General features: G+C 38.2%; 1 non-coding gene across 1 annotated transcript; it reads right to left on the reverse strand.

Moving 5' to 3' along the window:
- Positions 1–18,947: 18,947 nt before the first annotated feature.
- On the reverse strand, positions 18,948–19,054 carry LOC149995905 (U6 spliceosomal RNA). The gene has a single exon (XR_016507564.1). It is a non-coding gene; the product is annotated as a U6 spliceosomal RNA (small nuclear RNA).
- Between the last annotated feature and the right edge of the window lie 125,125 nt (positions 19,055–144,179).

Here is a 144,179-nt window from a genome sequence, read left to right on the forward strand (position 1 = left end):
GCTAGGATGGAGGGACTTAGACCAAATGAGCTCTAAACACAAGGGAAGGTATTTAACAAGTTACTGTTATCATTACTATGTTGTTCTAGGCCACTTCTAGAGTCTCCTTTTTAAATCCAAATACATAAAACTGCTTCTTTCACCTCTCATGTCTATGTGGCTCAAGGAAAAATGCCTATTTACTGTTATTACCTTCATTCTCAGTGAAGAAGTAGGCCCACTGGAAAGGAAGCAAACTGGAGGAAGACTCGAAAGCTTTCCTTTGACTCTGTTAATGTGGCCAGTCTAGATAGAGGAAAAGTGGCTTTATTTTTACACTAACTTACTTAGCAATTATTTGAGGTTAAGCTGCCCATTTGTAGTTGGTGGTGTTTTAATATGCAAAATCAGCTCAGTCATTAAGAACCACAGAAGTTGCTGAATGTTACATTTTCACATCTATCGGTATAGATGGATTTAATGGCTGAGTGGTCAAACTCAGTTTAGTTTACAGAAAATAAACTAAACTCTTCATAGTTTATAGAAAATATAGGTCTAGTGCAGTGACAGGTATTTTGGGGGTGAGGGTGCATCCAGCTTGTAGATGCAGTCACATTACTTTGGAACCCTACCCTTGTGCACAAGTACATGAAAACAGGTGTGTTATATTAATACCATGCTAATAATATTATTGACAAAAACCAGAAGCACCAAAGCAAAAGTAAGTTCCTCCAAGTAAAGAATATTAAAAGTTAAAAATTAATATTTTTATCTAAGCATTTTTAACCAAAACTGATATTATTTTTACAGTTTTGTTGAGGTATACCTGACATACAATAAACTACATTTTAAAAAATGTACATTGTCATATGTATGCACACAGGAAACCATTAGCCACAGTTAAGATAACTGAATATGACTACAGTCCTAAGAGTTTCTTTGTGCTTCTTTGTAATCTTTCCCTTACCTCCTTCCCCAACCTCCCTCCTCATCCCCAGGAAACTACTGATCTGCTTTGTATCACTGTAGTTTAGTTTGTATTTTATGTAAATGTAATAATACAATCTGTACTTCTTTTTTTTTTTTTTTTTTGTTCTGGCTTCTTTCACTGAGCATAATTCTTTTAAGTGGATCTGTATTGTTGCATGTACCAACACCTTACTCTCTTTAATTTCTGAGTAAATTCTTTTTATTGTTTAGTAGTAATCCACTGTATGGATATTAGCATTCATATTATTCATTCACTTATATATTCATTGGTTGATGCATATTTGGTTTTTTTCTAGTTTTGGCTAATATAGATTAAACTGCTACAGACATTTTTGTTTAAGTCTTTCTCTTAGGTAAATAAATGGAGGAAATTACTGAGTTGTATGGTAGGTGTATGTTTAACTTTTAAAACTGTCAAACTGTTTTCCAAATTGATTGTACAATTTTATATCCCCTCCACCAATATATTGAAGTTCCAGTAGCTACACAACCTGATCAGCACTTGGCATGGAGAGTTTTTAATTTTAACCATTCTACTGGCAACATAAAATCTAATCCTGCTTTTAATTTGTTGGCTACATCTTCCTGATGACTAGTAATATTGGGCATCTTTTGAAGTGCTTGTTATCTATGTATCTTCTTTGATCATTTATTTGTTCAAATCTTCAACCCATTTAACTGAAGTAAGAATTCTTCATATAGTCTAGGTACAAGTATCTTTTTCATATATATGCTTTATTATCTCCCAGTTTGAGGTTTGCCCTTCATTTTTGTAATATTGTCTTTTGAAGAACAAATTTTTAATTTTGATGATATTCAGTTTATTATTTTATCTCATTGTTTGTAAACTTTTGTGTCATATTTAAGAAATCTTTGCCAAGCTTTGGGTCACTAAGATTTTTCCTTTGTTTTCTTCTAGAATTTTATTAGATTTAACCATTACATTTAATTCTGTAATCTATTTTGAATTAAATTTTACACTATAAATCATTGCTTTGGAAAATTTAAAAAAGACATAAATAAATGGAAGCAATATCATGTTCATGGATTAGAAGGTTCAATATTATTAAGGTTAATTTTCCCCAAATTGATCTATGAATTCAACACAATCCCAGTTAGAATCCCAGCAATTTTTTGCTAAAAACTGACAAGCTGATTTAAAAATTTGTATGGAAAGGATCTCAAGTAGTCAAAACAACTTAAAAAATGAACAAATTTGGATGACATACATTCCCTGATATCAAGAATTGCTATAATGATATATCAAGAGAATACAGATTAATATGTAGATAAACAATTAGACTAATAAAACAGAATATAGAATCCAGAAATAAACCCACACATATATAGTCAATTGATTTTCAGCAAATATGCCAAGGGAATTTAATGGGGGAAAGGAAAATCTTTTCAACAAATGGTGCTGAAACAGTTAAATATTTGTATGCAATAAAGTGAACCTTGACATTGTGGACATTTAAGTGAATCATCATAAAAAGCCTAATATTATCGTTTGAATAGGATTTTCAAATAACAAATAAATGATTAGAAATATAAATGGTTCCATTGAAAAAGTTTAAAAATTTGAATTAACATCAGCCAGCTGAGGAAAATTCATCCAAATGATCATAAAAATGGCAATCAATATTGACATGTACAATTCATCAGTCCTTGGTTTGCCTCCTATAAAAATATGCAAAATAAAAAAAAGAATCCAATACAACTGCAATATCTAGAAAATGGAGATGGCTGAAGAGAGTCATGTGCTCCATCGTTTTGTCTACACAGGCAAAGCAATTTATAAACACATTTTAAAAAAGATTGAATAAAGAGCAAGATGAGGTTGTTCTGAAGACAGTTTGCTACATCACTAAAAACAAATAAAAGCTTTTTGTGTCACTCTGTCTACCTCTTTTGTGTCCGGATGGAGCCTAGAGTAGCGAATAAAGAATTGAGACATGAAGGTGAAAGATTTACTAGTTAAGGAATTTATTTATTTACAATCAATTCCTTTAATACCACTTATATTTAACGCTTCATTCTCAGGGTGTTATCATTGTTTCAGAAGAAAGTCATCAAACGCTGTTTTCCTTCTGTATTTTTTCCCACTGAAACTAACCGCAGGTTTGTCCGAGCCCTTGCTGCTTTCCATGCCAGTAGATGGCATTCTTATTCTTGTTTTTATTTTAATAGTCTCAGGCTCATGACAAATGTAATGCTGTGGGCTGGACTCCCATTCAGTGCCCGTTCCTACAGTGCAAGGTCAGGATGAGCAATTTCTGAGGCCCATGCAAAGGAGAGGAACATACTCACAAGAAGGAGAAACCTGCAGTACTAGGAAAACTGAGATGTGTCCGAAAACTTGTCGCCTCTTTATGTTTTACTTCACTGAGTAGTGTCAGGTCTAGTGATGGTAGGAGTTTTGGGCATGAGGAAAAGGCTGAAACTTGGTCATTCAAACTATTGCCCTCTGGGCAGGGCGGCACAGGTTCTTCGAGGTTAAGTCCACCGCTTCTGGGTGATGGCTTATGCTTTGGGGCTGTCTGCTCCTTGTTCCCGCCGGCAGGACAGCTTCTGCATGTAGGAGCACACCGACCTTTGTTTTGGAGATAGTCCCTGTTCACCTGGTCACTTGCTCCTGATGACTGTTGCTGTGAGCCCTTGGCACAGTCAGGGTTCCCTCCTCTGTACAGGTGCTTGGTCTGCTGACCTCAGCGGTGGCCTCCCTCTGGGCCCTGGCTTTGACCATCCACTCTAGAGCCTCCACTTAGGGCTCACCTTACCCTCAGAAGGGCAACTGGTTGCTAAGCTTTGAGTTTGCTCCTCTGGGCTGCAGTCTCACTCCCACACTAAAAGCACCCATGAATGTGGATTCTTCCACATCCTACACATGGAGCCACGGGAATCTCCGCCATTTCTAACCTGTTACCTCCACGTGCCCCGCTGCTATTGCTCTTCTGCCAGTGATTCCCATGTTCCATGTGGGGGCGTAATACCTCTTAGCTTATGATAAGGAAAATCAAGAACTAAAGCCAAATGATTCAACAAATATTAGAGGTAGAAACTGAGTAAATCAGGACTAGAACCTCAATCATCTGTCCAGAACTTTCCTACTGTCACATTGCTGTTGCCTCATAAATTAATCCATTGTCTTTTTATTTGGAAATCAGTGTCTGAATAATTTTTTAGATTATTGTTGATGCAAATCAATTCAATAGGGTTTGGCTGTGCCTTCGTGTAGTGGCATATTGAATTTCTAAACTGTAGACCTATAAGGTGGGAATCCCACCTTATAAGGACCAGCCTAAGGAAGTCTTCAAACTATAGCCAGAGTTCCTCTTCAGACCCAAGTTGCCATGGCTCTCCTTGGCTTCTTACTCCATATTTATTAATTCTTGTAGTCAGGCTTTGTATACTATATTGTCTGGAATTTCCCTTTTTGAAATGTGAAGTTTCCATTGCCTAGATTTCCAGATGCTGTCTTGGAACAATCCATCTTGCCTGGAACCAGATAATAAAGCGACTCAAAATATAAAACAAAAATGGAAGCAGTTCTGTTTTCCTCTTTATGTTGCAAGTTCTGATTAAAGGGGACACAATTAGCATTTTCTATACAAAATTAGAAAAAAATTTCTGTATCAAGAGCAAATGTGATGATCCAGTCCCCTCAATCTGAGTCCTTCTGGCCTACCTGTTATCCTTTCTAAATCAAGAAAAGAACATTAGGTGTAATGGTTGAGCTGTGAATGATAAACTCTGTGCGTGTATTAGGTAGAGAATGCCTATGTAGCAATCGACTTAACTAGGTGTGCAGCTCTCTGCGCGTTTATGTCTGAGATCCAAATCAAGCCCTTAACAGGCAAGATTCTTTAATATAAATGAGAAATAGGCTTTATCCTGCCATAATGACCTGCAGCCTCTCAGACATGGCTCTCCACAGACCGATCACGCCACAGAAAGGTTGGCCAGCTCCCTGAAGCCATTATCTTTTATTTATGCAGATCAGATTGTGACAATCCTTGGAATTCTTTGTTTTATCTTTTTTTTTAATCCTCTTGATGTGGTATTTTCTTTGTTTCTGTATAGGCAACTCCCCAAACAAGCATTTTCATGACTTTCCAAGTCATTGAATGGAAATATTAGAGTATAATTTGGTTTGCTTGTATTATTCCACAAAGAAAAGAAAACTGTTTTAATTTTGCAGTCTACTAGATAAAGGAAGAGGGAAAAATTCCTTAATTTTTTAAACCACACAGGGAGCTATGTACTGTGCCAACATACTAACCAGCACCAAATCCCAATAGTTTATACTTTCATTATTTAATATGCCCTTTAGAGTTTTGGATGTGGCTCAGAAAAAACTTTTTAAACAATTTTTTTTTTTAACACATGACCCTAATTTCAATGGATGTGCTTTAAAAAAATCTTAGATTCTTACTTTTAAATTTCCCATTAGTCAACATTAGCTACATATTCATGGTGAGACTTTAAATAAATTCCCTTATAAAAAAAACAAAACAAGGGTGACTTTCTTATGGGTATGCTTCCAGTGATCTTTCCTGCTTGGGGAGTTGGGGGGCGGTTAACAGTAAGAGCTGAAAGAAAAAGAGAATATTACTTTCGAGTGTGGCAGTTTAGTCTCCACTGTATAATAGTTGTTTTTTTTCCCCCTCTAGTGCTCTTCTTTCTAGCTTTTATCTGAGCCAAGCAGCCAGGCAAGAGGCCCACGGAGAGATCAGGCAACAACCATTGTAGGAAGGGTTTTCCCAGCTGATTTGGGATATTTCTGAATTCAGCTCACATCCTCAGGGTTTTTATTCCTTCACTTAATCCATAAGCATTTTATTGAATGCTAATAATTATATATAAGTTATTCTGTTAGATGTTACGGCAGATATAAGGAAGGATCATACATGATTCCTGCCTTTGTTCATTCCGTTGATAAACATGTGCTGTCCATTGGAAAAACAATGACCCAGCTTCAGTGGTCTTTTCTGTCTGTTGTGGGAGACAACCTGAATGAATGATGGTAGGTGTTACAGAAGCGGGGTACGTTGTGCTGGCTGCCATGAAAGTAGGGGTGTAACAGGAGGATACTACACAGGGTGCTAACCTAGCATGTATGTGCAAGGGTTAGCAAAGTTCTCCCTGAAGTCATAAAGTTTACATTGAGACCAAAAGCATAAGACCAAGTTAGACTTGGGGGTGGTAGGGAATGGACAGTGTCCCAGGAAGATGGAACACAGCTGTAGGAAGGTTGAAGTGACAGGCACACAGGAACTAAACGAAAGCTTAAAGCCAGGTGAGCTCAATTCCTTTTGCTCAGTCAGATAGCGCATTTCTTTTTGGTGTTGTTGTTTTCTTAGCTTTTAATGAGCACATCCGAATTTATTTTAATGCCATGTCATTTTCAATGTCTAAAAACGTCACAAGTTGGTGGGAGACCTAGTTTCCTAGGACAGCATCAAATAGTGCATTTTAGAGGGCCGCTCTGAAGTGGCCTTGAGTGCCTGCAAGAGATAAGCCACGTTAGGAGCAGCTAGCCATCTGTAATTCACATCTCACTGGGGGCGTGGGGATGTTCCCTCCCTTCTGCCCAGCTCCAAACAGAGGATGGGGGATAGAAAAGAGAGTTCAAAGGGTAAAATTTTTGAGATATAGGTAATATAAAGAACCAGCAACTCATAAAATATGAATTGGTGATAAGAAGAAAAAGTCTTTCCTAACCAAGGAATAATTGAACTCCTGAGTATGGACATGGATTGTATTCCAGGCTTCTTCTCAGTCATTATTAACAGCTTGCTAAGAATGAATTTTTAGCTGCTGGTTGAAGGCAGAGGATTGATAGCATGGGATTTGGGGAAGGAAATTTTCTTTAGAGGATTGAGAAGAGATGGGACTAAATTGTTGAGTCAGAGATGAAGAATGTGTCAGAAGACCTGGGGAGTCCGTGGTTCCAAGAGAACATGGACTGTGTTCTTCTTCTGACTGTCCAAGGTCATTCAGGATGACAACAGGTACCTGCCTTTGACACTGAAGGTGGAGGTCTTGTGGTTTTCCAAGTATGAAGTTTGCCATAGTCTCCTCTTCCATGGCCATCAGAAAGCCATTTCTGGGCATCAGAAAGGTTGGGATCAGGAGCAATGCATGACAGAATAGTCCTGGAAGGAGACTGAGTGTCCTCGGAAAGAAGGACACTTTTTCTTAATTGCGTTAAGTTGATGAGATTCTTGTCATTTTAGTTAAGGCATTTCTTTTTCTATTCTTTAAAAAAAATGTACATTAAAAATCAAGAGTCCCTCTAGGAAAATGGTTTGTTCTTTAAAAAGCCTTTTGTGGATTTCATTCATGATGGGATGGGAAATTTATTTAATTTTTGAGATTAAGAAACAATTGGAAAGACCATATGTGACTACATTCATCTGAGAAAGCCAATGGCAAAATCTGTGATGCAAGGTGGAGATCCTAGGAACTCAGAAATAAAACTAAACTGGTAATAGCGGAAACAGTGGGAAAAAATATCTTAAAATAATAATAATAATAAAATTTTCAAACTCATCTAAGCCATAGTGCTTGGATCCCCTTAGACCGAGCTTGCCATCTTGGATTGACATTGTCCTTGCATGCTGGCTTTGATGGTTCAGTGCTAAATTTAGAATGGATGATTTCTGTATTTATACTAATAACTGATAATGGCCATCAAATCTGGAATTTCTGTGCCAGCGTGAGTGCTCCCTTCACAGGGCACAGCTATGAGAATGCAGTCCTTATTTATTGCATTCTGAGCAAGGCAAGCTAACTTGTTCATGTGTGAGAAAGTATAATGCATCTCTCACATTTGAAGTGCCCTCTGAAGCTTTCTGCTTCACAACCTCTCCTTTCCCTGTTACCTCTAAATTTTTCATACTGTCTTGAGCATCTCTCAAAGAATTGCAAATTCTATCTGGAACATGATTAATTTAGCATGTGGCCTCCTGTGATGGCGTGCTCAGCCGTCCATCCTCTTTATACAAGGCTACCTCTCCTCTTGGCCCTGAGCAGGAAAAGTGAATTAAGGCAAAGGCCCAGGCTGTTCAGATGAGCTGCTGGCAACTGAATTTTTACTCTTGGTGCCACAAAGTCAAAAATGTGATGTTGCAAAAGAGAATTTACAATATGTAGTTGATGATATTTTAGGTAAGGAGCTCAGCCACCCCACTTCCTTCTCTCAGTTTTCCAAGTCTATATCTATATTACTCTTGATTTGGAGGTGAAAGGCAAGACACTGATATTTGTCCTCCTTAAAGACTCCCTACCTTTATTTTGTTCATGTTTCTAACACTTTTACTTCATCAGCAAATATATATATATCGTCGGCAGCCGTCCGTCTCGAGAGACGATGGTGTAGCTTCTTAAGAGTCTGTCTGCACCGCCGAGAATGGTTGTGCAGTCCGACTCGGGAGTGACACGGTATCTGTCTCCTCCCGTGTTGAATCGACATCTTGCGATGACGCTGGAGTGTCCTCTCCAGTGAAGCTGAAGCTACAGAGCCTGGGCAGGGTGATATGGAGGGTCTGCTGTTGCCCATGCAGCAGACCCCCCCTCTCTTCGCAGCTGAAGGGTCCAAGGGAAAGACGGAGTCAATACAGCTTGGCTTCAGGTGCGCCGCAGGAGTTGCCGGTGTTGACTACAACGTCAAACCGCCTTAGGGACTCCGGCTCCGGATTTTCTGTCGGGGTTTACTCCCTTAGCCTTTCCCCTGAAGAGGTATGCCGCAAGGCAGCGGAGGTTTTTTGGAGTCAGAGTTTTCCTTCTCTGATGTACCCTGACTGGAAGATCGAACCAGCGACACTTAGCTCGCAGGCCGACGCTCAATCCACTGAGCCAAACCAGCCAGGGCATAAATATATATATATATATATATATTTTTTTTTTTTTGAGAAGGTCACTTCTATTTTCTACTCAAAGAAGAGGCACATTTATTTTACTTACTGGAATTCTTTTAATGGAACTCAAGTGAGCTGCGCCATGAAGTCCAATGACACTGAAGTCACAGATGGCTTTCATTGGTGCTAACCAAGGAGATCTGCTCCTGGATATTATTTATGGACCTGCTTGGCTCCCATAATTTTTATCAAGAAGGACAGTGGAAAGTGTAAGCTTCCACTTTGGATGGCATTTTGAAATCTTGTTTGAATATACCACCTATAATTTAATTACTTGTTTAAAAATACTCTATTTATATAATATATGTGATTATCAGGTGTCTAAAGTATTTATTGAATAGCAAGTACTTGGCACCAGGTTGGGGCTCAATTCATGTTAGCAATGGTGATGGCAATGAGGAAAAAGAGGATGAAGAGTGTAGAATGTTGGATCATCTGAAAATATCACCAAAACGACCTATTGATAAGACAAAGCTGAGTTTATTTCTATTGCAGTAAGGGAGGCAATAACCTCTTCAGAGTCCTAATGATGAAGGAAAGTCTGGTTTAAAGCAGGTCTTTCAAATTTGGTGGGTAGTGGAAGATGCAGGAGTCAGGAGGTAGAAGAATATGAGAAACAGGTGTTCATTGGGATTGGGCCAACATCATGATGTAATAGTTTAAGATTGGTGGAGTTAAGAGTTTTGAAGGGTCTCAGAGAGTAAAGAGTCATTGGATAGAAGAGCTGAACATTTTTATGCTCACTTAAATGGGATTTTCAGAAAGTTCCTGGAACTAACAGTTATTTGTATCTTTCTCCTTCTTGGGCAAGTTTCTTCAAATAGTAATGTCAATGAAGATGATGAAATAAAAAAAGTTATGTTACTCAAAATAGCCAATAGTAAAGTCACATTAATATCATGGTAAGTTGTGTGAATGTAGATGGTAAGAAGCTGGAGCTTCTTACCATCGAAGAATTAGTTATTTGAGGTGTGTGTGTTTAGTTAGGTAAATATCCTTTGCTGAATTGAAAAGAGAAAAGTTGTGCAGGGAAAACTTTTTTTCCAGGCCCATTAAAAATCTTGACTCTTTATAGATAAAGCCTGCTAGTGTTTGAAAACTACAGATCCTTCAAAATCTAACTCCTCTGAGACAATCCCAGATATCTCTGTGAGATATTAGGTTTTGCTGCTTTCTTGTTTCCCTCGCCCCAATGTGAGATTTTCTTTTCTTTTTTACTATTTGATTGATTATGCTATTACAGTTGTCCTGATTTTTCTCTCTTTGCCCCCTCTCCACCCAGCACCACCCACTCCCTCAGGCAATCCACCCACCACAGTTCATGTCCATGAGTCATGGGTATTGGGCTCCATTTCCTGCACTGTACTTTACATCCCCATTGCTATTCTGTAACTACCTATTTGTACATCTTAATCACTTCACCTCTTCACCCATCCCCCCACACCCCCCTCCCATCTGGCAACCATCAAAATGCTCTCTGTATCCACAATTCTGTCTCTGTTCTTCTTGTTTGCATAGTTTGTTTTTTTAGATTCAATTGTTGATAGATTTGTATTTTTTGCCATTTTATTGTTCATAGTTTTGATCTCCTAGTTCTTAAATAAGTCCCTTTAACATTTCATATAATAACAGTTTGATGATGAGGAACTCCTTTAGTCTTTTCTTGTCTGAGAAACTCTTTATCTGCCCTTTGATTCTAAATGATAGCTTTGCTAGGTAGAGCAATCTTGGCTGTAGGTCCCCACTTTTCATGACTTTGAATATTTCTTGCCAGTCCCTTCTAGCCTGCAAAGTTTCTCTAGAGAAATCAGCTGACAGTCTTATGGGAACTCCCCTGTAGGTAACCCTCTGCTTTTCTCTTGCTACTTTTAAGATTCTCTCTTTATCTTTAAACTTTGGACTTTCAATTATGATGTGTCTTGGTGTGGACATTGATACATCCTTTGTTTGTGTTTCTGTGCTTCCTGGACTTGCGTGTCCATTTCCTTCACCAAATTAGGGAAATTTTCTTTCATTATTTTTTCAGTTAGATTTCCAATTTATTGCTCTTTCTCTTCTCCTTCTTGACAGCCCTATGCTGCAAATGTTGGACCTCTTGAAGTTGTCCCAGAGGCTACTTATACTATCTTCATTTTTTGGATTCTTTTGTCTTCTTGTTGTTCTAATTGGTTGTTTTATGCTTCCTATGTTCCAAATCATTGATTTGATTCTCAGTTGCATCCCCTCTACTGTTGTTTCCCTGTAAATTGTTCTTTATTTCATTTAGTAAATTCTTTATTTCTGACTAGATTTTTTTTTTATGCTGCTGAGGTCCTCACTAAGTTCCTTGAGCATCCTTATAACCAGTGTTTTGAACTCTGCATCTGATAGATTGCTTATCTCCCTTTCATTTAGCTCCTTTTCTGGAGTTTTGATCTGTTTTTTCATTTGGGCCATGTTTCTTTGTCTCCTCATTTTCGTAGCCTCCCTGTGTTTGTGTCTATGTATTAGGTAGGGCTTCTTTGACTCTGTCTTGGTATTGTGGCCTAATGTAGTAGGTGTCCTATAGGATCCAGTGACATAGTCTCCCCTGTCACCTAAGCTGGGTACTCAAGGTGTGCCCTTCTTGTGGGCTGAGTACACCCTCCTCTTGTAGTTGAGCCTTGGTTGCTATTGGTAGATCAAGAGGATGGAGTTACCCAGGCCAGTCAGCTTGGATGTGACCACTGACCACCAACCACCACCCTCCATGGAGGATCAGCTGTGCAGGGGCAGGGTGGTGGTACTCCATTGTGGCTGGTAGCTATCCACTGGGTACACTGGCCCTGGGGTTTCCTGGGTGGTGCAGGCTAAGGTCAGCCCCCACTGTGTTTTTTTCCAGGGCTACACTTCCTGAGTTATAAAGCAATGTGAGGTGGCTGCTACTTGAGCTGGACTTGGAGATTCCCAGGAAAAGCCAAGCTGTGAACCAGGCCTGGGGCTCACTAAGGGCAGATGCTGCTTGTTTGATAGGATTTAGAAAGTTGTGAAGCACAAGTCAAGAACAGCCATTCATATGGAAAAACAGCTTGGGTGGGCCTATAACTTGGGTGGGATGGAGTCTCTCAGGATCTCCATGGCTGATCAAACTGTGTTAGCCAGGTTGATAGAGTCTCAGACACGCAGACAAGGCACCAACTTGCTGGCTCTATGGTTCTTTTGAGGGGATGGTTTAGAAAAGGCACAATGTCCTCTGCTCTCCTTAATGCCGGACACTTCAGTTCCTCCCTGTATACCACTGGTGCCTTTCAAGCTGCTACCCTGTTGCTGGAGCTCAGAGGGAGTGAGTCTGAGTAGGTGAGTCTAAGTGTGGGCTCTTTAAGAGGAACTGCTCTTCAACTTGATTTTTGACAGTTCTGAGTGATGATTGTCCTATATTTTAGTTGTAATTTTGATGTGGTTGTGTGAAGAGGCGAGCCCTGTCTGCCTACACTGCCACCTTGACCAGAAGCCCCCACTGTGAGATTTTCAAAGTTGGAGTTGCATCAGTTTTCTGTTATCATATTTTTTTTACTTAATGCCAGGGACTCTATTATGTGTCAAAACACAGTCATAAGAAGAAACAGTATCTGCCCTCTTTGAGTTCCCATTCTAGGAGAAAAAGTCAATGAAATTGTAATCGTCATTTATTCTCCTTTTAAATGGTTTTACATGCCTAAATTAAGACTGTACTTTGTAGTGTTCCAATAAATCTGTGATGAATCCATGAGGTGGATGTGAAATGGTATTTCATTATGGTTTTATTTTCTTGAGATATATGTATATACAAATACCTTTTATACATTCAACATATAATAAATATATATGAACTTTATAGACTATAGCCTATCTGTTGTTCCTTTTCTAAATTAATTACCTTGTAAAATATCATTTACCCATTTTTTTGTGACTAGATTGCTGTCCTTTTAGAAATGAATATGTAGGATTTTTTGTATATTCTGATCAAAAATTTCTTGTTGACTTTATGGACTGTAAATATCTTCTATGTATATCTGGCTTGTGTTAGTATCACTTTTTACATATTGTCTTTTGTGGTCCAGAAGGTTTAATCTCAGTGTATGCACATTTATTTTTTTCTTTATGGCCAGTGGTTTGTGTGTGTGTGTGTGTGTCCTGTTTAAGAAAAATTCCCTATTTTGATGAAATAATGATGTTCTCTATTTTATTCTAGAAGTTTTATTTTTAAAGTTTTGCTTATTGAGTTTATTTTATTTAATGTACCTGGAATTGTGATTTGTATGTGGTAGAAGGTAGACATCTGACTTCATTTTAGTTCCCTCTTATGCATATGATGATCAGTACACGCTGGATATATAAGGGGGACTCTATGCAAATCTCTGAAGGTTCTTTCTGGTGCTGCTCACTCCTCTCTTTTATGTTGTCATTCTATCTCTAGCTTCCTTGGTCTCCCTGAATTCTCAGCTCCAATTTCTTCATCTCAAGTTTTGCACTGGGCTATGCCTGAGTTCCTTTTCCCTGTGCTGCGACTTGGAAATACTCTCAGGGCAGTAAGCTGGGGCAACCACAGGGATAATCTCATTTGTTTCCCATTTTCCAGGGTTATAGTCCTTCACTACCTGATGTTTGGTGTCTTGAAATCCTTTCATATATTTTTCCTTTTTTGGCTGTTTCAGACAGGAAGGTAAATCTGGCCTCTGTTACTCCATCTTGACTGGAAGCAGAAGTCTGAAGAGGGGGATGAAAAATGAAATAGTCAAGATCTGAACCTGGAGGTCAATCTGGAAAAGCCAATTTTATGGATCAGCGATCTGAAAGAGAGCCCACAAGAATTTAGTGCAAAGAGATGAGGAAATGGAGGCTTTGAGAAGTAAAAGTGACTTTCTAGGTGTGATCTGTGTACCAAACAATTACTACTAGCCAGGAAGTTGGATGGCGACTTGGGCTGCACTTTCCTTGCGTTTTGGCAATACATTTGGAAAGGCAGGATGAAAGGGTGCTTTTTTCCCTTTCCATGGGACCTAGACAAGAAGGCTGTGGTTTGGGGTAGGATAGAATCAGCGTGGACCTAGAGAAATAGCAGACTTTCTGAGAATGCAGGGCTGCTTATGAGCTGGCCACCAGCGTCCTGCAGCCTGACTTCTGCTGTAGGCCACTGGTAAAAGCAAGTCCCAGAGCCCGTCCAGAGGCAAATGAAGAGACAAAGACAAGGGTGTGAGCTTCAATGTGGTTATTGGGGCAAATGTCTTTGGAGCAATGACTACAGTAAACAACTGAATATTTTGAGTGCTGAAAGAGGGAATAAAATGAGAAACACAAGATATGGCCAGGTTATGAGAATCTTGAATAGTAGGATGTAGTCAAAGGGGAATTCAAGGCTCCTGTGCATAAGATAAAGTAAAACCAGTGTTTTAGAAAGAATAACCTAGTAGTGATATGTAGTCCTGATTAGAACACAGAGTGACTGGATACGAACTGAGATATTAGGAGGCTGTTGCAATAATAACTCAAGGTGTGAGTAGGTAGAATCAGAACAAAGGTGGATATAGGGGAATAGAAAAGAAAGGAAGACCTCTAGGGCATTTTGATTATTTGTTATATCAGAATCCTGCCAAAAGAAATGTGTTTCCATTGGCACGTGATAGGTATGAAAACCAAATACAGAATTACTTTAAGCCAAAAAAATTTCAAGAATCCATAAGGACAAAGAAGACAAGAAACACATTAAATTAAATAGGGAGCCCTGGCTGGTGTGGCTCAGTGGATTGAGTGCTTGCCTGTGAACCAGAAGGTTGCTGGTTCAATTTCCAGTCAGGGCACATGCCCGGGTTGCTGGCCAGGTCCCCAATAGGGCACAAGCAAGAGGCACCATGTACCTCTCACATACTGATGTTTTTCTTCTTGTCTTCCCCCCCCCTTCCCCTCTCTCTTAAAAAAAAGTCAATAAATAAAATCTTTTAAATAAAATAGGGAGCAGGAAGGAAGTAGCAGAGAATAGAAACAGTGGACATTGAAAATGGGAATAGGGACAATGATTATACCCAGAGAGAGTGAACCTAAATTACATGGGAAAAAGATACTCACAGGAAAGGGGGAAAAAAACCCCACTGAATAGAAATGCATATCATTCTATGTAAACTCAGCAGAAAAGCAAGTAGGACATGAGTTTCAATGACATCACTTAAATGTAATAGTTCAATAATTGATTTTCATTACCAATCACACATTTATTGAATAAATATTTCTAAATATTTACTGTGTTTACACAATATACTAAGTAGCGCTAGGGTAAAATTACTTGAAACAAAGAGGAGGGAGTGAATCACTTTTCCTGAGGGTACCAGACATGATGCCACAGAGGACCAGAGGTGGCCAGGAGGAATGAGAGTTCAGCAGCTAAAGAAGGTGGAGCATTTCATTCTAGACAAAGGGAACACCTGGCACATGCAAAGGTGAGGATGCTTTGGAAGAAAGCGTGACAGATTGGAAGGCTAGCAAGAAGCCATATTGTACTTTGTTCACCAAGATAGGGTTTTGGGAAACCATTTAAAATAAGTATTTGAAATCTTTTGCACTCAAAAGATAAACTGTCAGTGTCTGACAACAGCTCTATAGTACCCAAACTTCCCAAATCAAATTGTTTCTTAGTGGTATCCACTATTATTGCCTACTCTTAATTTATTTTCTTCAATGTGGTGGTGTGATTACTGTAAGATTTATAGAATTCCTAAGTGAGTTAAGAAGCTTACGTGTCTTTGTAGAATTAAGTCACATGTGAGGTATTCTTGGGATAGCCTTTGTCATTTTGGAAAGGCTGGGAGAAACAGATCAACCCATCCATCAATCAATTTATATCTGCCAATTGTGATATAAAACACCCTTGGCCTGCATAGGCTACATTTTATAACAGTTACCAGCTAGTGTGGAATAACAATTCAGAGTGCAAGCCATCTAGATAGGACTGCCATCCTTGCAGTTGTCTTGCTAGAACACCACAGCTTCTTCCTCAATTTCCTGTAATAAAAGATATCAACATTCGGTGATTCTGATTTAATCTTTAAATCTAACTTCAAATCTTTAGCATCAATGCAAAAATACACAATTTTAAGTTAGGACATTTTAACTCATTTTTAATTACAGATAATATACCAACAATTTCAATAAATATATGGCACCTTTTAAAGAAACATAGCTGTTACCCTGCTGATAAAGAGCAGTTTGTTTTACTTATTTACTTGATAATGAGGGTAAAATTGGTCTTGATCAGCAGATGGCCTAATAAACCGCACCCCCCCGCCCCCAACATTGCTGGGAAATGGGGGCTGCTTTCAAGCAGCTTGCAATCTAATGGGAAGGACAAGTGAGCCCAGTAATCTGCAATACAGGGTAGGGAGTGCTAAGTGTTGACCAGAAGGTGCACCAAATATGGAGCATGGCAAAAAGAGGCATTGGTTTCATCAGGAAAATCAAGACAGGATTGGGAAGGTTTCTTGAAGCTGAGTTTTGCCATATGGATAAGATGCCAGGAAGTATCTGTTTGGGGCTGGAGAGAGGTAAGGCGAAGAACATTTTAGAAAGAAAAATACAGTGCAAACAAGAAGAGGGAAGGTGTTTGAATAACTGCTGGTAATCTGATGTCATTGTGGCAGAAGATGTTCAGAAAGGCTTAGGGCAAGAAACAAATAGCACGAGGAATTAGGGACAGGTCCTGGAGGCCACAAAATGCCACCACCATGTGTATGTTGTGCAGGGGCAGAACGATGTCAAGTCTCGGAGCCGAGGAGAAACCCGGCAGAGCTGTGTGTGAGGAAGATAGCTCCAGGGCACGTTACAGGAAGGATGAAAGAGGGAAGGCTGTCCTGCGGGGAGGCTAAGGAATGAAGAGGATACGACTCAAGAGAGCCAGACACCCCGCAAGTCTTGGATGTGGAGCGACCTCCCACAGTCGTCTTCCGTGCAAATAAACAGCTCCGTGGCCAAGAGACCACGATTGCGCAAGGGTTGCCGGGGAGGTTCCCCCAGCCCATAAGCAAGAGCATGGCCGCCGTCCTCTGCAGTCTGCTGGCGCCAGCTGGGTTCCACTTCCAGCGACACCGCGGGTGGAAATGCTGAGTACTCCACAGTCTCTTCAAGGCTGACCCGGGCCACAGGTGGGAGAGCTTCTTTTTCGGGAAGTCCACTACCCTGTTCAAGGCCACAGTGCTGGAGTCCCCAGAGCACTCAGAATCTCTGCAGGCCTGCAGCAGTGTGATCGACCACCTGTGGCCTGACTCGGGAAGCCACAGGAAGCAGCAGGGTGGCCAGCCTCACAAAGCCAACCCCAGGCCCCCATCCTGAGTGGCCGCTGCCACCAGCCACCAGACTTTCAAAGGCACCGGGCTCTTTTGACACCCCACCCTGTAGACTATGCAGGCTGTCCCAAGCAGAAGCAGTTGGGTTCTTTTATATCAAAACATCAAAGCACCAAAAAGGCATTTGAGGTTCTTTACTGTCCAAGCCACTCATGAGTCTTCTCCACACCCTGTAACCCCGTGCTTTGCATAAAGTGGAAAATCAAGGACAAGCAGCCAGAAAAAAAAAAAAAAAAAAAGTAGCCAGCTGGGTGAAATCTGAATGATATCCCCACTCAGAAGTGGCCATAGGAACAGAAGAAAAGCCTGTGAGGGAGAACAGTCAAGGAATGGGGGCCGGAGAGGTAGGAACCAAAGATAACGTGGAGATCCCTAGATTAGATGGTGGAGAGGATGGAGATGAATTCAGCGAGATGTGGAAGAAGGACAAATTGGCGAAAGTTACTCGTTTTGTTTTGAATTCTCACAGTATTTTAGTTTTGGGGATGACGCGCAACAACACTTTCTCTTTTGAAAAAAAGATCAGCAGGCAGGAACTATATGGGTTTTGTAGAACCCAGTACTTGGCTAAATTTTACTCCTTTTGGCCCAAGGGCCGAAAAGAGCTCTTGCTGGGACATGCATTCTGAGTCTGTTTCTGTGTTTTATAAAGGAATTGAAACCCACCACTTCACAGTGAATTAGGAGTGAGTTTGTTCATGTTCTGCTTAGTGGAACTCAAATGGCTTCCCAGGGAAAACATTTTCTGTTATTCCAACACCTTTCCCGTATTCCCCAAACAGACTGCCATGCGGCTCTCCTGTTCCCCACAGTGTCACCAGAGCACCAGTGCCAGGGAGAGATCAGGTGTAGGGCAGGATAATTTTACACCTGAGACAGTGATATGTAAGATCTAAAGTTTCTAAATTCCCAAGGACTCTTGGGTGCAAGGATTCTTTTGTATTTCTTCTTTTTTTTTTTTAATGTTTTTTATTGATTATATTGTTACAACAGTTCCAATTTTCTCCCCCTTGTTCCCCTCCACCCAGCACCCCCCTCCCCCAGCAATCCCCCCCAAGTCCATACCCCTGGTTCGTAAAAATTAACTATCCCCCCCCTCTCAAATATTAGGACCCTTTGTAATCTTGTAAAGGACAATGGGCGAAGGTCTCAAGCTCCTCTAGCTGCTTCAAGCTGGACATGGTCGTCGTCCTACCTACCCTTGGGTCCAGAAAACCCTAATAAGAGTGGGGGTGTGGAGGGGAGGGTGGCCTTCCCACATGGGGAAGGATCGTGCAGACTCCAGGTCAGTTGGTTGTCTCTGGACAATGGCGTGCTTGGTTTAACAGGCTGGCATCCTTGTTGTATTCTGGGGGCAACAGATTTGGCGAAAAGGGTTAAAAGACATCATTCAATCCATAACTACTAGATGACAAAAGGCAGGGATTAATTTTTCAATGTTCCATATTAGGGGAAAAAAAAAAAAAAAAAGCTTCTTTGTAAGAAGGTGTGCTAGGCACATCTCGCCTGTCCAAAACCCTTTTGCCTATTATACTTAGTTTGGGCTGAGGTAAATAGTTTAGGTTTTTCCCCCTCTCAGACCTCTGGGCCTTTTCTGTCCAAGCCATTAGGATAGAAAAGAGAAACCCGTTTTAAAGTGAAGCCCACAGACCACCCCATTCTTCCCCAACCCAGCCATTTAGTTCAGCCAAACCGTTGAGTCTCAGGAGGCAGCGCTGCAGAGAGGATTAAAAATATGGAACACTTCACGAATTTGTGTGTCATCCTTGCACAGGGGCCATGCTAATCTTCTCTGTATCGTTCCAATTTTAGTATATGTGCTGCCGAAGCGAGCACTTCTTTTGTATTTCAATGCAAAACCAACACAGCACATGGAGTAATCCCGGAAGGTGTCTGGGCCACAGACTCTGCTCTGGAAAACTTCTCTCGTTCAGCGTTTGGAAGCATCTCATATTGTTTTCTCAGTGACCAGTTTCACATTTGTAACATATTATAGTTAAAAAGAAAGCCTTTGTTAATATTCAACAGCATGAACATGAAGGAAATGTAAATACAGTTTCTCTTACCTCTCCTTTTAATGCTTTTCTCCCATATTTAAGTCTCGTGGGAGTCCCTCCCCTCTCTTCTCCATTTTCTATCTTTTTACCCAAAGACCCTGAGAACTCTAACTTCCCTGAGCGATGACTGAGAGAAATTCTCTGGTCCAAACCCACACTACCCAGAAGAGCTAGCTGATTAATCTTTAGAAGAAGATGCTTCAGGAGTTTTATATAGATATATATTAAAAATAATTTTTTTTTGAAAGACACCACTTGCAGAGTAGGGCTGTAAACTTACATGCATTTCACCCAGATGCACCCAGAAAAATAAATAATCTGGTCTAGAAGGTAGAGGAGGAAAAGTAACCAAGATCTAATCCCATTTAAACTCCATCGTACATCAGCAAGTAGGGCAACCACATAATTTAATGTCCAAACTGGGACATGTTTGAGACTGAAAGGGAGTGCTGAAATACTTAAAATTATTCAATATTTTGAAATATATTTTCTCAAATAATACGTTGGTTTTATTATTTTAATGGCATTATCAAATAGATAATTAAAATTATTTCAAAATAGAATTCTTTTGAGTTAAAATCAAAATGACATATATCCACGAACAGGTGAAAATGAGTACAAATAGCCCCCTATTGGTGAGCTGAGCCTGAAATAATATTCACATTCCCAAGAAGGTCTCAGCGCAGGATCAGGGGCACCGTGGAGTGAGGTCTGCAGATCTGAGGGACCTCTCTGTGCTGGGGCTGAGCTATTTGCAAAGGGTTTCTATGTCCTGGTCACATGGAGGGATACAAGGTCATAGAGCAGCCTCATCTGCCAGTGGAGCAGCAGCCACCTCAAGGACAAGGGACTTAACTGTAGCTGCAAAGGGGCCAGTGAATCCAGCATTGTTGTATGGCTGGCCTTGAATGCTGTATTTTATTGAGCAAAGTCTGGAGAGGCTTGGACTCTGGGTCTTTTGATATCTTTGTAGGGAATTATCAGAGCCAGAAGCCAGAGTCTGGAGAGGAAATCCCCAAAACAAGGGGAGAAGGAGGCAGTAAGGATGTGGGACCCCACAGTTCTTTTTCTGCTGAGGGTCTGATGACTTCAGAAGGTTGTAAGTACTACGTAGGGCTCTTTGGCAGTGACATTTCAGAGTCAGTGTGATAATCATGACCTAAGAAATGCCACGATATAGAAAACAGTGAGAGATTAGCTATGTTGGTATTCAGCAAACAAACACAGTATTAACGTTTGTCAGATGAAGGAAGTGAAAGTAACTTGAATGATTTTTAAATGAGTTCGAGTGGTTTTCTGAGCATCACCCTTGGAGACCTGGCTCCAACTCTAACTCTGTTAGAAACAGCATGTGATTCCTAGCTTTCTAAATAAAACTGAAAACGAGAACTTCAACTTTTCATTGGAAGTAATGCAGAAGTTCTGGGAGAGGAAATTCAGACCACAAAACCCAGTCTAGTTCCGTGTGGAAATGGACCTATCAACAGTTAGCGGCGACTCAGAGAGAACTCTTTCCACGGGACTGGCTCCTGAGTTGCTCACAAAAAATGGAAGCTGGGCCATGCCCGAATTCGGAAGATCCTTTCAGCCCTTTTTAGGACATTGAAAGCTTTTACTGGGAGATGATAAAGAAGAGCCACAGAGACTTAAGCAGTGCAGACTGATGAAATTTGGGCTTCAGAGGATCACTCTGGCGCCATTCTGAGGAGGAATAGGGCAATGGCACCGAGCTGATCAATACTTCTGGGATGATGGCCAGGAATGCAGTAAAAGTCTCCAGAAAACAGCATTTATTTGAAACCAAAGGGTAGTTGATAACAGAAAAGGCTCCCTGAGGTGAAGTCATAGCAAGATGGGTCTGACTCTTGAGGACATCAGAGAACAGGAGACTGAAGGAGATGCCGGGGACTTTGCTCATGCAGAATTTCTTTCGCTAAAGGGATTTTCTTTTTTCCCACCCTGTTCAGATATATCCCATGCTACTCTGAACTTCTGGTTCATTCTAAAAGTTTCTTTTTCAAAATGAGAGTCAGTTTTTGTTTTTTTTTTAATTTAGATGCAAAATTGGTATTCTGAACCTCTCAATCAAACATTAAGATAAATACCTTGAGCTGAGTTATTTTTTAAAAAGGAAGCAGGCTATTGTTTTATAGACCTAAAAGTAAAAATTTGCCAGAAGCAATAATAGGTAAGAATATAATTTTTAAACAATCAGGTAAACATTTGCAGGCATGTTTCAGCAAATTATGTTTTATCTCCTGGCAAAATCATTTTAGGTGGGATAGGGATGAGGCCTGGTTTTCTGATGTATATTCTGAGAAGTGCTGGAATCTCCCATTGTCTTCTAATTGCATGCATTTTCCCCAGTCAACCAAAATCTTAAGTAGCTGGGCTTACTCCTAGTATTTAGTACTATTTTCATTCCTACCTTTTGTTGTGTTTAAAAAAAAAAAAAAAAGGCATGGATTTATTTTAAAAGTTGTGCAGGCCACTCCATTGAACTCTGCCAGTGGAGACTCTGCAGTAAGGATGGTTTATTTGGGCAGCTGTATTCTGTTCGAGAGTATCTTGTGACTTGCTTCAGGATGACGTCTGTATCCCCCAGACTGCTGGACCGCGGCCCTGTGTTTGGCTCTTTGGGGCTGGCTGTCTCTTTATACTATCTGATGTCAGCTGCAGTGAGCAGTGGGGAGGTATCTGCAGGCTGCTGATGTCAGGGTCTTCGTGAGCTCAGATTCCAGGTCTTATCTGCCCTGTCAGGAGCACTTTATTTGCATTGTTCGTGTCTCCCACATTTCCCACATCAGAATCGAGGGAGTCCGGATAATGGCTACAATTCAATCATTTCTTTCAAACTATGTCCTGTACCTTCTGAGGGACCTGAAGCTCATGGCAAATTTCTTTGTATCAGCCCCAGGAGTCCTCAGGGAGTGTCTCTGTTCTGGAGTTTTCCCTCACAAATGTGTCTAATATTTTCCTACTATTCTGATTTGACTAGTTTCAATAATGTTCCTATTTCTGGGGAAATTGTAGGTGGCCATCCTGTCCTGAGCTATTTCTGAGTGTCCACTAATGGAGGCCTGAGTATAGATGCTTCCAATGTCCCCAAATGCTGGTGTCCACTGAGGAGAGGTTCTCAACAGAGGACTCTTCTTCTGTTACCATAAGTGTTGATGCCTGTACTGCATATGCTCTGCTCTGAGTGAGATACTGCCCTTGGACAGGAGATTAACATTTTCATGGCTGTCCCCTTACTCGGGACCTAGGTGTCAGTCACTGAGGACCCAATGACAATCCCTGCTGCCTCCCTCTGGGTAGTGCAGTACTCTGGGCCTCTGGCCCATTGTCTAAGACAGATGTGATATGTGGTGTGTGCGTGTATTTGTGTGTGTGTTTGTGTGAGGGTGTGGGTGTCCTTGTGTGTGAGAGAGAAGCTCAGAGAGACAGGAGGATGAGAAACAACATAGTCTGTATTTTTATTACTGTCCTTTTGAATGGTTTCATTTTCACAACAAGCACATGTTACTTTTACAGTAAGAAAAAGACTATGGGTGGAGGGGGGACTATTTTTCCATATGAATGGTCTGTCTTGGCTCATGCCTCATACTTTTCTAAAATCCTTCAAATAAGCAGCAGCGGGCCTCAGCATGACCCGTACATCTAGCTAAGTGTCCCTAGGCCTGGCACTAGCAACAGCCAGCTTTGGTTCATAGCTTGGCCTCTCCCGGGTACCTCTAAGCCCAGTACAAGTAGCAGCTGTCTGCAGATTGCTTTGTATTTCACACCAGGTGGCCCTGGGCACACACAGGTGGTGGCTGACCTTGACCTATACCTTCTGGAGCCTCTGGAGCCAGCACACCCAGAGAACAGCTTTAGATCATGTGGAAGTATCACCACCTAACCACTTCCACAAGCAGCACATGCAAGGTGTGGACTCAGAGGGCAACAGACCCCCAGTAAAGGAAGTCCTGCACAACTGATCCTCCACTGTGCTCAGAGATTGGTGACCAATAGTTGCAGCTAGTCCTTGCAGCTGATCAGCCTTGGGGTAAATCCCTCTCACTGATGTGCTAACAGAAAGCTCAACTTCAAGAGGAAGGTGTACACAACCCCCCAGGGGTCACACCTGGAGAGCACAGCTTGGTGATCGGGGCAGCTGTGCCACTGGACACTATAAGACACCTACTACATAAAACTACTGTATCAAGCCTGGGAGATATAGCAATTCTACCTAATACATAGGAACAAACACAGGGGAACAGCCAAATAAAAGGACAGAACAAAACGTCAGGAAAAGAACTAAACAAAATGGAGATAAGTGATCTACTAGATGCAGAGTTCAAAACACTGGTTATAGGAATGCTCAATGAACTTAGGGCAAGAATAGATGAACTTAGTGAGAACTTCAATAAAGAAATAAGAAACATAAAAATGGAGCTAGAAAACATTTTAAAAAACTGGTATGAAATTAAGACTACACTAATTAAATGAAGAATACATATAGGAAATCAACAGTGGAGTAGATGAAGCAGAGGATCAAATCAGAGATTTGGAAGATAAGAAAGGAAAAACACCTAATCATAACAGCAAAAAGAAAAAAGGGTATAAAAGATGAGGATAGTATAAAGATCCTCTGGGACAACTTCAAGTGTACTAACATTTGCGTCGTGGGGGTTCCAGAAGGAGGAGACAGAGAGCAAGGAATTGAAAACCTACGTGAAAAAATAATGAAAGAAAACTTCCCTAACCTAATGAAGGAAATAGACATGTAAGTCCAGGAAGTGCAGAGAGTTCCAAACAAGGTCAACCCAAGGAGGCTCATACCAAGACACATCATAATTAAAATACAAAAGGTTAAAGGCAAAGAGAGAATCTTAAAAGTAGCAAGAGAAAAGCAATTAGTTATCTACAGGGGAGCTACCATAAGACTGTCAGCTGATTTCTCAACAGAAACTGTAGGCCAGAAGGAATAGGCAAAGAATATTTAAAGTGATGAAAAGCAAGGACCTACAACCAAGATTACTCTACCTAGAAAAGCTATCCTTTAGAATCAAAGAACAGATAAAGAGTTCCCCAGACAAGAAAAAGCTAAAGGATTTCATTACCATCAAATCAGTGTTTCAAGAAATGTTAAAGGGTCTTCTTTAAGAAGAAAAAAAAAAAGAAAATATAAAAATAAAATGGTGATACATATCTCTATCAATAATTATTTTAAAATACAAATGAATTAAATGCTTCAATCAAATGACATGGTGTGAATGGACAACAAAACGAGACCCTTACATACGCTGTCTACAGGAGACATTTCAGATCAAAAGACACACACAGACTGAAAGTAAAGGGATGGAAAAAGATATTTCATGAAAATGAAAACAAAGAGCTGGGGTAGCAGTACTTATACGAGACAAAATAGATTTTAAAACAAGGGCTATATAACAAGGGACAAAGAAGCACCCAGCAATTCCACTAAATTGAATTGCAGCATTGTTTACAATAGCCAAGATATGGAAGCAACCTAATTGTCTATCAATAGATGAACGAACAAAGAAGTGTTGTATATATACAATGAAACATGACTCAGCCATACAAGAAAAAAATGAAATCTTACCATCTGCAACAACATGGATGGATCTAGATGGTATTGTGCTGAGTGAAATAAGTCAGAGAGAAAGACAGAGGCAATATGGCTTCCCGTATATGTGAAATTTAAAAAAACAAACAAATAAGCACAACAGAAACAGACTCATAGATACAGAGAACATTTTCACGGTTGCCAGATTATAGAGAGGTTGGGGATGGGGTGATAAAGGTGAAGGGATTAAAAAGTACAAATTGGTAGTTACAGAACAGCCACGGGGATGTAAAGTGCAGCATAGAAAATATAGTCAATAATATTGTAATAACTATGTATAATGTCAGATAGATGTTTTATTGGGGAGATCACTTAGTAAGTTATATAATGTCTAATCATTGGGCTGTACACCTGAAACTAATATAATATTGTTATATCACATGTAATTGAAAAAAATACTTAAAGTAATAAAAAAAATGAATGCTTGTGTCCTTCCAAAGTTCGTATGTTGAAGCTTAGCCTCTAATGTGATGGTATTTGGAGGTAGGGCCTTTGGAAAGTGATTGGGTGAGGACTGCAGCCCTCATGAATGGGATCACTGTCATCAGAAAGGAGACCTCAGAGTCCTCTCTCATCCCTCCCACCCTGTGAGGACACAGCGAGAGGAGAGGCTGGTCTGTGAACCAGGAAGTGGGTTTCACCAGACACTGAATATGCTGGCACCTTGACCTTGGACTTCCCAGATACCAGGGCTGTCAGAAACAAATTTCTGTTGCTTATAAGCCCCCCAGTCTATGGTATTGTGTTATAGCAGCCTGAACAGACCAAGAAAAGTGGTAAAGTGGAGGGTTCCTCTGGCTCCACATGGAAGAACCTGTTCCTACTTGTGGGTAGTGTGGGAGAGGGAAGCTCAGTAGAGGTGGTTTAAGTGGGTGGGGGCTGAGGGCAGTGGAGGAAAGTGGGGGAGGGCACTGAGGACCACTCAGGAGATTTGTGGAGGAAGGATGCTCTTCCATTAGTCATCTTGCTGGGAGAGATTCTCACCCACCCTATACTCTCATCCAAGACTCTGAGTGCTGTTCTATTCACCACTATCCCTGCTACCAGGAAAGGAATGAAGAGCATTCAAGTACCTGGTCCACACAGCAGCTGTGTTCCCACGTGAACTCTTTGTTCTTTGTCCTCCAACCACTGGCTCTGCCAGCTTAATTCACTGCCTTATGTTATGTCTGTACATGTCGGTTTGCTCTAGTAGATTATAAATTCCTTTGAGGGTAAGAACGGTATTTTATTCATTTTTACTCACTGCTCCAGAATTTAGCACTGTCATTTACACATAGTAGTTTCTCAATAAATGTTAAGTTAAAACAAGTGTATAAACACGAGGAAACATTTATTTCACTTGTGTGTCAAGGGCTACCCCTGTCTAGAAATTCTTGGTTTAGTTCCCACTACATTTGTCACCTCTAGAATGGGGATAATCTCTCATCATGTCAGTAGAGTTCTGAGGCGTAAAAAAATAATCCATGTTAAGGCCATGCCACATTGTTAGTGCCTAGTCGATGTCAGCTACTGTGACTTGTACAAATATAAAAATTGTTGCTGTTTGGCAGAGCTAACCAAGTCTGTGAATGATTTGAGATTAAAATGCCTGTGAAAGTTTAGAATTCTGCTCATTTTGTCAACTTGAATGGTATCAAACTGACAAAGGGAATTGACAAAAACATGGGTTTTTCAGTCTACTCTGTTTGATTAAAATCTTACTCAGTTTAGAGCTAGTTGAACTTACTTAGTGTTGGCCAACCATGATGAACCTGAAGATCAAGCAAGTCAGGTTAGTGGAGAGGAATGTTTCTTGGGCAGAAGAGACTGAGCATTCTACTAGACTTCAGTCCTGGGAGAGCTGGGCCAGTTCAGCGTTTAGTCATCTCTAAATCCTCAGCCCACAGGGAAGTGCCTACCCTTAAAAGGGGCAGAAAATACTTGTTAAAGAATTAAGAAATGGCTTAGTGTCGAAGTTTGTGGATAGTTCTAAATTATACAAAAAATATGTGAAATATGTCATTTATTTTAGAAAAAAATGTGTTTCTGATATTCGGATATTTATATCTAGGTGTTTGTTTCAGATTAAAAAGTGTAAAATCAAAGTAGTTCAGCTAGTTGTTACTGAATATTGATTGAAGATTGAGCCGAGTAGAAACAACCTTAGAGAAGCTCCATTAAGTGGCAATATAGTAATTGGAATGTTTGGGTCAAAATGCTGCTTGTGAATCCCCTACAGTAGGAGAGCTAAGGAGCTTTATGAGTAAATCGGTAAGTTGTGGCAGATCACTTACACAGACCCTGCGTTCAATGACCCGGGTAGAAAGGCTGGCGCGGAGTTTCTTTCCAGGCTGTGAGAAGAGCAGCTGGAGGTCCTTCAGATAAACCTGTTGCTCCTGCTGCCCGGCGTAGACGAGTGGCCCGCTTGTTCTCTTTGCTCTGCCAGCCTGCACACCAACCCCTGGCTGGAGACAGTCCAAGAGGGTTTTTTCCGCTGTAGATGTAAACGCGCGAAGAGCTGTTCCCCTCCACCACAAAGTACCAAGATTTACCAGCTCCTGGCGAGGCAATCTTCATGAAAATGCTTTTGCCAGTTCTAAAGTATCAATACTAACTTAAAGAGCTACAAAGTGGTTTTACATGCTTGGTCTCATTTGAGCTTCATGACAATTCTGAATGGTGGGGACTACTATCAATCCCATTTCATGCATAAGATAAGGGTGCAGGCAAAAATGATGCAGCCGAAGCTGCCCTGCTTCGAGCACATCATGAGAAGGCAGGGTTCGTTTGGAAAACACAATCATGCTGGGGAAACAGAAGGCAGCAGGAGGAGAGGAAGACCAAACATGAGACGGACTGACTCTATGAAGATAGCCATAGGCATGAGTCTACGGGTCTGAGCGGTGTGGCTGTGGACAGGCCGTTGTGGGCATCACTCATTCATTAATAGGGTCACCAGGAATCAGAGCCAATGCAATGACAACAAAGGCTTAGCGTTGAAATATTTGTATAATACAGGTCCTGTGCTACCTTCCTACCGATAGTGACATTTGGGGCTTTGAGTATCTTAATCACTGTTGAATAAAGGCCGAGACAGGAGCAGAGCAGCGAGAGGGAGGAGTATGGCCGATTAAGAGCTGAAGTTGGGGACTGTGAGCAACAGGAAGGCTGGGAGCTGGGCTTCCCACTTTGATGAACTCCTGCATGCAGTCACACTGACACAGAGTTGAGGACTCTATAAATACTATCTTGAAAGTGGAAGTGGCTCAGGCTCTGGGACACTACCAAAAAAAAATTTAGAAAGGATTAAACTGCTGTTTAATTGTTGGGGACACGTCCACAATGCGACAAATGCCCTTAGAAAAGCAATTTGGAAAAGAGTGAGTTGTAAACCTTGGGGGAAAGTCAGAATCTTTAGTCATAAAACACCTGAACAAGACATAATTATTAGCCCGGAGCTTTATTTTAATGATGTATTATGCCTTAGATATAATACCGACAGTTCGCTGGAAGATGCCAGCTGCTCAGAAGGAGCAAAACAAAAGGAAAAGGAAGGCCATTTGTAATGAGTCTGGATCTTTGTACAACCTGTCATTTTGGTCGTCTGATGCTCTGGTACCCTCAAGGGGCTGACAGAAGGTGCGGGCATATGCCCCGGGACATCTGCCGACAGTCCTCTGGGCGGGCACTGGTCGCCACTTTGATCCTTCCCCCGCTGTGTGCCTGGATGCATTTTCAGCAGGTTGTGAGAGAGGGTGGGTGGTTTATCCCTGGAGTGGGTGGTCAATCAGCCTTTTCCTTGGACTTTGGAGACCTGGGTTCAAATTCTGACTCTAAAGTTGACAAATAACTTAGCTTTTTGACCACTTGGTTCCTCATCTGCAAAATGGGATTGAATCTAGATACCTGAAGGGATTGTGGTGAGGATTAAGTAAGATTGTCTGTGTGAAAGTGATTGGAAACAGAGCGCAGAAGCCTTTCTGAATGAAAGGTGGTTACCCCAATACTTCCTGGGGAACATCAAATTCCGTATTATCAACTCAGTGTTTATGTGGGCAGCCTTTTCTTCTTATTAATTACCTTATTCTTTATGTTACAAAAATCTATTCTTTAACCTGCATCACATGAGTCAGTGTACCTTTGTGACTTTTGTGATTGGACAGATAATTTCATTTAGAGAAGAAAATAGCCTAGTTATCTGTGGTACTTTTTGTTTAAAATTTGAATTTTTTTCAGTCTTTGGGGAAAAAAAATGGATGAGATGAGCAATACTCCCCAAGGCATAACATATGATTAATTCAATACTATTACCTCCAAGAAGCCGTTCACAGACACCTAAGTTGGGTTCCCATATTCATTCATTTGCTCCATAGCCAGGTACTCCCCCACGCTTCTCTGCTCCCACATGCCCCCACACACCTCCTCAGTGTTCTTACTATTATTTTATCAGACAATTACATGGTGATAGGTTTGATCTCCCCCACTGGATTAAGTGTAACTTAAAGTTACAACTTTGACCTATTTGTCTCCATGCCTGTAGGGCTAATAATTATACTTCCCTCAGTGAGAGTTCTGTGGGCAGTGAATAACAGGCCACCTAACTCAAAATGGCTTGAACACCAAGGGTTTTTAGTATTCATGTTGTAAGAAGCTAAGAGGTAGGGGTGAGTCCAGTTGATTGATTCATTAGCTTTCTGATATCATCCAAGATGCAGGTTCTTTAGGTTTTTCTGCTCTTCGATTCAGGATGCCTTATGACTGTGATGTTTTGAGCACATGAGACATATAGAAACCTGCAGAAAAAGAGGGTTCTATCATTATAAAGTTGTCTTTAAATATTTAAAAGTCCTGAGGACTGAGTCCAAAGTTATCATCTTTTTTGAATAAACTTCTTTTACAGGTATTAAAATTTAAAATTCTTAAATTCTTTAGAAAAGTAAACTTTATATTAGGGCAAAACAGAGGAAGAAAGCTCTAAAAAATAATATGCTCATCTATCTGCCAATGATACCTTAGATGGAGCCACTGGAGCTTTATTTCTTTGGATTTATATGCTAGATAACTTATTGGTAGAAACACATTAATCTACAATCAATCATGTACTATTTAGTATCAAATGTTTTGTGTACTTTTTCCATAAATAAGTCAAGTGTAAACGTTTGATATGCAATAAAGGGGAGAGAAAGATCCCGGGTACAATAAGCACTATTAGAGTATTAGGAAGATTTTTCTAGTTTTCTATTATTTTTATAATTAATAAGAACTGATATTAAATTTGTATTTTAAGATACAAGGATAAGTTTGCGTTGCTGTAATTTAAAATACAGGTAGATTGCCTTTCTCTAAAAGTCACAGCTATACTATCTTTCACTAAATCTGAAAATATTTCTGTGAAGAATTGACTCCTCAGGATTCTACCTCTAATGAAGTATTTGATATTATTCTTAGATCATTGAGGTTGATGATTACTATAAAAGTTTATTGAATAATAGTTTTCCGGAGTCTTTTCACTAATCAAAGATATTCCCCGCTTGTTACAAATAAGCCTGAAACAACATTTCTGCAAATCCTGGTATAATATGTTTACTGCCACAAGGTATGAAACATTAATATTTTTAATAATAACTAGAATGCATATGGCACATTACAGTTTATAAAGTGCAGTGTCACATTATGTCTTTTGAAGTTCACAGGAACACTCTAAAGAAGATGAATGAGTATTATTATTGTTATTGTTAGTATTATCCTCACTTAGAGGAAGATCGGGTTGAAAGACAAACTTGTTAGGGGCAAGGTATTTGCAATGGACTTAAAGGTGACAGGTATTACCTACGCAGTTACCTGTACTTCCCCTTACAAGATCCACGGGGACAAAGCTAGGGAATGGCTGAAAGTAAGCAACAGTCTCACGTCTTTTGAAAATGGAAAACTGGTTCCTGAGAGGTACATGACTTAGGAGAGTAGAGAAGACTGAAATCTCAGTGCCCCGAGGGGTGACTGCCAGAAACCAAACCAAAACAAAGCAAAACAGAAAACCAGTTTGGTTTCTTTCCCTGAACCCCAGTAGGGGAGGCACTTGGGACTGAGTGCCGAAAACATGAGACTTGGTTTGGAGTCTGTAGGAGAAAAACGTACACCCTGGTTCCCAGTCTCATCCCACATTTCCTGACGACCATTCCCAGACCCTGGCAGGAGATATGAAGTTCATTTGTAGAGAAATTGGTCCAGACTGGATTCAGTTTCTGGTACAACAGAGAGTCATGTTAAGGTTCCTTATTGAAAGCAGGGGGTTTAAGTTAAATTCTACTAGTTAAGAGACACCCCATCCCAACTCCCTGATTGGTATTCAGATTTTTAGAAACCAGGCTTTCATGCTTCTGGACAAACTAAATAGTAATAAAGAAAATACTTACAAAGGTAACCCCCGTATAACATTGTCATTAGGTTCCTAACAAATGCCATGTTATGTGAATCCGTGTTATACGAAACAAAGAACTAGTACAAAAAGGGGGGTTAGATTGCAAAAATTAAAAAAACATACTGTTATATTTTTATAATTAGAAATATCTTTATTAAAGCAATTCCATCAAAAGTATTACATATTAATATGAATTAAGTAAAGTTTTCTTCATCATCATTACTAAGCTCCATTAACTGAATGCGTTTTCTTTTTGACAAGATATCCTCATCCTCTGAATTTTCTTCAGCATTATCTTGATTTCTATCCTCTATTTTTTGCAAAAAATTGTTATTATTTTAGGTTGCTTGCTTTTAACTGAGACATCTTTATAAACTTCATTGCATGGTGCTAAACACTTTTGAAGTTCTCTCTTAAACTTTGCTCCATTCAGTGCAAGGTTCTTCATTTAAGAAATATGACTTTAACTGTACAGCTAAGTCTAGGCCTCTCTTTATGCTTTTTAGAGTAAACTGATACAACCTACATGCTCAAATGAAAAATTTTAAATGAGTTTAGTTTTGCTCTTAAAAGCTTTTATCATGTTCAGTATTGTATGGGGATTTCCCTAATTTTGTGTTATATGGGAGGTTCCCCAATTCCCCACCATGCTAAAGTGAAACTGTGTTATAGAACTACCATGTTATATGGGGGTTTCCCCAATTATCTGGGTTAGAGTGAAACAGTGTTATAGAAGTACCGTGTTATATGGGGGTTTCCCCAATTATCTGGGTTAGAGTGAAACAGTGTTATAGAAGTACCGTGTTACAGGGGATACCTGTACAGACATTGATGTTTGTGGTTTTCCTAGATGAAATTACAATGTAAGCTTATAGTCCATGAAACTCGTCCCCTTGCCTAGCTTGCAATCAGTTTTTAGTAATTTATTCACTTGTGAATATACAGTCAAGCCTCATTATACAGTTGATGAAAACCTCTAACATTAAAGAGAGAGACAAAACAACCAGGATGATGCAATTATTTGGAGAGGGGAGATGAATGCAGGATGCGGGAGAAAGCCTTCTATCTTCAGTAAGATGAGAGGGCCCTGCACTCACGAAATAAGAACCGAATGTTATAAACAGAAGAAAGAGCTTTAGGAAATTGATCTATGTGTGTGTGTGTGTGTGTGTGTGTGTATGTTAAAGGAAAAATATATTTAAATCTTGGAAAATAACATTTACAAAATGTCCCAGGAAATAAAAAAATCTAGACAAAAATAGAAATAAAAAGAATGAGAAAATTAGAAAATTATTCCAAGAGTTCAATATAAAATGAACAGATATTCCAGAGTGAGTGAGTGAGTTCTCAGAAAATGGAGAGAAGGAAATTAGTAAGCATATAATGCAAAATGATTTTCCAGAATTAAATAATTCAAATTTTCTCATTTAAAGAGGCCCATCCTCCTGATTAATCAGTATCATGAACAAACAAAAGATCAAAGAAAGCCATGAATGTAACTATAACATTTCAGAACACTGGGAATAAAGAAAATAAGCTAAAAGCTCCTAGAGAGGAAAAAAACACAGGTCAAATATGGAGCACTGTCAATGAGAATTACATTAAACTCTTCAGCAATGACATTGGAAGTTAGGTGACAATGAAGAAAAATTGTCAAAATTATAAAGGAAAATAATTTTCATCTTGGAATTGTATACCAGGTTAGGCTTGGTATATAGTATATATTATTTTTGGTAATAAAATAAAAAAATTTTTGACTTTTTATAACTTGATACTTTTATTGTAATATTAATAATACAAGTACCATTTGTAAAAAGAAGTGTTTCCAGAAGCTACTGGAGGGTGTGCTCTGCTAGAATAATGAAATAAACCAAGGAAAAAGAAGATGAAATCTAGGAAACAGGGGATCTCACACAGAAGAGACACAAAGGCAATTCCCAGGATAATGATACAAGTTCACAGACCCATAGCTATGCATCCATTTCAAACCATAACCAGTCCAGACTGGAGCAGGTGGATAAAGAGATTCAGAAAGACAAGAATGATAACATGACATATTTATGTGGAAAATAGCAGTGAGAGAGACTGGAAAGTCTAGGGAGAATTAGTGCAAGAAAAGCATATGAAGAGATAAAGCAATTACTAACTCAAAGAAAAACAAAAGTTATGCAAAATAAGAAACAGAATAACAATAGTAATGATCTCAGAGTGACCAATACTTATATAATCATAACATTCTAAGTTATAATATTTTAATAAATACTGACTTATAATTTTATTGGAAGGGTGAGGTAATGGTGTAAGAATGCTAAACCCCTACCCTTGATACAAAAAACTAATACAAAAAATATCTAGAATTGAAAACTCAAAAAATATATATTTTATATTATTTGGAAATATGGAGATAAATATTACATGAACTGCTAAAAGTAGATGAAATGATTGGTGCTCAGGAGAAAAATTCAGAAGTCAGATAGGTGGGCAAAGGAATTCTAATTTTCATTTCATTAAGCTTTGTAATACTCAACTTTTTAGTAATACACACACATACAAATCAATAGAGAAAAACAATTTATGAAAAAGGCAAAAAAATTCATCAAAGGGGAAATCAAATGAACAATTATTTATGGATAAAAGACTTCTCAATTTTACAGATAACCAGAAAGCAAATTGCAAACTAAAACAACAAAGAATAGTATTTTATATCCAAAGCCCTGAACTGTGACCATGCCAAATATTGAAAAGGGGGTGGGGAAATTAGAATCCTAGCTTACTTGTGAGCATGTAAATTATAACCTCTTCTTGCAGAATACTTCAGCATATTTTGTAAAGTGTGAGTTGCGCATACACTGTGACTCAGCAATTTCACATCTAGGTCTATAATGTACTTCTAGTCTTGAGTGTTTTTTCCCCTAAACTTCCCTGAGGATAAGAATCACTCAGAGCAGGTAGGTGGGCGACTTAAAAACATGCACCTTCTCTGTCTTCTCCCTGGGGATCACGACTGAAAAAGACTAAGACAAGTTTTGAGATTCTGCATGAAAGAAATGTTTGAAATAGTGTGCAAGACGGTTTGTTGCAGCGTTGTTTTTAACAGCTATAATCTGCAAATCACTTAAATATCGATTAACCAATGTATGGATAAATAGAGATACAATGGAATGCTGTTGAAATAAATTATACACATTAATATATTTGTATATATTAACATAGAAAAATCTTGAAAATAAACCATCAAATGAAAACATCAGAAAGTGGTAAGTACACCATGTATACAAACTTTAAAGCACACAAAATAGTACTACCTATAGTACTATTATAACAGACAGGAATGGGCAAAGGTAGGTTTACAGTTGTATTACAAATAAATGATACAATGACTAATACATAAGAACACAAGAATAAACTCTGTGTTTTGCGTATTCACGACTGTAGAACTACTTTTGCCCACCCCTTGTATATAACAGAATAAAACATTATATATATAAAATAATGGAAGAGAGTGATATATTCCAATTTCAGGACAGTGGTTACCCCTAGAGAGAGAAGGGGGCTTTAACTCTTCATAAGGTTTATTTACTGAATAACAAAGATCTGACCAGATACTTCTACCATGGTGTAGTTTTTGCTTTACCATCTACATAATTCAGTGGCTTACCTTAAAAGAACTGCCATGAATACATTTATTTTTAATTTTTATTTATTTTTAGAGAGAGGAGGAGAGAGGGAGAATGGGAGGGAGAGAAGCATTGATGGGTTGCCTCTTGCATGCCCCAACTAGGGACCTGGCCTGCAACCCAGGCATGTGCCCCAACTGGGGATTGGACCGTCAACATTTTGGTTCACAGATTGGCACTCAATTGCTGAGCCATGCCAGCCAGGGATGAACACATTTCTTTATTTTGACTTGTTTTCTTTTTTTTTTTTTTTTAATAGAAAGATTTAAAAAGTCCTGTGATTTCTCATCTTTTCTGTTTTTATTACCAGGATCTCCTGGTACAGTAGATGCTTTTAATGGGGGTGTGATTGGAACTGGTCATTTGTCAGACAATTGAAAAAAAATTACTTAAAGTAAAAAATTATTTAAATTATTAAAAATTTTAAAAATCATTAAAAATGAGTCCATACATAGGTCTGCATACCTGTGAGTTCATGAGACAGTATGACAGAGGCCAAGGTCTTTGTTTTGTGTGGTTCTGATTGGACCACCCAACATTATTTGCATACACCATGCCCATTGAGGATCCTCAGTGATTTCCAGTTTGGGATTGTTTAATGTGGAGCAAAAAGATAAAAACTCCTGTAAAACAATTTGAGAGAGTATATAATTCTCTTAGTTTTACTATTTTTCTCTTTATTTATATATCTCTATAATTTGAGAGCAATCTTTAAAACAAGTCCCCATTATTAAGTGACTTCAAAGTATTCTTCTTAGCTTCCAGAAATGTTTGTTTTAGAATTTGTGTTTCCTAGGCTTATATAATATTTAGCAAAATTAAATAACAAAATGATACTGGGATCATGGACAAGTTTGTGAATAAACACAGCTGACCCTTGAGAGCAGCCTAACGTTTGAGCCAGTTCCGCATACTGTTGGCAACCGCTGACATATTTTACAGAGAGACTGGAAAGTGTGGCAAGTTTGATAAATTAGTTAATTAGACTTTGGTTAAAACAGCTTCTATATTTCCCTCTGTCTGAATATAATTACAAGTAAGAACTGTGAGCTTTTAAACAATTGAGGTAATCAAAAATATACTTTTTCTGAAGTACAAGGAGGCTTGTGTAACTTTCCAGGCATAAATGATTTTAAACAAATCTCCACTTTATGCCATATGACAGAGTAGAAATGTTCATAATCGCTTAGAGGAGATAATGTTTTATGTGTCACTGGAGGAAAGTGTAAAACAAATATTTTACAATTTTTCTCCAGCCCATTTATTGTTTTGATTTGACTCAAATAACCTTTTCTTGTTATTGTAATCGACTTCCTAATGCATCTTCTGCCCGTGTGGGCAGATACACAGAACTTTATATGCATGAATAATATAAGCTGATGGAGCAATATATTTTCTTTGTTTTCACATTACACATACAGCACAAATCCTAATAAAACTAGACTGGAATATATTACAAATTCATTTGGTTAGTATTCCGTTACTGAGTGAATAAATATATATGATTTAAATTAAGAATGTGCAGCCCATCACTTACATGCCACCTCTTCTACTTTATTTTGACTTTTGCACTTATCATGTTTTATTAACATTTTGAAATTGTAAACATGAGTACAGTGAAAGCCATATTAAAAAGTTAAGGTTAGGGGATTCTTATGTGTTGCAATATGAAAGCCCAGAACGTAGCTGTGGAGAAACCTGTTCGCAGGTGCAGGGACTGAGAATATTGCTGTGTTGGTGATGCTTCTAGCTTTTCTTGGTGGGTGGTTTGTGTGTGCTGCTGCTCCAGAGGGTGCACCTCAAAGAGTGCAGTACCCCACTGGACTGAAGCCATATTCAGTCCTTGTTAAAAGTGCGACACCTGTTAAATTTACTTCTCTGGAGGTAGGACTAAAGAATGTACATTTAAAATGAACTGTCTTATTGATTCTTTTTAAAATTTAATATTTAATGCATTTTTTTCATTACCATTTACTCCCCTTATGCCCTCCTCCACCCAGCAATAACCACAATGTTGTTCATGTGCATGAGTCCTTTTTCATTTTGCTCAATCCCTCCACCCACAACCTCCCCCTCCCCCACTAGCTGTCACCTGCTCTCCATCTATAAGTTCTCTGTTTAGCTTGTTAGATCAGTTTGTTCATTAGACTCCACACATGAGTGAAATCATATGGTATTTGTCTTTCTCTGACTGGTTTATTTCACTTAGCATAATATTTCCCAGGTCCATCCATACTGTTGCAAAGGGTAAACATTTCTTCTTTTTAATGGCTGAGTAGTATTCCATTGTGTAGATGTCTCATAGTTGTTTTATTCACTCACCTACTGATGGATACATGTGTTGCTTCCATATATTGGTGATTGTAAATAACACTGCAGTGAACATAGGGATGCTTATGTTCTTTCAAATCAGTGTTTTGGGTTTCTTTGGATATATTCCCAGAAGTGGGATCATTGGGTCAAAAGGCAGACAATCTTTTGAGGCATCTCCATACTGCTTTCCACAGTGGCTGCACCAATCTGCACTCCCTTCAACAGGGAAAAAGGGCTTCCCTTTCTCCACATCCTATCCAGCACTTGCTGTTTGATGATTTATTGATGATAGCTATTCTGAAAGGTGTGAGATGTTATCTCGTTGTGGTTTTAATTTGCATTTCTCTGCAATTAGTGTGAGTTTTCCATGGAAGGTAGCACAGGATCAAACTGAGGTGGCCTATCCAGTTGGGAATGAAAAAAACAGATGATCAAATTTATAGAGAATGTATGGAGAGTTGTGGACTGACACAGAAGTGAAACTGGGGGGGAGCCAACCTGACTTAACTCTTAGAGGGACATGGACTCCCCAGTGAAACCTGGCTTATGATAGGTTTAATAAGATAAGAATTTGGAAGATTACGTGTGTTTTGTGCTTCCAGTAAACAACATGGAATCTTAGTACCCAGACCATTCTGGGTACTATAAACTCCAGTAGTCATCTGCTTGGATCCTATGCTAAATTGGGCTAAAGAGACATGGTATTTAAAAAACACAGTCTCAGGAACATGCTTTTTCTATTCTTAGACCAAGTAAGATCGCCAGAAAGCTAATGTATTGACTCTGTTGTCATCATTCCTAATAAATACCTTTGATAAATTTTATATTTATGCAATAGCCATGAGTTTTGAGATTTATTACCAATAAAAGCTAACTGGAAAAGATTACTTCTGCAGTTATAAACAGATGACAACAAGAACAACAAAAAAATCACTTTTGTTTTGTTGTTATTGAAGACTTTTGTCCATTATTTACTCAGAGTTTTCTGTGTCAAATTCTACTTCAGAAGATTATTTAAAGATTTAGTGCCCAAATATATGTTGTAACCTTGAAGAAATTGGTATTCTTTGAGATAATGAACATGAAATGTCTTATCATGTTTCCTTTCCATCTTGGTTCAATAGGCACTCAAGAACCAAATTCATTGATTATCTGTGATAACATTATCGTCTTCATAGTTAGCATAACTTGTCAGCTAAATATAATCTTGAGTTCCTATTTTTCTATTTTCTTAAGCTTGTCTAAATAACTTTGGTTGTAAACCACCACAAATCATTATTATTATTATTATCTGGTCTTTTTGAAATATAAGCCAATTTAGTAAATTAAGTTATGAACTATATTAATGATTTGTGGATTAATATGTCACATGGTCTCACCCAAATCACTTAATGTTTACCCACTTGACATTGAGAATAAGTTAATTACTTTTGGACTCAATTTTAAACCCAGGTGTGTCCTAGCTTCTCTTTGATTACAGAGTTAAAATCAATGACATGAATAGGAAACATGGAAAAATTTACATTGTTTTCCCATAAATATGACTTATTACATTCCTTCTTTTTTATTTCATTTCTTTTCTTTCTGATGGTTTCTATGTAAACTAATAAATTACATATTGTACTAACCCTTTTTTTTCTTTGTTTTTCTTGTCCAAAATGGATTCATCTGGTCTGTGAGTTCAAGAGTAATTATTTTTCAGTTCAAAGTGGCAATTTAATTTATTTTATTATGAACTGAATCAAACTTCCAAGGCAGTATATATTTTTAGGGATTTAATGTGCTCCATTTACTGCCAGGATAAGATTCAATAGTTAATTTATTCCTTTTGCTGAGTAGCATGTCCACAGCCTTTGGGGTTTCCAATGAAATGTTCCTGTAGGAAGAGATTCTAGAGCTGGAATTTCACTGTAATGTCAATTAGATTGCAAAGTATTGTATAAGCAAAGATTGTTTGCGTAGCTCACAGCGATAAGAGCAAGCATTATTTTGAAATTCTCTCTTCTGATTTATTCAGCAGACTTCCCATGGGAATTTGGAGCTCACAGTCCTATTCCCTACAGGGGAGGAGTGAGGTGTGAGGCTGGATTTAGCATAGGAATCCTTGAAAAGAGGTGGGGATTTTCCCAAGCATGGTAAAATTGGAAATAGTTACCAAAAGATTGATGAAGAAGTAATTTGCCATGTTAAAGATTCTCCTGAACAAACCAAGAAACCAGCAAAAGTAGTTGCACAAGGTTATGAGTTTGTCATCCCAACAGGGTCTTCTAGGGATTTTCTAAAATTGATATGCCTGCTTAGTCATGGGAAGTCTTAACCACATCATGTTAGCTTCTCTTTCTGTCCCTATTCCTCTCTGGGTGAAATGAGGGGGCATGGAATGGAATGAATGTATTTGATTGTAATGACAAGGCCCAAGAGACTCTGAAGTGTGCATAGCCATGCAAATGAACCGATATCATTTCTGTATTCCACATGGACCTCTGGCCCCTTTGCTGGCATATCCCTCTCTGATCAAGATCCCAATTCTAGGCTCTTTCCACTTAATGGCGTAGGTGTAGCACAGGTATTTCTAGCATTTCTTGAGCATTTAGAAAAAAAGAAGTCACTAATTATGCAAATCAGTGTACTAATTAGGGCTAACTGCAATGACCCTTTCCAGCATGCCTACTGTTGCAAATAAAAATTCAGTATGGGGACACCAAATTTAAACTTAGGCTCCGATGATCCTGAATTAATGCAAAGTTGAGTTCATTTAGCTGAAAATGAAACATAAATACTCACCAAACCATATGCCTTTATGGAAGCTTTAAAACGGAGACAATGGAGCTTGTTTTGTTTCTCAGCTGGCCCTTACTTGATTTCCTTTATTCTGCTGTCCTTGTAGGCAGCCATGGAAGGGAGAAATGCTTAGTACCTGGAGTAGGAGACGTGGGTTGGCGTCCAGCTCTGAAATTCATTATTCATGTGACCTTTGGTATATCACTGAAACTCCCAGGGTCTCACTTTCCTAACCTGTCCCATGGAGACTCAAACTTTTAGTATCGCATAGCTGAAAAGATTAAAAAGATTAAATGAGATATTATATGTGTACAAGTTTTTAAAGTATAATGTATGCTAGTCCTGTGAAGAATATTAATAAATCTTACATATTGGTATTAATTTATATCTTATAAGTTTTTTTGATACAATTTGGGAGATATTTTGATAAAATTTGGGAGAGCAACCAACCAGATTTATTCCTTTCAAAGGTGTCCTGTGTGCCCATAGTGGTAAATAAGTAATGATGATAATAAATAAATCCAGGAATTAAGTATTTATGTATAATACTTTACAACTTCATTTGGTAGAGCATCTTTCATGCCAACTATATCCCCAAACAGATTACAGTCAATAAAGACTTACAGTGATAAGCAATAAATCCTAGCAGTGAGAGACAGACATTGAGATAAACGGGCGGGGGGAAGTGCTTCTCAGCTAAATTCTGAAAAGAATGAAGAATTTAGGGGTGAAGAGGCCCAGGAGAGATGTCACACTAGGTAGAAAGTGTTGGAAATAAAGTTCTCACATTCGGTTTTCTTCGTGAAAGGCCTGAGGCACAAAGTAGCAAGGCCTTGAACCTCTGCCTGGGCCTTCTCACTAGCAGCTTGTTCTCATTGTGGGGCAAAGAGACATATTAAGCTCAAGAGTGGTGAAGTCCAACTTCATTTATTTATGAGGCGGGGGGAGCTCTGCTTTGATCTGTATGGAACAGAAAGGCAGCATGTACTGGCATTTTATTCCCTGCATTCCACCCCAGAAGCGCGTCGGCGAGGTCCGTCACTGGAAATCAGCTGGAAATCTGATTTGCAGTCCAGAGGGAGGATTTTCAAGTTAGTTCAAAATAAACTGACTTCTAAACCTTCCCTAAGTTGGTCTTCGGTTCACCCCGTTTAAATGCAACAGAATGGTTATTTTATAAGTGAATTTGACCTTTTAGGAGGCCTGTAGATAGCATAAGCTCTGGAGTAACAGTATGTGCTATATGTGGAGTGCGTGTGTGTGTGTGTGCGCGCGTGTGTGTGTGCATGTTTGAAGGAGGGAGTGATTGCATACAGACAAGAGAAAGAGAAGAAGAGAGGAAAATGTCACTAATTAAGGTCTAGTTTAAGATTAGTTTTATTCCACTCTGATTTCTTTTTACCATCAGTTTCCTCATCTATAAAAGGAGGATAATAATACCTCCCACTAGGGTTCTATGAAGATAAATAAAGCAACAATGGGCCCTGGCTGGTGTGGATCAGTGGGTTGAGTGCCAGCCTGGGAACCAAAAGGATGCTGGTTCAATTCCCAGTCAGGAGACATGCCTGGGTCGCGGACTGGGTCCCTGGTTGGGGGCATGCAAGAGGCAACCACACACTGGTGTTTCTCTCCCTCTCTTTCTCCCTCCCTTCCACTCTCTCTAAAAAAAAAAAAAAAAAAAAAAATTAAAATTAAAAAGAGAAAACTCTTCCACATAAACCAATGTAGGCTGGTAAGTAAACAAAAATAAATGAATAACTAGAACAATGATAAACCTTTGAGAGAATGCTGCAACCTATAGAGCTCATAGTGAACATAAGTCCCATGTTCATTAGCCTGAACATCCTCTTATTACCTGGAACCCAAAAAGCATGAGAAGGGAATCCCTTTCTCTCTCTTTTAAAAGAGTTATGTTTTTGAATTTGAATATTTTTTTTGTAAAATTTTTTATTACAGGTAGAACCACATCATCGAAAATCCTTAAAGTAGGCAATTTAAAAATCTCTTCTATTTTGACTTAAAGACACATATGCATTTTAAAAACACACTTATCTGTTTAGCCTCTTTAGACTAGCAGTAAAATGAGTGTATTTTTGTAACTCATGCTGACTGAGGTTGGGGGAAGGTAAGAATGCCGGGAGGTAAGAAGACTCACAGGCTAAGGAAAAGTTGCTTGTATGAAGTTTGATTCGGATCATCTAAAGGGTGCAAAGGGAGAGTTACTGTATTTTCTCTTCACAAAGTGTTTTTGTTGCAATTTTTTTCGATTTGTTTTGAACGCAAACTAATGCCCCCCAAAGAAAGATGACCTTCCACGTATATTTGAAACCCTGTCACATCATTTGAGTTGTAGATAAAGTTCAATATCAACAGGATATCGCTGGCTAGCTGGGCACAGATGGACAGCTTTAAGGAGGACCACTGAAGTTTCTTGCATGATACTAAAACTGCCTCAAAACAGCAACTTATTTTGGTAAAGCATGTTAAGAGTAAAAAACCAAAAAACGACAGCAGTCTAGAAGTGTTGATGTCAGAAGGGACTGTAAATGAATGAAGAGATTAATGCCTAAGTAGTGAAAGTTATTTTCAAAGCTGCTCCATTTGTGATCAGGAAAGAAAGATACAGAGTCAAAAAACTAGTCAGACAGCCAGGAAGGGATCTGCTCCTTGAGGCCCGAGCTCCCGTCTACTTGTACCTGGAATGTGGCAGGTTGGTCCTCATTCTTCTTTTTAAAAAATAAACATGCATGAATAAATAATATATGTTAGGAACGAGTGGCTTGATTTTTAAAAAAAGTAGATTCTTGATTATTTGACACCCATGACAGAGGCTGTCTTTTTATGAAATGTCCTCTATTTTCCAGTTGTCTTTGAGGTAGATATTTCTGTTGGTGGTGCTCTTCATGAGCTAATAGGTGCGGCAGAGACGCCTTCAGGGACATCTGAAGCTGTTACATTAAAAAGGCTTCCCAGGCAAGCAAGAAATGGCCTGGGGTCTGCTCCTGGTTACAACTTGAATCATTTCAGGCCAGCTGACTGTGGAAATTTATCTGAATGATGAGGAAAATACTTTAATCTGGACTTCATCTTGTTACTTTTGCACCTTTGGAGCTCTGAATTGAAACTAAGAACATGGAAGATTTGTCTGCAGCTTCAGCCTCCTAAATTCTAATAAATCCAAGAGAGGATGTGTTGCTCCATGGAATGAGTGAAGGAAGGAAAAGCCTGGGTCAGGCAGGGAATCAGGAATGAGAGAGATTTGGGTGTTGTGTGGGGGATGGGCAGGTCCCAGAAAATTAATTTCTCTAAGCTGTTGAGAGTTTGGACTAAGGCTGGAAAACAGTAAGGCAGATAAGGGGTCCTAAGATTGACAGCAATCAAACCGTAGAATAACACCATGTGTTTGAAGGGCAGGAAATCAAGCTGACTTGGGAAGCCTGTGGTCTTGGATACAGTAGGAAGCAAAAGCTGCACTAGTCATGAATGAGGTCAATCAAAGTGAGAAAGAACTTGCAGGAAAGGCAATGAAGGTAGATAAAGGACCAGATTCCAGGAATTAGATAGGCCAAGAAAAAGAGCACCTTTCAGATACGAGGACTTGTCTGATTATTCTTATACAGGAATTATGGACTTAAAGACTGTTTTCTTCCCACCAGGTATGGGAACTCAGGCAGGGATGGATCCTTCCTGCTGAGGCCTGTGTTCAGCTGAGGTGCGCATAGGAAAGTGAGACACTCAGGAATGTCCTTGTGTGTGTTCTCAGCTCAGGAGAGGGGGCATTGAGCGTGGGGGAACTGGGAAACACTTTTCTTCTAAAAGAGAGGAAAAGCAAGAAATGAGGAAGACGACATTATAGAATAATCGATTCTAGGCGCTACTCTGGGGTATATTATAGGAGGATTGTATTTCTTGCAAATAAACACAAAGATCTTTTGATGTATCTTCTTTAAAAGAAGATAAACTCAATTGATTCTCCCCAATCTTAGACACCAAATAAACATAGGGCAGGTGTCTTGAGATTCTGTGAAGAGTTAACCAGCCATAGTCAGAGTTAATGATCCAGGAGTCTAAGTAAGTGTGGTATCTCTCTCAGCCCCTGAGTAGCACTGCAGATAGTCCTCTATGGTTAGGTTGACCATCACAAGTGACCCAGAGGTGAAACTGCTTCTGTGGTGATGTCTATAATGCCTGATACACGACCTCCATCATTTCTGTTTTTATTTTTATTTTTAGATCTTATGATAACGCAGCACATTTGAATATGCTTAAAGTTTTTAAGTTGGTGCTACTGGCTATAATTAAGTTCTTTCAGCCTTCCTGTTATAAATTCTTCTATCCAAGGTTTGATACCTCAGAGATTTCTAACCCAATGGGTCAAACTTAGTATAGAATGCCAGTAGAATGCAAATTTTTCTGCTCACCCATAAATATTTCCAAACAAATGTGTTTCAGGCACTTTGGAAAGGCCAAAAGACAAATAGTAATCTCAGCATAAAATCTGAGAGAAACGTACAAGAACAAAACTTATTTAGTTTTGGGGTGGATGGGCAAATATTGAATATTTTCAGTATCAGAGAGTTTTTGCCTTGTGTTTTTTAACCAAATTCAAGATTTAACTGAAATAATCTGAAAGAATATTGGTTGTTGGTTTAGAGTTTTGACTCTTTTTTTAAGAAAAGAGAAATGTTTGTTATTTCTTTTCTTTTAAAAGATGTTATTTATTTATTTTTAGAGAGAGGGGAAGGGAAGGAGAGAGGGCAAGACACATTGATGTGCAAGAGAAACATCAATTGCCCGCCCCCAACTGGGGACCTTGCTGGCAACCCAGGCATGTGCACTGACTGGGAATTGCACCAGTGATCTTTTGGTTCACAAGCCTGTGTTCAGTCCACTGAGCCACACTGCCAAGGCTGTTTTCATTTCCGTGAAAATATAAGACAGTCAACTGATTCTAATATATTTATCTGAGGTAGGGTCTAACTGAATTTTTTTCTTTGTCTTTTTTCTCTGTATCTTGAAGTCAACTGAATGAAAATAATTTATTTTTGATTTATAAGGAAGTCATTAAAATTAAAAATTTATTTTAAATTTTTGTTGTGGTGGAAAGAACATACCATTAAATTTACCATCTTAACAATTCCTAAGTGTATAGTTCAATGTTAAGTATATTCACACTGTTGTGCAACCAATCTCCAGAACTTCTTCATCTGGAAAAACTGAAAATCTATATCCATTAAGAACAACAATTCCCCAATGTCCTCTCACCCCATCCTCTGGCAACTGCCATTCTTTCTGTCTCCAAGAATTTGACTACCTCTAAAAACATCATGTAAGTAGAATCATACAACATTTGTCTTTTTGTAACTGGCTTATTTCACGTAGTGTAATGACCTCAAAGGTCATGCATATTGTAGCATGTCAGCACTTCTTTCCCTTCTAAGGCTGAATAGTATGAAAGTTATTAACACCTGACTTTTGGGATGTTTATTCAGTTTTGTTTTTGTTCTTTATTGATCAAAAGATCCAGTTCCTTAAATGGAAGACCCTGTCATGTCTTCAAGTTCTTTCATCCTTATTAAAATCCCTCTTTGGGGTTTTGACTCTTTAGCTTGAAGCTACAGGCCTTTGACCTTGGTTATACTATGTAAGAGAATGAGCAATCTTTTATGGCCACGTTTCCTAGATGATGGAGGATGGGCCTCTTAAGGTCCTTGGCTGTGTCTGTTGCACCCTTGGTCAGATTGGTCATAATCATCTGCCCTTTTGTCCCTGTGCCTGCCATCACTGCTGCTGCACCCCCGTTGTCCAGTGTGTCTGTGTGGGGAATTGCCACAGTTCTGAGTATCCCAACCCCTTTGACTTTTCTGTGTGATTGTCATGCTCTCATCTGCCTTCAAGTTATTTCTATTGTGTTCTTTAAGATTTCTCCTCTTTCCCTCCTTTTTTCCCTGTCTCCTAGAGTTTCTCTGATACGTCTTGTTTCCCCCGAGAAAAGATTACTTTTTTTTTTTTTCAAGACATGCGCAACATCTTCTCTTCCTCATTGAGCTCTAACCATTTAGTAAAATTCCATTCAACTCCCCAAATATTTATGGGAAATCTCTGGGTGTCAGACTACAAATGCAAAGACAAGCAGACACTGCCTGTAACCTTGAGGGAATCATAAACTAATGCAGCAGATGATACAAAGACAAAGAAACATGAAAAATTGGGGAAGAAGAACCCTGTGGCCTCTGTGACAGGCACGAATGAGGAAGAACCTTGTCCTCTGTGAGAAAATGGGGTCAGATCTTAACAGCAGGGCAACATTTAAGATCAGTGTTAAAAACATGACTACAAATTTGCTACAAAAATCATATTTTTGACCTAGTCTCTCTCCTTTTCAATTATTTGCTTATTTAGTAAAAATCCACTTTGAAATCAAATTTCTTCCTACCACAAAGACACATTGGGCAAGATCATTAACTTTGGCCAGGTATAATTCTTATTGCTTGTAGCCCAGGTACCACTGCATTTCCTACAAGGACGTTAGATTTATGTTTGAGGTCCTCTGGGTCTGTTATGTAAAGAATCTTAGAGAGATCTGAAGGGATAGATTCTGATGAGCTGGCATCGTATAAACTGTTACCAGCCATTTCAGTGTAGGGTGAATGAAGCAAACGGAAGCAGGTTTGATAGGGACAGGAAGCTGAGAGGCGACAGAGTAGAAGGAGCTTGAGGAAGAGATGGCTGTAGATTCATAGATTCACTCGTGAAAAAAAGAGGGAAGTTGGAGGATAAATATCTTGAACAAGCTAAAGACCTGATTCTCTCTAGAAGTAGTGCTGTGTGTGGAAGAAGGTCCTCTGAGTCATATTTTGTTGGAACAGTGAGTGTCTAAGTTCTCTCCAAGGTGGTCTTCGATAAACAGCAGCCCTCTTTCCCACCTGGGTTCCAAGCACTGAAGACAGAACAAAGAGTAAATAGAGGGAAAAAATGTCCCCTTGGCCACTGGTAGAGTTCAAGTTAAATGAGGGAGCTTAGGGTCTGTTACTCTAGTGAGCTTGCTGATTGTGAACCCAGAACTGAGCAGGCTTGGTCCTCACACTCCAATGAGGCTGTAGCAGGCTACTTCACAAGGGTGGGTCCCCACACTCTTCTCCACATTCACCAAGCATATATATCATTTCTCCTACCCCAGACTGGAGTAGGGGAGCTGGGAGAAGCTGGAGAGATGCTTCTACCCTTACTTCACAGAAAGAAAGCTGAAGAAACAAGAGAAGAGCACCCCCCCTCCAATAAGATACTTTCACTTAACTTCTTTCTTTCTTTTTTAAAACTGGAACTCTAAATACCAGTTTGGATGATATTGCTTTCCAGTTCTCTTTGTTTTTTAGCCTTTATTTTGTCCTTTGTTTCTGGCATTGATGCTTTCTAAGGTTTCTCAGCAAAGAGTTTAGATGTAACTAGTATTCATCCCTCTTTGATGACAGAAATCACATTTTAGTTCTCCCAGTTTTTTTTTTTCTTATACATAAATTTCATCTCTCGAAGCAGAATGCAGAAGAGTGTAGAAACTAGATGCACACGGGTCCTGAGGCTGTTGCCATCTTCTGCTCCGGCACCTTTCAGCTCTCTTTCAATGTCAGAGGAGGTAGTTCTTCCAAGTGCAATGTTGATGTGCTCGCAGCTCAGCATGTGAATGCGGAGTGATGGTCCCCTCACTGCCATGTGGTGAATTACTATGAGACATATACATGAGCCTTTAGCTGTATGTTAGGGAGTTGCCTCCCTCACCTGTCAGTCCCCTCTTTATAGCATTGCCTCTGTGAAGCTTATAGAAGCTGCAGGGACTTAAGGGATGAAGCAAATGGCTCTCCAAAGAAATTTCCCTGGGGGGGCGGGGGGTGTGTGTGACCCACTTGGAACTTGTGAATGTTTGGAGTTTGATTCTCACCATGAAACAAGATCAATGTAAGATAGAAATGTAATGAAAACAACACTTTGTTCCTGTGGGTAAAGTCAGACTGATGAAAACTAGGTATTCTGCTAGTCAAGTTTTATAATCTGGATTGATTTCTGGGGAAATTAAAAAATCATCAATTGTTACAATGCTATGAATATGTAAGAGTGCCAGGAGAGGGGATTCTAATATAAACAACAGCCAATACCATCAATGCTAATTTGTTTTCTGTTTTGTTCATGACACAATGAAGCGGCTGAAGACAACTTTTGCTGTTTTTGTTGTCACTCAACTTTCAAGTGAAAGGTAGTTTTAAAAATGTAATTTTGGCATAATATTTGTAATTTTACAAATATATATTTGTAAAGCACACAGGGTAGTGCCTGGCATGTGGTGAGGACTAAATGAGGATTTTGTTGAATAAATGAAATATCAGAGTAAATCAAACCACATTTGCCAAAATTCACAAATAAAGAAAAAAACTCTTGGTATTGCTGATCGTTTGTAGTTCAGATAATTGTCCCAGTGTTTCACATTTTTTAAGATTAATAGATCACTTCCAGTTCTTCTATAACATCAATTAAACCTTACCCACAAAGAGCCTTCTTAGAACTATCCAAACTTAGCAATCATTGCAAGCCAAGGAAATTATGGGGAAGACTAATGGGAGTTCATAAAATATATTGACTGATGAAAGATTATGGTAAATTAACCAAAGGCCTAATGATTCAGTTGTGAACATAAGACGACATTGTTAATTTGAAAAGAGTCAGCTATAAGAAGAATTAGCAGAACTCAAGATATTTGCTAAGTTAAAGAATAGAAGAAAAGACTGTGCATTGACACTCTATATGTCTCGACAGAGATTGGTCCCACCATTTTATGTGCTTGTCTGTATAAAATAGATTACCCGAAGGCCGTAAAGCCTGAGACCTGGCTATTTTGCCCTTATTTATACAATATAAACATAGGTAGTTTCTACTCTATCTCAGGCTCCGTATTAGTAATCTTAACGCAGACAACTAAGAAGAGGGAGGAAGTGTTCATAGTTTACTGAGTTTCATGGAGGTTTTTAATCTACTCTCTTCTTGAGCATCCTCAAGCTTAAGGAGAGAAGAGATATTTTGTTTCTCATAAACAATGAGTATCTAGGAACCATTTAAAGATGTATTTAGAAGGTTATAAACTAAAGAGATGTGATGAGAGAAAAGACGGGAAAAGAAGAAGTGCAGAAGTTGAGTTTGCGAGTGTCCCATTGACCAAAGACAAACTTGACCTGGTAAGAGCACAGTTCAAAATCGATTATGAGACTACTGGAGGTATATATTACAAATGTTTAGAGCTCTTACTCAGAATAACCTGTAAAGTTCTCTTTTCATGTGCTCTACCAAAACATGTTTTGACTTTTTACACCTATGACAGGGTGTGTCCTCATCCCAGACAAGTGTAAAATTGGATTTCAGGGCTATAAGCTGATAGAATTTCAATCACCCAAATTTATTCCTCCCTACCTCCATGGCAGGTAGCCCTCTGCTTTCCACTTGTGTCCATCCCAAAGGAAGCAGGAAAAAGTAACTATGCAGCTTTGTCTTCTCTGTGCCTTGTCTTATTTCCACATGTATTATCTCATTAGTCTTCACACCAGCCCTTTGAGAAATATTTTGTTATCTGCATTATGCCTGTGAAGAAACCAAAATGAAGTGCATCCTTCATTGCCATACAGTCAGTGGAGGTGATACTGGGAGTCAACACATGCGCTTAACACGAGACTCGGGATGCACGCTCTCTGTCCGGTTCCACACACTCACCATGCCCTTCGCCATTAGCCTAGCTTTTGCCTCGCGTTCTGTCATGCCTCTGGTAAAGTTGAGAGTCTTGACTCCTATTCCTTAGTGCATCTCATTTTGTTGGTTCTGATCATCAAAACTATGCTGTGGTATTTATTATAGTATATATTAGTGGCCATCAATTTTTTTCTTAAACAAAGGCCTGTTTCTTAACCCTGAAGAGAACTAATGGCAGAAATGTAAAACTTGTCACCACTCTTGACATTGCCCGTACTATGGCTGCAGGTGCAAAAGCTTAGGTTACATTTTCTTTTAAGAATCTAATGATAGAACACATGCAGAGCTCTGTGTGTATAGCAGACGGGAAAACTCGTATCGTATGGATGAATGAATGAGTCGACGGGCAGCACTCGGCCTCAGCAGAAGGCAGTTTAAGGGGAGAGTCACTTGCGACGTCCTCCTTTTTCCTCTCCGTGAAGTGCAATGCCAGCTGTACCAGTGTAGGTTCTGAGCCAAATAGAACATTGTGGTAACTAAGAAACCCAATATGATGAGCGTGTTTAGGGATTTTCAAACTTTGAGCAACTTATAAAGTCATATTTTCCAGTTGTGATTAAATTCTTTGTTGGAATGAAGATGGTAGTAAAGAGGGTTGCTGAACTCAAGCTGTATTAAACTGCCTGGCTGTCCTGCTTTATTGTTTGTGAGTACAAGTAAAATCGGGTGATAGTGAAATAAAATATCGATGAAAATGCACCGAAAATGTGTTAAAGCAACATATTTTGTAATGTATGCAGAACTCTTTGAAATGAAATAATGGTTTTAAGTGAATTCATAAAGATGTTAGCACATCTTTTTAGTGATAAAATTGCAGTGACAATGGAAACTCTTAACCTCATCCAAGAACATGGATTAACTATAAGGTTTATTAATTTTTCAATTTAAGAATAATTTAATAATAACAGTATAGGAAATACACGGTACAAGGGCTGATTTTTGTTGGGTAAATCTCTTTAATATTGGCATGACCTAATAAAGATGCATGTGGCTACGACAAGATTTACACAATGCTAAATATTTTTAGATTGATTTCAACAAGAGAGATTGGAGAGCACTCCTTCAGATGTCTCAGGAGAACTGTTTTAACATATTTTTGATAAAGACCCCTATGCACACAATAAACAACCTCAAATGTAATATCATTTGAACATTTAATCTAGTTACCTTCTGACCTTCATGAAATGTTAGACCTAGGTTTCAAATTTAATAAAGGAGGTACGTGTGCATGTGTGTGTGTGTTTTAATACAATATAATACAGATGTTAGGGCCTTTTCTTAGAATGACTGACTCCATCTACTCTTTCAATGAAGACAAAAAGGAGGAAAATATGATAGAAATAAATGGATAACATTGACATCTTTAAAAGTATTTATACACAAGGTCACTGTCCATTTGGCAAGGATCTATTTTAGGAGAAAATTATATTTTGATAATAGCTCCTACACATTATTTAATTTTTAGGGAACATGGGTGGAGGAATGATACAGGATGGACAGCTAGATGGAGCTGGCTTTCCATAAGTCGCAAGCTGTTTCATCACTAAAACAACCAAACTACGATGGTTTAGTGCAGCTCTTTTCTGAAGAGAAAAATAAAAAAAAAGACTGAAGTGTTCTCTCTGGTGGACCAGTTATGACAGTAAATGATGAGTACTATAAAAACAAAAACAGAATAAATTGTCACTTAATTGAACACAATAATGCAAAGATTGCCAAGGGGCTTGCTTTCCCACAAGAAGTATTTTGTTATAAGCATCCAAGATCACAACTGAACCCTAAATTTCTATCAACCCTAAATCTTCATTGTGTAATTGCCTTCCTACAAGGTAACCAGATTAAGTGGGAAATAGTTTAACTGGAATATCTAGGGATCTATACAACATATTCAATTTCATTTATTAAACAAATTTATTTCTGGTTGGTTCCTATTTCATTATAACAGCTATAAATTTATTTTTATATATATTAATGGAAAGATGTTTTTTCCTGAGGTAAGTTAGTTCCCAAAATACTACATTTAGATTCAGAAAGCAAAGGCCTAGTCGTCGTCGTCGGCAGCCGTCCGTCTCGAGAGACGATGGTGTAGCTTCTTAAGAGTCTATCTGCACCGCCGAGAATGGTTGTGCAGTCCAACTCGGGAGTGACACGGTATCTGTCTCCTCCTGTGTTGAATCGACATCTTGCGATGACACTGGAGTGTCCTCTCCAGTGAAGCTGAAGCTACAGAGCCTGGGCAGGGTGATATGGAGGGTCTGCTGTTGCCCATACAGCAGACCCCCCCTCTCTTCGCAGCTGAGGGATCCAAGGGAAAGACGGAGTCAATACAGCTTGGGTTCAGGTGCGCCGCAGGAGTTGCCGGTGTTGACTACAACGTCAAACCGCCTTAGGGACTCCGGCTCCGGATTTTCTGTCGGGGTTTACTCCCTTAGCCTTTCCCCTGAAGAGGTATGCCGCAAGGCAGCGGAGGTTTTTTGGAATCAGAGTTTTCCTTCTCTGATGTGCCCTGACTGGAAGATCGAACCAGCGACACTTAGCTCGCAGGCCGACGCTCAATCCACTGAGCCAAACCAGCCAGGGAGAAATCATGAAAGTAAATACAATGAATACAATGTTATGGATTCCAGCAAGATACCGAATGAAGTCTGGGGTCCTGGGGCTGGCTCTCTCTTTGTTTGACCTGGGAAGTCATATTTTATCAGAATACACCCATTCCTACACATTTTATCTACTCTGCTCTCACACTATTATGTCAGGGTCAAAGAGCTGAGACAGACACTCAACACATGACCCAAAAAGTTAAAAATATTGACTATCTGACCCTTTTAGGAAAAAACTGACCAACTAAAGGCCTAGTACTGCTTAGCTAAACACCAAGTACCTGGTAAAACTTTCCAAAATTTTAATTACATTTGGGCCTCGGATTTTAACAATTTCTGGAGGTCTGATAACTTAGCATAAATGACAGCATTTTCACAATGCAGTGGACACTATGTTGTGTGTTCTAGCACAGGGTCTCAAAATGGCCTTAGAATTTTCTAGGGAAGATCTTCCAAAGGCATCTCTCTAGTCACAATATTTATCCATAATGCAAATAACACTAGAAATAAACAAGAAAAAGATAATTTTTAAAAATCCCAAGATTTTCTAAAGAGGGGACCCAAATTGTAGCTATAAACTATTTAGAGGTAAACAATAGCCAAAAAACTGCCTCTCAAATCTATGGGATACAGCCAAAACTGTACTTAAAATTAAGCCAAACATAATAAAATTGTACGTAATAAATAAAACCCAAATTAAAAAAAAATCGGTGAATTATTTAAAAATATTTAGTGAGTTTTGTCAAGAAATAAAAAGAGAGAAGACATCAGAATTGAGAAAACATGACATGAACGACAGATGGAGAAATTTTAAAGTTTTAAGAGAATTCAATGTACATTTAGCAAGGGAACAAAAGTCTTAGTGCAAAGACTGGAATGCCTAGATGAACATCATCTTTATCTGGGAAGCGTTAGCAATGTTCAAATTCAGGAGCTGGGAAAGGCTGTCAGTCTCACTCGTAATGTTCCAAATGGCACTAAATATCTGATAAATGCAAGAAAAGAAACAAGATATATATAAATATAGACACACATCAAAGCAGAGATAAAAAGTCTCCATTGGGCCCTGGTCAGGTTTTTCAGTTGGTTGGAGCATTGGCCTGCACATTAAAAGTTTACTGGTTCCATCCCCAGTCAGGACACACACCCAGGTTGTAGGTTCGATCCCCATTTTGGCGGGTGTAAGGAAGGCAACCAACTGATGTTTCTCCCTCCCCTTCTCTCTCAAACGAATACACATATCCTTAGGTGAGGATTTAAAAAAAATAGTCTCCACTGAGAAGAAAAGGCTGTTTACACAAAAACTCAGGAGAATGAAATGATAATGAGAGTTTAGTATTTTGGCTAAATACAAAATCAAAAGTACGAATGTTAAATGATTTAACCCACTACAGTAGTAACCAGTTAGAAAACTCTGGGCATTCACTAAAGCACCTCTTATAGTTACAGTTTCCAGTGATGACTCTCAACGGGAAGCTGTGGCAGCCTATGAAAGGCAGGGCTACTAAGGGCTCAAATGAAGATTCAGGTGACAAAATGATAACAGAGAGAATAGACACTGGAAGGAAGACGTTATGATTGTCAACTTTAGCTTGGTGTCTAGATACAGAACAGGAACCAACGCAGCCATACATACCTTACATTAAATGATGACTTCTCTTTTACCCCCTCTTCATTGTACATGTTCATGTTGAAAATGTACATACATCATCAACAAAGCAACATGGCACATGGTTAGACATGCTAAATTTTATGTCTGACTGTGTCTTTTATTTTGGGTTATGACTTTGAACTTGTTTCTTCTTCTGAGTGCTCAGGTTTGTTCTTGTAGTCATTGAGAAGAGAAATATCATTCATGTAGGGAACTCTGTTGATTAATGATTTTAAAACTTTTATTGAAAGTTTAATTAAAACTGCTGAAAAATAAAATTGTTGGGAATTCAACCAAAATAGGATATTTTAGACTCTTGTATACTTTTTCAAAATTATTTATTAAGATGGAAGGATTGAAAACAATGGCTTGGTTGTAATATGACAGGTATATTCACAGTGCTTTGTTTAGCCTCTTTATTATTTGATTTGTTGATAAAATATTAATAAATATTGAATACAGTGCCATCAAAAATCTTTAAAATGTAACTGCTCTTACTATGTGAAAAGATGTTTTCACCTTAGCCAATAAAAGACCTAAGGGAATGGTTGCTTAGTTTGGAGTTCTTGAAACTGTGCTTATTTATAAATTGACATTTAAAGGGCAGACTTTGCTCATGTATATTATGAAGCTACCTTAACACTCTGAAAAATAGGAATTTTCTAATTAGCTATCAAACATACCATTGTTTTTCTAAATGTATAGTATGCTACGGTTTTGTTTTGTGGGACTATTTGTATTTTTTAATAATTTGGTTGACAAATAATTTGGAATTGCTTTAACATTGTCATAACTTACAAATTTCTTCTATTTCTATTCTCAGTTCATACTGATCTGTTATTATAGATTTGTTGATTATAACTATCATCTGGTTAAAAACACAGTAAACTGAGAAATTTTCATATTTATCTTGAAAGCAATAATTTTGTTTTTGGTATGATTTGGAGTTAGATTACTTTTAAATTATTTTAGTGAAAGAGTTTTTTTCTTAGAATGATTTCATGTTTTATTATATATAATCTAAAATTACTGTATTGCACACTTTGTAAAATGTCTTGCATAGTAATTAATTTAAAGGACTAAGTGATGAACATTTATAAAAGTTAGACTTATTCTTTTAGGTAGAAATTTGCTCAAAGTAAATGCAAAAGTTTCTGACAGGTTGACATATAAGAAGAGACACAAATATAAAACTAAAAGATGATATTCATGTATTACAAAATCAGTTTATATTTTAAAATCATATTTGAGATAAAGAAGAAATCCATAATAAAAGATTGACTTTTATTGGGAGAAAAAGCCAAGCAATCATTTGAAATCATAAATGTCTTTTTGATTCAGGTAGCGCATAATTTAGGAATGACTTAGTGGTGAAAAAGGAGCTTCTAGCTTGTTTGACTTGCCCCCAGGTGGTGATAAAAGTGTTGCGAAGGAAAAAAGACAAGGCAAAAAGACAAATGGAAGCAGGACATAAGTTCTTTCAGAAGACTCCAATTTTGATTCCGAGGCATGAATTGACTCAAGTTATCTGTTCCTTTTCACAGTTTTGCTCATATGAACAAGAATAATGTTTTTAAAGGGGCTTTTATCTGGATATTTTCCTAACTCCTTCTTTCCTTTCATCTCCTGTCTCCCCTCCCGCCCCAAATTGGGCTCAAATACAGATTGGGGCACTTATTTTCTGAACTATCATCTTGGTTTTTCACCAAATGTCATTTTTGGGGATAAAGAATATGGCTATGTTAAAAATAGTGAAGTGAGGAGTTATATTGCATATTTAATCTTTTGCTTATAAATATAAAAATGTACCTGCTAAATGAATACATACCTTGATTTTCATATCACATGTTGCCCCAGAGATCCATATTCCTTTGAAGACATATAATTTAGCTAAAAAAAAAAAAAACCCCTGAGAACTAAAGAAACTGATTTCTGACATATGATCCCAAAATTTTTGACAAATAAAAGTTTTTCAGGGTAAACCACAGCAATATTTTTGTATTGTTGTTTTAAATTCAGATGCATTTTCCTCTCATATTTTCACTATAGCATTCTGATTTAGTTTTTTCTCTGTTAGTGGTAAGCCTGATATGTAATTGGGGAGATTTATAAATCTTACGTGCTCAAATACTCCCCGTAAGTTTAATACCCACTCTCCATAAAAAGGCATTCTACTAAGATTGAAAGTCTGTTTACATTGTATTCCATAGAAACAGTGCTCCATGGAGTTGTGCAGTCCACAGCCTACATGCCTGCATATAGCAGCTCTGTTTCAGGTTTCAGTTTTAGCAGATAACGCTTTAATCACCTCCCTTATCTTACAAGAAGTAAGATAAGTAAGCTTGTAGTTTACAGCGTTATCTGCTAAAACTGAAACCTGAAACAGAGCTGCTATATGCAGGCATGTAGGCTGTGGACTGCACAACTCCATGGAGCACTGTTTCTATGGAATACAATGTAAATGACATTGCCTGGATTTGGGCAAGAAGGTGCCCTGAACTGGAGGTCTGGACAGAAGACCCAATAAGATAGATGCTTCCTTCCCAGAAAAGGCTGTAGAGATATTGTATATTAAACAGAGATAAACTTGTTAGGTAGAGGAGCCCAGTTCCTTGAGATGAACTGTTCTGTATATCAAGGTGACGAAGTTTACCATTACCATTTCGACTTCCACAAATATTAATAAAGCACGTAGTGCATGCCTGGCATTATGTTAAGCAATTTATATTTTCCTAATTTAGTTGTCACAATAATGTTATGAGGAAATTGAGGTATAGACAGATAGCTAACTTGCTCAAGGTAATAAAGCTAGAAAGTTGCAGGAATTGGAACTAACCCAGGTTTCTCTGACATAGAAGTAGGTGCTTGCACAGCGCTATTTACAGTAGCCAAATGCTGCTAACAGCCTAAGTGCCCAGGATGAGTGGATCAAAAAACTGTGGTACATTTACATGATGGAATGCTATGCAGCAGAGAGAAAGAAGGAACTCCTACCTTCTGCGACAACATGGATGGAACTGAAGAGTATTATGCTTAGTGAAATAAGCTAGGTGGCGAAAGAAAAATGCCATCTGGTTTCACCTAATACAGGAACCTAATGAACAAAAGCAAATGAGAAAAATAGAACCAGAGGCATGGAAATAAGGAACAGACTAACAGTGACCAGAGGGGAGGAGGAGAAGGGGAGAAGGGGGTAAAGGCAAGGGTCTGGTCAAGGAACTAGTATAAATGACCCACAGACATAGACAACAGGGTGGGGATTGACTGTGGGAGAGGGGGGCAGTGGGCAGGGCAGGGGAAAGCAATGGGGGAAAATTGGGACAACTACAATAGAATAAAATAAAAAATAAGTGTTTATAATACATCTTACACCATAATACTACTCTGGTGTATTAAACAATCCCCATGGGACTGCACTGAAGTTTGCATCATGGACTTTCTGGCCAATAACTACTTTGACTGTTACTTAGTCTGAAACTTGTACTTTTATATAGGGATACAGTATTGTGAAGAAGATCAAACTTTAGAAACTTTCTGAGAAATACAAAAAAGCCTTGTACTGGATGTCAGAAAAAAAGTTCAGGCCAATTTCTACTTTTCTTTTCCCATTTATTCATTCTCCTTAGATTCAAACTATAGAAAGGGACCCTGATTTTTAAAAGGATAGACAGTTAATTATAGATTACTGGCATTGCTAGTAGGATGGAGAACCAAGCTCAAAGAATGTTCAGAGAAAAAAGATGTAATGCAGCCAGAACAATAGCCAATATCAGGCCCTTGAAAAAGTCAGGGGCAGCTAATAATTTTTATCAAGTGACATTTAGATGCTGATGCATATAGCCAGGACTAAGATGAATTATGTGTGGCATTTGTCGTGGGCTCAAAATGTAAGGGAACCCCCCAAACTCAAGACAAATAAGATTTCAATACAATATTTTAAAAAAATCTAAATCAGTGCAATAATTCATGATGAACAAGTTATCAAAATTTTAAATCAAGATAAGACAATGATAAACAGTATGAGGCACAGAATTGAAAAGGATGTGTGTGTGTGTGTGTGTGTGTGTGTTTAGTAGCAAGTCCAGTTCAAAGTAGGATGAATTTGATGTGTCTACAGAACATCCAAAGCTGGGAACTCTGCGTTACAGTTTGAAATGCTGTTCTGGAACTCAAGATGTGTTAGAGCCAAAGATTAGGAATTTAAGGGTCTCTGTCAAATAGATGTTACTTGGCATGGGTAAAAAAGAGATCTGGAAAAATCCAGGGAGGAGGACAGTGGACTGAATCCTGGGGAATGCCCACATTTACTGGGGGGTAGAGGAAGACAAGCCTGCAGAGGAGGAGAACCCAGGTAAGTAGCAGGATAAGCAGGAAGGAAGGAGTGCCTTGCTAAAGACCATGAGAGGAGACACTCATGATTGGGGGGTGGGGGGGGGGCGGGTGGTGGTGGAAGAAACTAACAGCATCAGAGGAGTGGCAATGAAATCAAGCAATTATCATTATGAGCACTTGTCACATACCAAGTACTGTGCAATACATTTAACATCCCCCTATTAATCCTCACATAGACCCCACGGGGCATGTTTATCCTCATTTTACATATGAAGAAAAACCAAAGTTTTGAGAGGCAAAGCACTTGCCAAGGTCACACAGTAGTGAGCAACAGAGGGCTATAGAACCCAGGTCTGTCTGAATGCAAACCCATGTGGATATGGCGTTCCCTGCCAGCCTCAGGGTTTTCATAGGCATTTGAGCATCAGGATCAACAGTAAAGCTGTAAAAATGGCCAGTGTGGAGACTCTAGCCCTGACGGCTCTGATTCTGCTCATTTTAGGAAATGTCTGTGAGGCCACGGTTGAGTCACAGACTATGCAGTTCAACAACTTTATAAAATAAAGGGTTTGCTCTAGATAATAAATGAATTCATGATTTGGGACTAATGTCCATGCATTTGTTTTTCTTAAAAAAGTGACTTTGTAATTTCAGGAAAAGAGATTTCATATTTTCCTGTAGTATAGGCACCATTCATTTCAATAGTCAAAAAAGTTGTTTGCACAATGAACTCATTGAGTGTATTATTCTGGAGTAGCTTAGAATCTGTAAAACATGACCTCTGGTGCAAGATAATGCACAACATATGCCATCTCCTTTATTATTGTCATTTGATCTATTTGCTGCAAATCACCATTTTGCTCATAAAGGAGAGTATCTGCTTCATTATGAATAAGAGCAAAAATGGCTTTGAACGAACTTTAAAAAAAAAACCCTCTCCATTAAATGAAGTTATGATTTAAAGTGTAATTGTTTGGTCCTGATTTTCTTAGTGCAGTTTAAAAAGTAGCCTGTGTGCAGACTGCTTTAATATTGCTGCTAGTTTTATCTGACATTAAGTACAGAGTAGATGCTCAGTATTACTGAATGTTTGTTGAATGACTATAAACAGAAAAAAATGAAAATAATATGGTTGTTACTTATTGTATATGGCATTTACAAGGTACTAAAGAAAGCTGATTCCTGAGAATTGTACAACCAACAATAAAATACAAATGTATATAAAACATCATAATGATATTTTACAACATAGAAAAAATACAAGAGACTTTAAATTATTTGTATTTTTCTATATGTACTATAGATCCCTATGACTTATTAAATAAAACAAAACCTACGTAGTGTAGTATGAGATTAGAGGTTATTGTGCATGCCAACCAAACAACATCTTAACAATAGAATTACAAATGCAAAGTACAAATATTGACTTTTCAGATAAAATTTATTATTACATTTGGGACTGTTTCATTAAACTATGACACTTGGGATCTGTATGTGTCTTTTATGGATGGGAGTCAAAACACTTTGCAAACACTGAATACCATTTTGAATACCAGTGACAAATTACACAATATTAATTTACCCCTATGGCAGTACCCACCAGACCACTTGTACTCAAGGCCTGATGAGAGTCAGGCAGGCTCCTTAATTTCAAATACAGGAATAAAAATCACAGTAGTCTTGTATGACAATCTCTAGCAAAGACTAATTCCTGTGGGGAAAATTAATAAAGAGAAATCAGCATCTAAAATGCATTCTTGTTTGTTTTTGGTATTTGTTCTGAGTTAAGTCTAAATATTAATTATTGGGATAATAAAGTCATACACAGTAATCATCCGAACTGCCATTTACTGAGAGGTTATTGTTCTTAGGCACTTTACATGTATCTCATTTAATCTCTACAACAACCACTTAAGGTGGGTTTTATTCATCCTTTCTTACAGAAAGTCAGTTTAATGTTCTGCTCAAATTCACAGAGTGATTAAATCGTTGACCCAGAGTTTTAACATACATCTTTCTGACTCCAAAGTCTGGACTGTTAATCTGAGACCAATGCATTGTTTTTATTTTTTTACATTTTGATTTTTATGTTTCCATTTTAAATCACTTATATTTTCAGTTACAGTTGACATACACTATTATATTAGTTTCAGGTGTACTGCCAGTGATTAGATATTACATAACTTATTAAGTAATCTTCCTGATAAACCTCACACCCTTCTGACACCATATATAGGTATTAAGATTTTACCGACTTAAATGGAAGCAAATACCATGTTCATGAATGGGAAGAACCAACATCATTAAAATGCCCATACTACCCAAAGCAATTTACAGATTCAACGCAATCTCTATTAAAAAACCAATGACATATTTCACAGACCTAGAACAAACACTTCAAAAATTTATATGGAACCAAAAAAGACCCTGAATAGCCAAAGCAATCTTGAGACAGAAGAACACAGTAGGAGGAATCACAATACCAGACATCAAACTATACTACAAAACCACTGTGATCAAAACAGTCTGGTACTGGTATGAGAACAGATATATAGATCAATGGAACAGAATAGAGAGCCCAGAAATAAACCCAGGACTATTGGTCAACTAATATTTGACATAGGGGAAGGAGCATAAGATGAAGTGAGAAGAGCCTCTTCAACAAATGGTGCTGGGAGAACTGGGCAGGGATGTGCAAAAAAATGAAACTAGACCACTAACTTACACCACACATCAGAATAAACTCAAGATGCATCAAAGATTTAAATGTAAGCCATGACACCATAAAAGTCCTAGAGAAAAAACATAGGCACAAAAATTTCAGATATCCCATGTAGCAATATTTTCACCAACATATCTCCTAAGGCAAGGGAAATAAAGGAAAAAATAAACCAATGGGACTACATCAAACTAAAGAGTTTCTGCTCAGCAAAAGAAAACAGCAAGATGAAAAGGAAACCAACCATATAGGAAAACATATTGGCCAATGATACCTAAGACAAGGGATTGATCTCCAAAATATACAAAGAACTTACACATCTTAACACCAAGAAGACAGACAGCCCAATTAAAAAATGGGCAAAGGACCTGAACAAACACTTCTCCAAGGAGGATATATACAGAGGGTCCATAGGCATATAAAAGAATACTCAACATCACTAGCCATCAGAAACATGCAAATAAAAACCACAATGAGATACCACTTTACACCTGTCAGAATGACCATCATTAACAAATCAACAAACAACAAGTGCTGGCGAGGATGTGGAGAAAAGGGAACCCTTGTGCACTGTTGGTGGGAATGCAGACTGGTGCAGCCACTATGGAGAACAGTATGGAATTACCTCAAAAAACTAAAAATGGAACTACCTTTTGAACCAGTGATTCCACTGCTAGGATTATACCTGAAAAATCCTGAAACTCCAATTCAAAAGAACTTACGCACCCCTATGTTCATAGCAGCGCTGTTTATAATAGCCAAGTGCTAGAAACAGCCTAAGTGCCCATCTGTAGGTGAGTGGATCAAAAAACTGTGGTACATTTACACAATGGAATACTATGCAGCAGAGAGAAAGAAGGAACTCCTGCCTTTTTTGACAACACGGATGGAACTAGAGAGAATTATGCTTAGTGAAATAAGCCAGGCAAAGAAAGAAAAATACCATATGATATCACCTAATACAGGAGACTAAGGAAGAACACAAACAAAGGAACTGAACTGAACAAGGAACAGAATAACAGTTGTTGGGGCGGGGAGAGAAGGGGGATAAATAAGGGGAGGGTTTAGTCAAAGAACCTGTATAAATGACTCATGGACACGGACAACAGGGTGGGATATGACTGTGGGAGAGGGGGTGGGCTAGGCGGAGGGGAGCAGTGGGGGAAAAATGGGACAACTGTAATTGAAAAACAATAATAAAAAAAAAAAAAAAAATAAAAGATTTTACTGACTATATGCCCTATGCTGTACTTCACATTTCTGTGACTATTCTGTGATAACTAATGTATACTTCTTAATCCCCTCACTTTTTTCACTCATTTTCCCAACTCCCTCCCATGTGTCAACTGTAAAAATGTTCTCTGTATCTATGAGTCTGTTTCTGTTTTGTTTGTTTATTTTTTTAGTTCAGTTGTTGGTAGATATGTTATTTTATTGTGTGTGTGTGTGTGTATATATATATATATTCCACATATGAATGAAATAATATGGTATTCATCTTTTTCTGACTGGCTTATTTCATTTAGCATAATGTCCTCAAAGGGTAAAATTTTCTTCTTTTTTATGGTCAAGTAGTACATCTTTGTGTAAATATCCCATAGTTGTTTTATTCACTCATCTATTGATGGACACTTGGACTTCTTCCATATCTTAGCAATCGTAAATAACACTGCAATGAACATAGAGGAGCCTAAGTTCTTTCAAATTAGTGTTTTGGGTTCCTTCAGTTATATTCCCAAAACTGGGATCGCTGGGTCAAAAGGTAGATCCATTAGTAATTTTTTGAGATATGTCTATACTTCTTTCCTTAGTGGCTGGACCAATCTGCATTCCTGCCAACAGTGCAAAAGTTCCCCTTTTGCCACATACTTGCCAGCACTTGTTGTTTGTTGATTTATTGATGATCGCCATTCTGACAAGTGTAGATGATCTCCTTGTGCTTTTAAATTACATTTCTTTGATGATTAGTGATGTTGAGCATTTTTTTATATGTCTATTGGCCATCTGTATGTCCTCTTTGGAGAGGTGTCTACTGAGGTCATCCTTTGCCCATTTAAAAATTGTGTGTGTGTGTGTTGAGTTTTGTATGTACTTTATAAATTTTAGATATTAACTCCTTATCAGATGTATAGGTGAATATGTTCTCCCATTCTGTGGGTTGTCTTTTTATCTTGATGATTTTCTTTGCTGTGCCAAAACGTTTTAGTTTGATGTAGTCTCATGTGTTTATTTTTTCTTTTGTTTCCTTTGTCTGGGGAGATATATTCAATAAAATATTGCTACAATCAATGTTCGAGATTTTGCTGCCTATGTTTTCTTCTATGGTTTGGGGTATAACATTTAAGTGTTTAATATATTTTGAATTTATTCTTGTGTGTGGAGTAAGAAAGTGGTCTAGTTTCATTTTCATGTACACATCAGTCCAATTTTCCCAACATTATTTATTGAATAAACTGTCTTTAGCCCATTGTGTGTGCTTGCTTCCTCTGTTGAATATTAATTGGCTATAAAGGTATGGGTTTATTTCTGGGCTCTCTATTCTGTTCCATTGATCTATGTGTCTTATTTTATGCCAGTACCTTGCTGTTTTGATTACTATGGCCTTGTAGTATAGTTTGGTATTAGGTAGCATGCTTTCTCCAACTTTGTTCTTCTTTCTCAGGATCGCTGTTGCTATGTGAGGCTTTTTGTAGTTACATATAAATTTTTGAAATATTTCTTCTAGTTATGTGAAATATATCATTGGGATCTTGATAGGAATTGCATTGTATCTATAGATTGCTTTGGGTAATATGAACATTTTAATGATATTAATTCTTCCTATCCATGAACACAGTACGTGCTTCCTTTTATTTGTATCTTCTTCAATTTCTTTCTTCAGTGTCTTATCATTTTCCGAGTATAGGTCTTTTTATATCCTTGGCTAAGTTTATTCCTAGGTATTTTATTTATTTATTTTTGTAGCAATTGTGAATGGAATTGTTTTCTTAATTTCCATTTATGTTAGTTTATTATTGGCATATAAATATGTAACTGATTTCAGGATACTAATGTTGTATCCTGCTACTTTGCTGAATTTGTTTATAAGCACAAGTAGTTTCTTGGTGAAATCCTTGCGGTTCTGTATGTACAGTATCATGACAGCATCAATTACAGTTTTACTTCTTCCTTTCTAATTCAGATGCTTTTTATTTCTTCTTCTATGATTGCTGTTTGCTAGGACTTCCAGTGCTATGTTGAATAAGAAAGGTGAAAGTGAACACCTCTGTCTTGTTCCTGATCTCAAGAGGAATACTTGTAGTTTTTGCTCTTTAATATGATGCTGGCAGTGTGTTTGCCACATGTGGCCTTTATTATGTTAAGGTATGTTCCCTCTAATCCTACTTTGCTGAGTTTTTATTATATTTGGGTGCTGGATTTTATCAAATGCATTTTCTGTATCTGTTGATATGATCATGTGATTTGTGTCCTTCATTTTGTTTATACGGTGAATCACATTTTCTGATTTTCAAAAGTTGTACCAACCTTTCAGTCCTGGAATAAATCCCACTTGATCATGGTGTACAATCTTTTTGATGAATTGGTGTACTTGCTTTGCTAATATTTTCTTGAGGATATTAGCATCTATGTTCATCAGGCTATATTGACCTATAATTTTCTTTATAGTGTCTGTATCTGGTTTTGGAATTAGGATAATGCTGGCCTCATAAAATGATTTTGGGATCCTTCCCTCATTTTGAATTTTATGAAATAGTTTGAGAATGAGAGGTGTTTGTTCTTTTCAGGTTGTTTGGTAAAATTCACCTGTGAAGTCATCCGGTCCAGGGCGGGGCTTTTATTTGTTGGAAGCTTTTGGAGGAAACTCTTTGCCACTTTGTATCACCTAGGCTGAAGCTGGAAGTGTATTTGAGGTATTTTGGAAAGTTTATGTAATTGAGATATTTTTCTTCAAGCTGTCTTAGAAGCCACGATGGATATTTTGTTATAACTTTTGGTTAATTCTAATGGAGAAGAAGGTTCAGTCAGTGTATTATTCTGGCATATATTATACCTCTTTACAGATATTTCTTCAGCGCCATATCAATGATATGTCACCCAACTTAATAGCTAGTAGCTAGTCTTTTTTTCTAAGAAAAACCTCCAATATTCTTCATGTAGTGTGGTCAAGAAAACATGATGACTACTTTCTAATTAACTATATGATTTACCCATAAAATATATTTAGTATAGAAGAGTAACAAAAGTAGATAGTTTATGAACAACTTGAGTTCTCGTGGCAGTATTTTATTCCTCAGTTGGCCCTTTTAAAGGAAGAGAACACCACTCAAAAAGATTTGAAAGAAAGCTGACTTTATTATAATTTATTATTAGTTGCTATGCAAGAGGAAACTGTACTTTGTAGAATACAGTCTCTTTGAACAAAGGTACGGGTAATCTTAGTGTGACTTTTGAGGAAGTGGGGATTTTAGGGATTACTGACATTTGGGAGCACTGAGGAGAACTATGACTGATAGGTTTGGGTAACTTTAATAATGTTCTGTGGTCACTAGTGTATGAAGTGAAAAAAGGCCAAAGAATAATTACTCATGTGCATCCTTGAACTTGGAAAAGACAACCTTTTTATTCTCACTTCATACTCAATTTAAGATAAAATAGTTTAATATCATACATAGCTAATTATTTGATTACATCTCATCAGTCGAAAGAGTTCTGGGAGATGAACATTGTACAATAAAACTTGGGGTATGTAGTGACAAATGACACAGAACATTAGTGTGCCAATTAAGGTTCTTGACTGAAGTTAACAGAAACCAACTCTGGTTCAGGGTGCAGGGGAAGGGGAGAATTCATTGGAAGGATATGGAGGATCACAGAATCAGTGAGAAGTTGGAGGCCTATACTTTAAAATGTGCAGAAACCAAGTTAATTTTAGAGGGATCAAGAAATAGGACATAGAAGGCACACAACTGTCCTCTAGGAGGGACGCCCTGACCAGGATGGGACTGCTTCTACTGACCTCAGAGAATTATACTTTTTTCTTCTGATGAGAAATTTTAAGATATACTTTCTTAGCAACTTCAAAATATATGATATAGTATTGTTAATTGCGGTCACCATGCTGTACTTTATAGTCCCAGAACTTAGTTATCTTATAACTGGATATTTATACCTTTAGACCACTTTCATTTCCCTTTCTAGTTTTGGAGAATTCCCTATCATGCTAATCATAGAGTCTTAGTGAGGTATAGTTCCCCAATTATAACTTTTACTCATTTGCAGTGATGGACAGGCCATTGGGCAGAGGTTCTGCTGCAGAAAGTCCAGTTTACTTCTTTCTTCCCCTCATGTTCCCTAGAACAAATTCTTTTCTTTTTTTTTTAAGATTTAATGTGTTTTATTGATTAAATTATTACATTTGTGCCAATTTCCCTTCCCTCTGCTCCCCTCCACCCGGTGGCCCCCCTCCCTCCAGTTGTCCCCCCCTTTTAGATTATGTCCATTAGTTGTGCATACAGTTCCTCCCAATCTCTCTCCGTCTATTCCATTCCCTCCTACCTTGATCCCCAATTCCTATATCATCTCCCTCCCTTTCCTCATTCCCCCTCCCTGTTGACCTCCCCCCAATATGCTTCCCGTACCCACAGTTCCTCTTCCACTCTCGTTGCCTATTTAGTTTGCCTTTGTTTCATCTCCCTAGCTTCTGTTTTTTTTTAAACCAGTCCCTTTAACATCTCATATAACAGTGGTTTGGATCTAATGAACTCTTTCAGTTTTATTTTGTCCTGGAAACACTTTCTCTGTCCTTCTATTCTGAATGACAATTTCGCTGGATAGAGTATTCGTGGTTGTAGGTTTTGGATTTTCATTACTTTGAATATTTCTTGCCAGTCTCTTCTTGCCTGTAGGGTTTCCCTTGAGAAGTCAGCTGATAGTCTAATTGGGACCCCTTTGTACATAATTCTTTTCTTCTCTCTTGCTGCTTTTAAGATTCTCTCTTTATCTTTAATTTTTGACATTTTGATTATAATGTGTCTTGGAGTGGTTCTCCCTGGGTCCAGTCTCTTGGGAACTCTCCTTGCTTCCTGGACCTGCAGGTCTATTCCCTTCCCCAAGTCTGGGAAGTTCTCCTTTATTATATTTTCACTCAATTTTTCAAGTTCTAGTTCATCTTCCTCATTCTCTGGCAAACCAATGATTCTTATGTTGGGCCTTTTATAGCTGTCCCAGAGGTTTCTGATCCTTTCATTGTTGCTTCCCATTTCCTCTCGCTGCATTGGTTGACTGCTTGTTCCTTCTCCATATTCCAGTTTGTTGAAATGAACTCTGGATTTTATTTCCTTTCCCTCTGTCTCGTATGCGGTTTTGTTCCTTTCGTTATGAAAGTTTTTCGCTTCTTTCATATCTTTTTCCTGCTTTTTTGTGAATTCTGTAAGCCACCTGATAACAATGGCCCAGAACTGAGCCTCTGACAGGTTTCTTATCTGTTCATCTGTCAGGTTCTCTATCTGCTGCCCGGTGAGCTGTGTCACCGGGATTTCTATAGTTGTCTGCCTCATTTTGACAGATGCGTTTTGTTTTCTTGGGCCGGCTGTCGGGGGCAGTGCCTGTGTAGGCGTCACAAATTAGCGACCGGCGCCTGCCTGTCCACGACCTATTTCGCAGCCCTGTGGTGCTTTCTTTGGGGGCGGGGGTCCGAGATGGATTCACACAGTTATTCAGCTAGGAGACCGGGATCCGTCCTCCCCCCACCCTGGGCCTCACTGTTCAAGGCGATGCGGCGGCCGCTCTCCCCAGCTCCGGAGTCGCGCACCGCCAGGGGCTTGGCCGCTGGGATTCCTCGCCGGGGTCGCGCACCGCCAGGGGCTTGCGTAGCCGGGACTCCTCGCCGGGGTCGCGCACCGCCAGGGGCTTGCGCAGCCGGGATTCCTCGCCGCCCGCTGCTCCGGTGCGACCGCAAACAGCGCTGCCCTCTTTAACTCTTACCTGCCCAAATGGCACCGCTGGTTTATAACTTCATATGTTGGACTTCCGTGTAATTTTATTTTCTGGAATTTCTAGTTATCCTTTGTTTTGAAGTAGTTGTATTCCTCTATAGTTGTAGAGGGAGACCTAGCGTGTCCGTCTAAGCCTCCATCTTGGCCGGAAGTCCTTTACTTATTCCAAATTCTTGAAATAAACATTATCTCACATGCTCCCAGTGGTGACTGATACTATCTCTAGGCTACATTCATCCTGAGAAATTTACCTGGAAGTATCTCTGAATGGATGAACATATTGACAATCATCATATTATAAGCTCATTAATTTTTTAAAACCAATATAAAGGACTTTTATAATAAAAATATGTACTAAATGAGTTTTCGAAACCAATTAACTATTTGTGATAATTATGTTTTGAAGATGTGGAAAAGTAGTATTGGCCTATTTGGAAGGTGATTCCTTCTAGAAATTCTGTAGTGCTCACTCTCAAAGGGTCATAAGATCATAGGACACATGGCTGCTAAAATAACCCAAAGAATGTGCCAAGCTTTCCTTGGAAAAATCAAAGCATAAATGTGAGAAGTTTGATAGAAGAAAGTCATACAATCTCACAATGCCAACCTCAAAAGAATGTTCAAGTGAAATTTGTTTCATATTATAGGGTGGGGCAAAAGTAGATTTACAGTTGGGAGTATGCAAAACACAGAGTTCATTCTTGTATTATTATTTATTAATTATGGTATTATTTTTCATACAAAAAACTTAGTCTACTTTTGTCTCATTTCATATTGAAATCAAAGGCAGTCAGTTTTTTTATTTTATTTTTCTCCAGATTTATTGAGGTATAATTGACAAATAAAATTATAACTTGATGGTGGGAATCCTTTCACAAAGTATGAGTATTCCAAACCACGATACAATTTATGACAAATCAATTAGTTTGTGTGACAACTTTACAGAACAGTATTATATTATTATGTGTGTATAATATATGCATATATAATATATGTACTTTATGTAATATATAATATGTAAATGTGTTCTCTATTCCAAATTTTTCTCTGTTACCCACTTACTGTGTATTTACCTTCTTTATAGGAGATAATTCTTCTTTATGGAATTTAAATATAGACTCTCCCAGCCAAGCTACTTAAGATTTATCTAAAGACAGTTTCAACTTGTTTTTGAAAAACAAAAGCAAAAATTGTGTATAATATTCTAGCTGCAGAGATGGCTAAGCAGCTCAGAGGTGTTTGGGCTAATATTATGCCTAATGCAATCTTCCTGTTATCAGCTCATCATCAGCTCATCATCCTTTCAATAATGTAATATAAGTGGCTAAACCCCTAGAGGTGATTGTATCACAAAGGGATTACCCCTGTCCCATTCTGGGAATTAAATCTACAGACAAAGAGCAGACAGCTGGGCTGCCTGCATCAATATGACATCGGTTATTTGCTGTGTACATCACTACAATCTGCTGCTACAGGACAGTATTGTAATCATTCTGGCTGTATCCTCAAGACCCTGTTTTTAAAATATTAACACCTACCAGTGGGCTTTAAGTGCTCAATAATATAGTTATAGTCACAGCAACTGAGGATATAGAAGGAAGACATAATGAAGCTGGAAAGGCTCTGGATTCTGCAAGATGTCTGTGAGCCTGAAAATTGTAGGCAGCGAGTTGAACCTTGGCAAAGAACTGAAAAGTATTGTCTATTATCACTCAACTGTGCTGCCTTTTCCCCTTCTCAGTTTCTTAAGAACGTTTTTCTTCCTGTTAGTTACCTTACTCTTTGAAATACTCGATTCTGTTTGAAACACTTGATTCTGTTTGAAACTGGAATCACAGTAAACAATTTCACCATTTTGACTTCTATTTCTTGGTTGTCTTATAACCATTTGAACAAAAATTTGTATATTAAAGATTTTTTGCTTTGGAAATATTATACCCAAGGAGAAGATTTTCAGATGTAATCTAACCTTATTATATGATCAGAATTTACTAGTTTTAAGTAATTTACATGCTTGCATGCAAATATTAGAGTAGGAATTTAATATATTTTTATTGCCCAGTGTGAGAATCTGAATTTCCAAAATGTCAATTTAATGCCTTTCCAAAACGTTGCATATATATGCATCCTATAATCATTTTTCAGTCTTAGTGCTTCCTGAGAAACTCCTTTGTCAAATGGGATTGCATATTCAAAGAGACTACTGGCTTTTCCAAATAACACAATTTGGTGATGCCTATGATGTACCTAGCAGCTAAACGGAAATCTTATTTCAATTGAACTTTATTTAGGCCCTGGAATCACAATGTTACACAATTTGACTTTAACACAATCAGTCAAATTACCCTGTTTTTAAAGGCCAAGGACCTGATAGCTATTGAGTGAGAGCTGAACTAAATCATGTTAAGAGTACCAGTATTGATGAAAACAAAATTATACTTATAGTTCTAGAATAAATTTAGATATCCTAGAACAAATGTATCTTTAGATATAAAGTACGCAGTATGTATTTTTTGTGTGTGTGTTGTTGATAGGCAAAGCAATAAATATTAAAGGATATGTAAAGCTAATCAAACTCTTCCCAGGTCTGAAAATCTTTTGAAAACTAGGTACCTCTAAGGCTAATTTAAGTCCTGTATCAAAGAGGGACACTGAATATTTCATTCAAATTTCGTTAAAATTTACCAGCACTGGTGATGAATGTGAAAATAATTTTTTTCCTCAAAATGTTTAAAACTATTGAGTTTGATTTAGAATTACAATTTAAAAGACATTCTGGAAAAGAGACACAAATGCATACTTCTGTGACAGCAAGCTCACGCCCATAATATCAAGCACAATTTGTTTCTTATTTCCCAGAATTCCTTTACTTTGTCTGGTTTATAAGGGATAGTCCTCAATTAGTTGTGCTGTTTTCTCTTGCTTGGTAAGCATTTTTGGTCAAACAAGGAATGGCAGAGTTCCACAATTAGATCAAAAGATCAATCCTAATGTACCGTTTTCTCCTCACCCTCCTGCTGTAATAAAGTGGCTGCAGCTCTCCAGGGGACAACTCAAAATCCTAGGACTGATATTTCTAAATTAGCTGGCTCTCTGACCTTGCTGGTAATTGCGTTAGTTTATCAATGTTCAACACAATTTATTACTCTCCAATATGTACCAAAGTGTTTATCTCTCAACACTAACAATATTAAAAAATCTAAACTATCTATTGCAGCACAAAGAGGCATCCTTTCATTAGGGAAAAACATAAATAAGTGGGAAATGTCACATGACCTGCCTTAGCACAGAAGACTCGCAGGTCCTGAAGGAAGAGGGCAGCTGCCTCCTTCCCTGATTTGACACCGTTGTGTTTGTAAAATCTGGAAATGGAGAAATCAAGTTCTATTTCCATTTGTGTGTATGTGATACAGGAATGACATGGTGCTTTCTGCATCACTAAAGTAATGGCTTCATTCCAAGGAAAATAAATGGCATTGATAAAGCCTTATCCAAGCATTTAAAAGCAATGTGGGTACTGATAGCATATCACTTTGACTTTCAACATGGTGCACACTTGGACAGGGAAAAGGATTAAGTTCATGGGTTTTATTTTGGGATGAAGGAAATCAATCACATTCATTCAATACCTTGCTCTGAATCATCTTATTATTTATTTCTGAAATTTGTATTGGATTAGGAAAATGAACCAGCTGTGACGCAACTTGGTGTATATTAGATTAAGTAAAAGTAATGCCATATTGAAGTTTCACCAAGGAAAGGATTGGTTTTTAATCTACTGCCAACAAGGAAATGTGGCAGGACTGGCTGTGAATGATGGTAATAACCTGCTCAGGTAGAAGGAGGTGTGATAAAGATCATGCTGCCCGACTTTAAATAATGGGCTGCTTCTTATCTACCCTTCTCCTTCTACCTAGAGCTAGACTCTTCTCTGCTGTTGCTTCACAGAAGGCACAGAAGTAGGAAGTATTCAGTCACATGCACCTACTCACCTACCTACTATTCTCCGTTAAGCTGAATCCCTGTGTTTGTTTACTCCTCACTCGTAAGGAATGAGTTTCAAAGGCACCTCATACTGAAATAACACTGATCTGAAGGCTTGCAAAGAAAGCACTTATCTTGAAATCTTGGAGTCCTTAAATTACAGCTCCTCTTATTACTATTATTGTTATTTTCCTTTATTAATAACTGTTAGGCTAATGCTCTTTCAAAAGCAGATTTGCTTTAATTTCTTTTGTTCAGCAGAAACTCATTTCAGAGCAAAGAATAAAATTTCTTCGGTAAGGGGACCGTTAGGCTGGCCTCCTCTCTGCAATTTACTCCAGAGTTTTCCACAGCACTTTAACACCCGTACTTGGAAAATTTTATTGTTTTAATTACATGCCAAAGTCATAGAAATTCTTTTCGTTTTTAAAAATCCTCAACTTCTCTGACGTCCCTTTAGTGTTTGAATGCTATTTATGCTACATTAACATTGCCAGCCCGAGTTAGGAAACCCCTGAAGTGGGTCCACTGTGCGAGTTGCTCAAGCTAAAAACACATGCAATCTACTGTCGGAGATTCAGATTAACCGCTCACCGAGACCTATAAGAAGCCACATTCTGTCCTACTCATTTCATGGGCACATTGCCTCCTTTCTCATCACTTGGAAAATATAGTGAATGAATTATTGTTCGTTTTCATTTAATTTTACTCGGATGCTTTGACTGGCCTCATTGTATTGTGTTTTAACTAAATGATGACACTGTTTTTTTTCAAGTAAAAACAAAAGTTATTTTGAGCAATACAAATCTTCGTGTTTTATCAATATAGCAGTTTTTATAAATATAAAATACCTCCTAGGGGAAAAGGACGTTGAAAATTTATTGGCTGCCTACTGTTTGCCCCCAGTTCTTTAAATATTGTCTACCCTCCCCAAAATATTAACTGAGCATTTATTTTGTGACAGGCACTGTGCTTGGTACAGGGTAGTGTGGGTGACTAAGGTAACACTTCAGGCATGTGAGGGGATGCAGAACGCGAGGAAGCCATTTTTATACAGTGTTCCATTTGACACAGAAGTGGTGAGTGCAGAGTAGTACAGGAACACGCAGAATTGCTGGTCTGTCTTTATTAGGGAAGGTTATGCAGACAAAATAGAGTAGCCCCCCCTTATCATCAGGGAATATGTTGCAAGATCCCCAGTGGGTGCCTGAAACTGGGATAGTCCTGAACCCTGTATGTACTCTTGTTCTTTTCTATACATATATACATTTCCACATTAAGGAAACACTTGTCAGCTTCTCTTTGGCAGAGCTGGATTGCCAGCATCACTACTCTTGTGCTTTGTGGCCATTTTTAAGTAAAAGAAGGGTTCCTTGAACACCAGCACCCAATTCTGCAGCAGTCTATCTGATAACCGAGTTAGCTGCTAAATGACTAATGGTTAGGCATGGAAAACCTGGAGATACTGGGCAAGAGGCTGAGTCATGCCCGGGCTGGATGGCTGGAGGTGTCCTCATGCTGCCTGTGAACAGCTTGTAATTTAAAATTTGAAAATTATTTATTTTTGAAATGTTCTATTTAATATATTCAGACTAGGGGTAACTGAAACCTCAGAAATTGAAATGGCAGATAAGGGGGGGCTATTGTATTACGAACATGGAGGTACTAGCCCCTATTTAGAATCTTTCCCTTCTCCCTCCCTTCCTGCTTCCCTCTCTGCGTCCTTCCCTCTCTGCGTACTTCCCTTTCTCATTCTTTCTTCCTCCTTTCCCTGTTTCATTTGATTAGATTTTTAAAAATTAGAAAAGCATTACCTGATTTTTGTAACACATCTAATAATGCAGGGATATGGAGAGCAAAGGTTAACAAGCTCCTCATTATGTACTCCAAATAATGACAATTCTCTGAGGTAAATATAGAGAAGAGATATTATTATGTATTTTCCCATAAAAACGGGATCAAACTATACAGATTTTACTGTAGCTTGTGTTTTTAAATCTGAAAACTATCTATGAGACCATATGAAAATTAGAAATCCAAAATTAAAATGCTTAGAATGCTAATGTTTTCATTTGTCTCTGTCATTTTCTTTTCTTTTTCCATTTGCTTGTATTATCAGTACTGTACCATGGAATTCCATTGAATGTAACGTACTTTTTTTCACTCTGTTGGAGGAGATCATTGAGAGGATGTGACTGTCAGCTGGACCTGGGCAATCAGAGGCTCCTCACCGACCCACCCCCATCCCTGTTCTTGGAATGTATGTTTCGCCCACCATTGAAACCACTGGACTGAATATGTGACTGAACACCATTAAAGTCTCTATAAATTCAGGATTCTGTTGGGCAGGCATGGAGATCTACTAGGCTTGCAGCTGCCCAGGAAAAGCCTTGTAAAGTCATTCCCTTGCTTGCTAACACTGCCACCTACCAATATGGAGTGGTCTGCCTCTGTCTTCAGTTTCTCTTTGTGCTCTGGGTGTGGAAGCCAGTTTGTGAACCAGCATTTTCTCCCTGCCTTCTCTCCTTTTCTCCTCTCCTTCCACAGCCTCCCTACATTTTGTTCCATTCTGAATCAGACATCTGTGTGTATAATAAACTTACATGCATCCTAACATAGGTATTCAAACATACTACTAGATTTTGTTATTGTTAATTTTATAAAAAATTGATTATATAAACAACATAATACTCCATAATGGATAAAGTAAAATTCATTTCACTCTTTCTTATGGGTGAGAGATCTGGTTGCTATCTGACACTTCAAAAAATCTTGCAACAGACATCCCTCTACAATACATAGGTGCATGTGTTTTTTTGAATTAGTGTTTTGGGCTTCTTTGGATATATTCCTAGAAGTGGAATTTCTGGGTCATAAGGCAATTTTGCGTTTAATTTCTGGAGGAAAGTCCATACCGTTTTCCATCATGGCGGCACCAGTCTGCACTCCCACCAACAGTGCACTAGGGTTCCCTCCTCTCTACACCTTCACCAGCACTTGCTGTTCCGTTGAATTATTTATGATGGCCATTCTGACAGATGTGAGGGGGCTATCTCATTGTGTTTCTAATTTGCATTTTGATCTGGCTTCTTCTGTAAATCCTTGATTATAAGACTTCTGTTCATCTAGTCTTTGGTTGATCATTTAGGTTATTTGGTCTATAATTTAGCTGTAATTCCAGTTTTATTCTGGGAGGAGGTGAGTGTAGCTTCCACCTACTTTTTTTCCCCCTACTTCTAAAGAGTAGAAGCAAAATGGAGGGCATTTTTTTCTCTATGTAAGTAACTAGATTTTTTTTAAACAATAAATGAGATATCCGTTGAGGTAAGTGTTTCTTATCATGAACTGAAGTATATGAGTTGATTGTAGAAGGATTATTTTTCTAATAGGGAGATTTGAACTGGATGACTTCCAAGGTCTTATCCAACTCTGACATTCATAAATATAGAATTAAGTATGGGTTAGGTGTGTAGCCTCCAGAACCAGATTCCTGGGTTTGGATTTGAGCTCTAAGACTTACTAACTGTGGCAATTTACCTAACCTCACTAAGCACAAATTCTCTTCATTTTTCCAAAAATGAGAATCAAATTAAAAACAAATGATGTAAGGTTTTTAGCATAGTGTTTTGTACCCAATAAGCACTCTGTAAATACTAGCAAGAAATTTCATGAGGGAGGAGACTTTCTGCCAATTTCTCAAAAAGGATATTATTCTTCATTTAACTTTAAGATGTGGTTTGTGTAAGAAAGAAAATTACTCTTAATATTATGCTATTCCTGGAAGTATCTTTTTTCACATAATCCTTAATCTTTTAAAGAATATCTAAATTCTTAAATGGTGTTAATTTTTAATTGTCTATTTTGGACCCTTTTTCTGCCATGCACATATTCTCTGGGTGGTTCTAAACACTCTCTTGCCTTGAATTACCATCTCTTTGCTGATGACTCTTTGCTGATCTCTCTCTTAGCTTCAGGTATATCTACTTGCTAGATGTTCCTACCAGAAGATCCCACAGGCACCTGCATTGCAGTACAATCAGAGTGAACCCACCATCTCTCCTAAGATGTTCCCCTAAAGTTCTCTTCTTCCAGTGTTACCCATCACAAGAAATGATGTTACTGACCTTGCTCAAACCAGAAACATGGAGTTATTTTTGACTTCTCCATTCTTCCTGCCAAACCCCACCTCTAATTCCCAGTTCTAAAATATTTCTCAAAAGAGTCCATTACTATCCATCTCCACTGATATCTTTCTAGTTCTGGAAAGTATCAATATTAACAAGACCTCCTTTTAAATAATGAACTACATTTTCGAAAATGCAAATCCAATGGCTCAAATTATTACTTAAGAATCTTTTTTTTTTTTTTTTGTCTCAACCCTCCCACTTTATTCTCAGTCATAATTACTTTTTAAAAAATTAGTTACTTGGACACACTTTAGTTACTTTCTTGGTTCTGTGTCTTTGCATACTGGAATTCCTAACTGGATAACTTTCCTCTTGTTAGTTGACTAACATTTCTTTTTATCCTTCAGGTCTCTGCTGAACAAAAACAACCCTGACAATAATGCCAATGAAAACAATAATAATAATGATAGCAAACAGGTAGTGTGTGCTTACCATGTGCCAGGCACTCCAATAGATGCTTCGCATCATCTCCTTGGCAGCCTGGTGAGATGAGAACTCGTATCTCATTCTCAAATATAATGACACTGAGGCTTAGAGACTTTTAAGTAATTTTTGTGAGGTCATGGAACCTGTTTAGGGAAGAGTTAGAATTTCAAACTAGGTCTCTCTCACTCCCTGTGGAGCTACCGGTGATTTTCTTTACATATCATCTGCCCCAGAAAAGCATTCCTCACACAAGTGTCCTTTCTCCTTCAAGTTCACCTGCACATTACACGGTCTTTATTGGTCTTAGTCCCTGTGGACTGCTATAATAAAATACCATAGATCAGATGGCTTATAAACCACAAAAATTCATTTCTCATAGTTCTGGAAGCTGGGAAGTCCAAGATTGTGTCACAGTCAGGTTCAGTGTCTGGTGAGGACACACTTCCTGGTTCATAGATGGTTGTCTTTTCACTGTGTCATGGGACAGAGGGTGCTAGAGATCTCTGTATGATCTCTTTTATAAGGGCACTAATCTATTTATGAGGCTGCCACTCTCATGACCACAAATGAGGGAACTTATTGGCCAGAATTAATCAGTAGTAGAAGAGAGGTGATGTCATTAGAAACAAACAAGCCCCGCATTTTAATACCATCCCGTTGGCATTAGGACTTCAACATGTGAACTGAGGGAGGGGGGCACAAACATTCAGACCACCGCACTAACACATCTACCACTCTATAGTGTAATCACTTGTTTCATTCTCTGTGTCTCCAACTCGTTTGTAACCACTGTAAAAACAGGGGCTCTTTGTCCTTCTATTTCCAGCACCAAGCACAGTACCTGGCACATTGTAGCTGCTTAATAAGTATTTGATATGTAACCCAGATGCCACCGGGGCTTCACTGTCCCATGCTCATCCGCAACCTTTGGAGATCTAGCAGTCTTTCTGCAATTCCTTCTAACTCTAGCCATTAATTACTCATGCTGCCTTCTCTTTCTGCTTCTGCATTGTAGCCTGCCATCTTGGTTAACCCTAAGTCCTGTATTTTGCTATTTCCTCTCAAAAACTTTGACCTCACTTGTGATTTCATGAGTGGGTTAATTTTCCTGATGTCTTGAGGACTTATAAGGAGGGATCATGTGACTCATTCACAGACTCCCATTTTCTTTTTGGTTTTCCCCTTAGGTTCTGCTGCCTTGAAACCTGAATCCATGTCTTTCCCTGCTATGTTCAACATCCAGGTAGGTGTGACTTTTTATGACTTCCTGGAATTCTGATAATAAACATTTGCCCTCCCATTACAGATGAATGAATGGATGAATGAATGAATAAATGAATGGAGGTGTAAATGAGTAAATAAGTCCAGGCTGAAGATCTTAGCTTAGACCTATCTTATTTGATTTTAAGCCACCCCACAAAACTTTCTTTAAGGCTGAATCACTGAATGTGTTCCAGATACCACATCATGGGTGACTGTATTTAGCTATCTTTTAGGTACTGCATTATAAGAGAGAATTTTTTTTTAAGGTGTATGTTTATATGTTTTGGGCTCTGCAACTGTGGGGAATGTGTCCTGTAAGTCTCTGTGTCTGCCACATAATTTAGCAAAATGCCTTGTGTAGAGTAGGCACTCACTTAATAGTGAGTTGATTGATTGAATAATTATTTCACATATAAACACTTTTGTAGTACATTACCTGATGAGTGTCTATTTCAATATGACAATGGCTATGACCTTCGTGTAGTTCATTAGCAAATGAAAAGTATCTCATTTCCATGGAAGGAAATGAGAATGTAAAAAATGTGCTTCTATTTGTAGTGCCATTACTGTCTTACTGTTTGATTAAGAACAAATTCTTAACCTTTTAATGCTACCAGTTATCTATGACTATGATTTCAAGGGCTACTGCAATACCAAAATCCTGGGGAGAATAATATAATAACACTGACCTATTTGAAGGGATAAAAATAGGCCACAAATGAGGGAACTCATTGGCCAGAATTAATCAGTAGTAGAGGAGAGGTGATGTCTTTAGAAACAAACAAGCAAAGAAGCAAACAAGCAGTTTCCCAATCACATTTTGTAATCATAACAATTCCCTGTGCGAATATCACCATTTTGCTGATAAGGACATTGAGGCTGAGAAATGTTAAGTTATTTAATAAGTCAAGTCATATAACTCACAACAGGAAGCTATTCTTGGTCCACTGTTATCTCTCCTCCCTCTACCCCATACATCAACCCATTATTCATTGTTTTACATTCTCAGTTTTGAAATGTTTATGGTAGAGTGCCTACAGCCATGAATCCCAGCTCATCAAGAAAAGGAAATAGAATTACTCTGAACAGAAATGGCAACTGAAATCAGAAACCTGTTAAAAAAATCTTTGAATGTTAGTTGATGTCCTGCATGACATATGCCTATACTGATCCCCCATTTTTTGTATGCTAGGTATCATGCTGTGTCCTGACCTAGGGGTATACAAAGAAGAGAGAGGCAAACTTGCTTTCTTTTCAAGAATTCTGGGTCATGAAGGGTGAGAAGGTTCCATATGGACAAGGTGGGGGAGCACATTCCAGGTAGAGGGAAAAGCAGGCACAAGGTCAGAGAAGCAGGCAGGTCCTTGAATTTAGGGTCTGTGACTATTTTAGTCTAGCTGGAGGGCCAAGGGCCATTGCAGAAGGAAAAGCAAAGGACGGTGGAGAGACAAATTGAGACAGAATCAAGGAAAATCTTGAACTGAGGAATTTGGCTCCACCTGGGCTTTACTTGCAGGCAATGGAGAACTAGCAAAGGGTTTTATGCAGGAGACTCAGAACTGAATTTGCATTTTGGGAACAATTTACCAAGATTTAAGAGGAAAATGGGTCAGGGATAGGTAGTGGAGATGAGAGAAAGAATGGAGACTCTTGGAGTGTAGGAAGCTCTTTCAATGAATTGGAAGCTGAAGCTAATTTTCTTTTGGCAATGGAAGATGTTATAAGTTTTACTCAATGATTTGATTTGGGTAGTAGGTACAGGAAAGTTGGTACATTTCGTAACTTAAAGTTAACACTGAGTAGTGATTGTAGTTGCTCTTTCTTCTAAATGAAAGCTCACCCAAGTGATTTTATGGCCTTCTTTGTTCTTAGATTGTGATATTTCTTTTCACTAATGCCTTTTTCTTATTTGCTTCCATTGGCTGTTTAAATTCTTTCCTGTCCATTTACCAATTCTATCATAACCCTCCTGTGTTTGCTCCTAATGTGTTATAATTCTTCATAATCTGGTCTTCATCTGATCCCGATTCTCTCTAATATTTCTTTTTCCTCCCTTGAGGAAAGTATATCCATTTTGAGTTTCAAATGCTCATCACCTTTTGTAAATATTAAGGCTACGATTCAATTTAATTTAAAAAATAATGTTTTTCTATTTCTTCTTTTGTCAATAAATTACCTTTGTCATCTTTTAAAGCTGTATTGTCTCATAATTTTTTTCTGTGCTCTTGTTGTTCCATTTTATAGTTCCCCAGAGCATGTAAGAATATATATTGATATAATGAACAATGTGGAAATAAAGAAAAGAATAATTTAGGGTCTTATACTCTATAGTGTTTACTAGTGATCTATTTCAAAATAAAACATATATTTCAGTCCTGATGAATCAAATATTTAAGAAACATTTTTTTTTAAGAAGAGAAATATACATGGAAAAAGTCACTACTGACCCTGAGAGGCCTCTTTGAAAGATTCTAGCCATGGGTGATTTAACTTTGTTTTTAGTCCTGCTCATGAAGGTTCTGGGAGTACCAACAGGGGTCAGAGATCAAAAAACATTAGATACAATATTAGATAAAATATTAGCATCCCTGGAAGTATTCACAAAGTCATACATTATATTAGAGCTATTATATTCCATGTAGGAAAATAAAAATGGGAAATTGCACAAGCCACTTTCCTTTTTATTACAAAGATTAAAGGTCTAATTTAGAATTGTGAATATCTGTAAACAGCCATTAATACCATTTTATAAGTTCAGGTACTTGACTTATGAACATACAAACCTAACAGGATTTTTAGAGAGTCTGCATTAGTGATTAGTAATTATATAGCTAGACAGAAAGATAGATAGAGAGGTTTTTAAAATTTATAGAACTCCAACAATGCTCTGAGCAACCCTTCAAGTTTATATTAAACATTGCTTATGAAAATTACTTAATAGTTGCATTTGCTTCTTCCTCCCTACTAATAATAGCATAGTGCTAACCATAATGATGGTAACAGCTGTCAGCTCTTCATACCTAAGAAGTACTTTAGCACTTTTTGCCATATATACACAGTGCCACTTAACTCCCCAGCCCAGCAATTTATGCATTTTTCCCATTTTACAAATGAAGGAAAATAGGCACAGGAAGATAGAGGAACTTGCCCAAGGTCACATAAGTATGTAGAACTGTGAATAAAAGTTGTTTCTTCCTGTTGGCAAAGGCTGCGCTCTTCTGTTGACCACAGGACAGTAGTCATAAGTGAGCTCTGATTGTGAAGAGAGGTAAAGTGTGTCTCCATTTAACTCATAGCAAGATGCTAGCTTTTTTTCCCACTGGGATGTCACAAAGAATCCTGATGACAACTCTACATAGTATGTTTCTGTTATATTATAGGTTATAGGTGTTTCGGTGTTATATGACCTAAACAGTCATGATGAACTTCATAAACTTCTAAGTCTTGGACAAATGATTACCAGCTTTGTTCTTTTTCTTTATTATATCTCTTGAGCTTACCAAACAAGTTGTGCCTATACCATAAAAGTGAAGAATTAAATCATTATTGAATCAGTAAACTTAATCACCCTGCATTATTTAAATTATTTTCTTTCCTTGTTTTAATTTTTACATAAAAATTTTGATAAATGTAATATATTTGCAAAAGTAACATGTACATGTTACTTAAAAGAATTAAGAAGAGGAACATCTATAGACTCACCAACCCTGCTTACCAAATAGGGCGATTTCTTGAAGCCATGTTTGCTCTTCCTGGAAACATCCCTCTCCCCCCCTTGCAGAGTGAACCATTATCATGCATTGTATGCTTAACACTCCCTTGCTTTCTTCATGCTTTTTACCATATGTGTAGGTATTTCTATAAATTTATTATGTTGTTTTATTTTAGAGTTCAATATAAAGCTTTGAGACTCATCTGTTTCTTATAATTAAAAAATTTTTTTCCAATTACAGTTTACATTCAAGATTATTTTGCTTTAGTTTCAGGTGTGCAGTTTAGTGGTTAGACAATCATATACTTTATAAAATATTTCTCCTGATATTTCCAATACCCAATAGGCACCATGCATAATTATTAAAATATTATTGACTATATCCCCTATGCTGTATTTTACATTCCTATGACTATTGTAACTACTAATCTGTATTTCCCAATCTCTTCACCTTTTTCACCCGGTCTCCCAAACCCCCTCCCCTCTGCCAAACATCAACATGTTCTTTGTATCTAAGAGACTCAACCATTTTAATGCTTGCAGTAGTTGTATTTTTTCATTTTCACTGCATAGTATTTAATTAATACAACACAGGGCATTAATATACCACAAACAATGAACAATTTTTTATCAATAGGCATTTGGACTCCTCACACATTTTTGCTGCTCCATATATGGTTGCTATGACATTTTTGTACATGTCTCCTGATGCACATGTTTAAATTTTCTCCAGAGTATCTAGGAATGAAATTGATACATCATACTAAATTGATATGTAAATCTTCTAATGTAGTAGGCAATACCGAATTATTTTCTAAAGTGTTTGTACCAGTTTTCATTCTCTTTTTATATGATTATTGGCCATCTATGGTTTCTCTTTTTGTAAAAATGCCTGTTTTTCATTTTAAAAATAGTTTTTAGTCTTTTCCTTATTATTCCTTTCCTGGGGTTAAAAAAATGTATCTGGATACTAATTCTTTGTCAGCTGTATGTGTTGCTTTGCAGTTTTTGACTTGTCAAATAGTAACTTTCTTGCACCAAGTCTCTCTTCTCTCTCCCTGCTACTTCACCCCGAGTAGTCAGAAACCTTGGGCAAGGAGAAGCAAGAAGAGACAGAAAAGGCGGAACACACCCCTTACCTGTCAGAGTGTTTTCCTTGCAGGAGACCCCAAATAGAAAAGATCTAATCTTAAACCAAAATGGAAGTGTTGGCAATGACATGGAACTACACGCTCCTAGTGCAGAGCTGGAGCACCTTCGTGACTTAAGGTCAGTGTAAGACTTTGAATTACCCAAGAGGTGACCAGCATGACTATGTTTTTATCCAGAGGAGGATAATAGTCTTTCCCTGCAGCATATATTTTAAAGGGCTAGTAAGAGGCAAAATTAAGTTGCATTATACTGAAATCGCACCAGTCCTGCTTATTCATTCAATGCATATTTGCTAAGGACCTCTCAGGTATTGCACACTAGGCTAGGTTGAAGGGATAGAGGGGAGCAAGGTAAGCACTGCTTCTGTTCTAGGGGAGCCTGTCATTGGGAAGGAGAAAGGTATTGTCTCATGAGCCCCTGGAAGAACTTTGGCAATGTTGTTTATGGGAAATGCAACTTCAATGACTAGCCACCTTATTCTAAATTTGTATGAAGACCATACTTAGAAGGCTAAGATGATCTATACATAAAGGAAATTAACCAATGGGATGTAAATTCATTATCACACAGTGATTTGGTTTCAGGTGTATTATGAAATAATAAGTTGGGCCCTGGCTGCTGTGGCTCAGTGGATTGAGCGTCAGTCTGCGAGCCAAGTGTTGCTGGTTCGATTCCCAGTCGGGGCACATTACTTGGTTGCACGTCGGGCCCCTAGATGGGGGCGCAAGTGAGAAGCAACCACACGGTGATGTTTCTCACCCCCTCTTTCTCCTTTCCCCTCTCTCTAAATAAATAAATAAACAAAACAACAAACAAATAAACAAATTATTTTAAAAAAATAATAAGTTCGTGATCTCAGTGGAACTGTGGCAATAGAACATAATTGTAACTAGTCACTTTCTCAGAAACTAATTATATTTATTATCAATAAGCAGAGTTCTTTCTGCAGATAATCATGTTTTAATTTTAAAAGTAAGAATACTAATTGAATTAAATGGGAAACTAATAATAGTTTACCACTAAAAGATTAATGTCAGGATAAACTGACTTGGTAGTAACTATAAGGAGAAAGAACACTTCCAAATACCTATAATGTTGGAAAATAAAAATACAAAAGATAAAATAAAATTTTAATAGCATTGACATCCTTGAAACAAATATACCTAGGCACATACTGCATGAAACTCCTTTGAAAATGAGTTAAATTAGAATATTAAATTGAAGTTTTGGGCAAGAAACCAAGTTGTAATAACTGCTACATCCTGATGGGTATGTTAGACCACATATATACAGAATTTACCAAGGAGTCATCAGAAAATTGGATAAAAATCTCTTTCACTACCTCATCCACTGAAGATATAAAATTATTGGGACAGTAGAGCGAGAGTTATTTATGAGATTTTTTTTTTTTTTGAGAGAGAGAGAGAGAGAAAGAGAGAGAGAGAGAGAGTGAGAGTGCTTCTCTGTGTATCCTGTCCTCTACTGGGGGAGAATATGGATAAGTGCTACTTCCTACACCGCAGCATGAGGAGAGGATCTTTATTAGCTCTTCCCATAATCCTTATTGCATTGCTCTTATAGCTGGGTATGCACTCTGACATACTGCCTTGGAAACCCAAATGCCAACAGAGAAAGCCACTGAGTTTTTTGGCAGCAGAGGGAAGGACCATGTAGGCTGGGCAGGATTTAACTTGCACCCCAAAGTTGGTCGGAACACAGGCTATATGTGAGTGTTTCCTTTGGGCTGGCCTGGGGCCATTTTAAATTATACTCAGTGAAGTACAGACAACCTAGATATTGCTTTCAAATACCCCAGGGGGAAAAAAAAAGGTAGGTAGAAAAATGTTGACAGTAGTTAAAGCTAGATGATTGATTCATGGGGGTTCATTGTATCATTCTCTCTACTTTGGGAATGCTTACAAAAGTTCATGATAAAAACTTCAGGAAGCCCTGGCTGCTGTGGCTCACTGGATTGGGCATTGGCCTGCGAGCCAAGTGTCGCTGGTTCGATTCCCAGTCAGGGCACATGACTAGGTTGCATGTCTGGTCCCCAGTCGGGGCTGTGAGTGAGAGGCAACCACATAGTGATGTTTCTCTCCCTCTCTTTCTCCTTTCCCCTCTCTCTAAAAAATAAAATAAACAAGTTATTAAAAAAAAAAAAAAAAACTTCAGGAAATTCTGCTCAAGAGGACCTCTGTGGATAGGCAATGCAATTTCAACAGTCTGGCATATACCTTTCAGCAAACTGGAGCTGTGAGACCATAGTTGTTGGAAGAGCAAAGACCATTGCCCTTGTCAGGACAACTACAGGAGAGATACCCAGTGCTTGGCACTCTTTGTAGAATGTGTGAAAGTCCCCCCTCCCCTTGGAAAAGTCCACTTTAAACACTTCTCAGACTCAGACATTGAGAGGCCATCATTGATAGTAGCAGTCAAGTAACAACGATCTTGTCACCTTCAGGCCTGCCATGTGGAAGAGAAGAGAAGCGAGTGAGAGAGAAGAAATGGGGAAGAAGATAAATAAATCGAGAGAGAGGGCAAAAAAGAGGAGGAGGTGAGTAAGCGACAGAGGAGCTCCACATCCTACTTCAAAAGGGCCAGGTAGGCTCTGTACAATCAACTCCAGTGAACAAAAAGCAGAAACATTAGATGGAGCAAGAGAACAGGAAGTCCACACTTCTTCTTCCATGTCAAAGGCTAGCATGCTGTAGGTTTTGCTGGGAAAGGGAAAAGGTCTTTAATTTTAAATCAAGACCATAGTTTTGATTAATGATGAGATTGGATAATATTACTTACTGAATTGACATTTGGTCTGTGAATCAAAGTATCTGCAGGACACTAGGCATGACCTACAAAGTCATGGGTATTGCCTGCATTTTCATTCAGTGACAGGGGAAGAGCCACCTGTGCTTAGTCTATTAAAGAATTTTAAGGAGGCAGATTAAAAAGACAAAAAATATGCTTTGGATTTACCTTGCAAGCATTCTGCATAGTCAGTCTGTTTTACACATGTACTGTCTCTATGGGGTTGATATGTGGTAAAAAAAAAAAAAAAAAAAAAAAAAAGCAGTATTCTTCACTGTATTTTACCAGTAAAGAAATTAGAGCTCAGAGAAGTTCAGTGATTTGCCATAACCACAATGTTACCAAATGACTGAAGCAAAGCTAGAACTTGGGTCTTTAGCTACTTTTCTGGTCCAGGAGTTTTGCATATGATCTCCTAAATTCAGGCCAGTTCTGGAGATTTAGAGAATCTTTGAGAAGTGGATTAAAAGTGTTAAAGACTCTCCTGGTGGACTGGAGAAGCACTGGGGGCCACCTTGTGGGTTCTGCCCTAGCCCTTGAATCTGGCCTCACCATGTCCTGAGGTTTCCTCATCTCTCTAGGGATCTTGGGGATTGTGCGTTGCTTCATGTTTTGAGAAAGCAGCTGGGGTCAACAAGTCCAGGACTTCATTTCCTAGAATTAAATATCAGAGGAGGTCCTCAGAGGTTGTGATTTTCTTCTGACAGCCCAGAATTGATTGATCAATCAATCAACCAATCATTCAATTGCCCATCTAGCATTAATTGAACACCTTGTATATCTAGTATTCTGCTAAGCTCTGAAATGTTCCTTGCCACTTATAATATGGAGAGTATACCTATTATACCACCAATGCAGTGATTGCCCATCTAACTCATCCATTTGATTCTTGATATTAATTAGTTAGTTTAGGTACAGATAATTGATGGACAAATTAATGAGCACCTACAATGTACCACCATGTGCTGGGCAGTGGAGATCTGATGGCTAGGGGGTAAAAAAAGAAAAGTAAAGGAATGAAAAAAGAATGAAAAGAAGAAAGAGCGCAGCCTCTGGCCTCATGGGACTTCCAAGTCTTGTGGGGGAAACAGACATTAATGAAAGGCATACACACAAAAGCTAAATTTTAGCTGTGATGAGCGCTGGAAAGGAGAGGTATGTGGTGTTATAAGAAGTCAGTACAGGGGCTTGTGCCCCAGTTAGTGGAGTCAGGGCAAGCTAAAGGGATTTAACATTTTTATAGCAAGGTCAACTTACTACCTTCTTTTGGGGTCAAGGAAGGAGAGGGGAGATGGGTTTTTGAGACTTTCCCCCCAGAAGTGTTTTCTTTCTTCCCTGAGAAAAACAGACTATTAACCCAAGTAGAATTAAAATTGAATTAATTTCCATGGGGAGAGCATCTTCCACTGATCTGCGAAATATGAAAAAATCTAAACTTAGTACTTTTGTAACTTCTGTGCTTTTAATTTTTGTAGAATAAGCTCTTTGTTGTGCTCTAGGCTTTGAGGGAGCAGGAATTAAATCTTGGAATTAATTTGTTTTTAATGAACATCACGACAAAAAGAAACTTCGACGGGACTCAGCAGCAATCTCCCCTTCCGGAGGCAGAGGAGATGTAGCAGGGAGGATAGAATTATGAGTCAGGCAGCAAACAGTCCCTCAAAGAGCCTCAGTGGGTGGCAGAACACAGAAGACCCAGGCTAATAACAGGTTGTTGGTAACCCAGCAGCAAATCTCGTTGAGGGCTGATATCTTCATATCTCCCTCTGGTATTTATTCTCATACCTAATGGCACAAAACTGGTTTGAAAAACATGTCTATTGAATGAATGATACCCAAAACTATTTTTCAATAGCTTGAAACTAAGAACTCCTGTGAAGTAAGGTTATTAATAGAAAGTAAAAACCCAGGAAAGAATGGAGAAAATACAAAGTTGCCTAAGATGAGGGCTGATACCAGTGGTTGTAAAACACCGAGCATGCAAGCTGGTCCGCAGCTTCTAACCAGATGCGTGTTGTCAGACATTGATTTTTGGTTTAATGCTCGGGTGATTCTGTGAGTGCTACCCTTGTTTCCCAGTAGTATACAAGCATGACAGTTTTTGGAGACCTGGAAAACCCAGTTCCATCACTTATGTGGGGAGAGCAGACTGATAAGTCTAGATGGCTACTGTCAGGTAACTGATCTTGGAGAGGGACTCTTAAGGGCTGCTGCCAAGGAGATGCAGACGTTTCCAATTCCTCTGTACTTCAGGTATTGGGAAAAGAGGGGGAAAGACGGCTGAGGGGGAGGAGTTGAGTGCATCCTGTTCTGCTATTGGTTCTCGTAGAAGAAATAATGATTTGGGTCCACTGCTTTCTTTAAGACTTCTGTACATATTCACTATATTTTTAATTGGTACTAGCTGTTGTGCAGTGGCAGCAGTCAATGAAGAGTGATATGTGTACCAAGCCATCATCACCACATCACATCAATGACGTTTTGTACACTTGAGAATATTTGTAACTGCACTACAGTCTCATATAAAGTGCAGTAATCAAATCAGAAAAGTACATTGCAATAAATCAAAAGAACTGCTGAAATAATAATGTAAGTGTGAATAAGAGGGAGAGAACTGTTGCTCATGTAAAACTTGGCAACCAAAGTTCAAAGTCTCTCAATTTTCTTTTATCTTTTAAAAGGATTTCGATGCCTAGAATAGAGTCTGGTATATTTAGGTGCTCAGTAAATACTTGATGAATAATGAATGAATTTTCAATACTCATTCTCTGATTTTGTACAAATTAATAGCTATAATTATTTTCTTGGCATACTAATGGACTTCTGGAAAGGAACCCCTTATTTTTGAATGTGGTTTTTGGGTCATACTTGGCTTGCTCTTTAGAAATAAGGGTTATTCCTCAGAGAGCTTGGTTTTTGTGTTCTTTATTTGCTCTTACTTTTATTTGGTAGTTTTGTTTAAAATAAATCCGGGTATCAGAGCAGAAAATTTAAATCCATAATATCAGAAGAGTTACTCGAATGCATACATCTGGGTCATTGAAATAAACTACTAGGAATCACCTACTCCCAAATCTGACTTAAGAGCTGGGTGGGCAGGCTCACTCTGTGTGTGAATGCCAGGCTGTTGGGCAACCATGCTTTCTATTCATACCTAATTGTAGGTAAGTTCTGGGTTCTTGAATTACTCTGGTGGAGTGACGGTAACTACACAGGAAGATCCTCACAATCTTTCTCCCTTGCTGTGTCTTAAATCAGGGAATTTTTGTTTCATTGTGATGTAAATCCACTGCCCCAGATCCTATCTACTGGGTAGAACTAAAACCTCTGAGCAAAATACAAAAAAACAACGATCAAAAACTCAAGTATCAAAATTAACCAAAGCAAGCAGATTGTGAAGGAGTAATGCACTGGGAAAAAACAGAGAGCTATTCCTTGCTTTGTTTTTCTTTTGTTTTCTCCTATAGCTTTTCCCTGAGGGCAGGCCTTAATTGCAGAGTTACTGGGCAGAAGTGGCTAAAACTCTGGTAAAAGCCCTAAAGAAGCAGACAGGAGACTCGTGGGCCCTAGAGTATGAAGGAAGAATCTTGGATAGGAGAGAGCTACAGAAGGAGATTGCCCTCCCCCCGCCCCCCCGCCCCCCCGCTTTTTTTTTTCTTGTGTGAATTCGCACAGGGCTCAGATTGACTCCTAAACTATTCATGTGTTGTTCAGACCCAAACCATTACAGCAAAGGCTTAGAGATTTATACTGAAATTTGAACTACTCACTGCTCACAGAAAGTGAGACAATTTATAATAAGCCTAAAATCAACTTAGCAGGTTGATTGCCTGCTAAAACAAAAACGCCAACACTCTTGAGAAGATTGTAATAGGACCCAGAGTCTACAGAACATAACTCTCACAAAGTCAAGCATACAATACGATTACTAAAAAATAAAAAAGAACAAAAACAGGAAAATGTAACTAGTTCTTATGAGAAAGGATAATCGACCAATGCCAACCCCAAGATGATTCAGATGTTAAACTATTAAACAAAGACACTAAAGCAGTTATTATATCTGTGATCAATAAGGTAAGGAAAAACACATTTCAGAGAAATAAAAAGTAAAAATGAGAACCAAATGGGAAGTTTAGAACTAAAAATTTAATATCTAAAATAAATATATTAAGTGGGGTCCATTAAAGAATAAGGAAGACAAAAGAAAGATTGAAGATTGATCAATAGAAATCATTGAATTTGAAACACAGGGAGTAAAGCATATAGAAAAAAAGAGAACAGATATTCAGGTACCCATGGGACAATATAAAGAGATCTGATGTGTGAAAGTGGAATCCCAGGGAAGGACAGAGATTGAGACAAAAAAAAAAAAAATATTTGAATAAATAATAGCCAAACTCAAATTTGGTGAAAGGCAAAAATTTACAAAATCCTGCTTAATGAAGAGTGAACAGATGAACACAAAGAAAATTATGCTTAGCCCTGGCCAGGTGACTCATTTGGTTAGAGCATCATCCCATACACCAAAAGGCTGAAGGTTTGATCCCTGATCAGGGCACATACTTAGGTGGTGTGTTATATCTCTGGGGCACATACGGGAGGCAACTGATTGATATTTCTCTCTCACATTACTGTTTCTTTCTCTTTCTCTCTCCCTTTCTCTCTCTCTAAAGTCAATAAGAACATATTCTTGGGTGAGGATTTAAAAAAAAGATAATTATGCTTAGGCACATTCTAATTGAACTGCTGAAAATCAAAGACAATGTCCTGCAAGTGACTAGAGAAAACAGTACCTTGCACCAGGTAGACAATGATTTGACAATGATTTGAAATACTATAGATTTCTCATCAGAATCTATGGAGGCTGAAAGGCCATGAAACTATTTTTTAAGTGCTAAAAGAATTTAAAGTGAAATAACGATAGTTTTTGAATAAAAGACACTTGAAAATTTGCCTCCAGCATAACTTCTCTATAAGAAATGCTAAAGGATGTCATTCAGGCTGAAGGAAAAATGATACTGGAGTATAAAACGGATCGTCAGGAATAATGGAAGACCCACAGCAATGGTATATAGCTGGATAATTATAAAAGACTATTCTTTCTCCTCTTAAGTTTTAAAAATATGTATGACTGATTAAAAAGCAAAAATAACATGTCAGGTAGACTTTTCAGTGTAGGTAGATATAATACATATGACAAATTCAGTTAAGGGGTAGTAAAGTGACTATATAATTTCAAGTATTTTCCATCTATAGGAAGTTGTACAATACTAGCTGTATGCAGAGTGTAAAAGATTAGATACATATATTATAATTGCTAGAGAAACCCCTGAATATAAAATAAAAAGATATACAAAAAAGCTAATAGAGAAAAAATGAAATAATAAAAAATATTCACTAACCAAAAAAAGGCAATAAAAGAGGAACACAGAAAGAAGATAAAAAAGGACAAACAGAAAGCAGATAACAAAATGGTAGACCTAAATTCAACCATATCAATGATTATATTAAACATTAATGGCGGAGACACTGAAATTAATAGGCAGTGATTGAGTGGATAAAAAGCAAAACCCTCCCATATACTGCCTATAAGACACAGATTGAAAGTAAATCATGAAATAGTATGTAGCATGAAAATAATAATCATATCAAGGTTGGAGTGGCTTTTTGAAATTTCAGATTAAATAGACTGGAACACTTAGTATGTTATTGAAGATAAAGATAGATATGTTACAATGATTAAAGTCACGATTCATCAAGAAGCATAACAATTACAAATGTGTATGCATCTAAAAGTATATCTCCAAAGGCACTCTTCAAATTACTGGGTTTCTTTGGGGAAGGCAATGCCAAGTCTGCTTTATCTCTGCAGGGCAGCTTCAACATGGCTCCAGTGATGAGCCATACACAGGGCTCCCAAGTCTCGGGGCAGTTTGGGATAAGCTTAGGAGGGCTGATATGCTCTCACCCTTGGCTAACTAGCATTTGCAGGACAGTTTATTTATGACATTGTTAGTTTCTAGATATTAATCCCTTCCAGGAGATTAATTAAGAAGTATTAAAGATACATTAATTTAAATTAAAGATAAATATATGAAAATCTTACCTTTTATTTGAGTCCCCTCTGCATTATCTTATAAATTTACCAAGCTCTTCTTTTTGGTAAAATATAGTGTCTAGTGGTATAGAAGCAGGTAATACAACATTTTGCAATTGAAAACTACTTTACAGGTGCTATAGATGTTGATGTCCTAACCAACAATATCTCAGAATGTGGGTGTTTGGAGTTAGGGTCTTTAAAGAGATAATTAAGGTAATGTGAAGGCATTAGGACTTCCAAATCCAATATGATTACTATATAAAGAAGAAGAAACTAACTCACAGATGCACATAGAGGGAAGACCACCTGAAGGCCCAGGGAGAAGACAGCCATCTAGGAGCCAAGGAAAAAAGCCTCAGAAGAAACCAATCCTGTAGACACCTTAACCTCAGACTTCTAGGTTCCAGAATTGTGAGCAAGTGCTTTTCCGCTGTTCAAGCCACCAGTCTGCGGTACTTAGTTATGGCAGCCCTCGTAAACTAGTAGCTGAGGCAAATGGCAAGGAAGCAGCAGGGATGAAGTGGGGCCCCTCTGGGACTAAGTAACACCCAAACAGTCTGTAATAGGATGCATTCCTGCTCTGAAGGCTGTCGCTCAAATCCCAGGGTTTTGTTAATATTTGTGAAGTTTTTCAATATGCATAAGTCCATATACAGGATGCCTTGTGTAATGAGAATAATGGAAGTCATAATAAATGTTGGCATGGATGTAATTGTGACTGAAAGGATGCTTTTATTGTACAAGAAAGGATGCTGTTGGTTAGAACCAATTCATTAGGCTGCTCTGGCAGTCTGTTGTTATTATTATTATTTCTAGCACTTACTAGATTTCATTCTTTTAGATAAAAACATGCATATCAGCTTTGGAGTTTGATTGCCTTATGGGCATAAAGCTTGGCATCTGCCCATGAATCATACCAGTATGTGAAATCCAGAGAAGATTCAATTTTTTTCTGCTAGATGCACCTCCAGCCATTTAATTAAAATATGTATTATTAATAAAACTATATTTAAGTCATATTTTTTACAGATATGACTGAAACATTAAGTGAAAATTGTTTCATACTTTCCTAGTCATTTGCTTTTAATGTTTTGCGCCTTAATCAAGGTAGCACGCCAGGCACACGTTTGTGGTACTGCACACTTCTCCGGAGTAAAGTTGAGAAAAGCAAGGGGAAGTGGTATTAATGAAAAGTCATACTTACTTTTCAGGAGGACATTGTGATTTTATTGCAAGAGGAATCTGTGCTGAATAGGAAATGGCATTAAAAGAAATAGCAGAAAAGACTGTCGAGTCCTTATTTCAGTATGTATAGCAATGGCATTCGGATGGCAACATTCTCATGTTTCTGAACCGACACTAGGTTTCAGCCTGGCTGGCTGCCTTTAGATGTCACAGTTGTTCTTCCGCTGAACTGAGCCAGCTTCGGCTCTGTGCGTTCACACTTCTTCCCCTTCCCAGAAGCCTCGTGCAATCAGTACCACTGATTAGAGGCACTGTAGATTGCTTACGAAATTCTTATGGAGGGATGGATTCTGAATACTTATGTTAAAATAGGTGACAGTGAGGACATTTGGGTAACTCTCTTAGACACTGTATAGCTTACTATAAAAATATACCTATAGTTTATAGAATTTGTTTTTTCAGATGATAAAAATTCTTAACTCTCTCATATGTGATCCAAGTGGTGACAGCGGGGAGCAGGGCTGAGAAAGCCGAAAGGAAAAACTTGAACGTATAATGGCTACTCTGTGCCAGGTGCTGGGCTAACCCATTTGCTAGAGGTGTCGTGTGATCCTCATGACAAAGCCTCAGGGAAGCAATGCTTGTCGCATGTGTTTCTCACGAGGAAATGAAGGCTCTGAGAAGTTATGTGACTGGTCCTTCATCGTACTTGGTAAATGAGTCTGAGTTCACACCTTTGGCTTTAATTCGAAATCTCAAGTGAAACCGCTGTATATTCTCTTGAATATTGGAGCCTATACAAACGCATGCATTTGTTACATCTCTCCTAACTGATTATATGAACATCCCTCCCGCCACCACTGCAACCCCCCACCCCCAACCAACAAGTCTCCAAACAGTCAACCCAGCGTCTGTCCCCGATGCTGTACTACTGTTACTACTGTAGACCTTCCGTCTTCCCTCCCTTCTCCACCCCTTTCTCTCTCCACCCGTGTGTGGAAACTCTCAAGTTACACGTAGGTGGAGTGATGATGAACTTTCTATTTTGACATACTCCTTAATACAGAATCTTACACCCGTCATGCTCTTTACAATTTTCAGTTAATTACATTACAATAGTTCTTTTCTAAATGACCTAACTGCTAAGATTTTATTTTCAAAAGTAATTATCTGTGACTCTAGAGCCTGTGATTGTGGAGTTCAGATTGACAAAGCCCCATCCTTTAAAACTAGTTTGATTGCATAGATGGAACTAGAGAGAATTATGCTTAGTGAAATAAGCCAGGCAAAGAAAGAAAAATACCATATGATATCACCTAATACAGGAAACTAAGGAACAATACAAACAAATGAACTAAATAGAACAAGGAGCAGAATAACAGTTATTAGGGGGGAGGGGAGAGGGAAAGAAGGGGGATAAGTAAGGGAAGGGTCTAGTCAAGGAACGTGTATAAATGACTCATGGACATGGATAACGGGGAGGGTGGGCTGGGGAGGGGGAGAGCAATGGGGAAAAAATGGGACAACTGTAATTGAAAAACAAAATATAAATTCTATATAGGAAAAAAAAATTAGTTTGATTGGAAGATATTAACCCAACTAGAAAAAGACATTTTTATGTTTCCTTTTCTTGGGGTGTATATATATATATATATATATATATATATATATATATATATATATCCACAATATGGTTTTGACTGCATGATATCTACCTGGGCACCACTGGGCTGGCAAGTTCTCCTTTAAGAAGATATAAATTCTTGTAGCTGACCTTAGCAATAGGAGAAAAATCTCCACTAAAATGTCTTTATTATGGTATAGAAACCTCTAATGCTAAGTTTACATTACAGAGATACTTGAGTATGCTTTTTCTTGCCTTCAGTTTTTCCCATTCTTCCAACTAACTATAGAAATTGAACTGAGCATCATATTGCTACCAGAAAAAAATAGATGTTGCTTTTTTCTTTTCCCTAACCAGTGGGAGAGTTGACCTTTGTTTAAAATAATGACAACGACTCTGCTTGAAAACCAAGGGAAGCCATGCAAAATCAGATATAATTTTCAGTAATTGCCATAGAAAGTCTAGGCAAAGGAACAGAAAACCCACAAAGCCCAGCATAACGTAAGTTCCAAGAGCAAGTGGCGGATTCCTTCCTGGGTCTGGTGTGGCAGGGTGCTGGTGAGTTGCTGTGCACTGTACATTTTTTAAGTTTTGTCTTGCATCAAGCGTCCCTGGAGAGGACTCCCCTGGCTTTCCAGAAGAGGTGCTGCCTCTTGACTCCTCAGTGCTCTTGGTGTGGAAATTAACCAAACTCCAAAAGCCCTGAGTGCTCTGGAAAACAAACAAAACACTCTGAGGGACTTATTATGTGCAACACTCAAATTCCAAGCAGACCCATGCATGCAAACACACATACACACACTTGTACATATTGCAAAGTGTGATAATCTATCTTGAAAAGTTGGTGACTAGGCCCCAAAGCAGCATACTCTCTCTCAAGCCAGCTTAGCACATACAAAGTAGAAAATACCTAAAATAAATACAATTAACTGTGCACCAGATTTGCACCAACACCAATCTTCAAAGAAGAAAAGCCTGCAAGGAAATAACATAGAGAAAGCCAGCAACTCTGGCCAAAATGGGTAATGGAGAAGCCTTTGTGCAATGGCAGCTGTTAAAACCCCACTGTGCCAGATGGCCTAGTCAAGTGACTCTTGGCCTCTGAAAACATTGCTGGGTTAGGCGATGAGTTTTCGAGCGTGTCACGTTCATTTTCAGAATTGGGACACCCCAGGAGAACCTCATGGCAGCAAGATGACTGAGATCTGTTAAGCAAAGTTTTGTCTCATACTTTCCTTATTACTTCTCATTCTAGTTTTGGAGCCAGGAGAAGTTCAATGAGCCTCATGTAGGAGCAGATGTGAATGAGATAAGCCATTGAACACGTACTTAAGTGAGTTTAATCAGTTTTGCTTTTAAAATTGCAAGCGATTAAGTAAAAACATTTCAAGGGACTTAGTCGCTTTTTTTCTGCCTTGTGAGAGTCAGTCTTACGAGGCTGGATCATGTTCTTTCTGATCAATCTCTGTCCTTCCCAAGTACCAGTATAGTGCTGTATACCACGATATACCTGGTATAGTGCTGCATACTGAGATGGCAAGCAGCAACCAGACATTATACTGGTAAATGCATCCCTATCTTCTTTCTGCCCTGATGGTTGGAATGTTAATTTTTAGGCTGGAAAAATGTGCTGCTATATGTTGGTGCTAAAGAGCTGCTTCTGAAAGCTCTACACAGTTTCAGCAAGGGCCTTGAAAGAGAGGCCCCTGTTAGGTGCCTACATCTGCCTGGGGCTACTAATAAATTCAGGAGTTCCCCCTTACGCATGGGACATATGTTCCAAGACCCCAAGTGAATGCCTGAAGCTGCAGATTTTACCGAACCCTGTATATGCTATGTTTTTTTTCCTGCATATCCATACCTATGACAAAGTCTAATTTATATATTAGGCACAGTAAGAGATTAGCAACTATAACTAATAATAAAATTAAACAATTATAGAAATATACCTTCATAAACATTATGTGAGTGTGCTCTCTCTCAAAATGTCTCATTGTACTCCCCCGTCTTCATCTTGTGTGCCGGTGGACCAGTTCCACAGACATGATGGCTGTCACCCACACTTTCTAATTATGTTGCCGGAACATGGCAAGTAAGCTTTGTTTTTTATTTTGAGAGCACATGGTTCCTTTCCTCTAGACACCACACTTGGATTTCTTATATGACTTCCAGCATTGCCACATATTACTGGAGTCAATCTGCATTTTCATATTCTATGCCCTGGTGTCTCATTTGCACTTTGTTGAATGTAGGTACTGTTGGGCATCTTCTTCCAGAAGAGCCAACTTTCACTGCAATTTAGGACTTGCTTTGAAGTTATATCTTCTTAATCAACTTCTTCAACTCAGTAGATATGGCCTCTCCACTACTTTTTGTGTTTTTCAGTCCAAACCTATTCCTGAACCTACGGAAGTATCCCTTACTCTCAATAAATGGCAGGGCATCACTTGTTTCAGGGGGTCCCTGGCTCAAGTCTTCACATAGGCTCCATGTTTTCTGGTGTAATACATTGCTGTCAGTTGCAGTACATTTTCTGTTCACATCTTCTACCCGCAAAGTTAATGTCCTTTCCATCTTAACTCACATCTTGACTAAGCAATGACCACACACTGTGGTCATAACTTTACAGTGTGAGGTGTAGCAGCAAAACTAGCATGAATTTTCCTCCTTCACACTTACACAGATAGAAGACTTGTTCTTACTGTAGATCTTGGCAACCTTAGTATGTATTTTCTCTCCTTTCATTATTAAATCAGGAAATTTCACCTTTCCCTTAAAGGAAGCCCTTTACGGCTTCTTGTTGACATTTCCAAATTGCCAGCATCACTTCTCTGTGTTTTGGGGCCATTATTCAGTAAAATAAGGGTGATTTCCTTGACAGATGATCTGATAACCAAGGTGGTTCCTAAGTGATTCACAGTCCAGGGAGCATATACATCATGAAGACTCTGGACAAAGGAATGAGTCACATCAAGGGCAGGACTATGAAGCTGGGTGTCCCAAGATTTTATCATGCTACTCAGAATGGCATGCCATGTAAACTTATCAATTTATTTCTGAAATTTTCCATTGAATATTTTTGGGCCACAGTCGATCATAGGTAACTGAAATTGCAAGCAGTGAGACTAGTAAGAGGGCATTACTGTACAACCATTTTAACTGAGTTTATGATCCACTCTATCTGCAGGTATTAATTAAACTTAGTAAAAATATGCAAATCTAGGCAATAAGATACATTCCTGGTACATATATCCAGTTGGGTTTAAGAACAAACTTACTCAACAAATAATAAGGAAAGTACCTCTGATTTCAGCTCTAAGTGTACTTAGTATTAGAGAAACGGGCATATTTTTTTATCCTAACTGGAGAATGTCCAGTTAAAATACAATCCTAGGCTTGATTGGTTGATTGCTTTATCTGTAACAAGGAGACATTTTTTTACAAAGATGTGCTTGACACAAACCACTTTGAGAGCTCTGAGGGCCAGGCAAGGTCAGCACCCCACTGGAGACTTGTGTCTGTGCAGCCCCACCCTGGCCACCACCTGGCCCTCCTTAGGGGTTGGATGTGTCTGTAAGACAACTACAGTACTCGGCTTTGAGGCTGTGGTTTAATCCTCCAGCAAGGTTCACTGGCCCATAGCACACTGATCTTATTGTTACAGGATTCCTACTGGCTGAGCTGTGAAGAATCTAATCCTAATTGTGCACATTTTAGGTGTTCAGCAAATATTTGTTAAAAATAAATTAATAACTACATACTTTCAGAATCGAAAACTTTCACAAACCCAGGGAAAATGTGGCCCACGCATCCCCAGGGTTAGTCCTGTTATTTTCTTCATCAAAATTTCCTTGGAGTTGAAGTGTCATTAAGCATGAGCTTGAATATCCTTCACATTCATGTTCCTGTGTCCTGATTAGTGGTAGAACCGCAGCTGCAGCGTGGTGACAGGGTCATGAGGGCTCCCTGTGGGTCTCTGGAGGAGCCGTGTTTTTGTGTGGGGTTGACTTCTGGGCTCAGAAGCGCGCCTGAGTGAGCTAACAGTTGGATCATTTACCCAGGAGGGAGTGATTGAGTGAGAAGCACCGAGGTTAATTTGTTGGTTAAAATTATAATTTAGCATTTACATTTTCAGAATAATTTATGATTGCTAATGAGCTGTTCTTCCGCGTGGGTTTGGAAGGAAGGTCGGCAGCTTCATCCCCATTGTATAAATGATGAAACTGAGACAGGAGATGTTAAGTGACTCACTCAAGATTGCACAGCAAGTTCACTGAGGAGGCTTGACTGAACTTTAGAAAACTGCTGTCTACAGCTTGGTTCAGAGTCTTATGGGGTCTTCTCCAAGGGGATTTCACTAATGCCAGGGCTGTGTAGTCTGAGTATGGGTTGATGTGGGTCTGAGATCTTCTAATGGAATAAGCACAAAGGTTCCCACTCCTGAAGGATGTCAAGTGAACATGGTCCTGATGGCTAGAAGAATAATTCTGGGAATGCACTACTTTGGCCTGTAATTATGCAAATTCTGCTCACGAAAATAATTTCCAGGGTCTCAGTGTTTTTGCTCTTACTCACCAACAAATCTCCCAGGAAAACTTTAACTACAAACCTACTCTTTGAGATCAGCTCAATTTCATATTAATCTCACCTTTTGGTTTTTACTTAATTAGCATAAACAATACCATATACTTTTTTCTTGTTAAAAGGAAATGAAGTCACTGAGCATCCCTAATCAGTGCTATGGGAGATGTAAACCTTCAAAAGCTGTTTGAGTTTTGGCGCTGAGGATGTTGCTTCCTCTGAGCTCCCCAAGCCACATTATGCATTCACATTATAACTAAATGCTTTTTTCTGGCACTTTTTAGAAAAATTGTCACTATTTTCTCTCTCTGAGATCTTGTACCATACCTGTCTAGTCATGGGCACTTAACATTAAATACTTGTTAACTAAAGAATAAATCTAGGTTACTTTTTTTGTTTTTTACAAGTGACCTAACTTTTTGCTTCTTTTCAGGAAAGAATAATAGAGGTGGAATAAGAAAGGAAAAAAAGCAGAGAAAGGAAAAAAGAAAAAAAGGATTTGAATTAAAGAAGAGTAATGCCAGCATGCTATGTAGAAGTTATAATAAAATAAAACTAGCTTCAAGTTGAAAAAAAATCGTCTTTCCCCCAGTCAAACTCTGAGAAGGCCAATGCCAGTAAGGGGATTATCTGGAAATTGTGTAACTGCTGGTTTCAGGAGACCTGATCTAAAAACTGTGGATGAATCAATAGCCCATTTTTCCCCTCTAAGAGCATCCCAAAATTTTAGTGTGGGTTTTAGTTATCACAGTGTAGAGTGAGAAATGCTATCCCAGTTCCTGGCCAGCATGTCATCTATTTCTATTTATCACTTACAATAAGCCAATCCCTATAGCCTATACTAGTACAGACACTGGTTCCTGAAATTTTCTAAGTCACAGTTTCACAGCAAAGCTATCCCAGAAGAAAAACCAGTGATAACTGAGGGGTTGTGCAGATGCCTCATATTAACTGAAGCTCTATGTTATGAGGTAACTGTAACTATGAATCAGAGATCTGAGTTCCATATCTATACCTGCCACTTACTATCTCTGCTGAGCAAGTCGCTGAACTTCTTACTGTTTCACTTTATTCACTTATAAAAAAGATGATAATTACATTAAAGTGGTTATTAGGAATAAACGATAAAGCACTCAAAATAGTCATTAATATTTTTTGCAAATATTTCCTCCCAGTCTGTGGCTTGCCTTCTCTTTATATTATATTTTTATATAGCAGAAGTTTTTAATTTTAATGACACAGTTTATCAATTAAATAGGTCATTGATCATGCCTTCGGTATTGTATCTAAAAAGTCATTGCCAAACCCAGGGTAATCTAGAGTTTCTCCTATACTGTTTTCTAGTTTTGCATTTTACATCTAGATCTGTGGTCCATTTTGAGTTGATTTTTGTAAAGGGTATAAGGTCTGTTCTAGATTCTTTTTTTTTTTTCCTTTGATATATGTATGTTCAGTTGTTCCTCCTATTATTGAAAAGTCTATCTATCTTTATTGTATTTTCTTTGTTCCTTTATCAAAGATCAGTTGGGTATATTCATGTGGGTCTATCTCTATTCTATTGGCTGGTTTGTCTATTCTTTTGAAAAAATCTTTATTGTATTTTTTTACATTATCTTTTAGTCCCCTTTTACCTATAGTCCCCCAGCAATCACTACACTGTTGTCCATGAGTCCTTTTACTTTTTTGCTCAGTCCCTCCACCCCCTAACCTCCCCTCACTAGCTGTCATCCTGCACTCTATGTATGAGTCTGGCCCCATTTTCCTTGTTAGTTCAGTTTGCTCATTAGATTCCATATATGAGTGAAATTCTATGGTATTTGTCTTTCTCTGACTGGCTTATTTCACTTAGCATAATGTTCTCTAGGTCCATCTATACTGTTGCAAAGGGTGAAATTTTTTTATTTTTTATGGCCGAGTAGTATCCCATTATATAAATGTCCTGTAGTTGTTTTATCCACTCATCTACTGGTGGACACTTGGGCTGCTTCCATATCTTAGTGATTGTCAATAACATTGCAATGCACATAGGGATGCTTATGTTCTTTTGAATTAGTGTTTTCGGTTCCTTTGGATATATTCCCAGAAGTGGGATCACTGGGTCAAAAGGCAGATCCATTTTTAATTTTTTTGAGGTAACTCCACACTGCTTTCCATAGTGGCTGCACCAGTCTGCATTCCCACCAACAGTGCAGTAGGGTTCCCGTTTCTCCACAACCTGCCAGCACTTGTTGTTTGTTGATATATTGATGATAGCTATTCTAGCAGGTGTGAGATGGTATCTCATTGTGGTTTCAATGGACATTTCTCTGATGATTAGTGATGTTGAGCATTTTTTCATATGTCTGTTGTCTGTCTGTAGGTCCTCTTTGGATAAGCATCTATTCAGCTCCTTTGCCCATTTTAAAGTTTTTAAAAAATTTCATGCTAGGCCCTGGCCAGTGTGGCTCAATTGGTTGGAGCATTATTCCATAACTGAAAGGTTGCCGGTTTGATTCCTGGTCAGGGCATATGCCTAGGTTGTGTGTTTGATCCGCAGTCCAGGCAAGTACTAGAGGCAACCAGTTGATGCTCCTCTCTCACATTGATGTTCCTCTCTCTCCCTTCCTTTCTCTCTAAAAGTGATGAAAAAAATGTGGTGAGGATAAAAATAAATAAATAAGTAAATTTTTCTGGTAGATTCATCAATTTCTCTTATAATCAGGAAAACTTAGCTTTATATATTTTGAGGCTCTATTGCTGAATGTAAAAATACCTAGGTTTGTCATATTTGTAAGATGAAATTTTTGCTTTATCTTTAAGAAATATACCTCTTTAGTCATATGCATATGTTTGCCTCAATATTGTTTCATATTAATATTCTGATCAGCTATATTTTAGTGATATGTATGCTATGTTTGCAAACCCATTTTTAGTATCTTTAATATCTTTAAGTTTGTGTGTCAGGTTTTATTACATTTATGAATTGTAGCTAAAGGGGAGTGCTTATTATCTCAAGCTGCCATGATGTTAGCACTGGAATTAAACGTTATTTTTGTTAGTAAAATTATGTAAGTTTCAAGTAGACTTAAGCTATTTTTAAAGAAAAAAATATATACATATTTTATTACTTTATATTCAATATATTTTTACGTAACTGAATTTTGTCGTTTTTTAATAAATAGACGTGGATTTTGATTTTTTCTTATTTAATTCAGTCTCTGTTGAGAGCATCTTTATCTCTCAACAAAAAATGTTTAATCCATTTATGTTTAGTGTGATTACTGATCTAAGGGGATTAACTTATACTGTATTATTTTGTGTTCATATTTATGATGCCTTTCATTGTTTTCTTCCCCTTTTATTTTTATTGAGTTTTTTGTTTTTATTTTCATTTATAACTTTCTCTATTTGAAAGTTATATATTCAATTCCTTTTCTTCTTGTGATTATTCTTACACTTTTATTATATATACTTGATTTAATACTTCAAGAAGTCAATATATCTTTCCTCCTATTGAATACCAAGGTTCTTAGAATATTTTAATTTCAATCAACTGCTGATATATTTTATGTCATTGCTGTTCAATATTTTACTTTCAGTTTGTTTATAATGCCTTTGACATACCTTATTATTATTATAAACAGTATTCTTTAATATTAAAAGAGTTATTCCTTTTCTAAATTTACCTACATTTAAGTAATTCCTTTGTACACCATTTTCCTTGCATACAATTCCTTTAGACTTTAATTGCTCTTTAATAGAAATACATTTTTTAAATTCTTTATTTGTGTTTAGTAATAGATATCTGTAAATGGCAAAATTTTTAGTATTTCTTTGTCTTAGTCATCTTTATTTTTGTTCACTTGAAGATACTATTTAAATGTGTTTTGACTTTTTTCAGTAATTTGCTTCTTCTTTTTTTTTTAATGGGTGACATTTCCTCCCTCCTCTGTTAGCTTGTAAGATTTGCTTCTAGAAATTCTATTTTATTATTCAAGCCCGCTTATTTTCAGTTCACTCTTTTGTTCTATTTTATCATAGTTTCTCTTTGTTTTGTACTTATTGTTTTAGACATACTTTTAATATTTTTCTTTCAAGTTATTTTATTTGTAGTGGCAGTTCTCATTTGTTAACATCTGCTCATGTAGCCTCATGGTGTTTTATTTCCTTAATTATTTTTTATTTTTTATTGTGAGCTCATATTTGACAAGGCATTTTTGTTGTTTTCTTGTAAAGTTTCATGTGCCTTGGGTAGATTATATTTTTTTGTGTGGTAATTCTGCAGTATTTGCCAGAATTCCAGGGGTTTTAATTTTTCAGCTTGTGATTCCCACATCATAGGGATAATATAAATTTAGCCCACTATATTTCTGCAGGGTACAAAGTAGAATTTTTTTTTTTTTTATCAAAAACTTTTGTTTTCTTCTCTGAAACAAGGCTATATAGTAATCTTCCTTACTCTGTCTACCAGCAAGTAAATGGAGTTTTTCCAGTGTTTTTCACTAACAAGTGAACCTTTAAAGGATCTTGGCTTTATGAAAGCTCTTCATCTCAGTTTCATTTTGCTTGTTCTTACGGTGGCACTAAAACCACAGTCACACAACTCCTGGAATCATATCCAGGTAGCTGAGATTTTGATGGAAATGTTGTCCTGCCTTTGAGCTACCTGTTCATTGCTGTGCCTGGAAGATTTAGCTTTTCTTTCTTTTTAGCTGGGCTATGTTTTCAAACATAATTTTTAGTATCTTTAATCTAGCATGTCAAATTTTATTGCATTTATAGGTTGTAGCTAGAAGGGAATGCCTGTTATTTCAATCTGCCATGATGCTGGCCCTGGAATCAAATTGTGTTTTTAAAGAAAATAAAACGTATTATGCAAGTATATTTTATTAAGATATACTAAGGGAAGGAATAAGCTTTCAATACTTTATTTATGATTCTACTTTTGCTTTCTTTAATAACCTTTTTCTGATCTGATTATTTGCTTAAATTATTTGCTTTTTTTCACTTAAGACAACTATCTACCTCAAACTAAATGGAAAGACAAAAAGAATTTACTGTCTTTGGGACTCAGTGGGCTTAACTGAGAGAAATTTGCTGTTATATTCTGTCCAGGGAGAAGAAGGGAATGTGTTATGCTTGTATATTTGTTTTCTTATTTTTAAATTGATATTTAAAATGCTAGGTACTATTTACTTTCAGAAACCACTTACAGAATCTGTTTTCTAACTTAAGCCAGTGATCCTGAGTACATGTCTCGATTCGGGATTGTGACCAGTTGTTTACCACTGTAATTCCATGCTTAGCACAGTCCTAGCACATGGATATGCTCAAGACATATGTCTTAAATAAATGCCATGGCATGACTAAATGAATGTGCCCTTGATAACTCTACAGTTCCAATACTAGAAATGTGGTATATAAGTTAGTTATGCCAGAGAAAGGCTGCTTAAAAAATTGTTCCCCCAACTCAGTGGTTTTAAATAGTCATCATTTATTGTTACGTTAATGTGGTTTGGCTCCTCTAAACTAGGTTCAGTTGGACTCACTCATGTATCTGTGTTGAGGATTGAAAATCTAGGCTGGGCTCACCAAAGGAGCTAGGCTCTGCTCTGAGTGCCTCTCTTGGGGCTGCTGGGATCAGTGGGCTAGTTCAGACTTATTCTTTTAAGGTCAATGGCAGAGGCCAGGAGAGCAGATCAACTGCTCAAAAGTATTTCAAGCCTCTGCCTCATGTCCACTAACATCTCCTTGGCCAAAACAAGGAAAATATCAGGCCCAAGATCAATGAGGTGGAAAGTACATGCCTCCTACACAAGTGAGGGGGAGGGAGAGAATTTTTCTGGACAATAATCCAATTTATGTCATGTGGTAAAAATTCAAAGCACATTGAAGCCTGGTTCTCCAAAGTAATTTTTCTGGTTCAAGGGTCCCTACTCCTGCAAACATCATTCACAACTGTAGGGTGTGCGAAACTCTCTTTTAAGGAAACTTGACTTGGAGTAGTGAACAAAGAGTACAATATACATATTATGTATTATAGAACTGTACACCTGAAACCTATGTAATTTTATTAACCAGTGCCACCCCAATAAATTCAATATAGATTTAAAAATACTTAAAAAATGAAAAACATAAGTTCTAGTAACCTTTCTACCTAGTTTGCACATATAACATTTATTTTAAAATATGTGATACCTATAACCTAAAACTAGAAGGTATAAATTATTCTAAAAATCATAAATAAATAATAAAAATCTATATCATCTTCCTTATTATTAAAAATGGCTACTCTTAAAAAACAATAAAAGTTGCAGCACTTTTTGATTGTGTATCTTGTGTTAGTGATTTATATGTACTAACAAATTCAATCCTTATAACATCCCAACAAATTTACTATTTTATTCATCTTTATTTTTCAAATAAAAAGATAATCAGAATACACAAGAACATCACTGTAAGTCAAATACCCAGTAAATAATAGACTAGGCATTTAAATCCAGTTGTCTCTGAATGCGGTCTGTCCTTCGTGCATTCTCCATATGGCTTAGAGGCACAGCTGGCGCACTCTTAAAATCCATGCCATATTTTCACCAATACAATCCTAAGGCTGCTTCAGAAAGATGATTTTTGAGTTCTGAATAAAAAAACTGATATGAAGACAAAACTTGTTTTTTAGAGGGCTATATTTTCTTAACTATCAAAAGAGTGACTTAAAAATATAATATCTCCAATTTAACATAGGTTAGAATTGGATCAACTACTGGCCTTTTCTACAGCTTTTCAAAGTGCTATCAATTTGTTGACACTGTCACTTTCATGAAATATTTTAGCAATATTGTCATTGTATTGAATATTTGTACTTCTGATTACATTTTTTTTCTAGAAACCTGGCTTGCAGTTTTCAAATCTATTTTAATTCAGTATGTCCTGGAACCTCAGGCCTTCAAATGTTTTTAGATGTCAAAAATATACATTTATAAATTTTAGAAGTAATTTTCTGAGCATTAAATAATAACTGATATTCTCCGTGTTCTCAATGTTTTTCCTGTTGGAAATGTCCTCAGTAAATGTATTGTCTGAGAGTTTTATAACTCCAGGAAAAAAATAAATGTAAAATTGCCAGTTTACCATTTTTTTAATGGTGAAAATCTTAAGTTAATTGATGATGTTTGAATTGATGATGAAGTGTGAGTAGAGATATGTGACTTGATGATTGATAGATGTGTGAATAGAGAGTGGTAATCCTAGGTATTTTGACTCTGCTACTACTAGTTTTGGCTTCAATTATCTTTGCTCCTCTACCCCCTGCAGTGAACTATCAATTCACAGCCTTTATCCCACGATCAAACTATCCTGTTGCTTAATTTGAACTTGCCATTACTTCCTAGTTTTATTTCTGATGAAGAAAAACTTCACATTGATAGTTTATCCCTTAATTTTCTTCTAGAAAGAGGAAACTAAACTGACAGATGGGGAGATTTCTGCTGTGGTTTTTCAAAGTGCTTTGTGCATTAGGCAGTGTATTGTGAGACATGAGGAGTTTATTGATTTCAAATATAGGTTTGTGACAACATTCTTAGAAGACAAAGTATCCCTAACCCCTGTAAGTTCTACTGTATAATAGCCATCCTCTCCTCTTTCTTGCTACCAGTCCGATTTTATTTGTGTAGCAATATTGATAATCCTAAGCTGTTGTCTTGCTCAGATCACTACTCTGTGAATATGAGATGCTTAGAACTGAAGTAGCTGTCTTTCTACTATAAGCACAAAGTCTGTAGTGGCATTGACATTGACCTAGCTCCTGATACCATTGAGTTCTAGAGCCAATTCTGGGACCACACATCTCCAGACTGACTGTAGTATGAGATAATTATTTTAGCATCTATTAGTTTGGCATTTTGATATTTGTTGTCAAATGCATCTCTCAATACATTGTGGAAAATCCTGATTTCAACATTAAATAAGTTTCTGTTCATTTTTTGGGGGGTGCATTCTGAATGAATCATTACTCATCATTTAAAATCACTTATTTGTGAATTGGTTAGGCATTGAAAAAAAATTGTACAATTTTAGCCCTCTTGTTTCTGGTATTGGGCAGAGTGAAACGTGCATGTTTGTACCACAGTCTCTTCACCAAATAGCGTAATTGTATGAAGAATCTCTACAGTGCATTGAGAACCTTGGATGAAATTATCTGGCTCAGAATAAATTGAAAAAATTCAAATCTCAATTGGTTACATTTTCCTCAAAACTTTCTACTATTTAAAAAATATTTTAAGTAGAAAAATTTGTTGACGTATACAGAGAATGAGCCACAACCACAAAACCCAATCAAGTTGTGGTTTGGTGAGATTGCAGTCAATATCCATTTGCCTTTGAGGCAGTAGGCCTGGTCATTCAAATCTGTGTGAAACAGATCTCTACCTCTAAGAAACCTGATTATGGAGATGAGTTGTAATTGTGTTTGTCTGAAAACTATCTTCTTCAATTGCAGAAAATGTCAATATCCAGGTTAGGTTTTGCGGAAGAAGCCTGGCCTTGAAAGCAACTAGAACTGGAATGGCCTCTGTATAACGTGAACGGTGCTTAGAGCTTGCAACTTTTCTGTGCCTATATAATTAATGTTAAAAAAGATTCTTGACTTAAATGGAATTCAGGGTATGTCTTTGCTTGTTTCACCCCATGCCATGTGTTCCATGAAGTGTCAAGTTGCATGATGGCTATCAAGTTGTGACACAGTCTTCCTTTCTCCAGAAGAATTATCAAAATTATTATACCATGCCTTAAACTGTTTCTGCATCAGTCAACATGTATCAGGTACAGGGTACAGCATCCTCCTTTAAAATCTTGTTGCTTTTTCTGAATCTTGCATATAAGAAGGAAACTAAAATTTGATCATGGTGTTTATTTTAAAGTTGCTCCAACCAGTTAGGTTTGAAAACTGTACAATTTTGCAAGGATGCTTATATTTGAGGGTTCATGCAACTGATTGTCAGATCTTTCTTTTGAAGTTGTACTTGTATAGCCTACCAATATTAGCCATGAAGTGACCCTGTGGTAAAAGGAACCAAAAATCAGACATCCAGTGCCAAGGTGAGTTCAGCTCAGATCTCAAGCAGAAAATTAAATTTTCATCAAACACGTTGTTAAATTCCTTCCTGTTGCTATATGAAGAAATATTGCCATCACCTAGGAGAACACAGGCTGGGCTGCATGCTGCGTTATGAATGCTTGCGTTTAGAGAGTTAGACGGAGAGCTATGACCTCACAGGGTTGCTCCTCAGACCCTAGTAAAGCAGGTGACTGCACTTTGTGAAGCATCTTGGAGAAAATCAAAGTTTTTTGGAGAGAGGAAATCCTTCCTTGAAATCTGATTGGTATAGACCAAATACTTAATGACAATGCTTTGAATAAGTATATTAGCAAAGACTAAGACATTTCTGTAGTTCACAATAAGGAGGCAAAAATAAAATATCCCAGTGTAGACCAGAGAGGGGCAAGAAGAAGTTTGATATCCACAGAAGAGAATCCATCTGGAACTAACACTGGCCAAGGGTCATCATGTTATTTTTGGAAAGGAACAGGAAACTGGCATCAGACTCTATCACATGTGCTTCATATTGTGTGTACATATGTCATAAGTGAAGTATAATTACCATCAAGGAGTGTGGGTTCACTTTGCAATAAGAGGAATATCATTGTCACTATGGAGTGTGAGTTTCAGCATCTAATGCTCACAGAGCACCAAAGAAATAGATGATCTAGGTATGGTTTAAAGAGTTACTTGGGTTGCCTTGCATGGATTTGTGGGGACTAGGGTGCTAAGTCTTACAAAAAATTTAAGACTTACCTTAAATCTTATTTCTGTTGGCCTGACTACATTTCTAGCCATCTGCGACAATACAGCCACACATAGAGGCACACTCCCTGTCTTGTACTGCTGCAGTTAAACTTCTCCCTCTTCAATTTTTTTAAAAATGTGTTTTATTGATTATAATGTTACATTTGTCCCAATTTCCTTCCCTCAGTTCCCCTCCAACCGGTGGCCCCCCTCCCTCCAGTTGTCCCCCCCTTTTAGACCATGTCCATTAGTTGTGCATATAGTTCTTCTCAACCTCTCTCTGTCTATTCCATTCCCTCCTACCATGATCCCCAATTCCTATATCATCTCCCTCCCTCTCCCTGTTCCCCCTCCCTGTTGACCTCCCCCCAATATGTTCCCCATACCTATAGTTCTTTTTCCACTCTCGTTGCCTGTTTAGTTTGCCTTTGTTTCAATTCCCTAGCTTCCGTTGTTTCTTGTGATGCAGTTTTCATTTTAGATTTCATAGTTTTGATCCTCCTTTTTCTAAACCAGTGCCTTTAACATCTCATATAACCGTGGTTTGGATCTAATGAACTCTTTCAGTTTTGTTTTGTCCTGGAAACACTTTCTCTGCCCTGCTATTCTGAATGACAATTTCGCTGGATAGAGTATTCATGGTTGTAGGTTTTTGCTTTTCATTACTTTGAATATTTCTTGCCAGTCCCTTCTTGCCTGCAGGGTCTCCCTTGAGAAGTCAGCTGATAGTCTAATTGGGACCCCTTTGTACATGATTCTTTTCTTCTCTCTTGCTGCTTTTAAGATTCTCTCTTTATCTTTAACTTTTGACATTTTGATTATAATGTGTCTTGGAGTGGTTCTCCCTGGGTCCAGTTTTTTTTGGAACTCTCTGTGCTTCCGGGACCTGTAAGTCTATTTCCTTCCCCAAGTTTGGGAAGTTCTGCTTTATTATATTTTCACTCAATTTTTCAAGTTCTAGTTCATCTTCCTCATTCTCTGGCAAACCAATGATTCTTATGTTGGGCCTTTTATAGCTGTCCCAGAGGTTTCTGATCCTCTCATTGTTGCTTCCCATTTCCTCTCGCTGCATTGGTTGACTGCTTGTTCCTTCTCCATATTCCAGTTTGTTGAAATGAACTCTGGATTTTTTTTTCTCACTATCTATCTCATATGCGGTTTTGTTCCTTTCGTTATGAGTGTTTTTCGATTCTTTCTCATCTTTTTCCAGATCTTTTGTTAATTCTGTAAGCCACCTGATAACAATGGCCCAGAACTGAGCCTCTGACAGGTTTCTTATTTGTTCATCTGTCAGATTCCTCATCTGCTGCCTGGTGAGCTGTGCCACCGGGATTTCTATAGTTGTCTGCCTCATTTTGACAGATGCGTTTTGCTTTCTTGGGCTGGCTATAGGGGGCAGTGCCTGTGTACTCGTAATGACCCAGTGACCGGCGCCGTTCGGCAACCTTTCTTGCTGTGCTGTGGTGCTTTGTCGTCACAATCCAGCGACCGGTGCCTGTCTGCGACCTATTTCGCAGCACTGTGGCGCTTTCTTTGGGGGCGGGGGTCCAAGATGGATTCACACAGTTATTCCGCTAGGAGACCGGGATCCGTCCTCTCGCCCCCTGGGCCTCACTGTTCAAGGCGATGTGGTGGCTGCTTTCCCCAGCGTTGGGGTCGCGAGCTGCCGGGGTTTGACTGCAGCCGGGATTGTCCTCCCTGCCGCTGGGACTGTTCTCCCTGCCGCTGGGATTGTTCTCCTTGTTGCTAGGATTGCTCTCCCTGCCGCTGTCCCTGGTGCGACCGCAAACAGCACCGCCTACTTTCGCTCTTACCTGCCCAAAGGGCGCCGCTGGTTTATAACTTCATACGTTGGGCTTCCGTATAGTTTTATTTTCTGGAATTTCTAGTTATCTTTTGTTTTGAAGTAGTTGTATCCTCTCTAGTTGTAGAGGGAGACCGAGCGTGTCCGTCTAAGCCTCCATCTTGGCCAGAAGTCTCCCTCTTCAATTTTAATATCTATTGATTGATGTGCCATTTATGTTTTCATTAACTCATTCAAGTAACACTTTTTGTGGGCCTACTATGGGTCTGCTTTCAGTTTATGTTATATTTCAAAGAACTTCATGGTCCAGTGTGGGAGATAAAAATCCACAAATAACTATGCTACAGGGTCACAGATTCTGAGTAATAAGGCTGTCCTGGGCTTCCAGCCAAGATGAAGGCCTAGATGTACATGCTGCATCTCCTTCTACAACTAAGAAAGAATATAACTACCTCAAAACTGGAGGTAACCAGAAGATTCAGAAAATTGAGCTGCATGGAAGTCCAACAAACAAAGATATAAAGAAGAAAATACTCATCCAGACAGGTAGAGGGGTGGAGCCGAGGCAGAGAGGACACAGTGTGGTGGCAGAGGCAGTGGTGGCAGCAGCAGGCTCCTGGAAAGCGCAGTCACACATTTTAAAAAGTGGGGAGGAACACCTGGGGAGCTCTCCGAGCACCAAACCAAACTGCACAGTTCATGGTTCCAGCGCCAAGGAAAATAAAGCCTCATTGCCTCTTACTGTGCAGACCAGTGGGGGTTGGGACGGAGGAAGAAACTGTCAGTCTCTCAGCAGAGTCTGCTTGTTTAAAGGGTCCCCATGGTCCTAGAACATCCGCAGATCCACCCACTCTGGGAACAATGGCCAGGGCAACAAGTAGAGAGGCACAAGTCCCATATGGAAGTAGTAGAAGTGCCTGGAAGACGTGAGTGCTGAGAAAGCAGCATTGTTCCCTCTCAGACCCCTCTACCACACACAGCAGCACAATGTGGTGAAACAGGTCACCTGTACTGATGAATCCCTAAGGCACCTTACATGTAACAGGAGCGACAGCTCTACCTAAGAAACAGAGGCAAACAAACACAGAAGCCCGTCAAGATGAGGAGACAGAGAAGTATGGCCCAAAAGAGGGAACAGATCAAGGTTCCAGTGGGAGAACTAAGCATCGAGGAGATAGCCAACCTCACAGATGAGGAGATAGACAACCTAACAGATGTAAGTTCAAAACACTGGTGATAAAGATGCTCACAGACTTGACAGACATACATAAGTGCAGCAAACACATAGGAAAGAAGTGAAGGCTATGCTAAGTGAAATGAAGGAAAATCCACACAAAACCAATGGTGAACGGAAGGAAACTGGGATTCAAGTCACTGATTTGGAATATAAGGAAGAAAAAAAGTCACCCAGTACCAAATGAGGAAACAAGAATTGAAAAAAATGAGAAGAGGCTTAGAAAACTCTGGGACAACTTTAAATGTGCCAACATCTGAATCATAGGGATGCCAGAAAGAGAGGAGGAAGAGCAAGAAATCAAAACTTATGTGAAAAAATAATGAAGGAAAACTTCCCTAAATTGGCAAAGGAAATAGACATACAAGTCCAGTAAGCACAGAGTCCAAAACAGGCTAGACCCAAAGAGGACCACACCAAGACACATCATAATTGAAAGTCCAAAGTTTCAAGATAAAGAGAGGATCTTAAAAGCAGCAAGAGAAAAGCAGAGAGTTACCTACAAAGGGGTGCCTATAAGACTATCAGCTGATTTCTCAAAAGAAACTTTGCAGGCAAGAAGGTACTGGCAAGAAGTATTCAAAGTGATGAAAAGCAACCTACAACCAAGATTCCAGCAAAGCTATCACTTAGAATGGAAGGGCAGATGAAGTACATCCCAGACAAGGTAAAGCTAAAGGAGTTCATTATCACCAAGCCATTATTATATAAAATGTTGAAAGGATTAATTTAAGAAAAAGAGGATCAAAACTATGAACACTAAAATGACAACAAACTCATAACTATCAACAACTGAATCTAAAAAATAAAAACAAAATATATCTAAGCAAACCAGAATAGAAACAGAATCATAGGTGTGGGGATCATTTGGAGGGTTATCAGCTGGGAGGGGAAAAGGGGAGAAATGGGAAAATGGTGCAGGGATTTAGAAGCATAATTGGTTGGTATAAAATAGATAGAGGGAATTAAGAGTAATATCAGAAAGGGTGAAGCCAAATAACTTATATGCTTGACGTATGGACATGAACTAGGGAGGGTAGGATTGCTGCAGGGAAGGGAGGTATTTGGCAGAGGGGAGCAAATGGAAAAAAAATGGGACTACTGTAACAAAATAATCAATAAAATGTATTTAAAAATAAAAAATAAAAATAAAAATAAAAGTAAAAGAAAATGAGGTTGTCCTAACTGCCATCTCCTACCGTATTAGGTTGCAGTTAATACATACTGAGCATGGCTCTCCCGTCCATGGACTTAGATTTCCCTAAATGTAAGGATTGTATGTATTTTATTAATCTTTGTGTAATCAATAATTTGTTGTCTGTTACCTGCCTTTTAAAAATCAGACTGACTTAATTTCAAATTCTACCTCTATAACTAATAAATGTATGGTCTTAGCTAAGTCATTTTACATCCTCATCTGTAAAATGGGGATAATACTTTTACAGAGTAGGGATAATTATGTAAACTACTGGACACATATATGGATTTTATTACACGAAACAATTATTATACTTGAGATTTACAATTTAAGAAAATACAATGTACATACACATATTTTACATTTTTTAAATTAAAAAAGTTTCCAATTACAGTATTATTTTATATTGGTTTCAGGTGTACAGCGTAGTGGTTAGACAATCATACTTTACAAAGTGTTCCCCCCAATAGTTCTAGTACCCACCTGGCACCATATAGAGTTAGATCACTATTACTGACTATATCTCCTATACTGTATTTTACATCCCCATGACTATTCTCTAACTACCAACTTGTACTTCTTAATCACTTCACCTTTTTCACCCAGCCCCCAACATGTGGTCCTAAATATGGTCAACTCTGTAAGGGACAACAAGTATTAAGGTATTTATAGAAAAGCCACCACCCTTCACACACACTGTAATTCACTGGAGCACCCATTGTCCAGTTTTCTCCACAGAAAATGCCTTTTTCTTCATACACACCTGTCCAAACTCTGCCTATACTTCATCTCCAAATGCGGATGTCACTACCACTTTGTCCAGCTAAAGGGCTCTCTCCTTCCTCTGAGCCTCTGTGGCACTTAGCATCTCTTTCCTGTAGTGCTTCTTGCTGTCTATCTTAAACTAGTGAGATATTTAAGAACAAGCCTTGTCTACCTCACAGCTCTGTAGCCTTAAGAGGTTTTTCTAAGCCCTTCCGTTTCACCTTCCCTTGGTGTCTGAAGTGACTATCATTGACATAGGAGACATATATTAAGTAAATATGAATGAACACAAGAATAAGTAACAATTTCTGATCAGGGAATAGGAAAGCTGCATGGGGGTGGTGCTGTTTAGCTGGCCTTGAGGAGCAGGTGAGATTTGGGTGGGGAGAGATGGAGAAGACATTTCAGTGATGGCAGAATTGGGCAGTGCATGGGTCTCCGTCACATGGAGCCAGCTGCTGAGAAGGGAACTTGGTGTGTGACAAGGAGCCTGGTTCCTGGGGATAAAATGGGAGGAATGCATTTATATTAGTTGGGAAAGAGGGGTGGTCATGTTTGAAGTGAAGACTGAAGAATCTGGGTTTTGCTGTCAAGACAAAATCTTCAAGGCATGTGCAGGATAGAGTGGGAGTGGTGAAAAATTGGAGGCCGGTTTCTTGGGATATTGCTTCTTTATGAAGTCATGAAAGCTGAACCACATTGGTGTGGTAGAAATAAGAAAGGGAAATGTGCTGCTGATAATAATGCAGCATTTAATAGGAATTGGGGGTGTGTGGTTGCTTGGGTGAAGAGAAAAGGATGGAGAAGAAGAAGTCAGGATGATAATGTCATCAGGAGAAATAGTGAATTCTCCAACAGACACTTCTTTGGGGGAAGCTGATGATGTCTGTTCCCAAGGTTGATTTTGAAACCATCTTGGTAGAAATCGAAAAGTGATGGTGATCTTGGGAGAGAAATCAATGCCTGAGTTGTAGTTTTGAAATATTTTTTATATTGACATCATGGTTGAATTGCAGACAGCGAAATGCTCTCAATTCATACTCTGGGTTCTCTTGTGGGTTTGTCTGGGAGTGGATCATCACTCAGGTGTGTGGAGTGGGAGCAACCAGAGCATCATGATTATTCCTGGACCTCGTACAAGCTTTTCTGTATGTTTTTAGCCCCTATATGCTGCTGTATACAGTAAATCCAGTTGGACTTACCCCTCTTTATAAAGTCCAACTGAAATAAGAAGATAAAAATATAATTTTTATTTTCACTTTATAGATAGGATTAACAAGGCTACTGAGAGTCAGAAATTATCGTCAACTCTCTCGAGGTTTAGCCTGCAGAATTCAAGTTTTCCAATATGAGGAAGATATATTATTTGGAGGTATTTAAAAATTATAATATGGCTTTCTCATTTTAAGACTAAATTCCTCTTGCCTCTTTGGTTGTTTGCAGGAGAACACTCCTTAGGTGTATGTGTAAGTTAAAGTTCTCTTAACAAGCAGTTGCTTCACCAGAAATCTTCCTGAGTGGTCTCCAATTCTAATATTTAATACTTAAGCTCCACTGACCATTATAAATTATGCCTTTAGTGCATAAAACTATTTTGGTGGTTTTAGTTTAACATTGTGATCATAAATAGTACATGTAATTGGGTCTATTAGCAAAAGACTATGAATTGGGAGCTAATGTTTGAATTTTGAACAAATATTATTCCATTAAAAATTTAGAGAAGACTTAGCAATTTTAGCTTCTCAACATAGGTGGAACTCATTAAGAAAAAAATAAAACATTGAACCCATGTTGCATTCATTAAGTCATATTATTATGTCATTTTCATGTTTTTCAAATTTAAAAATGTTTAATTTTATATTTTTCTTTAAAATGTTCTAAATGATAAAAATGAATAATTTTTGGGTATTACAAAACAAAAAATTCACATTCTTCTGGGAATTTTTTTGTTTGCAATTTATTTCTTACTTTTTTTGCAAAGAGTTTGAGATAGGTAGGTCGATTTTAGAGGCTAAATTTAATTGAAATTCCCAGGCTCCTTTTCTTCTTTCTCTAATTTTCTTTTCTCTTCTCTTCTTTTTTTTCTTTCCTTCTTGGCTTGGTAGTGGTTGAGTGTGTGAGGAAGGACCAGATGCTTTTGAAGTTGTTGACTGTGGGGAGAAGAAAAGTGTTTCACTTGGGAAACTTAATCCTTGCTCTTTAACTAATAAAGAACAAAATTGTGGGTACACTTGAGAAAACATGATCATATATTTGGATAAAATAGTCATTAGTAGGAAGCCAGAGAAGGAAAACTCTGACTCCAAAAAACCTCCGCTGCCTTGCGGCATACCTCTTCAGGGGAAAGGCTAAGGGAGTAAACCCCGACAGAAAATCCGGAGCCGGAGTCCCTAAGGCGGTTTGACGTTGTAGTCAACACCGGCAACTCCTGCAGCGCACCTGAACCCAAGCTGTATCGACTCCGTCTTTCCCTTGGACCCTTCAGCTGCGAAGAGAGGGGGGGGTCTGCTGCATGGGCAACAGCAGACCCTCCATATCACCCTGCCCAGGCTCTGTAGCTTCAGCTTCACTGGAGAGGACACTCCAGCGTCATCGCAAGATGTCGATTCAACACGGGAGGAGACAGATACCGTGTCACTCCCGAGTCGGACTGCACAGCCATTCTCGGCGGTGCAGATAGACTCTTAAGAAGCTACACCATTGTCTCTCGAGACGGACGGCTGCCGATATTCGATATAGTAGGAAGCAGACAATATGTTCTCTGCCCTTTTAACATTTTAGGTCAATGCTAAGTGTGGTAAGAACTTTGCCCTATGAGTCAGGCCCTTAGGTGAAGATCCTCTTATTCTCTCTGCTGTGGTGTCTCCTCTTCTGAAAAAAAAAAAAAAAGGCTAAGAGTCTAGTCAAGGAACAGGTATAAATGACCCATGGACATGGACAACAGGGTGGGGATTGACTGTGGGAGCAGCGATGGGGCAGTGGAGAGCAACGGGGAAAAATGGAACAATTAGAACAACAATAAAAAAAAGAAAAGAAAAATGAAGTGGTCAGATTCAATGACCGACCGTCCTTTCACTTTTAGAATTTCTGTCAAACTATGGTTGCAGGACAGGACAGCTGGATCACTTCAACATGTTCCCTTTTCCCATCAAGCAGCAGCTGTGAACCCATTTATGATTCAGAGAAAAGACCATGGACATTTCCAGGTTGGCGAGCTTCAGGGTCTATGCTGAGCAATCGGCATGCCCTTGTTAAACATTGCTCTAACTTACACAAGGGAAATGATTAGCTGGGCAGATCCAGATTTATTTGGTTATGTTTCATAGTGTTTACAAACATGACTTTTAAACAAAATATTGATGTTTAGGATCTCGGTTTGTGTCTGGTAAAAAAACACCATCACGGTTCGCAAGCTACTTTCATGTCAGAGAGTTGGAAGCTGTCTTCCCTCAGTGTTTGCTTTTCGCAAAGACGCAGCTACTGGAATTTTGAAATGGGTCAAACTGCTTTTGACCTGGCTGCTGTTATTCAATTTTATCAATTCTTCATTTTCTATTAGCAGAAAATCTGTTTCATGACTTCAATATATAAAAGGTAGAAAGATCACAAAGCAGTCCCGAAGCAGATAAATATTGACCAAACCAAACACACATGCTGCTGAGACTTAGAATCACTCGCACTTTTTGCTCTGGGACCGGGCTGGTCATGCGTAATTTACCCTCTCGATTTATCTCACTCACTTCTTTTTGTGTGTGTGTTTAGTAAACAACCGCTTTCTATTAGATTGTTTTATCCCCTTAACCTTTATAAATGACAATTAAGTCTATCCAGCTTGTCAATAGCATGTCATTTATTTGTTGCTACAGCTGAGCCTGACCTCCATTGATTTTATTGGAGTAATTTGCTGGAAATGATTTTTTAATGTTAGATTTATTACTGAGGCACTTCATTGTCAGATAATTGAAGTAAATTGTAATTTTTTTTCAAAACAAATACAAGAAGTACGGAAAGGAGATATATTATTTTCAGGGAAGGGGCATATTATTTTAAAGAATTATTTCCTACTGAGATAGGGACATATGTTATACATGATGTCACACATTTCTAAAATTTGGTCACATAGATTGTTTTTAGAGTGGCACACATTTCTTCTCCTTTTTGGCTTTTCCTTAAGGATAGCTGAGGTGACAATAGGAGCTGGTATTAATTAGTATTCAAAAATGACATTATGAATTATATTAGATATCTACATAAACCTATTAAGTAACTACAACACCAGCTCTTACACAATCAGCCTTGACATTTTGACATAACGGTAGGTTCAATTATGAATAGATTGATGATACATAGTTAGTCTTACCCTTTACACAAGTATTATCTTATTCCCCCAGTATTGGTATTAACAAAGGCTTTATCTTATTGTACTTGTGCATCTCCATAAAATTTGATTGTCTGCTCAGACAAAAATGAGCATTTCAATCCACAAGTGAGGCTTTCCTGGAATATGTATATTTATTCCACTGATGTGAGGGACAGCTATGCTCTTGCTATAGGTATGCAGAATAGGAGACACTGAGTTCTATGTTTTATAGTTTGAAGAGTGTTTTAATATAGGACTCTTTCCTCAATATACTGTCTTGTCTCAATGTTAGGAAGGCCAGGCCAGCAAAGCTGATGCTCTTGTTGCTCTGGAAATGGATTCTGGCTTGAAAGAAAGGAAAAGGACTTTCAAACTCAACTTTATATATTAGCAAATGAAGCATGCCATTTTTCACACTGCAAATAATGATGCATTGCTGTATAGGGAGATTTCCAATAATCTATTGGTACTAGTTAAGGGAAGATGGAGCAGAACTTAAGCCTTATTCTTTAATGAGTCCTTTTCTTTTTCTTTTAACTCTCATGAGAGCAGAATCAAAGCAAGTCATCTTGTAACCAAAGATAAAGAGAATTCTGGACCAAAAGTCCCTGAAAACCTGTTCTAATTGCAGCTTCTCCATTCATTCACTATTATTTTGAAGCGAAAGAAAAACAAAGTACAAAATAGGACTTTAAGTTTTTTACATATTTTATATAGACAAAAGATCTGGAAATGTTACCCCCGTTGTAGTTTATAAACTAAAATTATGAAAATATGAACGAATATTGGTGATGTAATAGTTTCTACTCATGTTACCAATGCCTTCCTCTCACATTATGTGTTTAGAGTGAATTTTCAAATCAACTTTAATGAAGAACAGCTAGATTATCACCTCACCAGGCTTTAAAAATTCAAACTTGCTGTATCTTGAAAGGCGCCGAGCTTAGGAATAATTGTTCAGAAGACTATTCATAGAATAAAGTTCAGCAAAGATAGAATTTGCTTTAAAAATAGGAGTCTGATGTAATCATCTCACAGAGTAAGCAGGCAACGGTGTCCTCAACAGATTGGATTCTGAAATTCAATTTTAATTTAAGTAGAAATTACTAGAGAGGAAAAAAAACTGTAAAGACTTGAGGGAGAAACTTCTTGCTTTTAAATTTCATGCTTTTCCCCTGTTCCTGTTCCTGTCACTATTATTGATATAAAGAATCCATCAACATATTTTTATGGGTGATTAAGAAAGGCTGACCTTTCTTTTGCAGGTACAAATAGGTAGTTCTTCAGAGGCTGTAACTGAATGACAAGATAATTCTATCCATTTAATATTGAAGTTATGTTGATAGTATCATTCTTCTCATGTTGGAAACAGGGCAGTGGAGAGGCCTTTTCTGCCTCAGCCTGTTCTGCCCTGGGTGATGGATTTTCCCTCTGACTAATCGCTGTCACATTAACCTGCACTATTTCATCCTTCAGAGCTGTCAAGATAATGACGATAATCCAAGTGGCTCATTGTAGGTAAAGGAAATTATATGAGCAAAGTAATATCATAAAACAGTGTTTAAATATTTTAATTTCATTTGTCAGGCCTGCCCCAACACTTCATTACACATATAACCATCTCTCATCAGTGGAATTAGTGCATTATTCATTACTGTTAATTATTTTCACATAATGGCTGCCCTGATATATTTAACCTCCACATTATATCTCAGATAATGGGTCTGTAAAATTGAATTGTGTGAAGAGTGGAGTTCTAAAGCTCATTTGCAGAACATCAAAGAACAAAGAAGAGGAAAAGAATTCTAAATGGGACATTTTGCCCAGCTGGGGCCAAACATTTGTTTCTGTCTGATTTGCATACAGAAAATAGGTGGTGTAGAAGTAGCTTAATATGGGATGTGCTGTCAGCTCCTATTATACAACCAATTAGGATTTGTGAATATTGCACACATCTGAAGCAACTGGAGAATTATAGCATGGGAAAACGGGAGAGTTAAGAAAGTGCTTTTACCCAATATAGGCAAAATGTAATTTCCTTTTGGGGATCATGTGTAAGGGACAGAGGGAGAAAGGGATGGAGGCAGAGGTTAAAAGGAGAGGGAGGAAGGTGGGGAGGGAGGGGGTAAAAGCAAGAGAGAGAGAGAAAAGGATGGGGTGTCAGTGAATTTCAGATTAATTACATATTTTTATGAATAAGTTTAATAATAGACACTAAGTTTTTCAAAATGGTAAAAGCAAAGAATAACCATAACAATTTATTTAGTATTTAGTCATTCATTTATATCATGGCTAGTACAAAATTTACCTCTTATATTTATGGTAACACTTTCTCAGTAACTTAAAGGCTTTCAAGATTCATGCAAACAAATCATTGATTTAGTCACTAACAGCCATGAATGGCGGCTAAATTTTATAACAATTGAATTTTTCATGATTGTGCAGAACTATTTCTTAATAGTGCATTTGACAAGAATAATGGTCTCTCCATCAATGTCAGACTCATCTGTATGCAAGTGTATTTTCTTTACACATTTTCGTGTTGTTAACTGATCCAAAAGGCCAACTAAAATCGGTAGAATGTGTCAGGCTCTCCTGATGGTGGGGCTTAGATGTTTATATGTTTTAAAAGCTCTGCAAATAATTATGAGGGGCTTCTTGTGTTCAGAAAATTGGCCTTAGAGATTATAGGAGTGTGTGGCTTATGACAGGTACATAACCTCCCTTTCTTTGTTTTTTTTTTTTTTTTTTTGAATAACTGTCTTATTTTTGAACATGTTCAGTAAGCTCTGCCTTGGGTGAGTTCATGATGGCAGCAACTATTTCTTCTTGGCTGTCTACACTGTTATCATAGAGCCAAGTGTAGAGAGTCACCCAGTAATTGCATGTTAAATTTACCTTCCTTTCTCAAATTTTCACTGTTATAATTATAGTGAAATTAGCTTCTTCAAACCTATAAATTTTCCTTCTTTGAGATTTTTCTTTAGGTCAAGTCCCATGAGGGGGATTCACAATTTTTATAACTCTTGGCACATTTTTTCAAGTAGATTTCTAAGAGTTGCACCAATTAATACTGCCATAACAATATATAAATATAACAGTTTTATTGCAACCTTGGCAGAATGGGCCATTAAAGTACAGTTTTTGTTAACCTAATAGACATGGAACCTCACTGTTTTAACATGCATCTTTTTTCTTCTGGTTTAGGTTGAACACTTCCCATTTTGATTTATATTTGTGTGTGTGTGTGAGTCATCTCTTAGTGATCTTAGTCTCCTGATTATTAATCTATTGATTTTTCCTACCAAACTGAAGATCTCTTTATATAGTAAATGTATTATACTTGTATTTGTCTTATTTACCACAAATATTGTGTTAAATGTTTGCATTTTTTAGCCTTTTATAGTTGTACAAAGTGAGTTGATCCTTTTTCTAGTGTTTTTTTTTTTTCCCATCTGCCTTCAAAGGTTCTATTATCACAATTAGCTCTTTTGAAAGATGAATTAGATCAAGTCCTGAAAAGTTTAAAAATACAGTGGAGAAAACCTAACTACAGAGTTGGAAATAAAATAATGATAACTTACCTTTGAATCTGTTGTACCATTCTTATATTTTAATTAATTAGGCAAGCATGCCTTCTGAACACTCATCATGATGATAAACCCAGTTGGTGGGAAATAAACAGAAGAGAGGTTTACCTCTGCCACTGTTTCTCCTCTTATTTATTGTGTGCCATATAGTTAACTTGCTCTATAGCATCAATTTGTCGTGTGAAATAAGGTCTGAAATTTGGAACTGGATGTTCAAATATTTCCTTTTTCTTTTTCTTTTTGGCCTCTTTCTACCCTTTTAATTCTTTATCCACTGCCGAGGCCTTATTCATTTACTTAACATATCTTGAGCTTCTATCATGTGCCTGCATTGTGTTGGAATTAAACAAAAGCAAACCATTCCTGACTTTAAGAACCTCATAGGGCTGTCAGCTCCCTCCTTTCCTGGAATGTTCTTCTAGAACTTGCTTAATTTGCTCATTCTACTTGGATATTCTTAATCGTTAGATATTGCTTCAAAGCACAGCCTATTTTCTGAGGTTCCCCTTCAAATTCTTTCTTTACTAAGCCTTACCATTCACTATATCCCTGTAGGAATGAATCACACTATTCCAAACTTCCCTGAAGAATGATGTTTTTATCTCTATTATGGTATTTGATGTTTATGAGCTTTATAGTAGAGTTATTAATGTATGTCTTTGTCTCCTCCACTGGTTATGATACTCATGATAGTAGCAATTGGATCTTCCTAAACTTTTTATATCTCGCTATACATAGGAAGGCCTGTGCCCATGGTAGAAATAGCAAATATTTGTAGCTTTTTTTCCCTGTTCATTTGATTGAAAGCTTGAAGTCCAAGATTACAATCAGTTTCTCCAGTATAGAATCACAATTAGCATGACTTTGCCGTTCTCAAATTTGTATATTCATAGCAAGACTGTAGAAGCTATGGCTTCTGCACAACTCCAGTTTAGTATTCAGTAGGTGTTCAATAACTATTCTTCATTGACAAGCCAAAAGGGTGCCATTAAATCTATGGAGAGAACCTGCAAAAACTTTTATCCACTTTGTCTTTCATGTTTTTCAGTGTTTTGCAATTAAGCTATGTCATAAAACATTTAACTTCTTGTCGCCTAATGATGCATCATGCTTACTAAACCAGTTTTTGTGAAAATCTTACATTAGTTCCATGCACAGTGTTAATTTACATAGCCTCTGTTTACATCATTTGCTGAATAAGTTTCTATCACAAATACCAAGTGGCAAAGAGTTTTTGGCCCTTTCCATTAAGTATTAATAAAACATCCTGTAATACAAATCCCCTTTACCTGATTCATCTGGGACTTATTTGGAAGAGATTCATTTATTTGACTTAAAGTTTGTCACATCCTTCCATTTCTGTGGCAAATCCCAGGGCACCACCATGGCCCAGAAAGGTTGTGGTTCATTTGTTTAGAGACTTAAGAAAGATTACTTGTTGCTGTCAGTGTCAGGAGGTGTCAAAAGCAGGGTCCCTCTTCCATTTTTACCTGGCAACCCCAAGAATGAAGACAATCTGATGTTTCTAATGAAAGTGACTTTTATAAATAAGTCATCTCCCACTGGTTGCTTGACAAAATAACAAGGCCAATCCTAGGGAAAATTGGGAAGCTAGGAAGGTTTGTTTTCTGTTCTTGACCACATTGTTTTCTGAGTCACTTTGTCTTCTTGAGAAATAACTCTTATTGTTGTTGAACTTGCCTGTGCCTCCCCTCCGTGACCTTCTACCTGAGCCCAACCTTGGATTTTTATTCTAGCACCATCTCTCTCTCTCCTTCTCTTCTCAGCTCCTGTTACATTCATAGGAAGGTAAATAAATAATGTATCCTGATCTGTAAGCACCTAATATGTATCTCATCAGGCCTCAAAGTAATCCCATGAGGTGGCTAGTTATTATTACCATCATTTTACAAATGAAGCCACTGAGTCTCGGTAAGTTTAAAAGATTTACCCGAAATCACACAGCAAGTGAGGTAGGTGGTAATTTTCACAGATGGCTGCAACACAATCTCTCATCCTGTGACTCTTACCATTAGAGGTTGGGTCTATATCTCCTCCCTTTAAATCTGGATGGATTAATGACTTCTTTACCTAACAGAGTGTGGTTGATACGATGTGACTTGGCTTCTGCATCTCAAACATTTAAGGCAATGTAGCCTCTGCTTTGTTCACTGAAACACTTGTGCTTGGAGCCCTGAGCTGCCATGTGTCATGTGTGCTGATTACCCTAAGCTGCCATGTTGTGAAAAGGCACATTACACGGAGAGGTCATGTGTAGACCCTTTGGCTGGCAACCTGAGCCTTTGAGTCGCTTCATCTCCACATGAATCAAACTGTCTCAAACGCTCCCAACCAGCTCATCTGCCAGCTGAGAATCACTGAGTGATCTTAGTCAATGCTCCAGGGAGCAAAAGAATGACTGAGGTGAGAACTTCCAAGAATCTCTGACACACAGAATGTGTGAGCAGAATGAAGTGGTGGTTGCTTTAAGCCATGAGGTTTTAGGGTGGTTTGTTACATAGCAAAAGTAACAGGAACAGCTAGTGAGTGGTAGAACCGGAATGTGAGCTGGGCATTCTGACCCTAGAGCTCTCACACATCAGCCTGACATCATGTAAGGATGAACTAACCCCCAATAATCTGTGCCACGCTTTCTACCTGTATAACAGAATCATGCTTTAATTGCAAAGGCTGACCCTCTAATGGTGAAATTTCTGGCCCCAGTGGACAAGTTGATGGGTTTCCTCAAATCAAATCAAGGTAGTGTGTATTACCTATGTCACACTGGAGAAACACTGACCTTTGTCATTGATTATTGAATATAATTTATTTTTCTATTTATTAGAAAATGGGGTGTAACACACCTACATAAAAATGCACAAATTATAAGTGTATGGTTCAATGAATTGTCATAAAGTGAACTCCCCCATGTAGTTACCTCCCAGGGCAAGAAATAGAATCCTGCCAGACTCCAGAACCCCCCTTGGACCACGTCATAATCCCCTTTTTCTTCCTCTTCCTTACAGATAACTGTGCTCTGACTTCTAAAATAATACTTTAGTTTTGGCTGCTTTGGAACTTTACATAAATGGAATCATACAAAAAGTGTTACTTTGAGGCTGGCTTTCTTAATGTCACATTATGTTTGTGAAATTAGCCTATGTTGGTAAACAGTTGTAGTTCATTTATTTTTAGTGTATATGTTAATAGTATTGCACAAAATGAGTATATCACAATCCAGTCTTTCTTTATTCAGTCTTATCAATGACAGATGCTTAGGCCAGAAAAAAACTTTTCTTTTAAATTTCTTTTTTTAGTGGATTTTATTTATTTTTTAAAATTGATATATTGACATATAACATGTTAGTTTTAGGTGTACAACATAATTATTCCATATGTGCATATTTTGTGAAATGATCACAGTAAGTCATAATCACACATAGTGACAAATTTCTTATGATGAGAAATTTTAAGATTTCTTTTAGCAACTTGCAAATATACAATACAGTATTATTAACTACAATTCTTTCTTGTCAAGTTACAAATACAGAAGGAATATAACATAAGGAATAACTACCAAATGAAATATAATTTCTATCTCACAGACAACGAAGAAGAAAGGTACATGAGCACAGGGACATAGAAAGGTACACCGAGAGGTTCTGTTAGAACGTGGGTAACCTCAGACTGGACAGAAGTTGAGGTTTGGCCTGATAGGAGATGGGAATGAAGAGAGTAGAGAGTGAGAGGACAGGGACAAGCCTCCATGAGGACAACTGGGCTCAAGTCCTGCATGCAAAGATGGATTTGCAGCCAATGTGTGGTAGGAGATGGAATTCAATGGGAGAGATGGGGACAGTCTTCAGCAAAGTCATCACGATGGTGGTACTGTGGTCAGGCAGTGAGCACTATGGTTCTGTGTGATGAGTTTAGCAGAAGGCCCATAGCAGAAAGTGAGGGCCTGGGGCAATGACTGCCAGATCCAGAGCCATGGTCAGGGGGACCTGGGAGAGCTGGAAAGGACTCCAGAGCACATGTCAAAGTGGCTGTAGGCTCAGTGAAGCTCTCCAGAGGTCATCTGGAACTCTAGGCATGGACTGGAAAGCAAACACAGCAGGAGGTAAGGAATAATGGGTCTTGGGGATGACACGGATGCCCAAACTTCTCTCCCAGCTCTGCCAGCCTTCATTCTGATTGGTTGGTGCTCAGGCTACACCATCTGTTCATGTTTGAATTGTCAGTTCTTTGGCTTCTAGCATGTAGGTGCAATTATAAAAAAATGTTGTTGCTGAGATCTCAAAGTGGAGAAAATTTGAAATAAATTCCTTGCTTTTTTTTTTTTTTTTGCCTTAAATTTTTACCTATGGTATGAATTGGCTTTGAATAAGGATTGGCAGAGAAAAATAAAACATGCCTGGGAGTCAGGATACCTGGGTCTGTTTATTTATTTATTTTTCTGCTGCCATACATTTAGCGTATGTGGGAGAATTTTCAGACAAAGAGAGAATCTGGATTTTATCGGCTCTCTCTCAAGGGGTCATCAGGATGTGCATGTTTGATTGAACTGCTGGTGCCAGACCAGTCCTTCAGTCTCGAGGCCTGTGGAGAACGCAGGGCTCTATTGCTTGGGAATTATAATTGGTCATTTCAACCACCAGTCTCTTCACAAACATCAGAATTCACATTAGCCCCCAAAATGCAGATTTAAAGGTATCTCCAGGGAAATTGGATCCCATTAAGAGTTATTAAGGCATCACTGTTCAATAGGATGAGAAAAGAGTGGTGTAGCAGGACGAAAAATTAATCACCTCTTCCCCATGAACTCACTATGGCACAGATTCTTTGTGATCTAATCTCTTTCAGATTTTCAAATACAGAAGAAAAAGTGTTGGTTTTCTTCACTATAATTGTATACATGATAGAAATATATTAGATATTTTGTCTAAAAGAAATATAATGCAATACACCTCCAATTGGATGCTAAATTTTCATGAGAAATACTTGATCCGCATTTAGATTTTTAAAAGTTATGTTGAGAAAGCTCACTCAAGTAGTATCAAAAATATTTTAAAGTTTTTTAATCATTGAACTATCTGCTTTGAATTTTACTCAAAAATAAGTAAAGCGAAGAAAAAACGAGTTCTTCAGTCATATCAGCCACATTTCAAGTGCTCAAGAGCCACGGGCAGCCAGTGCTTGATATGCTGGACAGTCAGGTCTAAAACACCTATATAAATACTAATACATGCTAGCACAGAAGTCCATAGGAATTAAAACTTCAGCCATGCAAACATCTAAGGAATGTACTACTTTTTCCATTATTTTTCTCCTGTATAGTTTGGTGTTTATCTCTTAAGCACCAAAATTTCTTCTAATATTAGATAGACTCTTTCTAACATCACAAATTTTTCTGATTTCTTAAACGCAGAACACTAAATGTAATTAAAACTTTTCTTTTTGAGCCCAGGCCATAATTATAAACAACAATTATGATACTGTATTTTAATACAGCACTGCCTTCAGGGCTCATCAGTCCAAGGGTTGGTAAACTATGTCTGGGAGCCAAATGTGGACTCCCATCTGCTCTTTAGATAAATCCTCATTGCAACATAGTCACCCCATTTATTTGAATATAGTCTGTGCCTGCTTTCATGCTAGAGGTGAATAGTTGTGGTAGATACTGCATGACCTGCAAAACCTAAAATATTTACGATCTGGCGTTTATAAAGTTTTTGATCCACAGAATAGACTATACGAAGTGACCCAAACTGAAGAGTGTTTAGATTTTGTTTTTTTTTTAAAGATTTTATTTATTTATTTTTAGAGAGAGGGGAAGGGAGGGAGAAAGAGAGGGAGAGAAACATCAATGTGTGGTTGCTTCTTGCGCTCACCAACTGGGGACCTGGCCTGCAACCCAAGCATGTGCCCTGACTGGGGATGGAACTGGCGACCCTTTACTTCGCAGGCCGGCAGTCAATCCACTGAGCCACACCAGCCAGGACTGGTTTTAAGTCTGCTTTTTATCATTCCCCTCATTCCTATATTAAAGAAGTCATCTCTATTGCCATCAGGGTTCCTACAAGGAATATAACAACTTATTTGTGAATTTAAACCCCTATGGATTTAGCAAACAAATAACAACATGTTTTAGATGTTATTTACACCAGAAACAAATTGACCATCATATATTCAGAGTTGGGTTTTGTGATATCTACTTGGCTGTGTTGGAACTTTTATCTTTACTTCCAAGTTCTCAGACATATCGGCCTTGGCTCAGTCCTCCTACCCCCTCTTCTGCTGGCTCTCACCTCAAAGGTTGTGCCATAATGGAACCGAGTCTCTTATAGTCTGCACACACATCTTGCATATTTATGACCTCCTTTGTCAATCATGATTTTTCATCTTAGATCACCCTTACTCCTGCTTCTTGACCATGTTAATGCTACTCCATTGTCCTCATACCTAGAAGATCTATGTTGGCCTCTCACCACCCCCTGCTCCAAGCCCCCAATGACACCAGGACCATGTACTGCCTGCCTCCTCAGGAATTCCTGAAAATTCATGCTTATCACAATTACCGTATTTTTCATACTGTCTTGCAATTATCTGTACACATTTCTACCTGCCAAAGAACATGTGAGCTTCTACAGGGCAGGCCTTACCTAGCATGCTTCTTGACACATAACAGGAATCAATATATATTTATTAGGCAGCTGAGTAACTTCAAATAAAAGTGTATCCTTTTCTATAAATAAGTCACAAATTATACAATAATCATTAGGTAATGAGACCCTTAACCCAAGCATTTTTAAAGATATTCTACAACTAAAAAATCTGCTTAATGTAATTAATTAAAGTCAGACTAAACATAATCTACAGCATATTAATGCAAAACTATTGTTCTTTCTTCTCCATTAAAGGAGGTCAGATATTAATGTGGTAAAAAGAGCTATAACAACAGGAATCTTTTATTTCTTTGGTGTGTAACATGTATGTAGAAATTTAATCAACCTGTGAGAATAAAATATGGGAATATTTAAACAAGGACACATTTCCATTACTAGTGAAAGTATAATGATTTGGGGGCTCTACTTCTCAATACAGATATTCACACTTCCCACATTTCTCCACACCTCACAGTCTCCTCTGAAAACAGTTCCTCCTTCAGCCTTGAACCCACAGGTACAGATTTCCTGACAGCCCTTGGTCCTCTTGTATAATCTCCTTGCCACTTTCTCCCTCCCCTTCCCCTCCCCCTCCCACCTTCTGTCCCTCCCAGACTCCCAGAACAGACACACAGAAGACTCAATCCACACTGAGACAGTGAGCATTTCTCTGAGGGAAACCTAACCTGCAGAGATCCAATGCTCTGTCTACTTAAAGGCAACTTTCTATTACCACCCAGAGTTGTTTTAGCCCTTTGGAGCCACTATTCTCAAATGTCTCCATTTCAGAAGAGCATCTTTGCTTTTCTTTTGAAAACTGAAAGGACTATTTGGATGATTTCCCCAGAACTCAAGAAATAGTCTGCCCCCCAAAGAGTATTCAAAATATATTATATATTGCTTTTAAATGACAGTTTTCCAAGCTATTTTATTCAAGGTTTTAAACATCTTCAGGGCTCGGTTTTAGCAAGGACACCAAATTCCATGTGGGGAGGAGTAAAACATTGTGTAACATGTACATTTCCAGAAGTCTTTCTTCTATTGTATCATGAATATTTCCTGGACTATTACTGGGAAACACTAATGGAAGGACATAAATGAATCCCTTGGTAGTTTTATAAAAAAAAATTCACATTGAATTAAACTTTTAATAAATCCATTCATTTCTTGGCACGAAGAAGAAATTCCATCCATGTGGGAAAATGAAACTTCAAGGTACTGGGAAAATTATGCATTACAATAACAAATTGAGATCAAGAAGTTGTAAGGTAGGTTCATTTCAATGACCAGAGTCCCAAGTGTTTTCTGCCCAGAGAGGCAGCTCCTAAGAGTGGATCTTAGGCTTCTCTCCTCCTTTCACCTCTGCATATGGTTGAGGATCAAAGTCAGTGCTTTGAGGAGGCTTGTGATCTGAATACCACCATTTTCTGGTAATAAATAATTCCTTATTTAGATCAGAAACATAATAGAAGAAAAAGGTTAGAACCACTGAGCTCTATCACCTGACACAAAGGAAAATCTCATTCTTCAATTGTTGCTCACTCCTCTTTCAGATGAAGCTTGAAAAGATTTTGTTTGCAAAAAGCTGTTGAGAGGTGATAAGTTCATTCCTAGCTACAAAGCTCCTTAGGGCTTTCAAAGTACTTCACCATTCCCTGGAAGTGTTCTTTCCCTGGGAGTGTTCAAAGCCTCTCCAGAGATTCTTTAATATTTCTTTTTCTACAGTCAAACTAGGCTCATTGTTTAGAAGAAATGGACTGGATAAGTGTCTTTGAACAACATTTTGAATGGCCTATGAAGGCAAGTGGCCTTAAACAGACATATATAAGCAATTTATAGTGAAAGAGGGATTAAAATGTTAGTTATCATGATGGGGGGAAGTGGGGTTGAAGTGGAGGTACATTATGTCAGCTAACAAGCATACGTCTTCTTGAGAGAGCTAGATTTCAAGGGTTTTATCCTGTGTTTCTACACATGCCTGACTCCTGGCCATGGGCCAACCTTGCCTTTCTGAAGTGTTGCTATTTAACTCATGGTAGCTCTTACATGGATAATAGCTACACGGACAGAGTAGAGATTTAAAGTCATATCAGGACTAGTCAGGCCAAAAGACCCACTGCTATCAAATAATTAGTAAACATGTATTGAGCGCAACCTATGTGTGAAGCAATAGTGTGCGTTGTGGCCTTGTTTTTCTAAATCGAAGTTAATCCTATATTTTCTGAGGCTTGGCAAAAGAAAAAATGTGTCTCAGATTTCTATCACGAGAGGCAAACCAGGCCAGTTTCATCGCAAGCCAGTTTTCGCAGGGCTGAGTCAGACCAGCAAATAATGTTTATACCTGCAGCTATAGAGGGTACAAGTAATGCCTTTTCTGTGAAATGATATAATTCAGAAAATCTTTGTCCTCTCCTATGTTGCTTAAATTAGTGTTGATGCATGCAATTTAAGATTCTAGGTATTAGAAGTTAAAGGAAAATATAAAATTGACAAGAGCAAATTTTAAGTGACTCTCTATCTGTAATTTTAGCCATTGCAGATAAAAAGATCTTTTATCTCTCCAAGAAGTTGAAATACAGCGTTATAAATACTTACCTATTTTCAACTTTTCCCATTCTTCTGAGCAGATCTTACTCCATGAGTATAAATTATGAACAACATACATGTGCATACACATGCATACATGCTTGCACTCACGCACACATGCGCATGCTTACTTGTTCTCACCACCTGCCACAGAGACAGGAGAGGGCAGAGAAGATTAGGGACTCATTGTACTTACCAAGCAATTATGTGCTTGGACTGCCATTTTGTTGATGAGACATCCAAAGTCTGAATTGTGCAGGAGCAGTTATCTAGGGGCAGAACTAAAACCAGGTCCAGGTCTCCTGACTCCCAGTGAAGTCTTAATTTTCTCTGCTACTTCTCCTTTAAACCTACTTTACATGAAAGGTAAAAGTTGAAGGCAAATAAAAGTAAGAGTCTATTTCTAACTATCTCCCATTTAAGATCAACACTTCCAATGGTGCCCGAAATGTCACTTAGAAATTCAGCTCTTGTGGTTAAGGCAGAATTCTGTCATATGCCAATACTGATAGAGGGTGTGGCATAGATTATTGGGAGTCAGGTCACCCTTATATAGTGTCAGGCTTAAGTGTGAGCACTCTGGAATCAGAATGCACAGCCCACATTCTGGTTCTACTATTTAGTAGCTGTTCCAATAGTTCCGACACACCCATGCCGATGACCCTTTGAGAAACAGCCAAGAAGATCTGGATTTGTTCTTGTAAATTTTTCACATAAGCAAAATTTATGGCAGTAAGACCCATCTTCATTGTTGTAGATGAGGGAAAAAAGACACGATTTTATCCTACCTTTCTTTTCATCCTACCAGTGACTTTTAGTTAAAACTACAGTGATTCAGTATTTCTGTGCTACAGACAAGAATCTGTCCATATTTCTTGTGTCATGTTGCAAGTGTGACAAGCAGAAACATGATTAAGTGTACTCCAATTTTATAAGGAGACAAATTTCATCATAATCTCAATAATAATGATAATAATAACAATACCAATAGTAATAAATTAAGTGTCACAAAATCCCATCGAGAATACCAATATGGCACAAAATTTCCATATGATAAAATCCTTCCATATATTTCTACGTATTTGTTCACTTTTTAATTTAATGTTGTATCGAGGCATACAAGAACACCTGGAAATATGCTTGAGGTCGTAACACAATCCCTCTGTCTCTCCTAAACCACACCCCTCCCCAAACTGTCAGAAGCAGGTGTGTGAGTTAGAAATCTTCCAAACTTCCTTTCTCATCTGAAACTTTTTCATAGGTCAAGACAGATACAGAGTGCTTAAACTTAAATTTGAAAGCAAATTTCATCATTTTTTATTCCTCTCTCATTTTATCTTTGCGGGAATATTGGGAGCGAAATAGTGTAGAAGTGACCCTTCCCCACCCTGCTGGCTTGTCCTTGAGGTAGTTGAGACTGAAGGAACAGAAACTGTGGGAATGAGATGTGGGTTAAGGAGAAGTTTGGCTTCAGATTAATTAGTTGAGAGAAAAATAAGTGCATTATTCATGAACAAAAAATCCTTAATATGCAGAGAGTTCTTATATATTAAATATAAAAAGGGCAGAAACTAAGAAAGACATTTCTTATAAGCAGAAATGCAAATGACAATGAAGCGACTTAATTTCATTAGAAGTTAGAGAAATGCAAAACAAAACTGTGAAATAGCATATTTTCCCTAACCCTGGTCCCAATCTTTTTGTCTTGGTAAATATTAAAAAGATCAATAATTTCCAGTATTGTGAAGAGTGTGAGGAAACAATCATTTAAATATATTAATGGTGAGAGAATGACTTACTAAGGTTTTGGAAAAGTAAACGGAGGTATCCTTAATGATTAATTTTTGCAAAATAACCTTTAACTCCATAAGTCTACTCTGGAAATCTATAAAGACATAAAATCATAAATACAAAATGACATAGACAAACTTACTTGTTGTAATATTGGTTATCATGTTTGAATAAATAGCAGCAAAGGAAATGACTGAATAAATTGTGGTACAACCACACAATGGCATTTTATCCAGTTATTATAGAAAATGCATTGGATCTGTGGATATGGTTGCATTGAACAAAATTCACAGAAGGAGGTGTATAATAAATAGAAAAACATCCTCATGTATTTTAGAGCATGTGTTTATATGTTTGGTAGGAATATTGGAACACGTGTAGATGCAACATGTTGGAGGAAGAACGGACGGTTCCTGTTATCAATCGTTGCTGCAGGGCAAACATGACTTGAGATTGACTCGACCAAGGAGTTGCAGAAACTGCTAATGTACATGAAGCTGTGCTGGGCCTTGGGGGAAAAAGAGATGCGTGAGATGTAGTTACTGAGGTCAACTAGAATTTAAATCTAGTTAGGGTAGAAAAAAATACATATCAAACAACATGAACAGGACAGAAGAGTATATAATTACATGCTAGGTTACTTGGGATAGGCTCCAGGTCCAATGGAAATGTGAAGGAGAGGTGATCGCAAGAATGGAGGTGGGGCCGAGGTGGACAGAAGCTGATGGTAAAAAAGGACTTGGCTTATGTCTATTGCTTGCATCCTCTCTCTGTCTCTCTCTCTTTCTCTCCTGCTCACTCTCTTTCCTCTCCTGACTTTCTTTATATTAGGCTTTCACTACTACACATATGACCTGATTATTTGCTATTGATTCCATCTTTGCTAATCATTGCTTAGTATTTTGGACTCTGAGTAACTTGGACCTCAGTTAATTCTCAAGGATGCCTTTGAACCTTTCTTCAACCTTAGTTCCTTGGAATACATATGAAATGAATTTGAGTTAACTACCCAAGTTCACTCACTCTCCATCTTTCCTGACATGGGCAAACACGACAAGTACTATAACATTTAGTTGTCATGGCTCATCTGCAGGTTGGAAATTCAGGTCAGGCCCCTATAGGGCTTGTTTAATTTTTGCCTCCTAGGCTGTTAAAATGAGCGAGGTGCACCATGCTGGTCAAATTTTGCCATTCTACATCTAGTTCATTATGATTACACAGACCCAGCCTCAATTAAGTAGCTTTTTCTGCAGTGGGAGGGGTCGTTTTGTGAGTGAATTTGAATGGCTGCATAGATCAGCATTATTGTTAATCACAACTGCACTTACATATATTTATATGCACACTCACAAGTGCAAAGATGCAGTTTCAAACTTAATTAAAAATAGAAAGCAACCTAAAGTGTGCTAGCATTTCCCCTGACTTCAGCATGATCTACCACTTTGACAAAATTTCATAAATCTCCTGCAATAGAAAATCTACCACACAGAACCATTTTATGCAGCAATATAAGTACTTAAAATATTCAACAACTTTCATCATGTTTTGCCTCTTGGTACATGGGATTTTTATGCATTTAATAGTTACATATGTTATATATTTTAAACAGTATTTTTTAGTTATGGTCCCCCACAGTACATTTTTTCTGAAACTCTAACATCTGTGTTTTGTTCTTGTAGCTTATGATGATAATCTTAAATCGAGCACTTCCAACCACAGAGGACAGATTTGTTGGTTATTTTTTCAAGGTGGCTGGATCCAGCGATGTAGGCATCAAAAGTTATCAAGTCCTGGTGACAGAAATGCCTCCCCCCACTTTTTGAAGAGCCATTCTGAATCTGGCATCTGGGCAGCCCCTGCTGTTGCCAGGCCTGTGGCAGGTACACAGAAATTCAGAAGACAGGAACCATGGGGAATGTTCATTTTTATTTATTTATAAACTTGCCATGCCACATCATGTAAAATTAACACCTTTAATGGGCTCCTGCCTCAGTTGCTTGAAGGAAAGGCTTTCACCAGCCAAGGCCACCCACCAGCTTCCAGGCAGTGTTGCTGTGTGTTTGTTTTGGGCTGATAGCTGTATGGAGTCTACCTGCTGAAGTCATCCTTGTGCTAAACCGGTCAGCCAAGGTCTGTCCCATTAGAGAGAACATTCAGGAAGCAGAGTCTTCGGGGCTTTGTGGCTGCAGAGATGAGTGATTACTTTGGAGCATAAATTCCTTTCTCTGTCTTGTTAATGAAGAGATTTACTCTAACATTCATTTATTATAAATTGGGGGGGATGGCTTCTCTCATGTGCCAGCATCCAGAGGGTCCCTTTCCTGCAAGAGGTCATAAATAATCAACGTTTACAATGAAAAGGTTTTGTAAGCATTATCTTTTCCTGTCACAAAAACTTCCTCATGCTTCTAAGGGAAGACCAGTGAAATCTGCAGACAGATTCTGGGACTTAAAGGGCTTTCTGCATGGAGAGTGGATGTGTTTGGGGATTTTGGAGAAAGATTTCACCTTCCTTCAACCTGCTGCTCTGCCTGTGCTTCAATGCCTAAAATTTCACTCTTATTTTTTAGCATTGTTCAAATACAAATGATGTCATTCGACAAACATCCGTCAGCTTATTATGTGTTGAGTATTGTACTGGGTAGATGGCCAGCTCCTGATGAGTACATGGCCTAATGGAAGAGAGAAACAAGTGACAGATAATGAAAAGCCAACTTAAAAGTATTGTAATTGAGGTGGGTGCTGAATTCTACTGAAATGTAGAGGAAGGAGGAATTAATAATATCTGAAGCAATCAGAGAACATTTAATGGAGGAAGTGGCAATTGAGCTTGAAGAATGAATAAGCATTTATCAAGATAAGAAAAAATAATTCCAGACCATTTTTGAGGGAGAAACGGACACAAGCATAACAGTGACTTGTATTGGAAGGTCTGTTGGATGCCACTTGCTATGGAAAGTGCCTAGCACTAGGTGGTGTGCTTTAGATATACTATTTAGCCCAGGTCTTACAAGGAAGACGTATTATTATTGGTGTTTTGTGAGAAAACAGAAGACACCCCAGGAGGTTAAGTGACTTACCCAGCTGTGGGGTTTAAACAGGTCTGTCTACTACTAAGCCCATGCCCTTGCTCCAACCTTGCAGCATCCATGGCTGTCTTTTCGCACAGCCATATGGAGTGTGACCTGTTGAGGGAAAGGTGAGATTTTACATGGCCGTGAGGTGAGAGGGAAGGGGCTCAAGAATGTCAGGTTGTGGCCAGGTCATGATAAGCAGCGGATGCTGTGTAAGAAGTTTGAAATTTATTTTATATCTTATAGGCAATGGGAAGCCAGCCATTGAGCCATTGTGTGTGTGTGTGTGTGTGTGTGTGTGTGTGTGTGTGTGGTGATCATGTGGCAGATGATCTACAGAGAAGGGCAGTGATTATGAGTGGGTGGGTGGGGAGGACAATCCTTCTATGAGATATAATATAGGCCGAAACATAGGACTTCCATTAATAACAGTATAAAAATGTTCAAATTAGCATGTAAGAGGATTTAGATTTTGCACATGCACAGACCTACAACTTATTAGCTGTGGGGCCTAAGGCAAATTAGTTAACCTCCCTTTACAGTCACAATCGAAACTTCAGTCTTACACATATATATATAGAAAAAAAGATACTAGTTTCTTCCTTATCAGATTATTATGAAGATTAAATAGGATAGTAATCCATATAACACATCTGCCCAGTGCTTGGCTCATTGCACATTCCTAATTATTGATGGCTTTTACTCTATGAACACCCTCCAAGGAGAGTTACTTTATCAGACAATTCTGTGAGTTACACATAAAGAACCTTGGTAAATGGGGCCTTGCGCACTCATCGATGTGTGTAGCGGGGTGGCAGGTAGAAGGGAAGGTAGAGGAGAGTGAGAAAAGTCTAGGATATTTTCCCAGAGTGAGAGGGGGACCTGGAAGCTGTAGAATGATGCCTAGACTAGGGTGGGAAAGGGGAAAACAAAAGAAGGCAGAGGTTAAGCAGGCCTTCCCACAGTGGCATTTGAGGTGAACTTTGTGCACAGATGAATATTTACACTTTAATGGTGTTATATTTATTTTAAGGGCAATAATGAAATCTGCCTTCTCCCCACTTCCTTCACTGTGATGGTACAAAATGGACCCACTAAAAGATAAATATTCAATAAGTAATAGAGCAGGTGATATGCACATGTAGTAAAAACTGTGAATATACTTTGAAGTTGGGGACATGTGGCACTATTGAAAGTGGCCTTTTCCAAGGCAGAGACCTATTTGTTTTACCAAACCGCATGCCCTGCTGGTGCTTTGGGAGAACTTTTACTGAATTTTAGCATCAACCCTACTGTGCCACTGTCATCTTAGAAATCATCTTTTGTTCTCCCTGCCCCCCAAAAGGGGGATTTACACTAACAATATGGGTTCTAAACTCTTGAAGTGCTTACTATGTACTTGCTGAATTTACATTGAATGGATGAAAGAGGCGTGTGATACTCTGTATAGTATCCAGCAGGATCACAATAAATAAGTAGAAGCCAAAACTTAGAGTCAGATAGACCAGGGTTCAAGCCCCTGTTCTACCTATTAATAGTCACTTAATCTTTGACAATTCACTGAACCACTCTGAGATTGAGGTTCCTCGTCTGTAAAGTAGTGATCCCATAATAATAGTACTGAAGTCATAGGGCTGGTATGAACACAGATAATGTAAATGATGAAAAGTACTAGGCATAGGGCTTATCAGAAATATTTAACAAATAGTTTATTTATTTAACCCTCACACAAGGACATTTTTTCATTGCTTTGGTGGCAGGAGAAAGAGAAAGAGAGAGAGAGAAACATCAGTGCAACAGAGAACTATCAGTTGGTTGTCTCTTGTATGCATCCTGACCGGGGACTGAACCCATAACCCAGATGTGTGGCTTGACCAGGAATCAAACCAGCGACCTTTTGGATTACAGGGCAATACTCCAACCAACTGAGCCACACTGGCCAGGGCTTAATAAATGTTTATTATATTATTATCATGCTAGCTGTGGTCACTGAAAGGAAGCGGGATTTGTAGGTGCAGTACACAATTTATGTCTATCTTGGGAGAGAGTTCATGGTTCATCTGTTGCCTAGCAAAGGGCCTGGCACATAAATGTTTGCTAAATAAATGGATGATTGAACAAGCCTTGGAAGAAGTGAGTTGATTGGGTGCAATTTGAAGACATTTTGGCACATGTGCTTATAAAACTTCATAGGCAAGCTATTTTGCTAAGGCAAAAGTAAATGGTCACACTTCTTCATAAGGATGGTAGCCTGTCAACGTGGCCATTAACCAACATCCCCTCTGCTTTTTGCATTGCCATGGGTATCTCAGGTAAAACCAGGACAGGCTGAGGTTCCTCATAAGCAAAAAGCACCCACACAACACAGGACTTGGCAATTACAGCGCAGCTCACCCAGCGCTCTAGCTCCAGAGTCTGAGCAGCTGAACTCTTCTGCTTACCTTCCAAAGGCCACACTTCCCTCTACATATGCTGCCTCAAGAATGGCATTGCTCTTAAGATTTGAAGTGCTTTTTGACCAAGACCTCCTTAATGCTGCCCTCAGTTTGATTAAACTTTCTGACAAGGATGCGACTTCTCTTTTCTTAGAGCATCTACTTAAAAAAAAACTTGCAGCTGTCCATTGTTTCTCGGCCCCTTTGAGATGAAGTCTTCTATAACCCAGAAAAGTCTTTCTTAAGGACCTAGGATCTAGGTCTTTGAACTCATCAGAAGGAGATAGCAACACTATCTCCCAGTCTCTGTGGGAAGGTAAGAACCTAATTTCAATAAAAGCCAATTAGCAAACAGATGGTCTAATCACATTGAACAACCTCCTCTAAAAGTCCTCGAGTGCTTTTTCATTAGTCCAACTCAGGGTTAAAAAATCCTACTTAAAAAAAAAAAATCCTCACCCAAGGATATGTTTATTAATTTTAGAGAGAGAGGAAGGAAGAGAGAGAGAGAGAGAGAGAAAGAGAAAGAAAGAGAGAAACAGAGAGAGAGAAACATCTATGTGAGAGAAACATCGATCAGTTGCCTCTCCTATGCACCTGGACCAAGGATGGAACCTGCAACCTAAGTATGTGTCCTCACCAAGGACCAAACCTGCAGCCTTTTGGTGTATGGGACGATGCTCCAAACAACTGAGCCACCCAGCCAGGGCTATCCTCTTACCTTTTATTTCAGCAGATTCGAGATCAGTCTCTCTCCCCTATTGCAATACTCTTGAATAAAGTCTTCCTTGCTGTTTTTAACAAGTGCATGGTAAATTTTTTTTTTTTTTTTTTTTTTACAGTTCAATGAATTAAAAGGAAGAAGTGAAGAACAATTCTGTGAATTTACTGGCTGTCATTAAAGTGGATATGATATCCATCATAATCAATCAACCAGGTTCCTAAATGCCCAAAACTTTTTAAAAAGGATTGTATTTGTTTAATTTTAGAACGAGGGGAAAGGAGGGAGAAAAAGAGGGAGAGAAACATTGACTGGTTGCTTCTCACATTTATTCCAATTTGGGACCAAGCCCACAACCCAGGCATGTGCCCCAATTGGGAATTGAACCAATGACCTTTTGCTTTGTGGGATGATGCTCAACCAACAGAGTCATGCCGGTCAGGGCTCCAAAGCTTTCTGAGGCTGACGTTCATGATCAATTATGTATAGGATGTGAATTGCTTGGTTTTAATCTGCACTGAAGATGGTGGTGATGAGCCACAGGCTGAAGACCCAGCATTGGGAAGGCAGCCAATGCAGTACTAATGTTTCTCAAATTCATTAGTGAGGGCTTGACTAAAGTGTTAATTATTAAAAAACATACTCTGTAAAAGAGTTAAGTTAATTGAGACTCAGAAAATCTGAGCAGGAATTGAAGGTGGGAAATTCGGGGTCTCTTTACCAAGTTGGGCTCAGTGAATTCTGGAAATTAGTCAGATAACTGATTTCACCAATTTGTTTTTATCATATTATTCAGATCCGATTTCTTGCTGAAATAATTTAAATCATTTTAAATTGAGATGTCATTGGCATGTAACATTGTGTTCATTTTAGGTATATGACATAATAATTTGATATATGTATAGATTGTGAAATTATGACCAAAATAAACCTAGTTAACATCCATCACCATACATAGTTACCGTTTTTTTCCTGTGATGAGAACTTGCAAAATCTACTCTTTCAGACTCTAGTCACCATACTGTATGCTATATTCCTGGGATTATTTATTTTATAACTGAACGTTTGTACCTTTTGAAGACCTTCATGCAATTTTGCCTATCCCCAAGCCTCTGGCAACCAGCAATCTGTTCTGAAATAACTTTAATTTTGAGGGTCATGTCACTCTTTCCTTAGAATCCTCTGATAGATAACATTCAACCTTCGTACCAGCTTCATGATCTTGTCTCTATATCTTCATTCCCACGTTACTCCTTCCCTTCTCACGCCTTTGAGACAACCATTTTGACCTGCCTCATATTCTCTGGGCAGATCATATGCTTTGCCCCATGATTGCATTGCTAACCGTTTTGTCTTAAAGATTCTTCTACTGTGCCTCCCCTGGATAATGTAACTCATCCTCTTGGAAGCCTCCCTTGATCTCACAGAACAGGATTAAGTTCCCACTTTTTGTGTCCTCCAATGAACCTGCTCATATGCCAATGACATGAGATTCATAAAATGTGTCATCATTGCCTTTTTATCATCTAGATGCTCCACAAGGGCAAGAACTCTGCCTTGTACATTCTGTGTATTCCCAGCAGAGTTGCCTGACCCCAGAGAAGTGCTAGATAATATTTTCCAAAGTAACTTTTGTGTGGGAACTGTCAAAAATTCAGGCTAAATCTACAAACTGAAAAAAAAATGGGTTTGTTTTTTGTACTAGCACATGATATACAAAATTGGCATCTAATGCTAGCAGCAACAACAAGTGTAACAGTCTTCAACAGGCTCCTTGACTTTGGTTAAGTTTTGGCAAGATTTCCCTTAATAAGTAAAAATTGTTTTTCTAGATGCAGAATTTATTGAGCATAGGGACCATGAGAGCACCTAGAAAATGTTTGTAGGGGACATAGTTTGGGACCAGATAGATTAATCAGTCTGGTGCTTACCTGGTAATGAGACCCATCTCACTAGAACAGGCAGCTCTACTTTGGTCTTGATGCTTTACCTGGCTGGTCTCTGAGCCCATCTTGACCATCATGCTCTAGGTGTGCCATGACTGCTGGCCTGGATCCTGGTAGGGGAGTGGATCTCCGCTGCCTTCAGCCCTTTCTCCTTTGCTCTTTGGTTCCTTTCCTGCTGTCACCAGCACTCACCTTCTATAGTAACACTTATTCTGTCTTCCATGTCTTTTTCCCGTAGAGTCTGGCTATCTTCTGTCATTCCATTGAAAAAGTTGATTCTCTGTACACCACAAGTTGGTCATCCCTGCTGAAAAGGAGCACACACACTTCCAGTGCATGGCTGGTTATCTCCTGTTATGTACAGGCTGACTTGGTTGCAGTTTTGAGGATCTGGTTGGAACACACTGGGCAGGTGGAGAAAGGAAATTTTGAGTCAGCTCCAAAGTGACATTTAAGCTGGTGCTTGCGGTGTTTCAACAGCTGATGGCACATCCTCAGTGAAGTTTGTTTGGTGGGTGTCAGGTGCCTTCAACTTGATGACTGGGTAGTTAAAAGAAAGATGACTGAGGCAGCACTTTTATTTTATAAAATAAGATTTGACCTCTTCTGTATTTTTGGAAACTGGTCTCAGAAAATCTTGTATCAAATTTCACAAGAAAAATATCTTTTAGAAGTTAATGCCAAGGCAATCTCATTTTTTATTAAAGCATTATAATAAGATTTCACCAATGATTACTCACTTAAAAAATATAATTGATCCCCCACTTTTTAGCTGTTATTTTGTGTCAGACTCTACCTGCACTGAGGAAAATGCACTTGAAGAATGAATACCTGTGCCCATCTTTATCAGAGGTAAAAAGTAATTCTATAAATAGAGCTGTTGAGGATTAGGGAGTTTGATGGGTTGTCAGTTTCTTCTGTACCCAATGTTTAAGTGGCGAAAAGGTACAGAGTCCTTGGTATGATGTGGTACTTGACTACCTCTTCAGTCTTATCTGTCGATCTTTTCCTCCTTTAATGCGCCTTATCTTTTAAGTCTCAGCTCAATGCCGTTTTCCTAGACATCTCTCCTATATGGTCCCATAGGACCCTGAGTACCTCCATGCTATCATGAGAACACCATGTTGTGACTGTGTATTTACTTCCCTGTCTTTATGTAGGATTGTAAATTCTCTAAGATTAGGGGCTATATCTTATTTATCTTAAATCCTCAGAGGCTAGCACTGTTCCCATTTCAAGGTTAGCATTGAGTGAACCCATTTTTAGAAGATTAATGAATATTCTGCTCATTAGTTTATTTTGTTCATTAGGTGCCACATATTGAGTGAGCCATATGGTATTTATCTTTCTCTGACTGGCTTATTTCACTTAGCACAATGTTCTCCAGATTCTAACAAGAAAAAGAGACAGATTCACAAGTAGAGAGCAGGCCGATAACTGTTGGGGGTGAGGGGCTTGGAGGTGCTGGAAGTGAAGAGATTGAGCAAAAAAAAAAAAAAAAAAGAGAGAGAACTCATGGACACTGACAACAGCATGGTCACTGTCAGGGGGAGGGGGAGTGGAGGGAGGTTAAGGACGGTATAGGGGGCATAAATGGTGATGGATGGAGACTTGCCTTGGGGTGGGACACAGTACAGTGCACAGATGATGTGTTGCAGAACTGTGCACCTGAAACCTGTATAATTTTGTTAACCAGTATCTCCCCAATAAACCCAGTAAAAAGGAAAAAAAAGATTAATGAATAAGATATACTATTACATTGAGTTCAATAATAGATTTATATTTATTAATGATTTCTTAATATTTTGACCATCTAATCAAATATTTACAAATGAATATATAATTTTTAAAAAGCTTTTGTAAAATATATGAAAAAATATTTCTAGTTTTCTTCTTCTTTTAGTAGTATTTTAAATAATTTGCCAGAAGAATTTCAGAGTAGTCTGTCAAATTTTCTTTCTAAAAATTTCCACTGGGACTGGAAATGCATTAAATCTATAATAGGTGTGGGAAAAACTGTCATGTTTACACTTTTAGTCTTCTCATTAGACACATGATTGCCCCTGCAAGTTATGCAAGTCTTGTTTTTTCTTCCAAAATGTTTGGGAGTTTTCTTCACTGATATTCATCCAGGTTATATGGTTTTTCATAGTTTTTATTTCTGATTAGACATATCATAGTATTGGCAATGATGTAGAGAAGTTGGAACCCTTGTACACAGTTAGCGGGAATGTAAAATAGTGCAGCCGCTATGGAAAACAGGTCCCTCAAAAAATTAAAACTAAAACTATCATATATGATTCAGTAATTTCACCTGTGATTATTTATTCAAAAGAGTTGAAATCAGGATCTTGAAGAGACATCTGCACTCCTGCATGCACTGTAGCATTATCCACAATAACAAAGATGTGGAAACAACGAAACTAAATGTCCACTGATGGATGAATTGATAAAGAAAATGTGAGAGACATATCTATATATCTATCTATATCTATATCTATATGTATAAAATGTGAGATACATATACACATATACATATATATGTTTATATATATATATATATATATATATATATATATATATATATATATATATATACACACACAGAGAAGGAAAACTCTGACTCCAAAAAACCTCCGCTGCCTTGCGGCATACCTCTTCAGGGGAAAGGCTAAGGGAGTAAACCCCGACAGAAAATCCGGAGCCGGAGTCCCTAAGGCGGTTTGACGTTGTAGTCAACACCGGCAACTCCTGCGGTGCACCTGAACCCAAGCTGTATTGACTCCGTCTTTCCCTTGGATCCTTCAGCTGCGAAGAGAGGGGGGGTCTGCTGCATGGGCAACAGCAGACCCTCCATATCACCCTGCCCAGGCTCTGTAGCTTCAGCTTCACTGGAGAGGACACTCCAGCGTCATCGCAATATTTCAATTCAACACGGGAGGAGACAGATACCGTGTCACTCCCGAGTCGGACTGCACAGCCATTCTCGGCGGTGCAGATAGATTCT

This window comes from Furipterus horrens, unplaced genomic scaffold (assembly GCF_987537825.1).
Source record: "Furipterus horrens unplaced genomic scaffold, mFurHor1.1.pri manual_scaffold_12, whole genome shotgun sequence".
NCBI lineage: Eukaryota > Metazoa > Chordata > Mammalia > Chiroptera > Furipteridae > Furipterus > Furipterus horrens.